Source organism: Homo sapiens, chromosome 8 (genome assembly GCF_000001405.40).
Source record: "Homo sapiens chromosome 8, GRCh38.p14 Primary Assembly".
Classification (NCBI taxonomy): Eukaryota; Metazoa; Chordata; class Mammalia; order Primates; family Hominidae; genus Homo; species Homo sapiens.
Window position 1 is genome coordinate 111350415 of NC_000008.11, and position 144179 is coordinate 111494593.

Genomic DNA, 144179 nt, shown 5'->3' on the forward strand with positions numbered 1-144179 from the left:
GGTTTTACCATTTTAAATAAGTGTATCAATATTTCACTCTCAGGTGGGTTAGAGTAGCCAGCTTTAGACCAGTGCTCTAGCACAGTAGATTTGATCAGCAGGTACAATGAGGTTTCCTTTTAGAATAGATATTTAGGAATAGAAAGGAAAAAAGTAAAAATCACCTTTATTTCTTTCAGTCAATACGGCTTGAAAAGCAACCATGAACTGCTATTTTTTTCTAAAATGCACATGTGTGCATCTTTAATCCTTTGCAACAATCCACAAAATTTAAGAATATACCTGAAAATTTTCATGACTACAATGTTTTGTTATGATGTATCCCTAGGCAAATGTGCAAAAATTGATAACTGATTCTAGAATATCTTACTTTAAAACTATAATAGCATGTAAATATTGTTTTAAACAAGATCATTGAATAACTTCTAAATATTGCATCTTAAAAATTATTACATTTTATTGAATGGTTACACACATGTAAAATATCAACCACTAGATATATATTGGGTCAAATGTGTATACTTACTGATATAGTTTGGCTCTGTGTCCCCATCCAAATCTCATCTTGAATTGTAATCCCCATGTGTCGAGGGAGGGTCCTGGTGGAAGGTGATTGGATCATGGAGGTAGTTTCCCCCATGCTGTACTCATGATAATGAGTGAGTACTCAACAGGTCTGACGGCTTAAAAGTAGCACATCCCCCTTTGCTCACACTGTCTCATGACACCATGAAAGACATGTCTTACTTCTCGTTCGCATTCCACCATGATTGTAAGTTTCCTGAGGCTTCTCAGCTATGTGGAACTGTGAATCAATTAAACCTTATTTTTCTTTATATATTACCCAGTCTCAGGAAGTTCTTTATAGCAGTGTGAAAATGAACTAATACACATACAAAATCTATTATGATCTCACAAATATATTTACTAAACAGTCAGAAGCAGAAGATTTTTCTGAATATAATATATATTAAACAATATGTTAATTAATATATTATATGGTTAATATCTTATTAATAAAATATTAAATGTATTTAATTAATTAATTAATTAAATATTAAATGTATACAGTATTTCAAAATGTCTGTTATACAGTTGATGTTTGAATAATAAAACACTAAAGTATTTTATTTAATAATAAATACACACTGATAAGAATTTAAATGCCTTTAGATAGGCATGAAAATAACTTACTCAATAGACAATATTAAATTGACAAATTATAATTAAACTTAATGAAGTGCTTGGTGTGGGAGTAAGTTAATTTCTGCAGACCATGTGAATGACCTTTCAAACAGCCACTGGCTATTTATTCAGTAGTATTGTCCTGTCTCAACTGAAGATAAAATTATACTTTCTCATTTTTTTAATATAGTAAAGAAAAAATTCTAAAAAATGTAAAATTAAGTTATCATATACTTTTAAATTTATCACATTGAAGTATATAGAACTAAAATTATTTAAAAGAATTACTACTGTGATAGAAATAAAGATAGTATTTGAAGTTTAAACAGAGGAAGTAATTCATTGAAAGGTTTGTTAAACATTGAAAACTATATTTACCAGCATCATGTTCAACCTGCATTCATTCTCTAGGGTACCTGCAGCTGCAAAATTTGTTTGCATTTGGCACACACAGAGAGAAAGCATTCACAGTTAATTTCCATAGAAATGTCCAGTCAAAATTGTGCTGCATAGAATGAAAGGCAAAGAAAATAGCACATTTTAAGAACATTTAATATCATACACACATTTTGTTATGTTTTGCTTTCTGTGTGTTTAATGGCAAATAGGGGAAATATTATTTTTTTAAAAGAATGGTGATAAATGGCTAAAAACACATGCTGAAATTCTGTGTGAGTGAGAAATAGGGCAAAAAAGGAGTTAAAGCTTCCTAATCTCTTTGCAGACATGTTTATGACAGACCTAGTGAAAACCGTAAATGTTTTTTGTTTAGAGAATAGTGCCAGTGTGTAAAATGCTTTACACAAAATAGGCCTGGTTATCTAAAATACTTAAAAAAAAACAGAAGTCTAATCACATATAAATATCTGAGTTTAAAACGGTGGCGTTTCATAATCTACATAGCTCTATTTATGTGAAGTGACCACATATCTCATTTAGAAAGCCCATCTATAACCTAGGTCAAAGCATGTTCAATGGGAGAAGAAGGAAACTGAGGAGCTGTGCTGGGGGGTCCAAGACTTGCCTCTTTCATTTGTGCAATGCAATTTTTATATCCTTAAACATGTTTAGTTAAGCTTGATACTGGTTAATATCTCTGATGTATGGGAAGACTCTGGTCCACAAATCTGATATTATGTGTAATCTCAGATTGGTACTGTTGGCATGATTGTCTTTTAAACCCATGAGTCATAATTGCTAATACACTTTATGGCAAGAAATAAAGAGATAATGATAAAACACTATAAAGGCTTAATGTCAGAATGGCTGTTTCTCTAGCCTCTTAGTATGAAGAAGTGAGAGCTTTTAAAGAAATTATAACAGTGTGAGAATGAAGAGTAATGGTATTTGAAAGAAATTGGTTTAATTCAGGTAAACTGGCTGAGTGGATAGATAAGAAGTACAAAACTGAAAGGGATGTTAGTCATTTTTTTTTCTATTTCTTCACTCTTGCTAGAAACTCTAGCAAAATCCAGACACACAAAGATCAGAACGAAAGTCCATGTAAAATTCATTTCTGTATTCTCTGGCAAGCCTCATCATTGCCTTTCATATAGAAGTAATTTATAAAATATTTGTTGACTGAATTAATGTGCAAATCTGTAAATATAGCATTCCAGACACTGACACTCAAAAATTACTTGCTCCTGCTCTATGAAACCTGTAAGCAGGAATGTAAAGAGTAGGCCTACCACAAGTTGATCTTTAACCCAGCTCTGCTAAGTTAAAGCTGTCACAGTTCCAAAAAATATTATTTTACTCATATGTATGATTTGAGAAAAGGACAAGCCCATAGTTCCAGACAGATTAATAGACTGTATTAAGTCACTGAGACAATAATTCCATTCATTGACATAGATGCTGAAAATTAACATTGGTGTTCTCTCTTTGAGGTTTAATATTAAATAATTTGATCAAAATCAACTTTTCTTGAGGTTACAATAGAAAATTCAAAAGGTTTAACTGATATTTCTAAAATTCATTTTTCTTCCATTTTCAGAGCTTCCTTTCTGTATTGGAGTTAATGGAGCAAATCTGACTTCCTGAGACAGTACCTCCAGAACTCAAGAAGGTATTACTGCTGAACCATGCTTAATCAGGGCACAGATGAAAAACCAAGTACACTTTCTCATCACAATAGAAAGAACATAAAGTCCTAATTAAATTTTTTAAAACACATTTTATAATTTTTCACAATATATGACACTCAAAAATATGTTTAAAGATGGCTAATTAAATGTTTGGAAACAGATGTAAGATGACAACTCTTCTTATTAAATATTTTAAATTTTGAAAAGTAAAATAAGCATTTAATATGAATGATTGCAAATAATCTCATAATTATATTAGAAAGTGCTTAATACTTAAATAAACACTATAATCTAGTTTTTCTATTTGTTTTTGGCTTGGGAATTTTTTCTCTTGAGTTTTTCATTAAGAAAAATTCTGCAGAAGAATAATGCCCAATTTTTATCAGAATCATAACATCAAAGCACTAAAAACACAATGTTTTAAATTGAATATAATTTGGTGTAATTTTTAAGCAATATATTCAGAAAATGCTGATGTTTAAAAAAAGAAGTAATTCAACTTTCTGTAGTCATTTCACAAAACTTTTTTTGCATAAATTATAATGTTTAAATAGTTTAGAGGCCATTCATTAAAGTTTTCCTACTGATTATCTAAACTTGGTAAAGAACATGAAAATAGTAAACCATATGTTTTCCTGGTTTTGCTTGCTAAATTTTATTCACAATAAAGGATTTACTTGCTAAACATCATGGAGTTTGATTCTAGTAGTAGGCAGAATGTACCTGCCTCAACTGCCAAATTGCCAAGATGTTTATACCCAAATCCCTGAAATGTGTGAATATATTTCCTTACCAGCCAAAAGAGTCTTTCAGACATTAAAATGTAGAGATCATCCTGAATTATCTAGGTGAGTCTAATCAAATCTGTTCTGATAAACTTCAGGGTTCCCATCTCAAGATCAAACATTGAGAATTGTAACCACAGAATAAATTCCATAAAATTTGTGCGATGTCTGAGTTGGAATATTTGGGAATAATCAGGAGAATGACACTTTATTGCATATTTACTTAAATATATCATATAATAACATATCAATATTAGATTTTTTATAAGCTCACTGATTCTTCTGTCCAGTAACTAATATTCTAGAGTTTAGCTAGCATTTGAAAGAAGGGAGAGCAACACATTTTATCACAACTGAAAAGGACAAATAAATAGGTGCTGAAGAGAAAAGCTAGAATTGGAAGCAGAAATAGGACAAACAATAAAGAGTAGGTTTAAATGACCATTGAGGGAATGTGGGGGCTGGAAAGAAAGATATTTGGGATAGTTCTGGCATTGGAGCGTGTGTGATATTTAGTGATAGAAAGCTCAACTGAATTAAGAAGTTTTGCTATGGCTTACAAAGTTAATTTGGCATTGTTTAATGAAACCACTCAAGTTAATTTTCAATTATATTTGGACATAGAGATACATATTCTAAATTTGACCAGTGCTAAGCTAGATCATGAAACAAGTACAAGTTAGTCTTATCCTAGGTTCATATCAATACAGAGTAGAATATATGGCCCTTATTTACCCAGGGTTCAGATTTTAAAATACAAAAAAAAATGCTTATATGGATCCCGTGAGGTTGACTTCTACATAACATGTACATGTAGCAAATTAAACATTGCTCACATTTTTCAATTTAATTTGAAAAACATTAATCAAGAAAAAGACAAATAAAAGGTAAAAGGCAGTCAATAAATGGCATAGTTCTAAATAAAGCTAGTTTTAAATTTATCAAAAATTATTAACATTTATCATAAAAGTAATAGAATATTATCTGCCTAGGGATTTTCAAGGTTATCATGTCTACAACAGACTGAGTCTTAGGCAAAATGCTTACAAATATGTCTAATTTCTGTTTCTACATCATCAACCGAACACTTGTATTACCCGCAAATGTCTTTCATATAATTACTAAAAAAAAATTCTATTGAATTTAACTGAATTGATCTGATGTCTTTGCCTTGACATAATTCTGTAAGAAAATGGATGATTGCTTTATCTGAAATATTTGGTTTATTATTTAAAATGCTTCACCGGCTTCTCAGCCCTTAAACAAGAACTATGAACAGGCAAGGGAAAAGACACATTGCTTGGTAAATCACAATCTGTCTTGCATAATAAAATGTCATGATCATGCAATTTTGGAAAAAAACAGAGTAGATGTTTTAAAAAAAACTTGCTTGTTTGTCACAACTATTTGGAATTACAACATAATGATTGTAAAAACAGATAAAGAGTCATTACATTGTACCTAGGCATATAGTTAGCAGAGTTGTCATTGTTACCACTGTTGATATAATTAACTGTTACAGGAACTTCATTTCTGCCTATTTTGGCAAAATACCCCATGTGGAATACTCGAATAACAAAGCAAAGATCTCTTCAGGAAGATACAATAATAATCACATGATTCAATAAAAACTGAGAAGATTCCTGGTTGTGAGCATGAAAAAAGACTCAGTGTGACACAACATTGCTGTTTTCAATGAAGGCCAAAAGCCAAACAAAATGGGCAGCCTCTGAAACTGGAAAAGACAAGAAAACTAATTCTCCTCTAGAGACTCCAGAAAGATTTGCACCTTGATTTTAACCCCGTGAGACCCGTGTTGGACTTATGACCTATAAAACTTTAAGATAATAAATATGTGTTGCATTAAAACACTAAGTGTAGAGTAATATGTTACAGTAACAATAGAAAATTAATACATAATTTATGAGGTTATAACATAAATATGTCTGCCAACTTTGTAATATATTAAATGAGAATTCCTTTAATTCCATAAGGTACTAAGTTGATTAAATGAGCATTAGAACTTAGCACATGATTCATTATTAGTGCTTAGGACTTGATATATTCTTAAAAAATTAGTAACAGCATTATTAATGTAGTGAAAATACAGTTAAATGCTGAGAAAAGGAATAGATATTTCATTTTCTGTGAAGTCTCTATTCAAGACAAAAATAAAAACTCATATACAGACAATATCTCTGTATCAGCTACTAGCTACTGAAAGTTAAATTAATTTATTAAAAATGAATACTCCAATATGTTTTGTTTGGATAGCATTTATACTTTTAAAAGAAAAAGAATATTGAATCAAAACTTATTGAACAACTATATGAGTATGACAAAATATAAAAAGATACCTTTGAATAAACAGATTATGTTTGTAAAAAAAATTTTTGCTTATTCATATTGAAATTAATACAAACATCTAGAATGCAAAATACTAATGCTGAAAAATAATAAGGATTTAGTACATTTTAGTTCACTATTATTTAGTTCATATTAAAGCCAGAAAAATTAATTTTTCATATATATGTATGTGTACATTTCTGTGTGTATATATCTATATACATACATATACATTTATTATTACTAAGTCAACACCACACTGTTTGTTCTAAAATATACTCTGTGTTTATTTTAATGTCCTTATATTACATATATTTCCTATTTGATTCTCATGATATTTTCAATAAAATTGTATGGGTTTATTTTATGCTGTTTTATCTATGTCATTTCAATAAAAATACTTAGTCAAATAAAAATTATAAATAGTATAAATATGGAAATTGTTGACAGGTGACATTTTTATGTAAAACAGCAAATCGAATTATCCAGAAGCATGGATGAATAGAAAATTTTCATTTGTCTTTAAGAAGGAAAAATCTGAATACTGAGCATGCTTAATTGCTTAGAACTTTAAGCAATATTTTGAAATAGACCATAATTATAGCAAATGCAAATTTTAGTTACATATCATTTGCATTAATTGAATTATCTGCATTTTAATTTATATAATGTTAATTAAATATGTCTTACTTCTTTGCCAATGTATTGTTCTTATATAGGGTTTGTCTCCAAATAAGCCCTCTGAGATATTAATTCACATATAATTTGCAGTGGGAAGTATTCAAATGCATACAGGCATTATGAATACATACTTTTTTAATTTGGATGTTTTATTCCATTAACTGTTCTTAAAATATATTTTAAAATGTAAATCTCACAGAAGGTAGAAAATGTGCAAATGGTCTCTCAATATGGCTGAAAAAAATGCAAAATACAAATAAGCAACTCACAGGTAAATAATAAACATGTAACTCTATATGTTAAAATTTCCAGGCTGTGCCAATGTGCTAATTATCCAAAATCAGTTATATATATATATATATATATAGAGAGAGAGAGAGAGAGTTAATATTTCATACTTATAATGCATAAAAACCCTATATATTTATTTAATCACTATGGAAAGAATGTATGTATCTAAATATTTAATGTATATTTTATAATAACTTATTTGTCTGAGCAATTATAGTTTTTGATATTTTGTAGGAAGAACAAAAAGACACAAAAGAATGATGTCAGTAAGATGGCTGACTAGTCTTTCCCAGAAGATAGATGAATGTTCATTTTTCCCACAAAAAGCCATCAAAATATGAGTAAAACAACTAAAATTTGACTGCAGTATCTTAAAAGACAGCACTGGAATGCAGCAAGAAGGTGGCAAGATTCCTTGGCACACAGAAGCCCAGGATGGCAGTATGGAGAAGGGACTGAGGCATTCTGCCTCTGCCACACTATCTACCCTACCAGGATTGGCATGGAGCCAGAAAGAACTCCCTCTTGAGGGCAAAAGGTAAGCAGAAGTCCCCAGCAGCCCTCATTGCCACCGTAGACACCTGCAATTCTTACAATAGGAGGATCCCACAGTCTTCACAAACCATTAGCCCAGTTTGGGGAGCTGCCTGAAATTCAGACAGCTGCATTACTCCAAAGTAGGAGCACATGTTATGCACTCCATAACCACGACTCAAGCTGCTGCAGCACAATGCCATCTTGAAACTGGAACCATTACTGGAGTGTGCCCTGCTCTTGGGGGGCAGGAGCCACTACATCTTTTCAAACTTGAGGTTCCACCATCATTCCAGCAAGTCCACACAAGTGAACACAATGCCAAGCCCCTATTGCTCAGAGGCAGGGCCCAGGAACAGCCATGACTCTGGCCCAGCACAGCTGGGAAGACAACCCCAGGCGAGCTGAACTGCCAGACACCCACACCCTTAGCCAGATAAATGTGTCAGTCCCTAAGCTGACCAACCCATCACATGAATGCATGCATCCACAGCTTGAGAATCAGCCTGGAAAGCCCAACACCAGCAAATCCACGCCACCACTGCCAAAGCAGTCTAGGCCACCGAGGCACTCACAAACATCACTAACATGAATTACACCTGAAGAACTCCACAGACACTACACTGCTGTGTCCAAATAGTATCAAAGCCAACATATCCTACCCAACTAAAACCCTAGAATTCATCGCCATTGAAAAAAAATAAGTCTTTTCCTACAAAAGCTACTCCGTAAAATTAGAAGAGATAATTGTTCCACCAAATGTGCAGGTATCAATGTAGAGACACAAGCATTATAAAAAGCTAGAAAACATGAACCTACAAATGAACACAATAATTTTCTAGTAACAGACTCCTCCCAAAAATTTACAAAAAAAAAAACAGGAAATGAATCAAAATAATTATCTTAGGAAATTTCAGTGAGATACAAAAGAATACAGAGAAACAATTGAACAAAATGAGAAAAACAATATCGTTTATTATTTAAATATTATTCTGCACTAGAGAGTAGCTTTCTACAATAGAGATTAAATCTTTTTCCATATATCTGACTAAACCCCTATAAAAAATGAAACAAGAATGGAAAAAAAAAGGTAAATATATCGAAATCACATACTAATCAGTAAATGACAACTTTAAAGGCATTGCAAATTCAATAATATGGAAATAACACATTGATAATCAGATAATAGAAAACTTAAAAATACCTGGAAACTAATGAAAATACATTCAGTCTTACTCATAATTAAGGAGACTAAAATTAATAATTTTCTATACTAAAATCATTTATCAGTTTGGAGACGCTCTCAGATTTGATGATAGACATACAGGTGATGGTTTAGGGAAATACAGCACTCACATATATTGCTGAGGACTGTATAGTCTGATAACACAGAATATGAAAATATATTTTCATGTATGTGCATTTTAAATGCACATATATTTGTGACCCACTGATTCTACTTCCAGGAAATTACATGTATAATGGAACTTTGATATTTTAAATAGAAACTTTTAAAATCAGTTTTTGTGTGTGGTTTTTTTATGTGTAAAACTAAAATTTAAGAAAGATAAATTATCAGAAGAAAGAAAGCAAAATTGAATATATATATCTATCTATATATAGATATATATAGATATATATAGATACATATAGATATATAGATATATATAGATAGATATATATAGATATATAGATAGATATAGATAGATATATATAGATATATAGATAGATATAGATAGATATAGAGAGAGAGAGAGAGCCAGGAATAAGATAAATACTTCATAATTTCAAAAAAGTCAATTTCCCAGGAAAATGTAAAATTAAAAATTTTATCAAATAAACAATTTAGCTTCAAAATGCATATAAACTTACAGGAGAATAGAAAAACCCAAAATTATAGCTGGAGACCTCCAAACTTATCTCCCAGGAATAGCAAGAACAAAGAGATAGACAATATTTATGGAAAAAAGAAGACCTCTACAACCACCATCAAAACATTTAGCTAATTAAAAATTACAGAATATTTTACCCAACATCATCATCAGAATACACTTTCTTTTCAATCACTTCCCTAATTCCCCTTTGGGAATTAGGATTTCAACATATTAGTTATGAGGGCACACAAACATTCAAACCATATCAAGCATGGTTGAATAAAATGAAAAAATATCAAAAGTTTCAATAAAAATAGAAGATATAAGGAAAATGCAAATTTCACAACTACAAATTATAATAAAATGAAAAACTCAGTAGGTGAGTTCAACAAGAGAATGGAGAGGATGGAGAAAATATGGATGGCAAATAAGCACACCAAAAGATGTAAAATATAACTGGCTGGTAGGGAAATACAAAGAAAAGCCACAATACAATGTTGCTTCACACTTATTAAATTGTTTAATTTTTTTTTAATGTGATAATGCAAATGCTAGAGAGGATGAGAAGGAATTCTTTTTCATACATTGCTGGTAGGAATATTAAAATGGTGCAACCACTATGAAAAACAGTTTAGCAGTTTTTGCCTGCAATCCTAGCACTTTGGGAGGCCGAGGTGGGTGGATCACAAGGTCAGGAGTTTGAGACCAGCCTGGCCAAAATGGTAAAACTCCGTCTCCACTACAAATACAAGAATTACCTGGGTGTGGTGTCACGCACCTGTAGTCCTAGCTGCTTGGGAGGCTGAGGCAGGAGAATTGCTTGAACCCAGGAGGTGGAGGTTGCAGTGAGTTGAGATTGTGCCACTACACTCCAGCCTGGGTAGTGGAGCAAGACTCCATCTCAAAAAAAAAAAAAGAAAAAAAACTAAATATAAACTTACCACACAGCTGAGCAATTGCATTCTTTGGTATTTACTCTAGAGAAATAAAAACTTATGTTCATATAAAAACCTGTATAGGATTGATGACAGCAGCTTTATTTGTAATTGCCAACAATATAAAACAATGTTCCTAATAGTTGAATAAAGAAAATGTGGTATATTCATGCCAGGGACTACTACTCAGCAATAACAAGAACTACTGATACACAGAGAATTTCAAGTGGGTCTACAGGGCATTGTGCTAAGTGAAGAAGCCAGTTTCAAAGAGGCACATACTTTATGATTTTGTCTATAAAAAATTCTCAAAATGACAAAAACCATAAACGTAGAAATCATTCATGGCTGGGTGCAGTGGCTCACGCCTATTATCCCACCACTTTGGAAGGCTGAGGTGTGCTGATCACTTGAGGTCAGGGTTTTGAGATCAGCCGGCCTAACATGGTGAAACCCCATCTCAACTAAATATAGAGAAATGTAGTTGGGCATGGTGGGGTGTGCCTGTAATCCTAGCTACTCAGGAGGCTGAGGCAGGAGAATCACTTGAACCCGGGAGGTGGAGGTTGCAGTGAGCTGAAATCACAGCACTGAACTCCAGCCTGGGCAATCGAGTGAGACCCAGTCTCAAAAAAAAAAAAAAAAAAAAAAAAGCAAAGGAAAGAAAAAAAGAAAACATTCATTTAGGGATTAGAGATGTTGGTGTGGGGCAGGTGGGGAAGTATAAATATAAATAGGTAAGACTACAACAATCTTGGTGACATGGTACAGTTTTTTTGTGGTGGTTGTTTTTTGGTTTTTTTGTTTTTTCTTTTTTTAGATGGAGTCTTGCTGTGTTGCCCAGGCTGGAGTGCTGCAGTAGCACAATCTCGGCTCACTGCAACCTCCGCCTCCTGGGTTCAAGCAATTCTCCTGCCTCAGTCTCCTGAGTGGCTGGATTACAGGCACATGCTACAATGACCAGCTAATTTTTTTGCATTTTTAGTAGAGACAGGGTTTCACCATGTTGGTCAGGCTGGTCTTGAACTCCTGACCTCAAGTGATCCGCCTGCCTCAGCCTCTCAAAGTGATGGGATTAAAGGCGTGAGCCACTGCTCCTGGCCATGGTACAGTTTTATAAGCTGATTGCAGTGTTGGCTACACTAATCTACACATATGATAAAATGCAGTAGGATTATACACAAACAGCAATGTCAACTTTCTGGTTTCGATATTATACCACAATTTTATAAGACATAACCATATGAAAACTGCTTGTGAGTGAAAAGATATTATATGTTTATTGATGAACTATAGCACTCAAGTCATTATTTGAGCCAGGATTGGAGTATTTTCTGCCAAACTGCTAATACACACACACACACACACACACACACACACACACACACAGAGACACACACACACACATATTCTGAAAAAGATTGTAAAGGAAAAAGAAAATAAAAATCTTTGAGCTTGACACCTCAGTGTTGAATTCTGGGGTAACCCTTTTAACGTATGAGTTTTCCTGTATCTCAAGATACTCTGGCTTTGATTATACATTTTGAATTTTAAAGTTTTACTTCCTTTTCTTACCATTATTCTAGCAGATGAATTTCAAAATAATACAGATATTATAAATCAAATGGTAAAATATCAAGGCAAGTAACTGAAAACTTAAGGAACTTCCATAATGTTTAATCCTTAAACATAATGAAGAAGGCTTTATTACAGTAGCTTTGATTCTAGCCTCCTACAAATTAGGTAGATTTACCAAAAAAGCAAACTCATTCTTTATTGAGATTGAATCTATACCCAAATGTTCTTTTAACATAATGTTAAAATAATAATGTCATAAAATGAAAACTTTCTATTTGACATAAAAAATGAGCTGCTGTGTTAATCACACACAGGTTTTATAAAAACTATTTTTCTTTTGTGCTTTTTTGATACTATCAATAAAAAATCTTATCATGATGGAACAGTAGATATAAATTATTTTATAGTAATGATTTCAATAATTATAACACCAATTCCTAATATTGACTGTAATGCTATTTACAATTGTTTTTGTTGCATATGATACTAGACACTTAGAATAATGAACTTCTCTCAATTGGATAATTATTGCATCAAAACTTATAAGGTTTTACAAATATTTCAGTTTGTCAGTTAATATACATTAATTTTCCAATTTGGATTTTTAAAGAGGAAAATTTTATATGCTAATTTATGTAATTTATATGTAATATTATCTTCTATTTTGGAGAAAGTTCTGTATTCCAACTATAGTAGTAATTTTCTTCAGAACTGAATTGAATTTATAACAGTAAAAAGACATTCATTCCTCATTGATTAAAGGACTTCTGCTATTTTTTTATGGTGTAGGCTACCAGATGATATTCCACACCCTCTATTATTCTAGCTTTGTTTTAGCTACTTGCATTCACCTAAAGGTGAAAGTCAGATTAGTTGGCTTTTTAAAGTGGGAATATGAACAAAACACATATTGAGATGTAGCGAATACTTCATTTCTTTTGTATGTTTGTTTCTTATGTTTGCTTCCTGTATTAGTCCGTTTTCATGCTGCTGATAAAGACATACCTGAAACTGGGAAGAAAAAGAGGTTTAATTGGACAACACATGGGAATTATGGGAGTACAATTCAAGATGAGATTTGGGTGGGAACACAGGGCCAAACTATACAATTCCAGCCTTGGCCCCTCCAAATTCCATGTCCTCACATTTTAAAACCAATCATGCCTTCCCAACAGTCCCCCAAAGTCTTAACTCATTTCAGCATTAGCCCAAAAGTCCACAATTCCAAGTCACATCTGAGATAAGATAAGTCCCTTCTGCCAATGACCCTGTAAAATCAAAAGCAAGCTAATTACTTCCTAGATACAATGATGGTACAGGTATTGGATAAATATATCCGTTCCAACTGGGAGAAATTGGCCAAAACAAAGGGGTTACAGGGCTCATCCAAGTCTGAAATCCAGTGGGGGAGTCAAATTCTAAAGCTCCAAAATGATCTCCTTTGACTCCATGTCTCACATCCAGGTCATACTGATGCAAGAGGTAGGTTCCCATAGTCTTGGGCAGCTCCACCCCTGTGGCTTTCCAAGGTATAGTTCTCCTCCTGGCTGCTTTCACAGGCTGGCGTGGTCTGCGGCTTTTCCAGGTGCACAGTGTAAGTTGTCGATGGATCTACCATTCTGGGATCTGGAGGACAGTGCTCCTCTTTTCACAGCTCCACTAGGTGGTGCCCCAGTAGGGACTCTGTGTGGGAGCTCCAATCTCACATTTTCCTTCTGCGCTGACCTAGCAGAGGTTCTCCATGAGGGCTCCCTTCAGCAAACTTTTGACTGGGCATCCGGGCTTTTCCATACATCTTCTGAAATCTAGGTGGGGGTTCCTGAACCTCAATACTTGACTTCTGTGAACCCACAGGCTCAACACTATGTGGAAGCTGTCAAGGGTTAGGGCTTGCATCCTTTGAAACAATGGGCTGGACTGTACCTTGGCCCTTTTTAGTGATGACTGGAGCGGCTGGGACGCAGAGCACCAATTCCCTAGGCTGCACACAGCATGGGGATCCTGGGCCTAGCCCACAAAGCCATTTTTTCCTCCTACACTTCCAGGTCTGTGGTGGGAAGGGCTGCCTTGAAGACCTATGACATGCCCTGGAGACATGTTCCCCATTGTCTTGGGGATTAACATTTGGCTCATTGCTACTTATGCAAATTTCTGCAGCCAGGTTGAATTTCTCCTCAAAAAATGTTTTTTGTTTGTTTTTGTTTTTGTTTTTTTTTCTGCATTGTCAGGCTGCAAATACTTTCAACTTTTATGCTTTGTTTCCCTTTTAAAATGGAATGCTTTTAACCCAAGTCACCTCTGGAATGTTTGCTGCTTAGAAATTTATTCTACCAGATACTCTAGATCATCTCTCTTAAGTTCAAAATTCCACAAATCTCTAGGGCAGTAGCAAAATGCCACCAGTCTCTTTGCTAAAACATAACAAGAGTCACCTTTGCTCCAGTTCCCAAGAAGTTTCTCATCTCCATCTGAGACCCTCAGCCTGGACTTTATTGTTCATATCACTATCAGCATTTTTGTCAAAGCCATTCAACAAGTCTCTAGGAGGTTCCAATCTTTTCCACATTTTCTGGTCTTCTTCTGATCCCTCCAAACTGTTCCAACCTCCACCTGATACCCAGCTCCAAAGTCACTTCCACGTTTTCGGGTATCTTTTTAGCAACGCCTAACTTTACTGGAACCAATTTACTGTATTAGTACGCTTTCATGCTGCTGATAAAGACATACCTGAGACTGGGAAGAATAAGAGGTTTAATTGGACTTATAGTTCCACATGGCTGGGGAGGCCTCAGAATCATGGCAGGAGGTGAAAAGCACTACTTACATGGCAGTGGCAAGAGAAAATGAGGAAGATTCAAAAGCAGAAATCCCTGATAAAACCATCAGATCTCCTGAGGCTTATTTCACTACCATGAAAACAGTATGGGGGAAACCGCACCCATGATTCAAATTATCTCCCACCGGGTCCCTCCCACAACATTTGAGAATTATGGGAGTACAATTCAAGATGCGATTTGGATAGGGACACAGAGCCAAACCATATCACTTTCCTATTTTTGCCTTTCTAATCTAGACCAAAAATTTGTCCTTCAAATTTCTTAATTAGTGCCCTCATTAAGATTAACCATTTTGTTACCATGCGTTACTAAATGAGCAAAGTAATTGTGCACAAGTATTGGTGCTAGGAACAAAGAGATTTGCCTGGATTTGGCTGTTACTGCTTTTCTGGTAAATGAATAAAAATGAATTCAACTTTGATGTATGGCATAGGTCCATATATTTAACACTTCATAATTATCATACTGAGTAGTTTTGCAACTCAAGCTATTTATTTTTTTCCCAATCGGATTGACAAAGCAGTCTCTCCAGGCTCTTCTGTTATCTATTATACACAATACATACTTCACTTTACTTACTGAGGACATAAAATGCTCCCTTGGGTTCTTATTCTTTTGAAAAAGAGTTCAGTATCTACTATTACTATGAGACTACACAAAATATTAGCTTATTAAAATATGTAAAAGAATGCAGGATTTCTGTTTGAGTCTATAGGGGAAAACAATTTCTATTCTGCAAGCTATCAAGATAATGTAAGTTTTACTTATCCAGAGAGCACCTTTAATGATAATATATTTTTGCCTTCTTGTTTTATCATTGTTTTATTATTTCATTTTTGTATGTGTATGGCAAATTAAGATTTATAATAATATGAAAATTATGAAAATATACTTACGTTTAATTTTTTAACAACAATTTCATATCTTTAAGTTACAATTAGATTAACTGTATCATTATTGAAAAAGCAAGATATCAAAATAATGTGTTTTACCTATCCAGACAGCATCTTTAATGATACTCTATTTTTGCCTTTTATTATTTCGTTTTTTGCAGATCCTCTCAATATTAAAGCAAATATCATATGTGTGTGGCAAATTAAAGTTTATACTAATATGAAAAGTATAAAAATATACTTAGGTTTAATTTTTTAACAACTAGTTCATATCGTCGAGTTACAACTGGATTAACTATCATTATTGGAAAAGCATACAATATTCTGGTTTTATGTATTAAATAGAATCCAGATACCAGCAGATAACATTTAAGACACTTTTCTTCAAAATGAATATTTATTATTAGTTCAGCATATAACCCAGCACTGTTGAATAAATGATAAGGTAGAAAAGTAAAGACATGGACGACCTTTTGCCTTGCGTCTGTGGGGGATCTTGGGTAGGGAAGAGTTTCCTGTTTATCCTTCAAAATAGCAGACCTCTGCTTTGCATCAGTGCAGGATTGCGAGAGTGAGTGGATTCCAGACACTCTCTCTGAGTTTGTGCTGTTATCACAAAATACCACAGATTGAATAATTTATAAACAATAGGAATGTATTTCTCATAATTTTGGAGGCCGAGAAGTTCAAGATCAAGGTGCCAGGAGGTTTGCTTTCTGCTGGTGTCTTGTTGCTTCTTCCTCTGGAGCGAACACTGTGGAGTCACACGACACAAATGACTAAAAGGCAAGAGAGTGCTACCTTTAAGCAGAGCCCTTTAGTAAGGGTGCTAATCCCATTCATCAGGGAAAAGCCTTCAGGACTTATTTACCTCCCAAAGCCACACTTCTTAATGCTGTTGCATTAAGGATTAAGTTTCAGCATGAATTTTGGAAGGGACACCGTAATTAAAACCATAGTTCACTCCCTCAGTGTCAGAAAGCTTTTGTTTGTTTTCTTCTTTTTTCATTTTTTTTTTTTTTTTTTTTTTTTTTGAGAGGGAGTCTTGATCTGTCTCCCAGGCCAGGCTGGAGTGCAGTGGCGCAATCTCGGCTCACTGCAAGCTCCGCCTCGTGGGTTCACGCCATTCTCCTGCCTCAGCCTCCCTTGTAGCTGGGACTACAGGCGCCCGCCACCATGCCCGGCTAACTTTTCTGGTATTTTTAGCAGAGACGAGGTTTCACCGTGTTAGCCAGATGGTCTCGATCTCCTGACCTCATGATCCGCCTGCCTCGGCCTCCCAAAGTGCTGGGATTACAGGCGTGAGCCACTGCGCCCGGACCTGGTTTGCTTTTTGTATAAATCTTACAACTGATATGATTTTATATAAATCATAACAACTCCCTCAGTATAATATTTGCTTTACCAAATAATATATGTTTTAATAAATTAAAAAAAGGAAAAACCAAAATATTAATCTCATAATTTACTCATACGTTTACCCTGAATATCTTCCAGGTGATTTCAATTAGTAGTGTCATTTTCCTATAAACTGGCTAACTTCGTTTATCATTTCCTGTAGTAAAACTTTGTTGATGACAACTTTTCTGTTTTGGTTTTATCTCAGTATGTCTTTATCTTGCCTTGTCTCGTCATCACTCTTGTGAGATAGCTTTACTGGACATTGAATTCTTACTTCATAATTTGTTTAAACTTTACTGCATGAAATATTTTGTACCAATGTGTTCCCCCTTCCATAATATTTGATTATTTTCCCCCTAAGGCAATGTATTGGTTTTCTATTGTTGCTTCCAAGACTTTCTTCTTAGCATCCACATCTTGCACTTTACCCTGATGTTTCCATCTATAAGCAGATAATTTTGTGTTTATCTTGTTTGTAGTTTGTCAAGTTATTGGATTTGTAAATTAATACTTTAATGAGTTAGAAATTACCAGCCATTATTTCTTCACATACTTTTTTATGCACCTCTCTCTCTCTCTCCTTTCCTTCTGGGATTGCAATTTTGCAATTTTGTATCACATTCTATGGCTCCACTAAACTCTAATGTTCTTTCTATTTTTCTTTATTTTTTTTCTTTCTGCTCTTTAGATTGAGTAATTTGTATTATTTATTTCTTTTTAGTCACTAATTCTTTCTCCTTGTATTTTCAATCTTCTGCTCATACCACCAAAATGTTTATTTCAGCAATCATAATATGCAACTTCAGATATTGTTTTTTAGAATTGTTATTTCTCTATGGAGATTATCAGTCTCATTCTTCAGAAATGCAACATTATTCTTCAATATTTTGAACAAACTATTATTGCGGCAGAAAATAGGTCCTTTCTTACTTCCCCATCATAGAAATCTTGGCCAACACCCCTATACCAAGAAAGGTTAACTGAGAAAAATATAGCAGATGTATTTGATCACAGTTTTATGTGACACAGGAGCCATCAGAATGAGGACCAAAGAAAAAGGAAAAATTACACATTTTTATGCTCATGTTCAATGAAGTATAGACAGCCAATTAAAAATAGGATTGGACAAAAAGTATATGATCTAATACTAACAGACTGAGTGGGGAAACTCAACAAGGGCTCTCTGTTAAGATTTTTATTGGCCTGCCTGTGTTCCTTTTTTTTTCTCCTGGTTACAGGGTAGGGGCCTACTGAAATGAGAGTCTTAATTTCTTTAAGGCCAGCTATTACAGAAAAATCTGGTGGTAGTAAGTGTTTAGAGTAATAATTTTTAGGCATTATGGCTATTATTTTTGAGTAAAATGATTCTGATTTCTCTGACCTGCTTTGGGGAAGAAGGATGCTAGTTTCTATGACTTGCCTGAGTGAGAGACAGGAGGACAGGAGAAGGTCAGACAGAGACTTTGTTCTCAGGCTGCTTCTTAAGCCTCCAGTTTAGGGCATTGATTTCGAGTCTTTACATTACATTTGATGACTTTTAACTGATTTATATTAGCTGCTGTGAAATCTTTGTCTTCCAAATACAACAGGTGATTCCACTTGTAGTCAGTTTCTGCCTTTTTTCCTGATTATGGGTTAGTCACACTTTTCTTTTTCTTTGTTTATCTAGTAGTACGGTTGGTTGAAAACTAGACAATGTAGATGATATGTTGTGGAGATAAGATTCTGTCATGCTTTTCTGAGAATTATGAAATTTTTATGTAATAGGAAGTAATCTAGCTTCAAACTATAGCTAAAGTATGCAGCTTCTTGTAATCTCCTATTCTTTTTTACTTTCCACTGTCTTCTTAGGCTGGTATCCTCTCAGTTACTCCTCTCCTGAAAAAAGTATTTACCAAACAAATCTTATAGCAGATGATAGAGCTCACTCTCGCTGTAGTTTCCTTATCTTTCAGAACTCTCTGGTCTTCAGCTATTTTGTTAGCTATGGACTCTATACTCAACTCTCTGAGTCTTCTTACACAATTGAAGCATGCACCATGTAAAAAAAAAATCATACTCATAGCTGCTTGTTCTTTTTTTTTTTTTTTCCCAGGCTGGAGTGCAGTGGCACAATCTCGGTTCACTGCAACCTCCACCTCCCAGGTTTTCTCCTGTCTCAGCCTCCTGAGTAGCTGGGATTACAGGCACCTGTCCGGCTAATTTTTTGTATTTTTAAGTAGAGATGGCCAGGCTGGTCTCAGACTCCTGATCTCAGGTGATTCACCTGTCTCGGCCTCCCAAAGTGCTAGGATTACAGGTGTGAGCCACCATGCCCGACTGTTCTATCTTTTAAAAGTGGATTTCTTTCTGGCCTCTGCCTCCATTTTTAGCATCATGCCTCACCCCAGCTCCTAAGTCAGACAGTATTTTAGTGGCTCAACATGTGATTTTTGGCAGTCTATTCTTTGAATATGTTTCATTTCTCCTGTTTTATCTCGCTTCCAAAGTTTACCATTTAATTCCAGATGATTTCTCAGATAAGAACTCTGATTTCTGGACACTTTTGATAATAAACAATGAGATTATCACACTGCTGTTTTCCATGGCCATACCTATGGAATTTGATAAGCATCCTTTTACTAGAAACCCATAAATTTTTAATTCCTCCAATTTATTTCTGTTGCAATTTTTGGAATTAACTGTCTGGCTTCTATCTGTATTTGAATACTAACTGTCTTTAAATATTTTTAAATGTTTTCCAGTTTTTTTTATTATATGTATTTATTTGTTTTTGAAACAGTCTCTGTTACCCAGGCTGGAATGCAGTGGTGTGATCTCAGATCACTGCAACCTCTGCCTCCCAGGCTCAAGTGATTCTTCCACTTCAGCCTCCCAAGTAGCTGTAACTACAGGTTCATGTCACCATGCCCAGCTAATTTTTATATTTTTTGTAGAGATGGGGTTCATCGTCTTGCCAGGCTGATCCCCAGCTCTTGGGCTCAAAGAATCCACCTGCCTTGGTTTCCCAAAGTTCTGGGTTTACAGCTGTGAGCCGCTGCTCCCAGCCTGTAATATTTTATTTATAGTCTAAGTTCTTTAGGTATTTATACTGCTCTTGGAGAGATGAGAAATGGCAGATGAATGTATTTATTATGTTGCATATAATCTCTCAAGTGACTTTGTCAGCCATTTTCCATGTAGAAGGCTTTGATATTCTACCTATTTAAAAGTCAACTTAAGTGTTTCTGCTCAAGACATCCAAGAATACGGTTTGGAAAACAAACTCTGTTCTGTGGCCATGGTCACACTCAGCAGTCACAGCAATATTCTTAATGTATAAAGTGGGGTTTTGGACACTAGGTCAAGACAGAGCATTGACATGTAAAGCAGGACACAAAGCATTGCAATTTTCATCCTGGAACTCAAGAGATTCTTATATCTGACAGGACTCTTAATTTGACTAGGGAATAGACATCATCTCTCTAAGAAAGACGTAATATGTAAAAAGATGTAATACGTTCCTAGACAATGACAAAAAAAAAAACAACAGGCAACCTCCTTAGGGACATAAGCATGACTTAAGTTAGCTTATACTCACTGTGTATTAGCAAGGCTGTCACTATTACTCTAATTTACTATCACATAAGGCAACACTGCCATTCGCTTAATTTTTAAGTTATGCCTCCATGAATACATATCCTCTTAAAGTTTTCTGTGACCCAATGCTGTGCTACCGTACTTGGGATAAAACAACTCCATATAATTCCAATCTACTTTTTAAATTTAGGACAAACAACTTTAGTAACAAATAATTTCTCAAGCCATTTTATAGGAATATATATCCCCTCTTAGCCCTCATAGAATTTATAAGTTATAATACTTAGTTGATGTATTTAATATGTAAACTTTCTTTGCTGGTTATTAAAAAAATGTTACTTATATAAAATATTTTACACTAAAATAGATTTAATACCTTTCAGAGGAGAGATTATGTATTAGATATCTTTGATCATCTTCAAGTTATCTTACAAAATATTTCCAAAATAGAAACATTCAGTAATTCTTTTATATTTATTCTGTTTGGAGAGCAAGAGATATGGAAGTCCTATTTATCAGACAACCACTCAAGTACCACTTAAAATCCTTTCAGAATCACTACTTAATCCAGCCAAAGCTATGGCAACCATTGCTTTGCAATTTTAGACCAGCCATTTGGTGATGTTAACTCTCCTGCTGTCAGTCTTAAGTAGTCACCGGGGAGAGCTTTAGTTGTCTGGATGTCACACAAAACTTAATGCTGATCCACTATATTTGTGACATCATGCTAATTAGATTTAGTGAGAAAGAGATGGCAAGATTTCTAAATGCTTTAGTAAAATACATACATGTCAGATGATACTAGATAAACACCACAAAGATTCTGAGACCAACTGTGCAGAGGAGGTCTGATGGAATTTTGTCATTTGAGGCATTCTGAGATAAGGTAAGTGAAGAGATAAGTTGTTGCACTTTGAATTTTCTGCCACTAATAAAAAACAAGAGTACTTAATTTTGGGGAAATTCTGTGAATTCAGTGAATTTTTAACACACTTACATATATATACTACTTCTACCCATTTATTGGTTATTCAGGATACTGATAAAATTTGATTGCAAGTAGGAGTAAAATTTACTCTGCAGTTCAGGCCATTGTTTAAAAGACTTGCCATTTAGGGCATTAATATGGCTTAGAATTGTGTCCCCACCCAAATCTCAACTAGAATTGTAATAATCCCCACTTGTCTTGAGAGGGACCTGGTGGAGGTAACTGTGTCATGGAGGTGGGTATTTCCCATGCTGCTCTAGTGATTGGGAATAAGTCTCATGAGATCTGATGGTTTTATAAATGGGAGTTACTCTGAACAAGTTCTTTTGCCTGCTGCCACGTAAGATGTGACTTTCTCCTCATTTGCCTTCCACCATGATTGTGGGGCCTCCCCAGCCATGTGGAACTGTAAGTCAACTCAACCTCTTTCCTTTATAAATTACCCAGTCTTAGGTATGCGTGTATTAGCAGTGTGAGAACAGAGTAATACAGTAAATTGTTACAGGTGGAGTGAGGTGCCATTGTAAAGACACCTGAAAATGTGGAAGCGACTTTGGAACTGGGTAACAGGCAGAGGTTGGAACAGTTTGGAGGGCTCAGAAGAAGACAGGAAAATGTGGGAAAGTCTGGAACTTCCTAGAGACTTGTTGAATGGCTTTGAACAAAATGCTGATAGTGATATGGACAATGAAATCCAAGCTGAGGTGGTCTCAGATGGAGATGAGAAACTTATTGGGAACTAGAATAAAGGTGACTCTTGCTATATTTTAGCAAAGAGATTGGCAGCATTTTGCCCCTACTCTAGAGATCTGTGGAACTTTGAACTTGAGAGAGATGATTTGGGGTATCTGGTGGAAGAAATTTCTAAGTGGCAAAGCATTCAAGAGGTGACAGAGCATAAAAGTTTGGAAAACTTACAGCCTGATGATTCAGTAGCAAAGAAATACCCATTTTCTAGGGAGAAATTCAAGCTGGCTGCATAAATTTGCATAAGTAGCACGAAGCCAAATGTCAATTGCCAGGACAATAGTGAAAATGTCTCCAGGGCACGTCAGAGGTCTTCACAGAAGCCCCTCCCATCACAGGGGTGGGGCGTCTAGGAGGGAAAACTGGAGTGGTTTCCCAGGGCCTTGCTGCTTTGTGCGTCTCCAGACTTGGTGCCGTGAGTCCCAGAGTGTCTAAAAGGGGCCAATGTGCAGCTCAGGTTGATACTTCAGAGGGTGCAAGCTCCAAGCCTTGGTGGCTTACATTTGCTGATCCTGATGGTGCACACAAGTCAAGAATTGAGGTTTGGGAACCTCTGCCTAGATTTCAGAGGTTATATGGAAATGCCTGGATTTACAGGCAGAAGTCTGCTGCAGGGGCCGAGCCCTCATGGAGAACCTCTGCTAGGGCAGTGTGGAAGGGAACTCTGGGGTCAAAGCCCCCACACAGAGTCCCCACTGGGTCACTTACTACTGGAGCCATGAGAAGAGAGCCACTGTCCTCCAGACCCCAGAATGGTAGATTCACTGACAACTTGTACTGTGTGCCTGGAAAAGCCGCAGACACTCAACTCCATCCTGTGAAAGCAGCTGTGAGGGTGGCTGTATGCTGCAAAGCCACAGAGACAGAGCTGCACGAGGCCGTGAGAGCCCACCTCTTGCATCAGCATGACCTGGATGTGAGACATGGAGTCAAAGGAGATCATTTTGGAGCTTTAAGATTTGACTCCCCTATTGGGCTTCAGACTTGCATAAGGCCTGTAGTCCCTTTGTTTTGGCCAATTTCTCTCATTTGGAATGGGTGTATTTACCCAATGCCCGTACTCTCATTGTATCTGGGAAGTAACTAACTTGCTTTCGGTTTTACAGGCTCATAAGTGGAAGGGATTTGCCTTGTCTCAGATGAGACTTTGGACTTGGACTTGTGGATTAATGCTGGATTATGTTAAGACTTTGGGGGACTGTTGGAGGGCATGATTGTGTCCTGAAACGTGAGGACATGAAATTTGGGAGGGGTCAGGGACAGAATGGTATGGTTTGCCTCTGTGTCCCCACCCAATTTTCACCTTAAATTGTAATCATCTCCACATGTCTCCACACAGGCCAGGTGGAAATAATTAAATAATGGTGGCAGCTTCCCCCATACTGTTCTCGTGATAGTAAGTAAGTCTCATGAGATCTGATGGTTTTATAAATGGGAGTTCCCCTGAACAAGCTGTCTTTCCTGCTGCCATGTAAGATGTGACTTTGCTCCTCATTCACCTTCTGCCATGACTGTGAGGCCTCCCCAGCCATGTGGACCTGTGAGTCAATTAAACCTCTTTTCTTTATAAATTACCCAGCCTCGGGTATGCCTTTATTAGCAGTGTGAGAACAGACTTGTTTAGCAAGAAAATTTAGGTTACTATGTGATAAAGGCTGTCCAATAAAAGATGGGTATTTCACCTATTTACTGAATTATTGATTTGATAACCATGCAGCTTACCATTGAATGATAGATTTGATTCATCTAGGACCAGTTCCAAGCAAATTCAGAAGACACAAATGAATCGGTTGCATTGATGCCTCTCCTCAGCTCACTTTTATTTTTTCTTTCTGAAATGTTCTCCCTAATGAATTGTTGAAAGCTTCAAGTACTGTTATTACATAGTTCAACATAATCTGTTTATGCTAATTGTATATTGACCAAAACCTTCTTAAAATTACCCTCAGTTTGAGGCAGTTTTAGATAGGCTTCATCTGGACTCTAGTCCCTTAGCATCCTTTTTCTTAGAGCATTTACTTTAACATCAACGACAACAAAAACCTTGTAATTGCAAATGATTTATCACTTTATTTACAATGTACATCCTTTCCCAGTCTCTTGCCAGAGTTACAATTCAGGAATGTCTTTGTCAAGGCCCTAGAAGTCATCCCTATGAAACATAGTCATCTTAAAAGGCAGTACCTATTTTCTACAGGAAGGTTAAGAGCCTCATTTCAATAAGTATCAAAAAGCAAATATATACGGCCTAATCACATTGATCAACATCCCCTAACACCTTCTAGTACTTCTTTTCATTAGCTCACTCCAGCATTTGAAAACACTACTATCTTTTGTTCCAGTAAAGTTGAGTTGAATTTCTCTCCCCTGCTGTTAAGTCATAAAGTCTTTCTTGCTGGTTTAACTCTTCTCTTACACATTTTTTCTTTAGTGAGAATGGCTATAGCAGTAAAATGTGACAAAAAGGTGGCAGAAGATAACTCTGGTGACAGGGAAGAGACACAATGTTGTTCATTTTAAATGAAAGAAAAAGTGATCTAAGCGAGTAGTTACACACTGACACCTGTGACAGATAGGGCAATGGAAAATGTCTTGTCTGTTTGATCAAGATCCTGGGGGAAATTAATATTGTAATACTGAGACAAAGAGATATGAAAAAGAAGAATGTAGATGAATGGATTAGAGTAAGCACAATATATACAGTTTAGGTGAATTACATTAATACCCACTAAGAAACCATTCATCACAGAGATGACACTCAAAAACCAAATAGGGTCAATTTGGCCTCTGTGCACCAGTTTGCCTTTTTCCTTGTTCATTCCCATATCAGTAAAATAGGCCCAGGAAGGGAATATCTATTTTGACAGGGACGGAGGCTGTGTACGAGTCCAAGAACTATGGACTTTCTCTCACCAGTGCCAATCTGGCTATTATCCCTGATGAATGCCAAAATTGCCAGCAACAAAATCAGACACTGAGCCCTTTGGGCAAATTCTCCTGGGTCACTGAAAAAGCCAGACTGAACATTTAGTGACATGAGGCCTGAAAAAAACTGAGGCTGAACCAGTAAAATGAGGGATGCAGGCTCTCTAACAGCCTGAACACAGGATGGTTTCTTGCCCAACCTTGAGAGGTAGGAGATTTTGTCTTTCCTTCTCCCAGCTGTTGTGAGTCTTCACGTGTGCACCGAGGGTAGCAGAATTTGTTGCCCTTCCTGAAGAAGCTTAACTTTTTTTTTTGTTATTCAGAGTAGAAAGAACCAGGCAAGATACTGTGCCTTTCCTACAGCAATATCACTCTCCTTCCCACTCCTGCACCAGCAAGAGAAGCTTTTTCTGGACTCTCCCAGCCCTTGACCTTTCTCATGAGAACTCAGTGAGATCTTTGGAGAATAGCCTTCAACTTTGTACAAATTCCTCTGGGCTTCTATACTCACATACTAGATCACATTTGGCCTTTGGCAATTCAGTAAACATTTTAGCAATTTCTTCTTTCCTGCCTGCTGAAGACTGACTTCCTCCTGCTGCCAAAGGTTTGCAGTGCTTATTTAAGGTGCTGACTTCTTTAGCTTTCAGGCTGGTTGATTGTCATATGAACTCAGGTCTCTGCTAGGTTTAGAAAAAGTTATTATTTTATAGATTACCCAGCTGTGTCTAGTTGTCAGGGTGGGAATGATGTACTTTCTGGTTTTCTACATGCTATGCAGGAGATGGAAGTGTTTGCCTTCAGCATTTCCTGCAGTGCAGTTGTCCAGGCATCATAATCTCTCTGCTTTTGTCCATCTGTTAATGTCTTTATTTCACATTTCCTTTTAAAGCATACATTAACTATATATTTAAAGAGTTGGTTGACAGTTCTTTCTTTTCTTTTGGCGCATTAAAGATGTTTCTTTACTGTTACTTGAATTGCTTATTTTCTGATGAGAAGTCTCAGGTCAGACTTTAAGATTGTTCCTTCGTATGCCTTGTATTTTCATATCAATGTTCTAACATTTTTTTCTGTATATCTTTCTTTTATGAATTTGATTATGATGTGATTTTGTGTTACATTCTTTGGATTTATTTTACTTAGTGTTTGTTGAGCTCCTTGCTTCGGTACATTTTCCTTCAAACCAAGAAACTTTTAGGGTATTATTTATTCATCTATATTCTTATGTGCCCCTCCCTTAGGGAACTGTGGTAACATTTATATTAGGTGGCTTGATAAGGTACCACAGATTAGTGACAATCTGTTTATATATACATATTTTTTCCTGTCTCTCTTTGTGATTCAGTTTAGGTAGGTGCTATTGTTGTCACATAGCTTAGCGATTTTTGCCTTCTGCCACCTCTCATGTGATCTAATCTAATTAAGAAAAATTTCACTTAAGACATTTCATTTTTCATTTCTACCTTTTCCATCTGTTTCTTATTCTATTCTTGTTATATTCATGCATTGTTAAAAGTATCGGGCACATTTATATTAGCTATAGCTCCTTAAAGTCATTGCTTGTCAGTCCCATCTTCTGTTATTTGTTAAGTCCTTCTGTCAGTTGTTTTCATTAATTCATATTTTTCTCCTGATTATGAGTAAATTTTTTTCTGTTTCTTTAATTTATAATAATATATGATTAGATGCCAGGCGTTCTTGTTAGATTGTTGCAGTTTAGGTTTGTTTTTCTTCCTTTAATGTAACTATCAAGTTACTAGCAAATCAGATCGACAGTTAAGGAGCTTGTTTATAAATTTTGTTAGGGAAGTCTGCAGTGGCCTTTACTTGGCTTAATTTACCCTTACTGCTAAAGCATGTTTATTCCTAGTTCTCTACTGATTGCTGCAACTGCTCAACAAGCTCTCTTGATTCTGGCTATATGAACTTAATCTTCTTACACTCTATGTGAACTCTGGGAATCAGTCATTATTGGCAGCTGTTTGTTTGCTTGTTTGGGGGGAATGGTGGCATTTATGCATGATCAGAATATTTTACATCAAAGAATCTAGAAGATTTATTGTGGTTTAGCTCTTACTCTATATGTCTCCCTCATGTCAGATATTATGCCTACAATTTCCAGGGACTATTTTACATTTCAAACTCCAGTCTCTATCTCCAAAGCTCTGAGATGGCCATTGTCTACTTAGGCTTCTCCTTTCTGATGCGTGGATTGAAAAATATCCCCAGGCAAAAAACCAGGGCAATGTTAATATGCACCTCCTGTTTTGGGGGGCTTTTTTCACTTTCAGGGATCACAGTCATGTCTGCTTGCTGTGTAATAACTGTTTGGTTTTCTAATTTTTTAATGCATATAGTAACTCTAGTTTCAGTTACTCTGCTACTTTTGTAGTTCAGGTAACTGAGAAAAAGAATGTGTAAGTATTTCCCCAAGGTCAATTTGTCAGAAGGTTTTACAAAGGCAGAAGTGTTTTCTGGTGTGTTCAGGATCTGGCTCTCAGGAAAAGAGGAGCTGAAAATCTAGGGGAGAAATTTTCTTTAAATTGAGTCAGGTGAAATGGCACACAATACTTCTATTTAGTTTTCAGTTGTATGAACTTAGACGTATGATCAAAAGTAACAATTTGTTTAAAGAGATGAAAAATATATTTTACATCTAGATAGCCATAGGTCTAGGTTATTCTCTGTTACTGTGCAAGAAAGAAGGAAACAAATTTAATCAATAATTCCACAATTAATTATGGCATATTCTAAAATTTATTCTATGCATATTAAATTTTACACTAAATAGATGGTATAAATTACTCTTTAATACAAAATATATTGTATATGATTAATTTCAATTAATTTATTGATGGAAATTTCATTTTGAAAAGACATTGGACAGTACATTTTTAAAAATTTTCTAACCCTAAAGAGATTTTATACATTATTATATTTTATCTGTATATTTATGGGCTTGGAATTTATAAAGTTGAAAGTCAGGTCAAGAAACTTGCTTAGATAAATTAAAAAATCATATGGCACCCATTAGTTTATGTAATCACCCATTATCAGTTTAAATTCTATAGTATCTCTAGTGCTGTCTGATGTTTATTTTTTATGCTGGTAATTTTTGCCTCTCTCTTTTTTTTCCTTAATAAGTGAAATTAGAATTTTATCAATTTTGTTAGTCTTTCCAAAGAACTAGCTTTTCATTTTATAGGTTTTCTCTATTATTCATTTTTCCCATTAATTTATTTCCACTCTTTTTTTTCAATATATTTTTGTTTTTCCTTTATCCACTTTGGATTTATTTTGGCTTTTTTTTTTTTCAGGCTTTCTAAGATGTATGCCTATTTCATTGATGTTTATATGTTTCTTCTTTTCCACCAGAAAGATTTAAAGCTATACCTATTCTTCTAATGGCTGGTTAATTTCACAGCATAAAAGTTTGAGTTTTGTTTTCATTTACACTGTTAGACTATTTCCTAATTTCCTCTGTGATTTTTTTCTTTGGTCCATAGTTGACAGCACTGTTCATATCTTCTTTATATTATTTTTCCTCTCTATTTATTTTATAAATTACTGAGTTGGGGTGAAAAATTCTGTGGACTTTTAACTTTGTACTCTAGGTGCATTAAATTTTGTTTTGTGTATTTTGAAATTCTCTTTTTAAGTACACTCTTATTTAAGATTATTGTATCTCCTTGATTAATCAATTATTTTGTTACACATGTCCTCTTAATCTGTGGTAATACTCATAGTTTTGTAGTCTATTTTTCTGACTTTGGCATAGCCACACCAATTTTCATAGTGTTTGCATTTTTTTCTGTTTTTACTTTCCAAGTGTACTTAATAAAAAAAAAAATACATGTATAGTTGGGTGTTGCTTTTATCTGAAAGTCTCTGATTTTTCATAAAAATGCTTATATTTATTTTTATTCTTACAAAGTATTAATTAAATATTTATAAATCATAGTCTTAAGGCTTTTTAATTGAAAACTTTACTTCCATCTTATTTAATGTAACTATATGGATGGATTGAATTAACTGCTTTGCTGTTTATTCTTTCTTCTTTTTTCATCTGGCTCATTTTTTAATTCTTCTTCAATTCCTTTTGAACAGTAAGGCTTAAAATTCATACTGGCTGGCTGCTCATCTCCAGGCTTCCCACAGGGCTGCTTTGGCTCAGTGAAGAGAGGGTCTCATGCATTCCTTTCTACCTGCTGAACAGTCTGTTTCCTTTCACAGCTCCTCTTCAATTTCAGAGTTTCAGACATCTTCTCTCCCTTTACGGTACAAATAAAATAAAATAAAAGCCTTAATATCCTAAAAAGTATAGATGCTTACCCTCGTCCTGTATTTCTTCTCTACCTTCAAGCATAATTCCAATTACCTTTCTAGAAATTATACCTGCTTTGTCTACTAGAGGCAGTCAGCTGAATCATCGAGTTCTTGCAGAAGCCTTGAGCTTTAGCACCTAAGGGCCCTGAGACAGTTGTATTCAACAACCTTGTTGCATGAAAGAAGGGGAGTTCTGAGGGACATGGACATTGCAGACTTTTTCACCAACCAGGAAAACTTTTCAGGCATCACCCAAGAGGTCCAGCTGAAGATGTAACAGGTGGTTCATAAGTCCATGCTGCAACTTGATGAGAAGAGTGTGAGGCAGCTGCCACCACTGGGGATGTCCTAAAGTTGATGTTCAAGCCTCTTATTATCATTTTCAGCTGGCCCTTCATTGTGATGACCTTTGACCATTTCAGATACAGCAGCCTTTTCCTGGGCAAGGTCATTAATCTAACCTAAGGGTATGCCCACCCAGGAGCCAAGGCACCATGTGACTTTGGGCATCAGAAACAACACAAAAATGTCTTGGGGAATGGGAGATTTCTCCAATGTTTTACAGTTTTTCCTGAAATCCAATGAGAAGTGTCTCTAGCTTTAAGCATCTTGTAATAAATAAATGCTATTAGTGGGGGGAAAATAATACAAGGTGAAGTTTTTATTCTTTATCTTGTTATTGTGGAAGACATGAAGGACTTCCTCCTTCCTCTACATTCTAACTAGAAATGGGAACACATTTTATGTTCAAGTCTGCAAAATCTATTTGGCTTAGATTTTATTCCTTCTCTATGGATCTGATAACATCCTTTTTACATTAAAAAATAGTCTCATCTTCCTGTGTGTGTGTGTGTGTGTGTGTGTGTGCGTGTGTGTGTGAGAGAGAGAGGGAGAGAGAGTTTCTTTTTATTTATTTTTTAAATAGCTTTGGAGTACCAATGGGGTTTTTGGTTACATGGATGAATTGTACACTGGTGAGGTCTAGGATTTTAGTGCGCCTGTCACCTGAGTAGTACACATTGCATCCAATAGGCAGTTATTTGTCCCTCATCCCCCTCCTACCCTGCCCCCTTCTGAGTCTCCAAACTCTGTTATACCACTCTGTATTCCTTTATGTACCTGTAGCTTAGCTCCTACTTGTAAATAAGAAAATAGAGTATTTGGTTTTCAATTGCTGAGTTGCTTCTCTTACAATAATGGCCTCTAGTTCCATCTAAGCTGCTGCAAAAGACATTATTTTGTTCTTTTTATGGCTGAGTAGTATTTCAAGGCATATATACATATATATATATATATATATATATATATATATATATATATATCTCCTAAGGATTATTATCTCAAGAGCCTACAACCTTAGGGGAGTTCTGGGGGACATGGACATATACAAAAATATATATGTAAATATATATTTTATATATTTATAGATTTATATTATAAATAAATATATATAATGTGTTTTTATATGTAAAAAATTTTCTTTATACACTTATTGGATGATGGACACTTAGATTAATTCCATATCTTTCCAATTTTGAATTGTGCTGTGATAAACATGTGTACAGATGCATTTTTGATATAGTGACTTTTCCTTTGGGTAGATACTCAGTAGTGGTATTACTGAATTGAATGGTAGATCTAATTTCAGTTCTTTGAGAAATCTACATACTGTTTTCAATAGAGGTTTTACTAATTTACATCCCTACCTGCAGTGTACAGGCATTCCTGTTTTATCACATACACACCAATATCTACTGTTTTCTAAATTTTTAAGAATAGCCATTCTGGGTAGGGTAAGGTGGTATTTCATTGTAGCTTTAGTTTGCATTTCTATGATGATTAGTGATGTTGGACATTTTTTCACATATTTGTTGGACATTCATACATATTATTTTGAGAAATATCTATTCATGTACTTTGCCCACTCTTCGATGGGATTATTTTTTTTCCTGATGATTTATTTGAATTCCTTGTAGATTCTGAATATTAGTTCTTTGTCAGATGCGTAGCTTGTGAATATTCCTATTCTGAGGGTTTTCTGTTTATTCTGACGATTATTCCTTTGGCTGTGCAGAAGCTTTTTAGTTTAATTAATTCCGATTTAATTACTATTGTTTTTATTGCACTTGCTGTTGGGGTCTTAAACATAAATTATTTGCCCAAGCCATTATCCAGAAGAGATTTTCCCAGGTTATCTTCTAGAATTTTTATGGCTTCAGGCCTTAGATTTAAGTCCTTGATTTATCTTGAGTTCATTTTTGCATAAGGTGGAAGAGAGGGATCCAGTTCCATTCTTCTATATGTGGCTATCCAATTTTCCCAACATTATTTATTAAATATGATGTCTTTTCCCCAATTTGTTTTTGGATGCTTTGTCAAAGATCAGTTGGTTGTAAATATTTGGTTTTATTTCTGGGTTCTCCATTCTGTTCCATTGGTCTATGTATTTACTTTGATACCAGTATCATGCTGTTTTGGTTACTATAGGCTTGTAGTATAATTTGAAGTCAGGTAATGTGATGTCTCCAGATTTGTTCTTTGTTCTTAGGATCATTTTGAGTATTTGGGCTCTTCTTTGGTTCCATATTAATTTTAGGATTGTTTTTTCTAATTCTGTGAAAAATGATGTTGGTATTTTGATAGGAATTGCATTGAATCTATAGATTGCTTTGGGCAGTATAGGCATTTTTACAATACTGATTCTTCCAATCTTTGAGCATGAAATATATTTCTATTTGTTTATGTCATCTATTATTTCTTTCAGTAGTGCTCTGTAGTTCTCCTTGTAGAGATCTTTCACCTCTTTGGTTAAGTATATTTCAATTGTTTTTGTAGCGATTTTAAAGGGACTGAGTTCTGGATTTGATTCTCAGTTTGGTCAATGCTGCTGTATAGCAGTGCTACTGATTTTTGTACATTGATTTTTTAGCTTTACTTAATTCATTTATCAGATACAAGAGTGCTTTGGATGAATCTTTAGAGTTTTCTAGGTATAAGATCATATCATTGGCAAACAGAGATAGTTTGATTTCCTCTTTTCCAATTGGGATGCACTTTATTTCTTTCTCTTGCCTGATTGTTCTAGCCAGGACTTCCAGTACTACTTTGAATAGAAATGGTTAAAATGGGCATCCCTAATTCTTAGAAAAAATGTTTCAACTTTTCCCCATCCAGGATGATGTTGGCTGTAGATCTGTCATATATGGCTTTTATTACTTTCATATATGTTCCTTCTATGGCCAGTTTGTTGAGATTTTATATCTTAAAGTATGCTGGATTTTTATCCCATGCTTTTTCTGGATCTACTGAGATGACAATACGGTTTTTGCTTTTAATTCTGTTTTTGTGATGAATAACATTATTGACTTGTATATGCATATGTTGAACCATTCCTATATCACTGGAATGAAAACAATTCCATATTGATGTACTGTTGAATTCAGTTTGCTATTACTTTGTTGAGAATTTTTGCATTTATATTCATCAGATATATTGGTCTGTAGTTTTTTGTTGTTATGTCCTTTGTTGGCTTTGGTATCAGGGTGATACTGGCATCATAGAATGAGTTAAGAAGGATTTTTGAAATCTTCTCAATCTTTTGGAATAGTTTTAGTGGAATTTATACCAATTCTTCTTTGAATGTCTGGAAGAAATCAACTGAATTTATCTGTTCCTGGGATTTTTGGTGTTGTTGGATTTCTTTATTATTACTGACTCAATCTCACTGCTTGTTATTGGTCTGTTTGGAATTTCTATTTCTTTCTGATTTAAGCGGATGGTTGGGGGAAATGTATGTTTTCAGAAATTTATGAATTTCTTCCAGTCTTTGTAGTTTGTGTGCATAGAGGTGTTCATAGCAATCTGGAATGATATTTTTTATTTCTGTGATGTCATCTGTAATCTTCCTTTCTAACTGAGCTTATTTTAATTTTCTCTCTTTTTTTTTTAAATCTAGCTAGTGGTCTATCAATATTGTTTATCTTTTCAAATAATCAGTGGTATATTCATTGATCTTTTTTACTTTTTTGTTTCAATTTCATTTAGTTTTGCAATGATTTTTGTATTTCTTCTCTTCTGATAGTTGGCGGTTTGGTTTGTCCTTGTTTCTCTAGTTCCTTGTGGTGTGATATAATGTTAGGATGTGAATTTCTGATCATTCAGATTTTTCTGATGTAGACATTTAGCACTATAAACTTTCCTCTTAGCATTGTGCTGTATTCCACAGATTTTGATAAATTGCATCACTGTTGTCATTCATTTCAAAATTTTCAATTTTCATCTTGATTTCATTGTTAATCCTGAAATCATTCAGGAGCAGATTAGCAGATTGTTCAATTTCCATGTATTTGAATAGTTTTGAGAGTAATTTTTATTTATTTCTAGTTTTGTTTTGCTGTGGCCTGAGAAGATATTTAATATGATTCTATTTTCTTAAATTTGTTGATACTTTATTTTGTGGCTTCTCATATGGTGTATCTTAGAGAATGTTCCATGTGCTAATGCAGTTTTTGGGTACAGTGCTCTGCAAATATCTGTTCGGTCCATTTGTTCTAGAGTACAGGTTAAATTCAGTATTTCTTTCTTTCTTTCTTTCTTTCTTTCTTTCTTTCTTTCTTTCTTTCTTTCTTTCTTTCTTTCTTTCTTTCTTTTTTTTTTTGGAGACAGAGTTTCGCTCTTGTTGCCCAGGCTGGAGCGCAATAGTGCAATCTCGGCTCACCACAACCTCTGCCTCGCGGGTTCAAGCAGTTCTCCTGCCTCAGCCTCCTAAGTAGCTGGGATTTCAGACGTGTGAGGAGTGTGCCACCATGCCTGGCTAATTTTGTATTTTTAGTACAGACAGGGTTTCTCCATGTTGGTCAGGCTTGTCTTGAACTTCTGACCTCGGGTGACCCGCCCGCCTCAGCCTCCCAAAGTGTTTCGATTACAGGCATGAGCCACCATGCCCGGCAGTATTTCTTCATTGACTTTCTGCCTCTATAATCATTCTAGTGCTGTCAGTGGAGTGCTGAAATCCCCCACTCTTAACTGTGTTGCTATCTCTTTTCCTAGGCATAGTAGTAATTACTTTATGAATCTGGAACTTCAGAGTTAAGTGCATATATATTTATAATTATTACATCCTTTTGTTGAATTGATCCTTTTATCATTATGTAATGGCCTTCTTTGTCTTTTCTTTTTTTTTTTTAAAGTCTGTTTTATCCAATATAAGACCAGCTACTCCTGCTCACTTTCAGTTTCCATTTGTGTGAAATATCTTTTTTCACCCCTTTACCTTGAGTCTATAGGAATCCTTACATATTAGGTTTGTCTTATGAAGACAGCAGCTATTTATTTTGAGAATTTTTAAATTCATTCTGCCAATCTGTATATTTAAGGTGGATAATTTAGACCATTTACATTCAATGTTAATATTGAGATGTGAGATACTGTTCCAGTCATCATGTCTATTGTGACCTAGTGACTTTGTTTTCTTCATTGTGTTGTTGTTTTATAAGTGTTGTGATTTTATGCTTTCAGGAGTTTCTATTCTGGTGTGTATTAACCTTATGTTTCAAGATTTAGAACACCTTTTATTATTTCTTGTAGGATTGCTCTAGTATTAACAATTTTACTCCACATTTGCTTGTCTGACACTTTATTTCTCCTTCATTTATGAAACTTAGTTTTGCTGGATACAGACTTCTTGGAGGATAGTTACTCCATTTAAGGAGACAAAAGATAAGGCCTCAAGCCCTTCTGGATTGTAAAGTTTCTACTGAGAGGTCTCCTGTTAGTCTGATAGTTTTTCCTTTATAGGTTATCTGATTTTTTTTTTCTCACTGTTTCTAGAATTCTTTTCTTACCATTGACTTTAGATAGCCTTATGACTATAAGCCTTGGTGATATTCCTTTTGCAATGAGTCCCCCGGGAGTTCTTTGAGCTTCCTGTATTTGGATATCTAAATCTGTAGCAAGGCAAGGTACGTTTTCCTTAATTAGTCTCTCAAATAGATTTTCCAACTTCTTACTTTTTCTTCTTCTCAGGAACACCTATATTTCATAGGTTTGGCTATTTTATTTAACCCCATGTTTCTTGGAGACGGTTCATTTATTTAAATCCATTTTTGTTTATTTTGTCTGATTGGCTTAATTCAAAAGAGACAACAAGGAAAGTCTTTCTTCTACTTGGTCTAGTCCATTGTTTGAACTTTCCACTGCATTTTATATTTCCCTAAATGTGTCTTTCATTTTCAGAAATTCTGGTGGGTTTTTCTTTAAAATACCTGTCTGTTTAGAAATGTTTTTACTCATATCCTTATTTTTTTTAAATTTGTTTATGGTGGCTTTCATCTTTATCTTGTTTCTATTTGAGTAACTTAATTATCAACCCTTTGAATTATTTATCTGATGTTTCTACAGTTTCGTTTGGATACACTAATAGATAGTTTGATATTTTAGGGATGTTTTAGACCCTGTTTTTCATATTGTCAGAATTATTTTTCTGGCTCCTTCTCACTTGGACAGACTATTCTTCTAATGACTTTTGAATTCATTTTTGATTGAACTAGTTTGTCTTTTTAATTTTTTTTCCCTTAAGGATGTGACTTTAATGTTTATAGTTTATTGTCACCTAGCTGCAGCTCCATGTGCTTTCAGTGGTGCAGACTTGGTATGAGTCCCTTGGTTATAGAGAATCTTTGTGCAATGGCTTTCTCAGATGGTGGTTGTGGTGATGCTGTGCTGGATGTGTGAGCAGGTTCACTGTCTCCTGTAGGGAGTTTTTAGTCTGGTTCACAATTTAGGCTGCAGCCTGCTGCTTCTTTCAAAAGATCTGTGGTTTCTTTCAGTTTTTCTGTTAAGTTACTATGTTGCTTCTGAAAAGAAACTGCTTTTCTTGTGACTACTGAAAATGAATTCCTCCTCTTTCCCTGAAAGCAAAGTAGTTCTATGGCCAGCAGCTCTCACTTGGAGAAGACCACACAGCTCCAGCAGGGCAGCATTTTGTCTCTTGATTTCTCCTCAAATCTGATGACACACACTAACCCCAGCCATCTCTTGAAACATGTCCTCAAGCATTCAGCACAGTGGTGCGTCAAGACAGGCTGCCCAATCCAATTGCTGGGGCTGGATGTCTCTTAGGGATTGAAGGCTGAAGGGAGGATTGAAACTGGAGCTCTGGGAACTCCCAGTCAAGTAACCTGAGCAACAGTTTCATCTTCTGAAAAAGTTCTTTTTCTTGATTTCACATTTTATATGTTTATCTCAAACATTTATATTCCTCAAAGATCCTCTAAACTAACTACAAGCTCCTCCACATTATCAGGACAAACACAATTCTAACTCTCAAAAGGTAAGCATAGTAAGTATCATGGTAGTGGAATTAAAATATATGATTGCTACATTTTAAGTTATTAAGTTATGAGGTCAAATTTCAGAAAGAGAAAGAGTAAGTAGAAATGGAATTTCTTGGGAATGTTTAATTAGTTATATTACATCTTTACCAACAATAAATAAAACAAAATACTTTATTTAACCATTCCTAATTGCTTTCACTTTTTAAATGGTTTTAATCTATCATCATCTACTTTTTAATATCTATAACCATTAATACAATAATTTTCAGATTTTCAAAATGACAAATGCTTGTATTTTTATCAGAAAGTTTTAGGATGTTTCAGATTGACCAAATATGTTGTTTTTTCCCTTCCTAATGGAGAAAGCTAAGTCTTTAAGTTGCCTTAAGTCACATGTGACACCTCCATATTATAATATGCATGTTGTCAATGTCCTGGGGACAGAAATGATATGTCTCGTTCTGAATTTCAGCAATTTTTGTATTCCAGCATTATAAAAATTGTTCAAACCATTGTATAGATTATATGTTTCATAACAAAATGAAATATGCATTTAAAATTTAAAAAATCAAAGTCTTGTGGCACTAAATATACTTTTCCTAAATCTTTTAACTTTACAGGGAAATTTATTTCATTAATCCTTTTTTATGTTCTTCTAGCAGTTGTTTCTAAAACACTAAGTTAGAAGTTCATATAACTATTTTAACTTACTATAAGTTATTGAAAATGCCTCTATACATTTATATAATAAATGTATGCAAATGTATGCAGATTATACATAATATTATCTCAATTTTATAAGGCAAAAACATCATAAGTGTTGTGTAAAAGATTTAAACAGACACTTCACAAGAGAAATTATAGAAAAGTCCAATAAACCAAATGACAAATTCTCAAAATAATTGATCATCAGGCAATGCAAATATAAACTACAATGAGATATCAGTACACAACTTTCAGATAAGAAAAATTTTCAATATGTGATAATTCCAAGTGTTAGCAAAGATGAGGAACAACTAGAATTCTCATAGTTGGTAGAAAAAAAATAACTATTTGAGAAACTATTATTTTATAATATTAACATAGACTTTTCATACAATTCAACAATTCCACATCTAGGCATTTACAAGTAAGAAATAAAAGCCAATGTCCACACAATGTCTTGCACACAGATATGTAGTATTTATATTCATAAAGCAGAAACTGAAAAAAGACTGTTTATCAGCATATGAATGGATAACCAAATGATGGTGTATTCATACACTGAAATACTACACAACAGTAAAAAAAGTTCTGAAACAAAATAATATAGAGGATTCTTTAAACACTATTGAGTAAAGAAATCAGATATGAAAATGCATTCCACTTGGATCCCTTTTATGTGAAAATCTGGAAAGACAAATCTATTACTGAGAGAATGAATATTAGTGGTTGCCTGGGGACAAGGAAGTAGAGGATCTATTGGTATATGGCATAAAGGCAGTTTGAGGGTAATTATAATTTTTTATGTCTTATTGTGATGGTTGTATAGATGTATGCCTTTTTCAGAACACATTATATGTTGACAAATCTAAATTGCATTCATTGACCCACATGTAACAGGATTTTATAAAAATTATTTTATTCTATTAACAAATATTTAAAAATTATTCAAATGAGGCTTTATTTATTTGTATTTTTAATGTAGTAGCAGAGCAATTGTTGGGAGGAAAAAGGTTCCAGTTAACTAGCATCATTTTTCAAGAGATAAGGACTTTTTTCTCTAAATGTAAGTCTATCTACATTATAATTTATTATAAATACATTTATCACTTTTATACAAAACGTAGGCATTCAAACAGAAACAAATTATCCAACCTCAAGAAATAAAACAACTAATATGTGCTTTTGTTGGTTAAGTTAAATGTTTATACAGAAAAATCGCTCCTCCAAAATATGAATATCATTTATATTACCAACAATTGAATGTGCTTTTTGTAAAAATTTTAGTAATCTAAATAAGGAATATTTTTCTGTCATATTAAATTAATAATATTTAAGTTAACATATTATATTAAATAAACAATTATTCATTAAAAAGGAAATACGGTATTTCCTGGCTGGTCACCAAGATTAAAATTTGTAGTCACATCATTGAATTCAAATTACAGATTTAGATGTTTGACTCTGAACACAGACCTGAGATTAAATAACACTGGAGACCCAATAACCTCTTCATATGAGAATAACAACTAATCTTAAATAATAAGCACCTACACAATATTCACAATTAATTTAGAAGTTATGGGGGCATGTTCTGCTGGTTGTGCCTACCACTTGGGTTTAATATCCATCCTGTACTAAATGAGTTAGTTGGGCAACAGGCTAAACCAATCTAAGCCTTGAGAGATATAATAATAGTACTGGTCATGCAGGATGATTGTTAAAATGAATGACATAATTCATACAAAGTACTTGGGTCACAATTAAGCATCAAAAGTACTATACAAATATTAAATATTAGTATAGGCTTCATTTCTAAAATAACTTCTCCAAAGTAATGCTAAATATTGTTAAAATTAAACAAATGGCAAACCTCTTCTTTACAGCTATATTTCATATTTTTAAAAAGCTAAATTATCTTTTATTACAAAACAGATAAATTAATATTTGTATAGATAGTTGTAAATATAAAATTTCAAAATATTTCATGAAATTTTTATTATTCGTGAAGGAATTAACCAATGGTCTACATATAATTAAGAATATAAGTATAAATATATCTAAAATGTCTTCTTGGGTGACCAAAGAGTAAAAATTTAAACCAAATTCTCTCGAAACACATTTTATAGACAATCAAATATGCTGTGAATAATATAGTCACCCAATATATTTTCTTAGATTTGAATTCATTCATAATAACTCTGATGTAAATAATTAAAATATTTGCTTTTGCTTCAAAATCTATTTTATATTGCACCTTATTTCGTATATAGTGTTAGTGTACAAGAAATCATAAATGAAAGTTTACTTTATTAAATGCCATTTTAGGATCCATTGCTATCTTAATCCATGTTCACTATAAAACAGAGCCTCGGCCAGGCATGGTGGCTCACACCTGTATTTCAAACACTTTGGGAGGCCAAGGTGGGCAGATCACGAGGTCAGGAGATCGAGACCATCCTGGCTAACACGGTGAAACCCCATCTCTACTAAAAATACAAAAAGTTAGTCGAGCGTGGTGGCAGGTGCCTGTAGTCCCAGCTACTTGGGAGGCTGAGGCAGGAGAATGGTGTGAACCCAGGAGGTGGGCTTACAGTGAGCTGAGATCGTGCCACAGCACTCCAGCCTGGGCAACAGATTGAGACTCCATCAACAAACAAACAAACAAACAAACAAAAACAGAGCCTGAGACTAAGTAATAAGTAATAATCCTCATTAACTTTGGGAGGTCATGTTCCAAGGCAGGTAAAATGATGCAAAGGAAAGTGAAGCAAAGAGGAATGTGAGTAAAGGCAAAAAGGATGCCAAAGGTTGCCCTCTTTCATCACTCCTATTCAACATAGTATTGGAAGTTCTGGCCAGGGCCATCAGGTAAGAGAAAGATATAAAGGGTATTCAGATCGGAAGAGAGGAAGTCAAATTGTCTCTGTTTGCAGATGACATGATTATATATTTAGAAAGCCCCATCATCTCAGCCCAACCCAAAATCTCCTTAAGCTGATAAGGAACTTCAGCAAAGTCTCAGGATACAAAATCAACGTGCAAAAATCACAAGCATTCCTATACACCATTAATAGAGATCCAAATCATGAGTGAAATCCCATTCACAATTGCTACAAAGAGAATAAAATACCTAGGAATACAACTTACAAGGGATGTGAAAAACCTCCTCAAGGGGAACTACAAACCACTGCTCAAGGAAATAAGAGGGGAAACAAATGGAAAACATTCCATGCTCATAGATAGGAAGAATCAATATCTTGAAAATGAAAATGGCCATACTGCCCAAAGTAATTTATAGATTTAATGTTACCCCATCAAGCTACCACTGACTTTCTTCACAGAATTAGAAAAGAAAAACTACTTTAAATTTCATACAGAACCAAAAAAGAGCCCATATAGCCAAGACAATCCTAAACAAAAAGAACAAAGCTGGAGGCATCATGCTACCTGACTTCAAACTATACTACAAGGCTACAGTAACCAAAATGGCATGGTACTGATACCAAAACAGATACAAAAACAAATGTAACAGAACAGAGGCCTCAGAAATAACACCATACATCTACAACCATTTGATCTTGGACAAACCTGACAAAAACAAGCAATGGGGAAAGGATGCTCTACTTAATAAGTGATGTTGGGAAAACTGGCTAGCCATATGCAGAAAACTGAAACTGGACCCCTTCTTTACATCTTATACAAAAATTACATCATATTCTTAAAATCCTTTCACACACAAAATGCCCAGATTTTTCTGTCAAAATAGTTTGACAAAAATCATGCAATTATTGTGCAACTATGGGTCTTACTTTGTACCTCACTCTTTGGTGTCCCTGAGGAATTAAAACTTGTTATATGTCTCAAAGCAATGATTCATGCTTTGGATTTTAAGCATGATGGATTTTAAGGCAGGTCATCAGTCCCTCCTGAGACAACTAAGCTAAATATTAACAATTGTTTCCACAATCCTTAGCGCAGGGGAACTTTGCAGGCGAAATTAAATTCTTCTGCACAGAAGGGACAAACATCACCTACTCTTCCATTTCTTTGGACAAAGGTTGTCAAAATGGCTTCAATTCTGGAAGCAGATGCAACTTTCCACTGTGCTGAAAATAGAGAAAAAAACATTTTGTTGTGTAGTACTAATATCTACTGTTCTAGAAAGAGCAAATTTGTTTTGCTGTAAAATTAAGGTGCTAATGATGGTAAGAAAAACTTGAGTTAAAACCGTGACATGTCTAGATGATTTGTGTGTTATAAAAACAGGAAAGTATGATATTTTTTAAAGTAATGTAGCTCAAATTATCTTTTTTGTATAATACACTTCCATTGTTTAAACAAGGATCCTATAATTCTTTTTGCCTAGACAGCTGTTCAAAGGCTATTAATTTATATCACAAAATGAAATATAACAGTGTGATTGGGTTGGTGGTACTACAGAGGCATTTTTAGAATTCTTAGTATAATGCACAGTAAATTTCACAAGTTATATTTCCAGTATGATTCTATCAAGTTAAATGACCTTGGAGTAGACTATTAAGGGCAAAGACACTTCTCTTATAATCAACTTCAGCTATTAAAGCCATCCAGAATTTTTTCTCATATTGAAAAAAATTTATCCTCTACCCCCTGATGGCTACAAGAAAGGGTTTGGGCCATTTGTTCCAAATCTCATATATAACTCTATTATAGAGCTATTATGCATGTTAAGAACATCTAAATCCAGTCTAGTCTGATGTACCTATTATCAGAATTTGTGAAAATGCCACTTATTTAAAAATTATTTCTTAAGACTGCTCATGTATAGAAAGTTTCTGAATATAGTCAGACTTCCTTTGCAGTAAGAAAAAGGATGATAAAAGGGTATGAAACACTTTGAATAAAAATTAAATATTACAAATGTATTACAATACTGATTATAATAACTCTAAGTAATTTTTTGTTTGTTTAAAAAAATAATGTATCCCTATTGATTGGCAAGTATGCTACCAAATCCTGAGGATTCATTCCTGATATTCCATGCAATGAATGGACACAATATCTTAAGTGTTTACCAGGACATGTTCTTGCAATTTAAATATATAATAATGGATTAATAATATAGTTTTTACCATTCTATAAGTGTCAGTTAAAGTTATATAATAGCCAAAAATCTAACCGCAGTCACACACACACTGCCTAACATTTCAGTCAATGGTGGACCACATATATAATGGTAGTCTCATAAGGTTATAATGGAGCTGAAAAATTTCTATTGCTTAGTAATGTCATAGCCATCATAATATCACAGTGCAACACATTATTTATATGTTTGTGGTGATGCTGGTGTAAACAAACTAACTGTGCTGCCAGTCATACAAAAGTACAGGACACTGGGAGGCTGAGGCAGCGGATTACGAGGTCAGGAGTTTGAGAGCAGCCTGTGCAATATGGTGAAACCACGTCTCTACTAAAAAATACAAAAAAAATGGCCGGGCGCGGTGGCTCACGCTTGTAATCCCAGCACTTTGGGAGGCCGAGGCGGGTGGATCACGAGGTCAGGAGATCGAGACCACGGTGAAACCCCGTCTCTACTAAAAATAAAAAAAAAATTAGCCGGGTGTGGTGGCGGGCGCCTGTAGTCCCAGCTACTCGGAGAGGCTGAGGCAGGAGAATGGCGTGAACCCGGGAGGCGGAGCTTGCAGTGAGCCGAGACTGCGCCGCTGTACTCCAGCCTGGGTGACAGAGCGAGACTCCGTCTCAAAAAAAAAAAAAAAAAAAATTAGCCAGGTGTGGTGGCATGCGCCTGTAGTACCAGCTATTTGGGAGGCTGAGACAGGAGAATCGCTTGAACCGGGGAGGCAGAGGTTGCAGTGAGCTGAGATCGCCCCACTGCACTCCAGCCAGGGTGACAGAGAGAGACTCCATCTCAAATTAAATAAATAATAAATAAATAAAAATATATAAAAAATAGGACATACAATTTTGCACAGTATGTAATATTTAGTAAGTATAGTAAATGATTATGTTACTTGTTTATGTATTTACCAGACTATACTTTTTATCATTATTTTAGTGTGTACTACTTTTACTTATGAAAAATGTTAACTGTTAAACAGCCTCAGTCAGTCCTTAAGGAGGTATTCCAGAAGAAGGCATTATCATCATAGGCAATGACAGCTCCATGCGTGTTATTGCCCCTGAAGTTCTTCCAGTGAGACAAGATGTGGAAGTGGAGGACAGTGATGTTGATGATCGTGACCCTTGTTTGTCCTGGACTAATAATGTGTGTGTTTGTGTTTTAGATTTTAACAGAAAAGTTTAAGAAGTAAAATAAATAAATAAATTGTTAAAATAAGAATATAAAGTAAAAAAATATATTTTACAGCTGTTCAGCATGTTTGTGTTTTAAGCTAAGTGTTATAAAAAAGAATCAAAAAGTTAATTTAAAAAAGATTTTTAAGCATAGCATTTCAATATCCTTTGACCATTGTGGTATGAATAAAAGTTGCTTGAATCAAGAAAGCAACACAAATTATAGCATCAATACTATCTATGTATCTAGAAATACATAAAATGAAATGAAAATGATTAGTGAAGGAATTCATCTTAAAAGTCAATTAACTTACTGAAATTTAAGGATAAATGTTATGAACCAATTGTAAATAGGGGTGTTTTCCTAATTGTGATAAAAAGAGGGGTTGCCATATCTGTCAGTCAATATGTTGTCTTTCTTCGGTGTCAAGATGTATGTGTCCTATGAAACATTTTCATATTTTTTATTTTGAATGCTCAAACTGATCATTTTTACATCCATGCTTTCTCATTAAATTGATTTTCTTCACCAGATACTGCTTCAAGCTGTCTACCTCTAATACCACTCTTAAATTCTGTATATTTTTGGAGATATTTCTCAAGGTCTGTTCCCATCAGAAGATGAAGTTGATAAGTAATATGGAATTTGAATTACATATGTCCCACTTTAGGTAAAGAAGTTAAGCTCTCCATCTTACAAGGCTGTGGATAAGAAAGGCTTTTAACTTTTTTTTTTTTTTTTGTCAACACCTAAGAAAAAATGTAATATTTATTCTTCTGGATAGAGAAGGAAAAAATATATATATATTTCTAGAGTTTTCCTCAGGCACATATCTACTACCACGCTACATCACATCTTTCAGAATTTGAATTGGATAAGCTTTCTTGCCACTGTTTTTAAAATAAAAAGCTCTAGACCCTCTTCATTCCATATAAAATTATTGCACAAAATACTTTCAGTGTTCTCTTTCAAATTGTACCTGTTGTGCTTATTAGTTTTATATAAAAGCAAATAGTGACAAAGTAGATGCAAAAGAAAAGTTACTAACACATTATTAGAAGTTCAGAATTTTAAGGGTAGCCAGAGGAGCTAATTTAGAAACAACAGAAACTAAAGAAATTCTTAAAATTAAAAACAGAAACAATAACTGTATTATTATGATTACAGAGTTCATACCCTCGCTCTGTTCTTCATTCTCTCAGATACGAAGTCCATTTTTTTAAAATAAATAAATGGTGATCACTAAGTCAGTATCATGGGTGGTACATGATTTATACGTCACAATATCATTAAGTGTATTCTTTAAGAGAGATAACGTGATAAGGACATTTTAGATTGAAGAATAAGCATGCACAAAGCATTAAAAGTTCTGAAAATGTGTGTAATATTCAGTAAACTAAGTAATTTCTCATTCTAGAAATATAGGGTGCGCTAGGTTGAGGAGAGACAACAATGATTTCTAGGGAGATGATCAGGCAGATGTTTGTCTGTCAAGCTTAACTGTGAATTTATTACGCAATAGTGATCTATTTTAATGTTTCAAATAGGTAAATATATGTTATATTTATTCTTTAGAATGATTCCTTTGGCATGGTTTAAAGGAAGAATGAAAACATTGTGAATTTAGAGGCAGAATGTTAGCAAGGCTACACTCCCAACAGACCCAATAGAGGTGATGATAACTTGAACTAAGGCAATTATCAGTGTGGATATGAAGGAGAAAATTATCCCAGAAGTTGTTAAGGAGATAGAATTCTGAGTACTACAACAGCGGTTAAATGCCTGGGGTGAGATAAAGGAAAAAGTCAGAAATAATACTCACAGTTCTAGTTTTAGTGATTGCATAGATACATCAAGAATCCAAATATTCCTGTGTCTTCTCTCTCTCTCTAAGTTACCTGAGAGAGATTTGCTACCAATTTTAATTCTAAAGTTTCCTCTCTTATGGATATGGATATCTTAAAATTCAAAATACCTTTACCAATCTTCTAAACTAAACAGTAAAGAATCTCATATTTTTACATAATGGTTTCATCAGTGAAGAGTTGATACATAGAATTTATTCTTCATTTACAATTTCATCAGTGAAGAGCTTAGAGATAGAATTTATTCTTCTGGCAAATGCTTTTTATGCCTTATCTCAAACATATATGCTATAAAATTAAGTGCTATGGGACTGTAACTATGTATGCAATAGTGAGGTATCAGCACAGATGTTGCTCATCAGAAAAGGAAAAATGCAAAGAGAGAGGTTAGGGTCAAAAGTCTGGTATGGAAAAGCATTCTAAGGATATTGCTGAAACAAATGAGCTATTTTCATAATGGCATATACTCTATTAAATCTATGTAGCTACAATAAAATATTTCAGAATAATACAAGAGAAAAAATGCACTGTTTAGGATGTTTCAAATTCTGTAGAGTTGACTATAAATTATTGAAAGATCTGAAGTAATGATCACAATCTTGATGGAAATAATGAGACATGATCCACAAGAAAAGTCAGTGGTAAAGTCAGTAGGGAACCACCAATTCAAAGTTGAGTTTCACTTTCTCTAGTATGTATGAGATGCTCTAGGTCTTATTTTTGCGGTTACTATGATATTTCTTAATTCTCTGAGGCTATAATCAACACCATAGGCAGAAAATTACAAATATTGTGATTGGGTAAATCAAACATTTTGCCTATTACTCTTTTTCAGTGTCTTACATATTGCTTATGAGACTTTTGAGACCAAGTCCTAATATATATAATTTCTAGAAATATTTAAGCTAATCTACATAAATTCCCACTGGCCTGCTAATCAGAAAGTTCTGATCTAGAACACTAAAAACTTCCAGATCTAATATCCAAAGGATATGAGATAAATAACAAACACTTAAATTCACCCCACATATTCTGTTCCCTGGTATTTACTGGGGAAGAATTTACAGTTTATGAAATAGAAATACTTAGGTATCTTGGACACTTTTGAAGTATGGATTTATTAGGTGGACTCTCTTCCTTAAAATAATAACAGACACTTTCTTTGCAAATATTACATACAAGTTTACCAAGTAACAATTCCTGTGCTAAGTAGTTGATTCACTCACAACCTCCCTTTTCAAGTGACCTATGTGTAAGAGTTAAAGAAAGAGGAAAGAAACAAGAAAAGCAGCTCAACAGTCAAAGACAGGTTTAGTTTGGAGAATAAACGTGAGAGGGGCTTCAGGCCGAGTTAGGTCAGGAGCACTCTATCTTACAGACAAGAGTATTTAAGGGTTCAGGGCAGGAGAGCTTATCACAGGCTCAGAATGTTTCTGTGTCTTTTTGTCTTGCTTATCTGGGAGGGAGAGTTTGGGGTCTGTTCCCATACGTCTTCCTGCAGCTGTAGGTATTACCCCCAAGTCTGCTTTTAGCTTCCTTATCTTAGTGCACCTAAAGGGAAAGGAATGTGCTTATTAGGGCCCACCGTTTTACTGGGGCCCATTGTGTGTGTGAAGTTTGGTGGTTACCCAAGAGACTTTCCCCTCTCTCCCTGTGTCCAAGCTGTCTTATCTGTGTTTTACTGTCTGCTCTTTTTGGCTGCTTGTTGTTAGAAGAGAAGTGATTTCCTTGAAATGCATGAGGTTAGAAAGGGAGCTGGAACTTAAAGTGGCAGTGTTTGTCCAAGATGACGGTGCTCCTGCTCTATCACTATACAGATAAGCAAATGATAGCTTTGACATGTTTAAACTTGTCCAAAGTCACATGTATTGTTAAGTAACAGAGATTTGAGGTCACTAGTGTATCTTGAAAGGTCACCTATTTTGTCAAAATTTATGCTGCTTTTAGTCCAACTATATAAGCACCTCTGCAAGGCAGCAGACCTCAATTCCTATTTTGTGGCAAGAAGTCCTTTCTGACCACTGAAGAACACTCCTTTGTTTAGAGGCTTAGTTGTCTTGTTCAGGGTCTGCAGAATGCTAAAGAGTACTCATTGGAAAACAGGTTTGAAGTATCCTAAGTAAGAAAGTCTGTTTTTAGTGTTGTAAATCCATACTAAAGATCAAAATAACAACTTTACAATCATTATGACAACAGAAATAATACATAAGATTAACTGTTCCACAGATAATTTTGCATTACACACCTTGCTCAAACCATGCAATTATTCCATGAAGTAAATGTTATTTTTCCTCTATTATACATAAAGATATTTTTATAAAGTTGCCATTATAATTATGGAAGTTTGATGGCTCAAAGACGTCATAGTACTTTTAGGCAAGGTAGAGAAAACTTTCCTTTTCTACAAGTTACTGAGTTGAGATTTGCTTAAGATTCTTCATTTCATAATCTGAATATATTTAAATTGTCCGTTGAAATAATGCTAAAATTGCATAATCTCTGAAAAAACATCTTTTAATTTCTTTATTTAAAGAATAAATATCTTTATTCTTTATAAATTGGGTTTTTAAAATTTTGTTAACATTGTGTTATATGAACCATTCATTATTTGGCCAGGAGACTTTTTTTTTTTGTCTGCTCTGCTTAGTCAGGAGTTTGGGTACCTCTTTCTATTCAGTGAATCAGTGACTTAAGTCATTTGGGCTTGTGCATATGTGTTTGCGTTTGTGCTTTATAATAAATATTAAGGGTTATAAGCACTGGTGCATAAAACAATATCATGCTTTATATTTTAAATGATTTTTCTACCAAAAATAATCAATCATAATACATAAACCAAGGATAATACATAAAATTCAATTCTTGAAGCTGTATGAGAAACTTGAATTTGAATGAATTTATTAAAAAAGTCAATTTCTTCTCAATTCATTTTGAAGAATCTTGAAATACATCAGCTTTAGAGAGTTTTGTCATATAGAAAAAAATATTTGAATGAATATTCTCCTAATATTTGGAAAAATATATCTTTATTAAAAGCTGTGTTCCGTATCCCTGAAAAAAATCATGACAAAAATATTTCAAGTGAATGAGGATATTAATATGTGTGTTTCATAAAATCATGTCAACTCAATTTTATGGGCCCTTTATAAAAATATTTAAAAAGTTCAATAAAATCAATGGTTTTTCAATTGTCTGTTTCAACTGTAATCAAATTTCTACCTATTATAAGGCAATTTGAAAATACTTATGCACAGATTATTATAACTTAATAATTAAAATATAATATAGCACTTTATTGGTAATATGAAATCTAGAAAATAATTATTTTATTGTAAATTGGCTCTGTAAGGAATAAGAAAAGTGAAAATTCTCACATAATTTGATAATTAATGACAGTATGGTGAATTGTCAAGGAAATCCAATTGAATATAATAGGATGTTAAGTGACAGGCTCACTATACCTAAAAATTTAGTTTTCATAAGGACATTTTCTAAGAAATAAAATTAAGTCATTGTTGATGACAAAATATCACTGATCTTTGTTGTTTGTCACTTAGGAAAGAGCTATTTAATTTGATAAATGAATTCTTAATACGAATGCTTATGCAGACTCTTGCAAAATTATGTCTTACTAGAAGTAACAGAATTCCATAAAAAGTAATAGTTCCTTCATTCAAGTATGAAAAAAATTACAATTATCTAAATGAGTTTCATTTGTTGGAGAATGAGGATAGTATTTCCCAATTACTTTTCTTTTACCACACAAAATATTTATATTACTCCTCAAATATTTTTTATTTTGTTTTCTAAATGATCTTGCAATTTAACTATATATAACTATATATAACAATTGAATTAGTAAAATTTTATTTTTATTTAAAAATATATAAATATGGATTTATATAAGATAGAATTATGTAGAAAGATAATACTATAATACAGTATAATTACATAGTATATCGTATATAAATATACTATAGCTTAATTACTTGCCACTGAAGTTAAAAAGGGTTAGAGAAAAGTCTACCAGAAAAATTATCAGCTTCTATTGTGCAGATGGTAGGAATGTGGACAGGTTTTGAGGCATAGTGGTTGGTGCCAAATTTATCAATTCCTGGCACAAATATTCTTTATTATCATTTAAGATCAATACACTGAATATCATCTATTTTATTAATGATATAGAGAAGTGCTGTCAAATTAACTTTTTGTGATAATAGATATTGTCTATATCTGTACAGCTCAATACAGTAATCACTTGAAACCTTGAAATGTGGCTAGAGAGGTAAAGTGGTCTTTTGGCCATATGATACACCTTAACTTACGGGGTTTCTTTCTACATTCTTTTTAGTTCTATCCACTGAGGAATAAGTCTTGAAAATGAAGTCCATTAGGAAATTCAGTCCTATGCCTCATATAATGCCTTGCTGGAAGCATATGTACAGATTTGGCTTGCAGAATTAGCCTTGATCTGTAACATTGATGATTTCTTTTTGATGCATTGTGTTTTTCACCTTTCAGACTGGGATTCTCTTTATTTTTGCCTAGGACTCTATTTTCTTTTAGAGCTGTAAGATAGCCTTAAACCCCATTTGACTATATGCTGACCTTCTGGTGGCAAGATTCTTCCTGTGTTATGCAGGAACTTACTGAAGCACTATATTGAATCAAAGCATTTCCAAACAACACAATGTTACATGTAAGAAATGCCTCCAGGAATCCACTGCCTGGAAATTCTTCTTACTCTTCTTGCTAGATTATATTCTTCATTTCTATTGGAATTGCTACTATGTTAGACAATTTACATCATAATCTTTAAACTCTCTCAGAAAAGCCCACTTTTAATATATTTTTCAATCAATCTTATGTCTTATGGCTTCTTTCTTTTCCCTGCTTCAGGAGCTGAAATTTTAATATGCTGAAAAGACAGCCGTTGCTTCACACCAATTTCTCTAGTTTTGAGTAGCATAAGGTTTAGATGGAATAAGGTGGATGTATTCATGTTTGCATAAGAAAAAGATCAAATGTATGGGTCATAGATAATTTAGTTCAATACATATATTTATTGTAATGGATATATAATCATTGTGACTATTCTACATGTACACTAAATGAGCCTTCTATCAAAATACTCTCAGGTGAAAGATGAAATAAAAATTCAAGTAAAAGTTACTTTAAAAGCAATGAAAACAATATTACATACTGAAATTTGTGGGATACTTTTAAAGCAATGAACAGAAGAAAACAGATTAATTAAATCTCTAGATTCCAGCAAAGTAAACAAAAAATGTATAGGAAGAAATAAAGATAAAAGCAGAAATTAATGAGGTAGAGATACAATAGAAGTAGTCATAATTAATGTGTCAAAGTTTTGTTTTTTAAGTAATTGATTTAGAGAAATATAGATAAAGCACAGATTTACATAAATAAGCATTGTCTATTGGAAAACAACCAGTAAAGGAGCAATTAAGTAACTGAACAAATAAACAAATGATTCATTTACAAACCTCTGATATAAATAAACATGAAAACCTCAATGAAATAGATAATTCAGTATCAAACATACAAAAAAAAGACATCATTCACAATAGATAGTATAGTGGCAAAAGAATAAAAAAGAGGAGACTTAAAATAGAAAGTTTAAATAGCCCAGTTTCCACAGATTAAATAATGAACTCACCCACAAAAATCACCAGGCTCCCTGCACTTTGAGAGCCTCCAATGGGAGGATCGCTTGATCCCAGGAGTTCAAGACCAGCATTGGAAAAATCGTGAGACCTTGTCTCTAGAGAAAAAAGAAATCATCAGGCTTAGATAATTCCCAGAAGAATTCTACCAATTCTTCAAACAGCAGATTTTTCCAATGCTCCACAAATGTTTTCAAAATTGAAAACGAAGGAAAAGGCAAGAGTTTTCTGGTTTCTCGTGCAGCATGTTAAAAGCTGGAAGCCACCACTTTGTCCTGACAAGTAAAAAGCTGAACAAACTGAAATATCAACACTCTTTTTAGATCTGTCAGAGAAGTGAGATCACAGGGCAAGCCAGGGGTCCTCAAATTGGAGAGAATAACTGTCAAATGCAGAGAATAGTGGCTTGTCTGAGCAATAACCCATGAGCATAAACCACCTTGAGAACCAGTGCTGAGGTAGGGAAACGTGAACTGTGAGAAATTACTAGAGGCTCAGCATGGACAGGTTTGAGACATAAAAACCTCCAGGGGGACCCAATCACTGAGTACCCCCATACGTTTGTAAGTTTTATCTCCAAAAGTTCTACCAGGTTCACGGGCCGGGCGCGTTGGCTCAAGCCTGTAATCCCAGCACTTTGGGAGGCCAAGGCAGGTGGATCATCTGAGGTCAGGAGTTCGAGATCAGCCTGGCCAACATGGTGAAACCCCATCTCTACTAAAAATACAAAAATTAGCCAGGCACGTTGGCATGCACCTGTAATACCAGCTACTAGGGAGGCTGTGACAGGAGAATCACTTGAACACAGGAGGCGGAGGTTGCAGTGAGCCGAGATTGTGCCACTACACTCCAGCCTGGGCAACAGAGCAAGACTCTGTCTCAAAAAAAAAAAAAAAAAAAAAAAAAAAAAAGAGTTCTACAAGGTTCTCACTACGAATATTAAAGAAAAACCCCTGCTTCTGTCAGGAGAAGTGAAAGGAACCATTTTGACATAAGCCAGAGCACTTTTCTTAAAAAGATTTGCCCTCAGGAGAAATAATTTAAACAGAACCTAATCTGCTTGGGTTTAATCAGAACCTAACGAACCTGGAGGAAAGAAAACACCAACTACAGCCCACTCTTGCCATCCCATCTGACTGAGAAGGGAGCAGGACAGGATTTGCAAAGCTCACAGTCCAGAGGCATAGGGTCACTCACTGAAAGACTGAAACCTAATCAAAGGAGCATAAAATGCTTCCCCTGTCATGTCATTATTAAAGGTCTATTCATAAAACTCTTTTTCCCAAGTACTTCATGTCCAAGTATTAAGACAAAATTGACAGTCCATACTAAAAAGCAAAAAACACAACTTAAAGAGAAAGAGCAAGCATTAGAACCAGATCCAGACATGGCAGTGAGGTTTGAATTGTTAGATAGAAAATTTAAAACTACGATAATTAAGATGTTAAGGGCTCTAATAGATAGAGTAGAGAGCATGCAAGAAAAGATGGACAAAAAAAAAAAGAGAAATAACAGATGGACAGTGTAAGCAGAGAGAGAGAAATTCTGAGAAAGAACCCCCCCAAAAATGCTAGAGATAAACCCACTGTAAGAGAAATTAAGAATGCCTTTTACGGGCTTACTGGTAGACTGGACATGGCTGAGAAAAAGAAAAAACAACAACAACAAAAAACTCCAATCTTGAAGATATCCCATCAGAAACTGCCAAAACTGAAAAGCTAAAAGATAAAAGGCGAAGAAAAACATAATAGAATATCTAAGAACTGTGGGACAGCTACAAAGTTTGTAACATACATGTTATGGGAATTCCAGAAGCAGAAGAGAGGAAGAAAGATAAAGAAAACTAAATTCTTTTTTTTTTTTTTTAAGGCGGAGTTTTGCTTTTGCCTAGGCTAGAGTAAAGTGGCGCGATCTTGGCTCACTGCAACCTCTGCCTCCTGGGTTCAAGCGATTCTCCTGCCTCAGCCTCCTGAGTAGCTGGGATTACAGGTGCCCACCACCATGGCTGGCTAATTTTTGTATTTTCAGTAGAGACAGGGTTTTGCCATGTTGGCCAGGATGGTCTTGAACTCTGACCTCAGGTGATCCACCTACCTCTGCCTCCCAAACTGTTGGGATGACAGGCATGGGCCACTGCGCCTGGCCTACTAATTCTTTTTATAAAGCCTGTATAACATTGATTTCTAAAAATGACAAAGATAGCACAAAAATGAAAATTGCTAGCCAGTATTTTGTATAAAGGTCAGTGCAAAACATTAAATAAAATGGTGATCAGAAGTCAATATCCCATTAAGACAATAAAACTTTATGGTCAGCTTGAATTTATTTTAGAAACAAGGTTGCATCAACATTACAAAATCTCTTTATATCATATATCAAATATTAGATCTAAGAAATTTTAAATATATAGAAATAAAGACTTTTAAAAGCATGAATAAATATACCTTAATTATAAGTCCAATCTTAAGTATTTCATTTATTTGTTGCTATCGTAAAGGGATTTTCTCCATCTTTTAACAGGTAATTGTTTCTTTGTGCAAAGGCCATTGATATATGTGGTAAATTTATTTCATAATACCTTAATGAAGACTTTTAGAATTCAAGTTAGCTTTATCAACAATTCTCTGTGTTTTACAGATATTCTATCATGGCATCTACAAATCAAGAAAGTACAAAGATGAGCCTGGAATATATCCGGGTTTATAAGAAAGTGCTCAAAAATTGGCTTCACATAGAAATGACAAAGGAGTCAACTTTAATTCCTATTGACTAAAACTGTGACAAGTTTAGCAACAAAATAAATACACGTTAACAGGTTATAACCTATAGAATATCATTTTATTTCTCAACTATTTTTGGTCAAAAATTATTCCAAAACTCAAAGTTAAAACAATCAAGAATAAATGTATTTAGGAGCCTTACAATTTTTTCTCCCCTTTTAGAACTCATCCCCCTTTTATAATTTAAACATATTTTTTATAAAAGTTAAATTAGGTACCCTAACTCAGTTGAAGCAAAAATCTGTAAATTAGATTTGTTTTTGGTACATGAGAAAGTTGTTTGAATGTATGACTTTAAGTTTATTTTAAATGTCAGGTACTCTAAATGGGCACAGTCAAATAATCCATTAATAAAGAGCCAGTCTTCATGAAAATAACTCGTTCTAAACTGAGAGAATATCAAATGTATGATTTCCACTTTTACATGCTCATTTTGTAATCAAATGCGTTGGAGTAAGAAAGCTGCCAGTTCACCATCCATTCTGTTCTCTGGCTCATTTTCTTTCTAGGTAAAAGCTCAGAAGTATTGATTTCTCATAATGCTCCTTAATTTTCACCTATAAATTTATATAATTTGGAAGAATAGACAAGTCTACAATTAGTTCAAAATCCCTGCAATATTGTTCTGTATCTTTAATTTCATGTGAGCTGTGTGTCCCAGTTCTATCATTTCTGTTAGAACTATTACCATTATTCTCATAACACAGCACAGAAAACTTGCAATATTTGCTCACTTTTCCACAGTATGGTAGTGACATTCAGAGTCTGTGTTCACTTGCAATACTTGCAAATATAACTAAAAAATAATTACTTACTGATGGATTACACTTTGCCAAGCTGTGTGATGAGTGCATTACATATAGTATCTCCCTAGTCCTTAATGTAGCCCTATAAATAATTATTGCATAATTTATTTTCCAAATTAGGCTTATAAAACATAGATAGAATACACTTTTTTAAAAAAACTTCAAAAATTGGATAGCAGGAAAACAAATAACCCAATAAAAATAGACAAGGTATTTTAACAGATGCTTAACTCTGGAAATATTTGGGTGACAAATAAGCAAGTGAAAGCAGTTCAGCATCATTAGTTATGAAGAAAATGCAAATTAAAATCCCAAGAAAATACCACTACACATCTATTACAATGACTAAAATTAAAAAAAAATAACCTCTAATGAGGATGTAGAAAAATCAGAACTCTCATACATTGTTGGTGGGAATTTAAAATGATACAACTACCTTGGAAAACTATATGTCAGTTTCTTAGAAATTCACGATACACCTACTGTACGATCAAGCCATTCCTCTCCTAAGTATCCAACACATGCTTTCCCCAAGACTTGATTATGAGTGTGTGTAGCAGCTTTGTTTATAATAGCCCCAAACTGGAAGCAGCCAAAAAGATCTAAAAACAGATGAGTAGACAAACTATGACCTAAACATATAATGGAATACTATTCATCAGTAAAAATGAATAAATATGGATACAAGCAGTGACAGAGATGAATCACAAGATAACTATGCTGAGTTTTAGAAGTCAGAATATATGTTCCATACTGTATGATTCCACTTGTACAAAATACAAACTTACCTATGGTAGTTGTTAGTAAAGTAGACCATGGTGAGAGAAGGACTCCAAGAAGCACAAGGAAAATTTTGGGAGAGATGTATCTGTTGGTGATCTTAATTGGGTGATAATTTCACAGTGTGATATGTTAAAAATCTATCAAATTATGCACTTCAAAATTTCAGTTTACTGTATGACATTTGTACCTTAACACAACTCTTTTTAGGCCAGGAGTGGTGGCTCATGCCTGTAATCCCAGCATTTTGGGAGGCCGAGGTGGGAAGATCACTTGAGGTTAGGAGTTCGAGACCAGCCTGGCCAAGATGGCAAAACCCCGTCTCTACTAAAAATACAAAAATTAGCCAGGTGTGGGGAGTGGTGGCATGTGACTGTAATCACACCTACTCAGGAGGCAGAGGTGGGAAAATTGCTCAAACCTAGGAGGTGGAGGTTGCAGTGGGCTGAGATTGTGCTACCGCACTCCAGCTTGGATGACAGGGCAAGACTCTGTCACAATAAAAAAATAAAAAATTTAAAAAATACTCTTTTTAAATTGAAGAAACTTTAAAAATCTACCATCACACAAATATTCTCTGCATAAAATTTTTATTCTATGATGTGTAGAAGCAAAAATCATATTAGTAAAAGAGGAGGTGTAGTAGAATTAATGACTTAAATGTACAAATTATCTTCTATTTTTATGGTAGAAGTGGAGTTTATTTATTTGGCTTGGTTTTTTTAATTACTTTAAAAAGAAAAAATGGAATACATGTACAGAACATGCAGGTTTGTTGCATATGTATATATGTGCCATGGTTGTTTGCTGCACCTATTGACCTGTCCTCTAAGTTCCCTCCCCTCGCCCCCAACCCTTTAACAGGCCCTGGTGAGTGTTGTTCCACTCTCTGTGTCCATCTGTTCTCATTGTTCAACTTCCACTTATGAATGAGAACATACAGTGTTTGGTTTTCTATTCCTGTGTTAGTTTGCTGAGGATGATGGCTTCCAGCTTCATCCATCCCTGCAAAGGACATGATCTCATTCCTTTTTATGGCTGCACAGTATTCCATGGTGTATATGTACCACATTTTCTTTATCTAGTATATCATTGATGGGCATTTGGGCTGGTTCAATGTCTTTGGCATTGTAAATAGTGCTGCAATAAACACATGTGTGAATGTGTGTCTATAGTAGAATGATTTATATTCCTTTGGGCATATACCCAGTAGTGGGATTGCTGAGTCAAATGGTATTTCTGGTTCTAGATTATTTGACTTGTTTTACTTTCTTATTTACATGACTTGAGATAACTGTATTTTTTTGTATTTTTTGTGTTTTTTTAATCTAATAATGATTTGAAGTAATATATTAATTCTTTCTACTTATCCCCTCCAGAAACATATGTTTTCATGTTAGATATTGTTTATGTTTACACTCAGGAGTCAATGATAATTTCATATTCTTTTTTGATATTGTATTAAATTACTTGAGTTATTTCATCCACCCCTGAGTTTTTATTTTTACCTTCATACATAACAGATCTACATATTTTGGAGTTATGTAATAATTTAATACATTCATATAACTTGTAAAGATCAAATCAGTGTAATTGGGATAACCATCATCTTAAATATTTGTCTTTTATTTATGCTAAAATCATTCAAATTATTCTCTTCTAGGTATTTTGAAATACATAATATTGTAAACTAAAGTCAGCCTACTGCTCTCTTAAACACTAAGTCAAATTTCATGTATCAAATTGAATATTTGTACCCATTAATCAAACACACTTCATCTTCCTTCCTTTATTCATTTCCCAACCATTGGCAATCTCCCATCACTCTCTATCTTGAAAAATTCCACCTTTTTAGCCCTCACAAATGAGTGATAACATTTTTTTTTAATTTTTAAAAATAAATTTTATTGTGTATATTTAAGGTATACAACATGATATGAGGTACATATACCTATAAATATATATGGTAAAATGGTTACTATAGTGGAACAAATTAACATATCAGTCACCTCACATAGTTACCCATTTCCTCTCCCCAACCCCCCATCATGAGAAGAGCAGCTATAATCTCATTTAGCAAAAATCCTGAATGTAATACACTATTATCAATTATAGTCCTTGAGTTGTACCTTAGATCTTTAGACTTGTTAGTCCTACATATCTGCTACTTTTTTTTTTATTATACTTTAAGTTTTAGGGTACATGTGCACAATGTGCAGGTTAGTTACATATGTATACATGTGCCATGCTGGTGCGCTGCACCCACTAACTCGTCAGCTAGCATTAGGTATATCTCCCAATGCTATCCCTCCCCCCTCCCCCCACCCCACAACAGGACCCAGAGTGTGATATTCCCCTTCCTCTTTCCATGTGTTCTCATTGTTCAATTCCCACCTGTGAGTGAGAATATGCGGTGTTTGGTTTTCTGTTCTTGCGATAGTTTACTGAGAATGATGATTTCCAATTTCATCCATGTCCCTCCAAAGACATGAACTCATCATTTTTTATGGCTGTATAGTATTTTATGGTGTATATGTGCCACATTTTCTTTATCCAGTCTATCACTGATGGACATTTGGGTTGGTTCCAAGTCTTTGCTATTGTGAATAGTGCCACAATAAACATATGTGTGTATGTATCTTTATAGCAACATGATTTATAATCCTTTGGGTATATACCCAGTAATGGGATGGCTGGTACAAATGGTATTTCTAGTTCTAGAACCTTGAGGAATTGCCACACTGACTTCCACAATGGTTGAACTAGTTTACAGTCCCACCAATAGTGGACTTCTGCCAGAAGACATTTGCTTGAAGGGGAGGTTGAACAATCTATGCTGGTTTGGCAAGAACAAAGCAGTGAGCCATGATAGGGATATGACAAGTGGATTAGGTTTGGTTTTGTGTCAGTCCATGAAGTTTTATCAAGAACTGAGCTTTTTTCTGGCAGGTGACTGATATCAAGAGTCTTTTATACCCTGTGTTAAGGGCACAATTTTAAATATCTGGCAAATCAATTCAATGGGAAAAAGAAAACTCTTTCCAACAAGTTTTACTGATTTAACTGGATATCGAGATCTCTTTTTTAAAAAGGAACTTGGACTCTCTCCTCACACCATAAACAAAATTAATTCAAGATTGATTTAACATAAACATAAACATAACATAAACATAAACATAGGCATAAACATAAAAGCTAAAATCATAAAAGAAATATAAGAAAATAATTTCATGACTTTCAGGAAAGCAAGCATTCTTAGAAGGACACAGAAAGCAAAATAAATAAATAAAATACAATGTTGATAAATTAGGTTTGTTCAAATTAAAAACTTCTGTTCATTAAAATTTGTTAAGAAAGAATAAAACAGCCACAGATTGAGATACTATTTATAGAACAGAATAAATAAACATCTCAGAAATAATACAGAAGGAACATGTATAACTCTGTAAGAGAATGCTAAGTAATTTAAATAGACATAAGGTTGTCAAAATGATAATTATTGAAGTTAAAAAATGGTCATATCAATATTTTCATATTGTCCTTTCTACTTTTCAGTGTTAAATTTTTTTGCATTTTTAAATACAAATGAATTGAAGGTTTTAGCATTTGAAATTAAACCATGAAGCAATTTTGAGTTTAAACCAATGCAAAACAAAACAGAAAAGTGTATCTTTACAATAGTCGGTATTCCTGCCAAACCTGATCAGTGGCTACTTGGTGATGAAATGTCTTTTAGCAATTGGAAAAAGAAATTGAGATGATCAGCAAATTATCTAAGGAAAATAATTGGAGATGATTTCTTTAAATATTTAAGAAAACATTTTTTATCCCTGCATTGTGAACTAATTGTGCTGTAGATTACTCTCATTAACTGTAAATATCTAATTTCTATTAAATTAATAGAATAATAATGATATTTAACTTCCATTATTTTTATACCACATTTATAGTAACAAAGAGTAACTCATGATGTTATGTGTATGTGTATGTATTTGTGTTTATAGGTAACTGTTTATTATTTTACATCCAGTTTTTAAAGGGAAAAAACAAAGTGAAAAGAAAATATGTAGATTTTATTGCTTTAAACATTGTAAACACTTGGAATATTAAAATTAACCTTTAATATCCTGGGAAGAAAATAGGTTCATCTTAAAGATCACAGATGTAGAGATACAATACTGAAATTTTCAGTGTGTGGATAGAAGTAAAGGGAATAGTATCTAATTTATATTAAAATATCCAGTAGATATAAAAAAGAAAATCTCAAATATCACCAAATACAGAGTTGTATAACTTTTATATTTAAATATTGCAAATAAAACAACAGGAGACATCTAAATATAAATCTGCATGTAGAGAACTACTGATGAGTTCATTTACACAAAACATGGGTAACTGCTCTACAATTTTTATACAGCAACTGTAAGAATTAAATGTTTACAAGATATTTTAATATAAATAGATCTTGCCAATAAGATATTTTAAAACAGTTTTCTGGAATATGTTTTGTGAACAGAGTTGAATTTTTTTGACTTTTATTTTAGATTCTGGTGGTACATGTGCAGGTTTGTTACAAAGGTGTGTTGCCTTTATGCTGAAGTTGGAGTCCAGTTGAGCCCATCACCTAGGACACCAGCAGAGTAAACAATAGGTAGTTTTTCAGCCGTTATTCTCTCCTTACCTTCCCCATTGTATTTTCCAGTGGCTATTGTTCACAGTTTTATGTCCGCGTGTACCTAAAGTTTAGCTCCCACTTACAAGTGAGAGCATGTGGTATTTAATTTTCTGCTGCTGTGTTAGTTTGCTTAGGATAATGATTTCTAACTGCATCTATATTGCTGTCTTTTGCAGCAATATAGATGCAGTTTACACCTGTAAATTCAACTCTTAATTCTTTGAGAAATCTCTAAACTGCTCTCCACAGTGGTTGAACTAATTTACATTCTCACCAACAGTGCACAGCCCCACCAACATCTGTTACTGACTTTTTAACAAAAGCCATTCTGACTGGTGTAAGATGGTACCTCATTTTGGTTTTGATTTGCATTTGTCTAATGATTAGAGATGATGGGTGTTTTTTCATATGTTTGTTGACTACTTATATGTGTTCTTTTAAAAAGAATCTGGTCATGTCCTTTGCCCACATTTTAATGCAGTTATTTATTTTTCACTTGGTAATTTAAGGTCCTTATAGGTTCTGGATATTAGACCTTTGTTACACGTATAGTTTGCAAATATTTTATTTCATTCTGTAGCTTGTCCATTTACTCTGTTGATAGTTTTTCTTGCTGTGCAGAGCCTCTTTAGTTTAATTTGGTCCCACTTGCTTATTTTTGTTTTTGTTGCAATTGCTTTTGAGGATTTAGTCATAAATTCTTTCCCTAGGCTGATGTCGCAGAGAGTATTTCCTAGTGTTTCTTCTAGCATTTTTACAGTTTGAGGTCTTACAATAAGGTCTTTAAACCATCTAAGGTTAATTTTTGTATATGGTTAAAGGTAGGTATCTAGTTTTATTTTTCTGCCTATGACTATTCAATTATCTCAACACCAATTATTGAATAGGAAGTCCTTTCCTCATTGCTTATTTTTGTTGAAGATCAGATCAAATTAATATGAAATGGCTGTAGATCAGATGGTTGTAGGATTGTGGCTTTATTTCTGGGTTCTCATTATTTTCCATTGGTCTGTGTGTTTGTTTTTGTACCAGTACCATGCTGTTTTGATCACTGTTTTGTTGCATTTTGGTATAGTTTGAATTTGGTAATGTGGTATCTCTGGCTTTGTTCTCCTTGCTTAGGATTGCCTTGGCTATTTGTGTTCTTTTTTGGTTGCTTACGAATTTTAGAAAAGTTTCATTATTTTTATTATTAGTCTATTAAAAATAACTTTGGTAGTCAAATCTGTAAAAATATGTAAATTCCTTTAGGCATTATGAAAATTTTAACAATATTGATTCTTCCAGTCCATGAGCATATTTGTGTTACCTATGATTTTTTTCAGCAAAGTTTTGTAGTTCTCTTTGTAGAGATCTTTCACTGTCTTGTCCTAGGCATTTATTCCTTTTATGGTTATTGTAAATGGTTTGAATTCTTGATTTGCCTCTCTGCTTGACTATTAGTGGTATATAGGAATGCTATTTATTTTTGTACATTAATTTTGTATTCTGAAACTTTATTGGCATTACTTATCCTTTCTAGCAGCATTCTGGTAGAGTCTCAGGTTTTCTGCAAATGAAATTACTTCATCAGCAAAGAGAGATAGTTTGACTTCTTTTACTATATGGGTGCCTTTCATTTCTTTCTCTTGCAGGATTGCTTTGACTAGGACTTCAAGTACTATGGTAAATAGGCGTGGTGAGAGTAAGCATCTTTGTTATGTTCCAATTCTCAAAAGGGATGCTTCCAGCTTTTGCCCTTCAGCATGGTGTTGCCTGTGGGTTTTTCATATATGGCTTTTATTATTTTGAGGTATTTTCCTTTGATGCCTACTTTGTTGAGGATTTTTAATTTTATAAAAGATTTTTCTGCTTCTATTGAAATGATCATGTTTTTCAAATTCAACTTATATGATGAATCACATTTATTCATTTGCATATGTTGAACCAACCTTGTATCCCAGAAATAAAGCCTGCCCTATCATGCTGTATTAACTTTTTAATGTGTTGCTGAATTCCATTTGCTAGTATTCTTTGAGGATTTTTATGTCCATGTTCATCAGGGATATTGGCCTGTAGTTTTCTTTTTCTGCTGTGTCTCTGCCATACTTTGGTATCACAATGATGCTGGCTTCATAGAATGAGTTAGAGAGGAGTCACTTCAGGTTTTTTTGAAATAGTTTCAGTAGATTTGGTATCATGTCTTTGAAGATCTAGTAGGATTTGGCTGGGCATCTATCTGGTCTAGGAATATTTTTGGCAGGGGTGGGTGTTGGTTGGGTTTTTCTTATTGATACAATTTAGGAATTAATTATAGGTCTCTTCAGGGTTTTTTTTCTTCCTGCTTCAATTATGAGAGGTTGTGTATTTCCAGGAATTTATCCATTTCCTCGATATTTTTTAGTTTGTGTGCACAGAGTTGTTCATAATAGTCTCTGAGGATCTTTAGTATTTCTGTGGAATTTGGTATAATGTCATCTCTGTTATTTCTGATTGTGCTTATTTGGATCCTCTCTCTTTTTTCTTTGTTAATCTAGCTAGGGGTCTGACAATGTTATATAATCCTACCAAAGAATCAACCTTTGGTTTTGTTGATGTTTTACATGGATTTTTGCATCTCTGTTTGTTCAGTTCTGCTCTGATTTTAGTTATTTATTCTGCTAGCTTTGGGGTTACTTTGTTCTTGATTTTCTAATTATTCTAGGTTAGATTATTAATTTGAGATTTTTCTAACTTCCTGATGTACTATTTAGCGCTACAACCTTTTTTTAACACCACTTTTGCTGCACCCCAGAGATTTCAGTATGTTTTCTCTAATTTCAAAAAATTATTTGATTTCTGCCTTAATTTTAGTATTTACCCAACAGCTATTCTGGAGTAGGTCGTTTAATTTCCACGTAATTGTGAAGTTTTTTGAGAAGTCTTCTGGGTATTGATTTCTATTTTTATTGCTCTGTGGTTTATAAGTATGGTTGATATAGTTTCAATTTTTTAATGTATTTAATACTTATTTATGGCTGAACAGGTGGTCAATTTTAGATTATGACGTGTGTACAAATAAGAATAATGTATATTCTGTGGTTGTTCAATTGAGTATACTGTAGATGTCTATTAGGTCCAATCATTCAAGTGTCTAGTTTAAGTACAGAATTTCTTTATTAGTTTTCTGCCTCAATAATCTAATGCTGTGAGTAGGTTGTCAAAGTCCCCTACTATTATTGTGTCACTGTGTAACTCATTTTGTACCTCTAGAAGTACATTTTTATAAATCTGTATGTTCCAATATTGGGTTCGTATATATTTAGAATAATTAGATCTTCTTGTTGAATTTTACCCTATATCATTATGTAATGCCCTGTATGGTGTTTTTGACAGTCGTTGGTTTAAATCTGTTTTATCTGATATAATAATGACTCCCTATTCTTTTTTGTTTTTTGTTTGAGTGATAGATCTTTCCTTTCCTTTCCTTTGAGGCCATAGGTGTCATTACATCTGAGATGTGTCCCTTGAAGACAACAGAAGGATTAGTCTTGTTTTGTTGTTTAACTTGCCACTCTGTGCCTTTTAAGTAGGGACATGTGGACCATTTACTTTCAAGGTTAATATTGGTATGTGAGGCTTTGATCTATTGTATTGTTAGTTGGTTGTTTTATAGATTTGACTGTGTAGTTGCTTTATAAGTTCTGTGGGCTATGTACTTAATTTTGTGATTTTGTGTGATAACAGGTATCTTTTTTTCATTTCTAAATTTAGAATTTCCTTAAAGACTTCTTGTAAGGCTGGTCTAGTGGTAACAAATTCCCTTGGCATTTGTTTCTCTGGAAATTATTATATTTATTTTTTCCTTATTAAGCTTAATTTGGCAGGGTAAAAAATTCTTGGTTGAAATTTATTTTCTTTAAGGATATTGAAAATAGAACTCAATTCTCTTCTGGCTTGTAAGGTTTCTGCTGAGACACCCAATGTTATCCTGATGGACTTCCCTTTGTAAGGCACTTGAACATTTTTTCTGGGTAACTTTAAGATTTTTCCTTTCTCATTGACCTTAGAGACTCTGATGACTATTTGTCTTGGTGATGGTCATCTTATATGGTACCTTGCAGGGTTTCTCTAAAATTTTTAAACTTGCATGTCATTCTGTCTAGGAAGATTGGAGAAATTTCCGTAAACTGTATCTTCAAATATGCTGTCCAATTTGCCTACTCTTTCTCCTTCTCTATCAGAAATGTCAATGAGTCATAGATTTGGCATCTTTATACAATCCCATATTTCTCAGATACTTTGTTTATTTTTAAATTCTTTTGTTTTAATTTTTTTTCTGACTGGTTTAATTCAAAGGACCAGGCTTCAACCCCTGAGATTCTTTCCTCAGCTTGTTTGGTTCTGCTGTTAATGCTTCCAACTGTATATGAAGACCCTGTAGGGAGTTTTTCAATTCCAGAAGTTCAATTTGGCTCTCTCGTAAAATGACAATGTTATTTTTCAACTCTTGGATAATTTTATTGTTTTCTTTATACTGGTATTTACTTTTCTTCTGAATCTAGTTCAGTTACCTTGTCAGCCAGATTCTGATTTCCGATTCTGTCATTTTAAACTGGTTAAAAATCTTTCCCGGAGAGCTAGCACAGTCATTTAGAGGTAAAAAGACACTGTCGTTTTGAATTGCTGCAGTATTGTGCTGATTCTTTCTCATCTGTGAGGGCTTGGTGTTCCCTTATCTATTTGTAGTTGCTTTCATATGAATGGGGCTTTTTTATTTCATGTGTGTTTTTTTTTTAATTTCCATTAAGGTTTGGCTGGGGTTTATGTTGAGTATAGCGAATTGGCTTCGTTTCTGGGTGATTTCAGAGGTATAAGGCTCTATGCAGAATGTATATTCGTCATTATGTTCATTATGTTCCTGATTGGGTTTCATTGGCGATGTGTGCTAATTTTTGTTTGTTTGTTTTTTGCGGTGTAATTCAGGCTATGACCCTGTAGGTGGCACTTAAGACTGAGGGCCCGCAGATACGCTGTCACTCATCTGCATAATTCTTTCATTTCAGCACATTCACAGCATTGCCCTGGGATGGTGGAAAGAGGGCAATAAGTAACCCCCTTGCCATGTCTGTTCCTGGGCCTTAGGGGAACTGTCTCCAATCACTGGAAACTTCATTTACTTAGCCTCAAGGAAGGCCCTGGTAGGCTGTACTCCTCTCTCTCTTAGGGAAAACCAGCACCAAAGGTAAGGTAAGCAGGAGACCTGCAACTCCCGGAGACCTGCTGGCTCGCTGCTTGTCAGAGTCAGAGCATGCCTGTAGGATATGTCTGTTAGGTATGTCTGCGGGTGGTCTGTTGATGCTTCTCAAAGCAGTTTAAATCTTAAATAGACCAACAGTCCTATACAAAATAGTGAGTTAAATAATTAAACAGGTCACAGAGTAAAACAACAAACTTTATTAATAAATTTTCTTCTTGTCCTCTCTTTTATCATTCTTTTTACCTTAAAATTTTGATGAATTTCATCAGAGAAAGCATCTGGTTTTTTTTCTTTTTCTTTTTCTTTTTTTTTTTCTTTGTTGTTGTTGTTGATGAAGGGCAGGAAGCAAAAAAGTTTATTACCAATTCAATTTGTTTAGTAGATATAGGACTACCTTGATTGGCTATTGTTCATTGTTTTTTTTTCTCTTTCAAAGAATTAGTTTAATTTATCTGGGTTATCAAACTTACAGTACAACATGATTCAAAATACATATTTTTAAATCATTAAATTGCCTAAGGAGCTGTAGAAGTGTTAGGGTTCTCCAGAGAAACACAACCAATAGGGGATTGTATATCCTTTATATAATGACATTTATTGTGGGAATTGTCTCACACAATATGGAGACTAAGAAGTCCTATGTTCCGCCATCTGCAATTTGAAAAACCAGGAAAGCTGGTGATGTGTTAATAATTCAGATTCCGAAGCCCCAGGAACCAAAAACAATGAGCATAGGAGGAGATTGATGTTCAAGCTCAGAAAAAGAGACTACATTTATACTTTTTCCACCTTTTTCTTCCATGCAAGACCTCTACAGATTGAATAATGCCCACTCACATTGGAGAGGGTCATCTACTTTACTCAGTTAACCAATTCACATGCTAATCTTCTCCAGATGCCCTCCCAGACACACCTAAAAATAATATTTTATCAGCTGTATAAGCATCCCTTAGTCAAGCAAGTATACACATTAAAAGTAACCATCACAGCTGCATACCTGTCTCTCTTGCTATTGGAAGTGTGTGTTTTATCTCATTTTTACATGGTCAATATAGACAGATGTTTGTCAATTTTATTGTTTTTTTCAAAAAACATTTTTTGGTTTTCCAATGAAACCATTGTGTATTGTCCTTTTGTTTTTCATTTATTTATGCTCTCGTTATTATTTTCTTTGCTCATTTTTTTTGTGTAATTTACTCTTCTTTTTCTAGCCTCTTAAGGTATAAACTTAGCTTATAGAACTTAAACCTTTTTTTCATTATCTAATATTGTTATAAAACCAACAGTTTTGTATGCCTGCTGCACAGTAATAAACCAATTACACTAAGACAGCAGAATTTGCAGCAAAAAAAAGAGTTTAATGATCTCAGTGTCAAGAGATGGAAGGAGACCCACAAATCTATATCCCCAAAGAATTCTGGGCTAGAGTTTATAGACTTTGTGGACTTGGGTGGAAGGGGGTGAGGGCAGTGAGGGGAAAAGACTATACATTGGGTACAGTGTATACTGCTTGGGTGATGGGTGCACCAAAATCTCAGAAAGTACTACTAAAGAACTTATTCATGTATCAAAACACCACTTGTTCCCCCAAAAAACTATTGAAATAACTTTTTTAAAAGTTTTGTAAATGTCTAAAGTGCAGTTTAAATTCAAGGTTTCTTTATTTTCTGTCTAGATGATCTATCCAGTGCTGAAAGTGAGGTGTTAATGTTTCCAACTATTATTGCATCAAGGTCTATCTCTCCCCTTAGCTCCAATAATATTTGATGAATATATCTGGATATTCTAGTGTTTGGTGTATATATATATTTATAATTGTTCTATTTTCTTGCAGAATTTATTTATTATTATATAATGACTTTCTTTGTATCTTTTTTATTCTGAGTCTATTTTGTCTTATATGGAAATAACTACTTCTGCATGATTTTTGTTTTCATTTGCACAAAGTATCTTTTTCCAGTTCTTCACTTACATTCTTTGTGTCTTTACCAGTGAAGTGAGTTTCTGATAAATAGCATATATTTGAGTCTTGTTTATTTATACAATCAGACTTTCTATATCTTTTAATTGTGGAATTTAAACCATTTACACACAGGTTATTATTGATAGGTAAGGACTTACTCCTGTGATTTTGTTATTGGTATGTTTGATTATTTTATATATATTTTCTGTTCTTTTCTTCTTCCCCCTTTGTTTGTCCCTGGGATTTGTTGATTTCTATAGTGATAATTTTTAATTTCATTTTCTTTCTTAATTGTGTATCTGGTATGTCAGCACATTTTATAATTTCGTGTGTTTTCATAATAGTGATATTGCCCTTTAACTTCCAGATTTTTGACTCCCTTAACCATTTCTTATAAGGCTGGTGTAGTGGTGATTAACCCTCTCAGTTTGTGCTTTCTGGGAATAATTATTTCCCCTTCATTTTTGAAAGTTAGATTTGCTGGCTATAATATTCTTGAATGTCAAGTTTTTTTTCTTTGAGCATTTTGAATATATCATTCCATTTTTTTCTAGCCTGTAACATTTCCACAGATAAACATTTTGTTAGCCTTATGGGGATTCCCTTATGTGTGACATCATGATTTTCTCTTGCTCCTTTTAGAACTTTTTGTTGTTGTTGACTTTTGACTATTTGACATTTATGTACTTCAGAAAGGGTCTTTTTGGGGTAAAGCTATTTAGGTATATTTGAACTTCCTCTGCCTGAAGGTCTATTTCTCTCCAAAAACTTGAGAAGTTTTCAGCTATGATTTTGTTATTCTATGCTTCTTCCCATCCATTTGCCTTCTGCAATTCCCAGAATGCAAACATTTGTTCAGTTAATAGCATCTCATTTATCATGTAGGCTTTCTCCATCTCCTTTTTGCTTTTTTGTCTGACTGGGATATAACAAAAAGCTGTGTTCAAAGTCAGAAATTCTTTCTTCTCCATGATTTAGTCTATTGTTGAAGCTATTGATTATATTTATTTCATTCATTAAAAGGATTTTTTTAAATGATATCTGTTTATTTTCTTATTCAGATCTCTGATTGCTTTTCTGATTTCTTTGTATTGCCTATTTGTACTCTAATATATCTTGCTGAGTTTCCTTAAGATTATTATTTTGAAACACTCTTTAGTCCTTTCATAGATTTTCTCTTAGTGGGTTCTGTTATGGGATAATTATCATATTCCTCTGAAGGTGTCATGTTTCCTAACGTATTCATGTTTCTTTTTGTCTTTGCTTTGATATCAGCCCATTTGGTGTAATAGTCACTTCTTCCAATTTTATGGAATAGTTTTCATAGTACAAGACTTTTTCCTGTGAATATATCTATAGTGTCAGTTGGGTAGTGTTTGTTAGCTTTGGTTTCGGGTGGGTAAAATAGTGTAGTCTTTGTGCGATTTGACTTTGGCTGTAATCAATGTCAGTGGTACCTGTGAGTTCCTCAGCAGCTTAGGCTGAGATTGTTTGTGAAGTCTGTGGCATGACTTTTCTGGGAATGAAGACACAGGGCAGGCCCTTGGGAAGTATATTTCGGCACCAACAATGGTGACCAGTGGCCACAGGTGAGCAGGTCCTCAAGCTCCTGGGTATGCTTCAAAGGTGTGCTATAGTCCCACTGCTACAGCAGCTTGGGTTCCATGATGTGGAGGGTACCCAGTATGAATGTCCTCTCTGAAAAAATGGAATCATGTGGACTTTAGTCTGATCCCTATACTAATGATATGGTTTGGCTGTGTCCCCACCCAAATGTCATCTTGAATTCCCATGTGTTGTGGGAGGGACTCTGTAGGAGGTAACCAAAACATGCGGGCAGGTCTTTCCCATGCTTTCTCATGATACTGCATAAGTCTCATGAGATCTGATGGTTGTAAATAGGGGAGTTTCCCTGCACAAGGTCTCTTATCTTGTCTGCTGCCATGTGAGACATGCCTTTCACCTTCTGCCATGATTGTGAGGCCTCCCCAGCCACGTGGTACTGTTAAGTCCAATAAACCTGTTTCTTTTTTTAAAAATTGCTTAGTCTCAGGTATGTCTTTATCAGCAGTGTGAAAACAAACTAATACAGTAAACTGGTGCCAGTAGAGTGGGGTGCTGCTAAAAAGATACCCAAAAATGTAGAAGAAACTTTGGAACTGGGTAACAGGCAGGAGTTGGAACAGTTTGGAGGACTCAAAAGAAGACAGAAAATGTGAGAAAATTTGGAATCTCCTAGAGACTTGTTAAATGGCTTTTCCCAAAATGCTGATAGCGATTTGCATGATAAAGTGCAGGCTGAGGTAGTCTCAGGTGGAAATGAGGAACTTGTTGGGAACTCGAGCAAAAGTGGCTCTTGTTATGTTTGAGCAAAGTGACTGGTAGCATTTCACCCCTGCCCTAGAGATTCATGGAACTTTGAACTTGAGAGAGAATTTTTAAAAATTTTTTCATAAGTTATTGGGGTACATGTGGTATTTGGTTATGTGAGTAAGTTCTTTAGTGGTGATTTGTGAGATTTTGATGCACCCATCACTTGAACAGTATACACTGCACCCTATTTGTAGTATTTTTTCTCTCGTTCTCTCCCACTCTTTCCCCCAAGTCTCCAACGTCCATTGTATCATTCTTATGCCTTAGCACCCTCATAGCTTAGCTCCCAGATATCAATGAGAACATAACGATGTTTGGTTTTCCATTCCTGAGTTACTTCACTTAGAATAATATTCTCTAGTCTCATTCGGGTCACTGAAAATGCCGTTAATTTATTCCTTTTTATGGCTGAGTAGTATTCCATTGTATAAATGTATCACAGTTTCTTTATCCACTCATTGATTGATGGGCATTTAGGTTGGTTCCACGATTTTGCAATTGCAAATTGTGTTGCTATAAACATGTGTGTGTAACTGTCTTTTTCATATAATGACTTCTTTTCCTCTGGGCAGATATCCAGTAATGGGATTGATGGATCAATTGGTAGCTCTACTTTTTGTTCTCTGAGGTATCTCCACACCATTTTCATAGTGGGTTGCACTAGTTTACATTCCCACCAGGAGTGTAGAAGTGTTCCCTGTTCACCACATCCGTGCCAACATTGACTGTTTTTTGATTTTTTTTATTATGGCCATTTTTGCAGGAGCAAGATGGTATCGCATTGTGGTTCAGATTTGTATTTTCCTGATCATTAGTGATGTTGAGCATTTTTTCATATGCTTTGTTGGCCATTTGTATATCTTCTTTTGAGAATTATCTATTCATGTCCTTAGCCCACTTTTTGATGGGATTGTTTGATTTTCTCTTGCTGATTTGTTTGAGTTTGTTGTAGATTCTGGATATTAGTCTGTTGTCAGATGTATAGATTGTGAAGATTTTCTTCTACTCTGTGGGTTGTCTGTTTACTCTGCTGATTGTTACTTTTGACATGCAAAAGCTCTTTAGTTTAATTAAGTCCCAACTATTTATCTTTTTTTTATTGCATTAGCTTTTGGGTTCTTGGTCATGAAATCCTTGCCTAAGTCAACATCTAGAAAGATTTTTTCAATGTTATCTTCTAGAATTTTTATTGTTTCAGGTCTTAGATTTAAGTCCTTAATCCATCTTGAGTTAATTTTTGTATAAGGTGAGAGATGAGGATCCAGTTTCATTCTCCTACATGTGGCTTGCCAATTATCCCAGCACCATTTGTTGAAAACGGTGTTCTTTCCCCACTTTATGTTTTTGTTTCCTTTGTTAAAGATCAGTTGGCTCTAAGTATTTGGGTTTATTTCTGGGTTCAATATTCTGTTCCATTGGTCTGCTTGCCTATTGTTATACCAATACCATGCTGTTATGGTGACTATGGCTTTAAAGTATAGTTTAAATTCAGGTAGTGTGATTATGTCTCCAGATTTGTTCTTTCTGCTTAGTCTTGCTTTGGCTATGCAGGCTCTTTTTTTTTTTTTTTTTTTTTTTTGGTTCCACAGGAATTTTATTTTATTTTTTCTAATTCTGGTGTTTTGGCAGGGATTGCATTGAATTTGGAGATTGCTTTTGGCAATATTCAACACTAAAATAGTAGGACACTTCAATACTCCACTGACAGCATTAGACAGGTCATCAAGACAGAAAGTCAACAAAGAAACAATGGATTTAAATTATACATTGGAAAAATGGACTTAACATATATGTATATATACAGAATATTCCATCCAACAACCACAGAATATACATTCCATTTAACAGCACATGAAACTTTCTCCAAGATAGACCATATGATAGGCATAAAACAAGCCTCAATAAATTTAAGAAAATTGAAATATATCAAGCACTCTCTCAGACTGCAGTAGAATAAAACTGGAAATCAACTCCAAAAGGAATCTTCAAAACCATGCAAATACATGGAAATTAAATAACCTGCTCTTGAATGAACATTGCATCAAAAACTAAATCAAGATGCAAATTAAAAAATTCTTCAAACTGAATGACAATGAATGACACAACCTATCAAACCTCTGGGATACAGTAAAGGTGGTGCTAAGAGTAAAGTTCATAACTGTAAATGCCTACATCAAAAAGACTGAAAGAGCACAAACTGACATTCTAAGGTCACACCTTAAGGAACCAGGGAAACAAGAACAAACCAAACCTGAACCCAGCAGAAGAAAGGAAATAATCAAGATCAGAGGAGAACTAAATGAAATTAAAACAACAACAACAAAAATACAAAACATAAATGAAACAAAAAACTGGTACTTTGAAAAGCTAAATAAAATTGACAGTCCATTAACAAGATTAACCAAGAAAAGAAGAGAGAAAATCCAAATAACCTCATTGGTAGAGATGATTTAGGGAATCTGGTAGAAGAAATTCCTAACCAGCAAAGCATTCAAGAGGTGACTTAAGTGCTGTTAAAGGCATTCAGTTTTATATGGGAAGCAGAGCATAAAAGTTTAGAAAATTTGCATCCTGATAATGTGATAGAAAAGAAAATCCCATTTTCTGAGGAAAAATTCAAGCCTGCTGCAGAAATTTGCATAAGTAACAAGGATCCAAATGTCAGTCCCCAAGACAATGGGGAAAATGTCTTCAGGGCATGTCAGATGTCTTCACTGCAGCCTCTCCCATCACAGGCCAGTAGATTTAGGAGGAAAAAAGTGGTTTCATGGGCCAGGCCCAGGGTCCTCATATTGTGTGCAGCCTAGGGACTTGGTGCCCTGCGTCTCAGCTGCTCCAGCCATGGCTGAAAAGAGGCAATGCAGAGCTCGGGCCATGGCTTCAGAAGTTGCAAGCCCCAAACCTTGGCAGTTTCCATGTGGTGTTGAGTCTACGAGTGAACAGAATTCAAGAATTGAGGTTTGGGAACATCTGCCTAGATTTCAGAAGATGTATGGAAATGCCTGGATGCCCAGGCAGAAGTTTGCTGCAAGGGTGAGGCCCTCATCGATAACCTCTGCTAGGGCAGTGGAGAAGGGAAATGTGGGGTCAGAGCCCCCACACAGGGTTCTGGGGCACTGCCTCGTGGAGCTATGGGAAGAAGGCTGTCATCCTCATGACACCAGAATGGTAGATCCACTGACAGCTTGCACCATGCACCTGGAAAAGCCACATGCACTCAATTCCAGCCTGTAAAGGTAGCCGAGAGGGAGGCTGTATCCTGCAAAGCCACAGGGGCGGACCTGACCAAGACCATGGGAACCAACCTCTTGCATCAGCATGACCTGGATATGAGACATGGAGTCAAAGAAGATCATTTTGGAGCTTTTAGATTTGACTGCCCTCCTGGATTTTGGACTTGCATGCCACCTGTAGCTCCTTTGTTTTGGCCAGTTTCTCCCACTTAGAATGGCTGTATTTATCCAATGCCTGTACCCCTGTTGTATCTAGGAAGTAACTAACTTGCTTTTGATTTTACAGGCTCAGAGGCAGAAGGGACTTGCCTTGTCTCAGATGACATTTTGATTGTGGACTTTTGAGTTAATGCTGAAATGAGTTAAGACTTTGGGGAACTGTTGGGAAGGGATGATTGGTTTTGAAATGTGAGGATATGAGATTTGGGAGGGGCCAGGGGCATAATGATATGGTTTGGCTGTGTCCTCACCCAAATCTCATCTGGAATTCCTACTTGTTGTGGGAGGGTCTTAGTGGGAGGTAACTGAATCATGGGGTTAGGTCTTTCCTGTGCTGTTCTCCTGGCAGTGAATAAGTCTCATGAGCTCTGATGGCTTTAAAAAGGGGAGGTTCGGCCGGGCGCGGTGGCTCACGCCTGTAATCCCAGCACTTTGGGAGGCCGAGGCGGGTGGATCATGAGGTCAGGAGATCGAGACCATCCTGGCTAACAAGGTGAAACCCCGTCTCTACTAAAAATACAAAAAATTAGCCGGGTGCGGTGGCGGGCGCCTGTAGTCCCAGCTACTCGGGAGGCTGAGGCAGGAGAATGGCGTGAACCCGGGAAGCGGAGCTTGCAGTGAGCCGAGATTGCGCCACTGCAGTCCGCAGTCCGGCCTGGGCGACAGAGCGAGACTCTGTCTCAAAAAAAAAAAAAAAAAAAAAAAAAAAAAGGGAGGTTCCCTGCACAAGCTCTCTTCTATTGCCTGCTGCCAAGTGGGATGTGCCTTTCACCTTCCACCATGATCGTGAAGCCTCCCCAGACACGTGATACTGTAAATCCAATAAACCTCTTTCTTTTTTTTTTTAATTGGCTAGTCTTGATTATGTCTTTATCAGCAGTGTGAAAATGAACTAATACACTAAGCTCAGGGCCTGTTAACACTGAGAGGCTCCCTGATAACTAGGATTCTTGGCATCTGTGATGAAAATGTGGACTGCTGGGGATCTTCTGATTATCTTTTCCCTGAAACGGAGAACTCCTTTTGGTTTATAACTGGTGTCTGGCTGGCTGCTTTGCTCCCCACACTATTCTGCTATCCTGAGTCTCCATGTCTCAGAGGGTCTTTGTCATTGCCATGCTGAATTCCAGTGGTCTCCCTTAGAAGCTCTGCTCAATGTGTGGTTATCTGATCACTGTCTTCATCTCTCTTTTTGGAGGAGGTGAGTGTTGTGTGCATTGAGTCAGCTATCTTGATGACATCTTTCTCATTTATTTTTAGCTGTAGTGTTTTTCTCTGCCAGGTGAGGGCGATATTATTTTGAAGTAAATCATTTACTTGCAAGACCACTTCAAATACTGTCTTTTATTGAATGATAGTGTTCAGAGACAGTCACAATTCTAAGTTTATGAGCTGTTAAACAATCCCTTATATCTGTTACATAAAATGTAGTCCAGAAGAAATTGAAGTCAGTACTCATATTTTTGGTAAAATATTGATTAAAATCCTTTCTTAATTATACTGTATAAATAGAGAAAGACCCATTCATTTCTGTTTTTTGATACATTTGAATAAAAAGAAAGTTGTTATGAATTTATTATATTACTTCAGAATTAATTAAATATAATTGTAAGATATTGCAGTTCTTATGGGGAAAGCAATGTGGATATAAGAAAATCTCATTATCAAAAAATTTTGTATGCAAATTAAAATTTACTTATGTGAATTAGATGAGATAAATAAAAAACTTACATATACATTTTCAGAGCTATTAAAGCATAATATACAAAATAGAAAACAAGAAACATTTAATTAAAAAATTAATAAGTGGTAGATGAGGAGCTCAAAATTATAAGTAACTGATATTTATTTGACCTCTGTATTCTCTGTAAGTAGTAGAAAGAAAGATATAGCAAGTGAATTGATGGGAAGAAAAAGGCAATTAGATAAGAACATAGAGGGAAAAGAGAAAATTTTCAAAAATAGTTTTGCTTGTTTAATCTTATGGCCAATAAATGTGAGTATGATAATATGAAAAACTCACACAAAAAGATAAGAAATGTATAATAAAATATTTTTAATTTTATACTATCATAAAATTAAGAAGAAAAAAGGAAGAGAAGAATAAGTTGTTTTAAAAAATGTAAGAACACTTTATCCCCTAGCATAGTAAACAAATTGAGACATTGCTTGTTATCTAGGGAAGAATATGTTTATAAACAATTTAAAATTGCTTGTGCAGGTTGGTATAACCAAGAAGCATGAAGAGTACAAATAAGTAAATATGGAAAGAATTATCTTATTTTAATAGAAACCAATATCTAATTTATAATAAATGTAGGGTGGTCATGCATGGTTTAGGACAGGCCTAGGGCATCTGTTTTTATAATGCTTACAAAGCATTATTGTCTACAAGAGTGGGAACAGATCAGGAGCCAATGGCTTACTCAGCTTGCATAGTCTCTTTCATATACATGGACAGTGTACTACAGCTCACTGTGCTCAGTTGCAACCTCTCATCAAGAATTTCTAGAAGATACTTTGCAAGCTCATGCAAGTAACAGTTGGGCTCCCTGATTTAGAAACATTGCTGACAGACTTTTTTTTCCCTTCTTTGGTCTCTCTATGAAAGGAGGGAAAGAATATTTTCACATTAAGACATAAAAGAAAGAAATAACTTACCCTTAAGCTTTAGTAGAAGTAGACTTACAAATTAGAGTAGGTATAATTATGAGGGTCGTGTTAAGAAATAATGTTATAATAAGGAGTGATTTCAGTGTTTAAAGGAGGGAGGATTACAAATGTGGATAGAATGAAGGTAAAACTATGAAACTATGATAAAGAAATCTGGGTCTAGCAGCAATGGGAAACTACTATCACCCTTGGAATTAAAAGGACATGCAGAATGAGCTGTTAGAATTAAGCAGAAACTATACCTGCAGAACATGACCACTAGGTGGTATTTATAAACTTGGTTAAAAAAAATTGAGGCTGTTTTTTGAACCAAGCATAGGAAAGATGTCATGAAATTCCCAGGTAATGCAGTACATAGTAATCAAATGTCAAGTACAGAGAGCTGGGCAGAAAATGGATCTGGAAAAACTAAAAGGATACCCAACATAGTCTACTCATTTCTCTCATAGCATTCACTCTTGTTTTTACTTCCAGAAAAAGGAACTTTTTCTCCAAATCCTGGAGACAAAGTCCTATCATCTACCTTATAGTTCAGTGATATGAATCCAGGAACACTTCTCTGATGAGCTGAATTGTGACCCTACACCCAAAATTATGTTGAATTTCTAATCCATGTTACCTGTGAATGCGACTTTATTTGAAAATAGGGTTATGATGGATATGATAAAGTTAAAATTAGGTCATTAGATCCCTAATCCAATATGACTCACATCCTTTTAAGAAGAAAAGAATTTGGACACAGACAGACAAACACACAGATAATTCCAGGTGATGACACACAGGGAAAGAGGATTAAAAATAAAATCTTCTAACATCTTAGAAATCCTCCTCACAGAGGTAGTAGGGGAAAAATATATTTTTCCTTCTTTCCCTTTCTTTCTTTCTTTCTTTCTTTCTTTCTTTCTTTCTTTCTTTCTTTCTTTCTTTCCTTCCTTCCTTCCTTCCTTCCTTCTCTCCTTCTTTCTTTCTCTTTCCCCTCCCTCCCTTCCTTCCTTCTTTTATTTTCTTTCTTTCTTCCTTTCTTTCTTTTCTCTCTCCTTCCTTCCTTCTTTCCTTCCTTCCTTCCTTCCCTCCCTTCCTTCCTTGCTCCTTCTTTCCTTCCTTCCTTTCTTTCTTTCCTTCTTTCTTTCCTTCTTTCCTTCCTTCCTTCCTTCCCTCCCACCCTTCCTCCCTTCTTTCTTTGTTTCTTTGTTTCTTTCTGTGTTTCTTTCTTTCTTTGTTTCTTTCTTTCTTTCTCTCTTTTTCTCAGTCTGTCACTCAGGCTAGGGTGCAATGGCCTGATCATGGCTCATTGCAGCCTCAGCCTCTCTGGGCTCAGGTGAACCTCCCATCTTAGCCTCACAAATAACTGGAACTACAGGCTTGTACCACCATGCCTGGCTTTTTTTTTTTTTTTTGTAGAGACAGGGTTTTGCCATGTTGTCCAGGCTGGTCCTGACCTCCTGGGATCAAAAGATTCACCTGTGCTGGCCTCTGAAAGCACCAGAATTACAGTTGGGAGCCACCATGCCCTGCCAAAATATTTTTCTTACCCAATAAACATTAAATCAAAACTTGATATATATCACAGACAATCCACTAAGAGATTCAAGGACAGAAATAAAATTCCAACCTTTTCTGTAGTTAAGCAGAATCCATGTTTCATACATGTTCTGTAGATAAACAATATGTAGTTCTCAGGTAAGAAGTTCCTCTTACACATAATTCATCCTAACTTTACCTGGTTATTAAGGTGGCCTGTTGTTAGCAAACTGGCTATATCCAAAAGAAAAACAAACTTCTTATGTTTTTATGACATGAGCTAGGTTTGCAACTTGAAGAATGGCACCCACTGAAGTTAGGCTCCTAGCCTCCCACACAAACTGGGAGATAGGGCTAGTATCTCCCTTCTTGTTGACATTTCAAAGAGATGACTCCCAAGTTTTTGAGAAAGATGTTCTTGAATCATAAAGATGATAAAAGGTCTATTTAGTTTACAAAAAGATCTCATTACATTTCAAAGAGAGGAGAAAGTACTTGCAATTTTATGTTTTCTAAAGTAGATGCTCTAAGAAAAAGGAGGGAAGAGAATCTCTTTCCTTAATTTTAACAGGGACAATGAAGCCTCTTATTTTTAGTTTGTATTTGTTCTTACAAGACAGAATAAGACATTGGACGTATGACATCACAAGCCAAGGATTATTCCGAGCTACCAGAAACTGGAGGAGGCAAAGAAATATCCTCCCCTAAGGTTTTAAAGGACACATGGCCCTAATCAACATCTTGATTTCAGGCTTCTAGCTTCCCAAACTATGAGAGAACAAATATATGTTGTAAGCCACCCAGTGTATAGTACTTTGTTTTGGGAACCTTCGGAAACTAAACTCTCATCTAGAACTTTAAATGTTAGCATACAACATTGCCTTCATTTCAGGTAGGAGAAAACATTGTGCAAATTTAGGAAAAGACAAAATGAATTAACCCAAATCATAGTTACTTTAGTCTTCCGTTGACCAGTCACAAAGCCTATGTTGATAATGAAAGCTTCCTACTTGGGCTGCCCATTTCTCTTTCTCATACTCTCCACCAGGAACATGGTGGATTAGAGAAGCTTACCAAGTGCTGGCATCCTAAATTTAATTCCCTCAAAATCCGACTCCTTAGCAGTCCTGAGAATTTTCCCATTAACCAGTAATATTAGCAATACTAACAATATCCCCTGATTTCCAAACATGGGCAAGTGGTATTCTCAAATTTCATTTCAGATGACGTATTACCTGACAGAATTATTAGTTACTGGGACCTCAAAAGCCACTGAGCCCAGTGCCATGGAGGTGCAAGAAAAAATTCCCTAAGTGAATGACAAAGTATAAGGAGAAAGATTACTGGCTGTCCATCTGCTTCCACTTCTTCAGGCTGCTTCCTCTCCTGGAGGAAGATAGAGGCAAGCCAGTATGTGTAGATATGACATGGCAAGAGAGGAAGGCAGACAGCATAAGGGGAGGTGCCAGCCTCTTTTAAACAACCAGCTGTCACAGTAACTAACAGAGCAAGAATTCACTGTCTACCCTAAGGACAACACCAAGACATTCAAGAGAGATCTACCCTTATGACCCAAACACCTAATATTTTGCCCCATCTCCAAAATTGAGGGACAAATTTTAACATGAACTTTAGAGGGATCAAATATCCAAACCATAGCAGATGCCACAATGATGAATCAAGTATGTTTAAGTCCATACATTATACTATTACCTGTTTTAGGACAAATGAAATAACAGCAACGAAGGATAGAACAGAATTACAGACACTTAAAATAAAAGATGAAATAGTGTATTTTGAACACATTTTGTCAATAAATTTGGCATTTTAATAAACAAGTACATACTGCTTAAAAGGCACAACTTATCAAAACTGACAGAATAATAAAATAGAAATCAGGAAATGTCTATACCTAGTACAATAATTGATGACAAAACAGAAAATAAATATGTAGACACAAATGATTGCAACAATAAAATTTTATTGAATAATGAAAACAAATACTACACAAACTCATTCAGAAAAGACAATATATGAGAAAACTTCCCAACTCTTCTAAGTTAGTGACATCACCTTAAGTTTAAAACCTCAATTAAGATATTACAGGACAAGAAAATAAGAAGCCAATCACTCTTATCATCATAAATGCAAAATATTAGCAAATTTAAGTCAGATCTATATTTAAAAATATGTTATGACAAATTTTAACATATTTACTTCAGTGTTTATTATTTTAAATTGAATCATTATAACTTTTTGAGTTAGAGTAAATGAGGAAATAAATTTCACTTTCTGTAACACCAAAACTGCACAGAAAACAAAATCTCAGAAACATTTATGTGACAAATACTATAAAAACTGTAAAAACTATAAAACAAATCTGTATAGATTCTAGGGAAAATATTTTATTCAATGATAAAATATTACAATTTCCTTTAACTCAGGGAGAAGATAAAAATATCCCCTATCTCCACATCTACCTAAGGTATTACTACAAGTTTCAGCTACTCTAATAAGGAAAAAGACAAAGGATGCAAACTGGAAAGGAAGAAATAGAATGCTATTATGTATAAGTGACATTATGTTCAGGTGACATTACATATACTATTACTAAGTGAAATTATAAAAGTTACTATAATAAGTAAATGTGTAAAAATAAATTTTATTTCAATAAACCAAAAGCCAACAATTATAAAGTTTTTCTGTTAAATTTGACACTTTGGTTCTAAAGTATTTGTGGAGAAAGTTGATGATAGCAAAGATAATCATAAAAAATAGTTAACACAAATCTTACAAAAAAGTAAGAAAAGTGTTTTTTTTACAAAACCAGATGAAAAATTATTACAAAGCAAAAAACAAAATAAAATATTTGCATAAAGATAGAAAACTATAATGATGAAAAAGAATTTAGTGGTCAGTACTGACCCAACCATGCTAGTAAAATAGTTTATAGTAACTTTGTTCCTACAAAGCTGTGTAGAAAGATAGTGCTTCGAAGGAACAGTGTTATGGTAAATGAAAATTGATACATAAAAATAAACAAGCCTTGTTATCTAAGTCATATAATAATAATAAATATTACATGCAAAAGCATCTTAGAGAAAGATGTGAAAGACAAACCAATAAAGCATCTAGCTAGGGAAAAATGTAAAGAGAATGTTTTATGACCATGGGATAGTAATAATAATCAGAATAAAAGACAGAAGTGGCTATAAAAATATTTGGTAAAATGTAGATGATGGGTTGATGGGTACAGCAAACCACCATGGTACATGTATACCTATGTAACAAACCTGCACGTTCTGCACATGTATCCCAGAACTTAAAGTATAATAAAAATAAACATTTGGTAAAATGGTCTTTATTAAAATTAAGAGCTCTTGTTATCAAAAGCAACCATGAATAGCGTTAAAAATTAAAATCATAGTGTAAGAGATAAACTTGCATTACTTATTTTAAAAAAGGTTAAATGAAGAGATATTTTAAAGTACAAATAAATGCCGCTTGAAATAATTAGAAAAAAATGATCTGAATATGTACTTTATAATAGAGAATATTCAAATTATCATTAATCATAAGATAAGAATTTCACCTCATGAACAAAGAAATGCAAATTTAAATTACAACATTTTTAAGTTAGTAACTGTGAAGTGTTATTTTACCCAATTTGCAAGCTAATGGGGAAGTCTGACACACAGAAAAATAAACATACAAACACACACACGTAGAAGAGAGAGAACGACAGAGAGAGAAAGAGAGATTGATATCTGGGTTAAAAACAAAGACAGTTTATCACTCACAGCAAAAGCAGAAACCAAGTTAAAATTACACTGTTTCCTACAGCCCCAATTCCCATAGGGAAAAGTGGTGAGTTCTAGCTGATAACTTTACATGTAGTGACAAGACGTTACAGGATGAAAAATACAAATTTGGGACACTCTGATCTTATGTAGTAGCTGCTAGTAAACTTGCTCATTCACCCTCTATTCCAGAGACAAATGTCAATTTCTTTACCCTGGAATATAAGCAAATATTTCTAGGGAGTGGGGGAAGGCACCCCTAACTTGATTACCCAAAAAAGTAAGCAAGAGTTTTTTCTGGGAGAAATATCTCTCAATATTTTAGAGAGAATTACTGTCTTTATCTTTACTGTCCAAAAAATAAAACAAATTGGCCTCAGAGAGATTTTCTGTCTCTGTTTCCAGGGCTGCATACAGATTCCAGAAAAGACAGTCTCAAAGCATGAAGGCTGTTTAATACCTGGATGTGTAGTACCTCCACAAATCTATGAAAAAATTGTCTTCCAACAAATATAATACCAATCAAATAGAATAGTTAAATTTGCAGAAAATGTCAAATCAAGTTTAGCTATAATATCAAAAAACTGGAAATTTCATGTACTGCTGATCCACCAAAACTGATTGACTACCTAAACTGATTATAAGCATACTCTATTTTACAACAAAGCAATTCCATTCTTAGTAATATAACTTATAGAAATGAGCAAGATTATTCCAAAAGGTATGCAAAAGAAAGTTCAGAGCAACATTATGTGCAATAACTCTAAACTAGGAAAAAAAATACCTATCAATCAAAAGTAGATTTATTTATTTTATTTTTTCAAGTAAAGCGTGTTTAATATGGAGCAGTAGAACATGGTTATATTACACCATTTAAAATGTTCTGTCATATGACTCTCCTGTAGTATATCTAATCATATATTTAATTTTCTTATTCAACCTGTAGGTTCAGGCGGTACATGTGCAGGTTTGTTACTTGGGTAAACTACATGTAACTGGGGTTTGGTGTTCAAATAATTTCATCACCCAGGTAACGAGCATAGTGCCCAATTGGTAGTTTTTGACTCTCACCCTACTCCTACCCACCACCTTCAAGCACACCCCTGCACCTATTGTTCCATTCTTTGTGTCCATGTGTATTCAATGTTTAGTTACCACTTTTAAGTGAGAACATGCAGTATTTGGTTCGCTGTTCCTGCATTTATTTGCTTAGGATAATGGTCTACAGGTGCATCCATATTGCTGCAAAGGATGTAATTCCATTCCTTTTTATACCTGTGTAGTATTCCGTCATATATGTGTACCACATTTTCTTTATTCAGTCCACTGTTGATGAGCATGTAGTTGCTACTGTGAATATTGCAGCAGTGAATATACGAGTGCTTGTGTCCTTTTGGTAGGGCAACTTATTAATATTTTCCTTTTGGTTTATATCACTAATGAGATTCCTGGTTCGAATGGTAGTTCTAGTTTAAGTTACTTGGGAAATCTCCAAACTGCTTTCCACTGTGCCTGAACTAACTTACATCCCACCAGCAGTGTATAAGTGTTCCTTTTTCTCTGCAATCTCACTAGCATCTGATTTTTTTGACGTTTTAATGATAGTCATTCTGAACTGGTGTGAGATGGTATCTCATTGTAGTTTCAATTTGCATTTGTTTAATAATTAGTGATATTGACCATTTTTTCATATTCTTGTTGGCCCCATGAGTGTTTTCTTGAGGAGTGTTTATTCATATCCTTTGCCCATCTTTAATGGAGTTACTGGTTTTTGCTTACTGATTTGTTTAAATCGCTTAAAAATTCCAGACATTACACCTTTGTCAGATACATAGCTTGCAAATATTTTCTCCCATTCTCTAGGTTGTCTGGTACTCTGTTAACAGTTTCTTTTGCTGTAGAGAAGCCCTTTAGTTTAATTAGGTCCCACTGGTCAATTTTTGTTTTTGTTGCAATTGCTTTTGGGGACTTAGCCAAGAATTCTTTGCCAGGGCCAATGTTGAGAAGGGTATTTCCTAGGTTTTCTTCTAGATGTTTTATACTTTTAGGACTTACATTTAGGTCTTTAATCCATCTTGAGTTGACTTTTGTATATGGTGAAAGGAAAGGGTCAAGTTTCAATCTTCTGCATATGGCTAGCCAGCTATTCCAGCACCATTTATTGAATAGGGGGTGCTTTCTTCAGTGCTTATTATTGTCGGCTTTGTCAACAATCAGATAGTTGTGGGTGTGTGGTGTGGCTTTATTTCTGGGTTCTCTAACTGGTTCCATTGGTCTATTTCTTTTTCCAGTACCAGGCTATTTGGGTTACCGTAGCCTTGTAGTATAGTTTGAATTAGGTAATGTGGTGCCTACAGCTTTGTTATTTTTGCTTTGCATTTCTTTTGCTATTCAGTCTTCTTTTTTGTTTCCATATAAATTTTAGGATAGTTTTATCTAATTCTGTAAAAAAAAAAATGATGTTGGTAGGTTGATAGAAACAACATTGCACCTGTAAATTACTTTGGGCGGTATGACCATTTTAACAATATTGATTCTTCCTATGCATGAGCATGAAATGCTTTTTCCTTTTGTTTGTGTAATCTCTGATTTCTTTTCAAAGGGTTTTGTAATTCTCATTGTAGATTTCTTTTACCTGCTTGGTTACTTGTATTTCTAGGTATTTTATTCTTTTTGTGGCTATTAAGAATGGGATTTCATTCTTGATTTTGCTGTCAGCCTGAATGATACTGTTGAATAGAAAAGCTACTGAATTAGTCTGGGCACGGTGGCTCACGCCTGTAATCCCAAGTAGAGGTTGCAGTGTGCTGAGATTGTGCCATTGCACTCTAGCTGGGGCAATAAGAGCGAAACTCCGATGAAAGAAAGGAAAAGAAAAGGAAGGAAGGAAGGAAGGAAGGAAGGAAGGAAGGAAGGAAGGAAAGAAAGAATTCTGCTGAATTGTGCCCATTGATTTTGATCCCAAAACTTTACTGAAGTTGCTTATCTGTTCTATAAGCCTTTTTGGGAGAAACTATGGTGTTTTCTAGGTATAGAATGATATCATCTGCGAAGTGAGATAGTCTGACTCCCTCCCTTTCTATTTGCATGTCTTTTACTTTTGTTTCTTTCTCTTGCTTGATTTCTCTGGCTAGGACTTCCAGTGCTATGTTGAACAGGAGTGATGAGGATAGGCATATTTGACTTGTTCTGTTTCTCAAGGGGAATGCTTCCAGCTTTTGTCTATTCAGTATGGTGTTAGCTGTGAGTTTGTCATAGAGGCTCATTATTTCGAAGTATGATCATTCAATGCCTAGCTTGTTGAGGGTTTTTAAGATGAAGCAATGTTGAATTTTATTGAAAACATTTTCTGCATCTATTGAGATGATCATGTGGTTTTCTTTTTAGTTCTATGTATGTGATTAATCATATTTATTGATTTGTGTATGTTGAGCCAAACTTGCATTTTCAGAGTAAAGCCTACTTGGTCATTGTGAATTAGCTTTTGAATGCACTTGCTGGTTTCAATTTGCTAGTATTTAGTTGAGCATTTCTGTGTCTACGTTCATCAGGGATATTGGCCTGAAACTTTCTTTTTTCATTATGTATCTGCCATGTTTTGGTATCAGAATGATTCTGGCCTTATAGAATGAATTAGAGAGGAGTCCCAGTTCCTCAATTTTTTGGAATAATTTCTGTAGGATTAATACCTTTGGGTATATACTCTGTAATGGGATTGCTGGGTGGACTGGTAGTTTTATTTTAAGTTCTTAGAGAAATCTCCAAATTGCTTCCCACTGTGGCTGAACTAATTTACATTACCACCAAAAGTATGTAAATGTCCCCTGTTCTCCACAGCCCCACCAACTCTGGTAATTTCTCAACATTCTAACTGGCGTGAGATGGTATCTCATTGTAGTTTTGATTTGCATTTCTCTGATGTATAGTGATGGTGAGCATTTTTTCATATGGTTGTTGGCTGCTTAGATGTCTTCTTTTGAGAATTGTTTGTTCATGTACTTTGCCCTCTTTTTAAGGGGGTTGTTTGTTTTTTTGCTTGTTGAATTGATTAAGTTCCTTATAGATCTGGTTAGAATAGACTTTTGTCTGATGCATAGCTTGCAAATATTTTTAAACTTCCAGAGTTCACCTGGATTACTTGGCCCCTGGCCACTTAGTTTATCTTCCAAGTTACAATCACTGGTTGAGTTTTATTGTCATATTACATTATACTGACGCTCTTCTTCTATAATTAAATCTCCTTCTTTTCCTCTTATAAGGACCCTTGTGATTACATTGGGCCCATGTGGATAATTCAGGATAACTTCTTTAACTTAATATCCTTAATTTTAATCCCATCTGCAAAGTCCTTTTTACTAGACACAGTAACATATTCACAGGTTCCGGGGATTAGGACATGAGTAGCTTGGGTCAGCACAGGGAGGCATTTGTTAGCTTTTTGTACTTTCTTTTCCTTTTACTTAGCTCATTTAAATCAGAAGCTCATTTTTAATACAATTTTTGAACAGAAATTTTCACAGAGGAGTGGAAATCTGAAAGAATGTTGGAACTAAAGGGAAACTAAACTGTGATTGTTACTGTCTTGGAGAGGAGAAAGATTGAAAGGTGAAAGGAACCTGGTTACTTCTAGGAGAAGAGAAAGTATATACTACTTCACCTGTCTAGGAACACATAAGGATGTCTTTGATATGAAGCCAGTTTAAAAGAAACCTTGTTTAGCATTCCATTTTGTGAGCAGTTGAGGCCCACAAAATCTTCAAATTTTAGCAACTATTACAGATTTGTCCAAAATAATAAAAGTGTTTTTCTACAAAGAATACAGATGTAGTAGTTTTATTTTAGGTTTTTGAAAGTAAAAATATGGTAAACCAAGAATCATGGATCAATACATAGCCCCAGCTTTCAAATGTGATAAAATAGTAATTTTAAATTTCATTATGCTCATATACTGGGATGAATTGTTTAACAATAGCATATGTTCATTTTCTGTTTGGATTGTTTTCTATCCAGCTGTGAGAGTTCTCTTTATATTCTAAATACTAGTCCTTTGTTGGATATGTGATTTGCAAATATTTTCTCCTATTCTATAGCTTGTCTTTTTATCCATTTAGTAAGTATTTCAAAAAAGGAATTTAAAAAAATTTTGATGAGGTTCAATTTCTCATATTTCTTTCATGGATAATGCTTTTGGTGTCAACTCTAGAAACTTTTCACCTAGCCTTAGATTCCGGGATTTTTTTTGCAATTTTTTGAAATTTGTTTACATAGTCTTATTTGCAGAAACATTAACTGTTACCTCAGAGTCATTACAGCTCCATGTTTTTGACTGCTGTTTACTTTGGCACAGGAAAATCTGCTAATTCAATCAAGTATCTCTGTGAGTTTCCTATTGCTATACTGTGTTGTAACATCCCTATTATGGTACAAATTACCATAAATTTAGTTACTTAGAAAGACACATATTTATCACCATACACTTTTAAAGACCAAAAGGCCAAAAGTTGGTAGGGATGCGTCCTTTTCTGTAGTCTCTAAAGAATTTTTGTTTTTCTTGCCAATTTTGGCTTCTATAGATTGCTCACATTCTTTGGATCATATCCGTCTTCCATCTTTAAAGCAAAGAATGGGGCCGAGCGCGGTGGCTCATACCTGTAATCCCAATACTTTGGGAGGCCTAGGCAGGTAGATCACCTGAGGTCAGGAGTTTGAGACCAGCCTGGCCAACATGTTGAAACCCTCTGTGTATTAAAAATACAAAAAAATTAGCCGGGCGTGGTGGTAGGCACCTGTAATCCCAGCAAACTCAGGAGGCTGAGGCAGTAAATCGCTTGAACCCGGGAGGCAGAGGTTGCAGTGAGCCGTGATCACCTCATTGCACTCCAGCCTGGGCAACAAGAGCAAAATTCCGTCTTAAGAAGAAGAAAAAAAAAAAAGCAAAGAATAGTTATTTCTCAATTTACATACTGTAACTGACTCTCCTGCGACCTTCTCCCATTTATTATTACTCCAGTGATTACATTAAATCCCAGATAACTCAGAATACTCTTCTGATCTCAAGGTCAGCTGATTACTAACTTTAATTATATTTGCAACCTTAATTCCCTCCTACAGCATAACATAACATATTCACAGTTTCCAGGAATTAGACCATGGGCATCTCTTGTGGGCTATTTTTCTTCCTACCACAGTATCTGTAAATGTCAACAAAACTGTTGAGCAGAATTCAGTTATTTCAACTAATCTCTTGGCATTTTGTAGGAATAGACACAACAAAGAAAGATCATAATATTTTAATTTTGAAAACTTCATATGACTTTCCTTCCCACTTGAAATAAGCTTCGTCACTTGATAGCCTTAGTTTTGGTTGCTACAGAAAGATGCACTCAGAAATTTGCTAGTGTTACTCGCTTCAGCTGGGATTAATAAATAGAAAGCCTCAGCTATTATTTGTTTTTCTTCCTTTTCCTGTCCCATAATACACAGCAATTTCTAAGCAAGCAGTGGCAGAGCAACCTAGGGGAAAATGTACCTTTCTAGTGTTAAAGCTTTTCTCCCGGGAGGTTTTAACCAGAGATATGAAAACCGTACTGAGAAAGAAACACAAGGTGATAACAAAACAAGAAAAGGGCATGTTAACACTACTCCGTAAAAACAATCCTATTAACCTGAGGTGAAAATAAACCTTGGACCATGTTGCTGAATATCCAAACTCTTCTGCTTAAATGGAGTTGTCAACTATAAAACAACCTTCTAGTAATGTTAGCTACATCAAATACTACCTACTAAGATAATACATTTTAAAGAAATTCTTTTAGCATGTTGGACTGGGTTTGTCTCATTACATGCCAAGTATAATATCTACTTTATTTTACATATATTTTGAGTGTAGGAAAATGGAAAATAAAAATGATTGTCCATATATTTTTCAAAACATTTAAGGAGAAAATAAGCTTGGCCTCCATTGGTATTTAAATTTGACATCAATATTGTAATCTTAAAATTGAATTTTTTCTCGTTTTATACAAGAAACTAGGTAATTTTACTTAATAAATACCGCTATCTAATTGAACTTAGTCTATCTAATTGAACTTAGTCTATCTAATTGAACTTAGTCTACAAAAGTAGACATTTTGTAGAATCTTATCATATTGATTTCTTACATATCACCAAAAAACTGCAATACAATTAAGTTAGTTTTAAATTAAAACTGTATTTTGCAGATTTAAGTACATATTTATTAAATAAATATTTATGGAGCATTTATTATATTTCCCATTGTGGATACAGCAGAGAAAATAGCCTCTTTCTTAAAACTTATATTCTAATGAGGGAAAAACACAAATAAACCCATAATACTATACAATATTATGTGAGATTATAAAATGAAGAAATTTAAAGCATAGTAAAAAAATAGACAAGGAAGGGACATCTGTTTTCATAGTCAGCAAAGTTATCTCAGTTATAACCTTTTTATTACCTTGTTGGCATACAGCAGTCACAGACAATATGCAATTAAAATTTTTTATAAATAAGTAATATTCATTTACAAGACTCAGGCAACAGAGACACAGATAATGAACCAAAGCCTATTTTTATTCTAAAATAGTTTGTTTTATATATTAGTAAGAAGATGTTATAAAATTATACTGTAACTAGTGCACTTCAAAATATATTCTACTAAATACACAATAAAACTTCAAAATTGAAGTAATCTTAACTAGTCACAAAATTAAAACTGTCACCTATCACATTTAATTTTTGTTTTTATCTTAAAGCAGTTTTAAATATGAAAAATATTAATTTCTATGTATAATGAATCCACGACTGAGGTGTTCAGCTATTTTATTATTTTGAAAAAAAAACACAAATGCCTCAAGCTAGAATAAAAATTCAGATAGCCACCATTATTTCAAATCAACTGTGTTTTTACCCAAAGATCTAGCACTTTTAAATGGGAAAGTGAAGGATATAAATGAAAAGGAACAGTTGCAGAAGTTCAATGAAAATTGGGCAAAAGTTATGTGTTAAATCTGTATTTGAAGCTGTTGTGTTCATGCAAAGGTTTTATCCTTTCCGTGATTATCAGTTCTGTTATGAGTACACAGAAGACATATGATACAGAAATGGGTCCCCAGCTCTCATCATATCTTCCTGGAAAATTAATATAGGGTCCAATGTACTGGGCATTGAGAATACAAAAATTAATGGAAAATTCTTTTATATCAATAGCTAATAAGCTACTGATGAATTGGCAGATAGTTTTCATCTTATTTGCTTAGTTCAATCTATTTTCAATAAACACTTGGAGCTCATCATGAAAAAATTATTTCAATTCCACCCATAGTGGGGTTTCCTTTTTAAAATTATAATATCAATTATGGGTAAGGTGTTTTATATCTGTTGTATATTTGGTGAATATATATATATTTGTCTTGTGTCATCTTTACCCAACCTAGTCTATGTAGTATATGCAGTTATTTTTTTAATGTCTATATGAACTAAAATTTAAAAACTTTTTAGAAACTCACTATAGAATGATAGTGAAAGAATTTCATTTTACTGAATCAGACAACTATATTTATGAAGATTTAGGAAACAGAGAGGAGCGTGTGAAATGAGAAGAGAGACACAGATATTATTCATTGTAATTAATAACTGCCTGCAGTCTAACATGTATCCTATAAGGTGAAAATAATTTTATTGTTGTTCTTAATAAAAATGTCCAACAAATCCCTTCAGAGGTTTTATTCATACCTGAGTAAATTCTTCATAATGATTCAGTTTCATCATGTAATTAGAATGGGATTTACCATTAACATCCCAAAATTATATAATTAATTACACTCAGCTTCAATTACAATTACTAATTGATACAAGGCCTCTAGCTTAACTCCTAGAGGTAATCAATTTTACAATAGGCATTTTGAACAAGTGGTTAGATCACATTGGCCTACTAGTTCATATGAACTGGCTAATTGACAAAATTTTGTTTTGCTAAAAATCTCAAGAAAACAATACCAGGAAATTCTGCAGGCAAAATTTCTCCCAAAGTTATTTATTCATGTGATTTTCACCTGGATAAAAAAGGTTCTTTCTTTGGTTGTCAGCACTTCCAATAGTCTTAACTATGTTCTATCCTTTAAGTCCTTCTCTAGTTTTTCTCCTATTCATTTTCCTGTAAATGTAAGGTAGAATATTCTACCCAAGTTGATCTATTTATTTTTCGGGTTCTTTCATGTCATCAGTGCCAGCTGTAGTTTGCTGGAATTTCACTTATGGTATAAATAAATAATAAGAGGCGCAGAAATAAAATTTATTTTTCAGCATCCCCAAATTTCAAGGAATAATATGGTTAACCTTAATTATGGTAAAAAGGTAGATCTTTTTTTTTTCTTTTGCAGTTTTTAAGTTCCTGGGTTGAAGCATTCGATTTTGAATTTGGGGGCACTTATGTATCACTGGATATGTTTCTTACAATACAGATACCTGAACACACAGAGAATCTGATTCAGAGACCCATAGCCTGTGGAGCACAATTTTAGAAATCCTGACCTAAGATAGAAAGATATTGTTACAGGTACCAGGAATTTGAGGCCCTTCGGTAACTTCAAAATTCAAACTGACAAAATTTATCTGACTTGTATGAGCTGTGGGTTTTTATTTTACCTGCGATGCCAAAACATCACATTAGGAGAGGAACACTGTTCCTTAAGCTTGGTTAAATGATGAAAACCTTAACCAATATTTGAATAAATTCTTATTAAACCTTTTCCAGTGTATCATTTTAAAGTGTTCTCCTTAGTTCAATTATTTTTCAGCAACCCATTACCAATATGATATGAATGGGGTTGAGAAAGAAACATTGATAAACAAGAATATATAAGAAAATATTGGCCTTCAGTTCAGAAATTTGAACACGGTTTCCTTGTAGTTTTGGTTTACCCAAGTGATGAAAAAATGGTTGTCTACTAGGCAACTTAAACCTGAGACCTGCCTCAAATCACATGTATAAGAAAATAGTAATAGCATGCACAGTTAAATTAAAATGAGTATATACTTAAAATATATGTAACTTTAAAAACATTCTAAGTGTAAAGAAACATACAGATAAGAGTCACTGTGTACCTAAACCTAATTTGTAACATGTAAGTTAGAGCCACAGACTCAAAATTAAAGCCCTCAATAATATATGTACTCATAATTTGTTTTATGTTACAAATTATGCAGATATTTAATAAATATTCAGGCTTTTTGCATAAAATTGAAAGATCTCAACTATTGTAAAATACACACACACACACACACACACATATATATACACACACACACGTGTTTATATACAGCCTACATATATACTTTATAAAAAGTTTGTAAATATTTCAATATATATGTACTGTTTTTCAATAGCATTAAATTTATGGAGTATATAGAACTACATTATAAAAGTTATTTAAACATTATAATACTACTATTAGTAGATGTGTCTGTGTGTATGTGAGGATAAAATATTTCATTTAGAACTTGTTTGGGTGCGTGTGACAGGAAACCTGAAAAAATTGTCTTAAATAAAATAAAGTTACTGACTCTTATAAATGAAAACCAGGACTACAGTTATATATTCAAGTACAGCCATATTAACTGTTGAAAGAGATACATGATTTGGATTCAATATATCTGTTGACTTGACTTTCTTTACCTCAATGTGTTTACTTATTTTCTTAACCATGTGGAAGTTTGATGGTTGTAAATTCTGTTTTTAGTATCAGAGGTTAAAACCCAACAAGAGTTATTAATGATGGTTATTCTGACATTACATGTGGGATCTGAATTGTTTAATTTAGCTTGTTTTATGAACCTAGCCTTGAACCCCTTACTATGAACAGGGAAATATCATTAGGGTGAAAAAAGCAAGCCTCCTACATCAATGATAGTCTAGGATTTTCAAGGATAATGAGTAGATTTTTAGCAAGTTTAACTAAATGGGCCATTCCTTTTAAAATGTAGGAAACTTCAAAAGAAAAAAATTTTTAGAATGTTACCATATTATCTATTATAACCATTTTGAGTTTTAGAGGTTTGATAGCATCAAGTGCTATATTAAGTACAATGTTAGCTGTATGATCTGGAGTGTTGAAGAAATTATACACTAAAAAATATAAACTTGAAAATCATCAGCATAAATGTAATTTAAAGTTTGGATTAAAACATTAGGCCCTGAAATGTTTATAAGAATGTTGAAGAAGCACTAGTAAAAGAAGGCAAAGAAACAAAAACAGAGGAGTGTTAATTCCATGGATGCTGATATCAACCATTTCCTCCTCTACCGGACACATGGTAGAAATTACTTCCTGGGCCATTCTGTTGGGTGATGCTGGGTGGCTGGTTTTATCAAAGCAGCCTTGTGCCTATTTGTGAACTGTAGCATTTTGTTGGCATATGGTACTCTAAGATTCTCTCTCTCTTTCCTTCTCCCCAAGAAATAGCACCTTAATGATGCCAGTTACTCATTATAACTGCCTGGATCCATGAGTAACTCCAGTGAGCACAATTTCTCTGCTAACCAGCAATGGACAAGTAATTTGAATAAGATATAAATGTGTGTTGATATTTATAACTGTATAACCATGCCTATCCTGGCTGAAACATGCTGTGTTTCAGCTACAAATGGAAATATATTCAAAGGAGCATGTAAAAAACAGTCTATTAAAGCAAATTGAAAATCAAAACCTATCCATCAGATGGCTTATCAAAAGTTAAGTGTCAGCAATTATACAGATATAGATACTGAAGTAAAATATGAAAAGTTTAAATATTTTACATTCTTTGTTGTTTGTTTATTATTCTGGGAGATTGTTAAGAATTCTGGGAGTTATTAAATAAAAATATATTACTAATAGCTTGAAGTTTGTAGCTTTGTATTTGTTACTTATATTGTGATCAATAAGGAAAGTGCTCTTCATATAAATAACATCAAATTAAATAACAATTACAAACATTTTACCAACACTGCTTTGAGTAATCTAAAAAAAAAATCCCTCTGCAATAAGCCGGAATGGCCACTGGAGGTCAGGATTATGTTATGCCTATTGATTATTTACTTTTGGTTAGTAGTTTCCTGTAGATATCTCAAAATTTAGAAACCTATATTTTTAAAGAAAAACTTCGAGCAAAAATAAAACAGCCATATTATCTTAAGATTGTTTATGTTTAGTAAATCCAATATTTAAATTCACTTAAAACCTAACAAGATTTGTTTTATGTCTTTGACACTGAATTTCAAAGTATTCAATGGTATTTTAAAATACCCAGAGCACTTATTTTTCTTTGTTTTAATATGCCTATTTCAGTAATTTGGACATTGCCACTTTAACCAGTAGGAATATTCAAAATTGAAGTTTCTTGTTATCTGTTGAAATTACCAAATTAAGATTATTCTAAAACTGGTCAACTAATTCATAAATATAATTTGACATTTCAAAATTATTTTTAAAAAATTGTATTTGCCTTAATAGATTTATCATATTGTTTCATAGAAACTGTAAATTTTATGAATATTTCAGTATGAGTTTTTAAGAATAGTATGTGATGAATGATAAACTGATTTATCTAAATGATAGAAGTAAAAACAATGAACTTTTTTAACTAGAAAAAAATATTGAGTTAAATATATTACATTGGATTTCTGGATTTGAGACCACAGCTATTTGTAGTGCTTCATGCCATTCTCACTACCAATAAAAATGTACATTCTTTCTGAGTATATCTGCGATTTTGTTCTCTGAGCAATACTGAGTCTAAATTACCATATGATAATAAAATAGGCATTATGTACATTTTTCACCTTTTGGTGACTGGAGCTTGATCGATTCGTTTCTTTTAAAATTTCTTAGAGAAAATTGTGCTTATTAATTTTCTGAGACACTAGTTATTAAAGTATTTTATCCATATATCTTCTTTCCTTAAGTATTCAGAATATTTTATTGACTTTTAATATTTACTTAAAATGAATAAATACGTATATTAGCATAGTATATAAAGATAGCACTAGTTTATTTAAAGTTATTAAAGAAAATCTTATTAAACTTGCAGATTCAATGTAATTTTAGACAAATTTTTAATGTTTTTACTCAACTTTTTACCTTGAATTCCTCAAGTTTTCATTCACAAATTTTACTTTGAATGTATGTTTACTTGGTTAAGTAATCTGAGTAATATCACTTACAGAAATGCTCCACGTTTATACTCTACATTTAGTTTTTTTCATATGATGATGAAAGTTTTACTATAATTTGAGAAATCAACTATATATCACATGAAAGTGTCAAAATTGCCGGAATTTATATTATGTATGGAAAGTCACTTCATGTGGGATCTATATGCAAGAAGTTTGATGTGGATGGGATTCCATAAACCTTGGATATGCAGAACATCAAGGAAGTTTGTCTTGTCAGCCCTGGGTGTCCATGGAGGATGGGTTTTAGGACTGCTCACTAATACTGAAATCCAAGCATGCTCAAATCTCTCATATAAAATGGTGTGCTATTTGCATACAACTTACTCACAGCCTCCCATATACTTTAAATCATCTCTAGATTACTTATAACATCTAATACAATCTAAATGCTATGAAAAGCATTGCTATCCTATATTTTTTAAAATTGTATTTTTGTTGTATTGTTTATTTTTTAAAATATTTTTGATTTGAGGTTGGTTTAAACTTCAGATGTTGAACTCGTCGACATGAGAGACCAACCATATATAGTATCAACTGGAGTGAGGAGAAAATAATGCATTTAGAGTAACACAATTTACTTAAATTGTATTATTTCATATTTATATTACAGTCAATGTTTTTCATTTTCACTTCAGCTACCAGTATAATGGAAATACAAGGAGTATCAAACAAAAGGAATGAAGTAAGAGAAAAGGATAATGTCTTAATTTTGTGCTGCTATAACAGAATATAATAGACTGAGTAACTTACAATAAAAAGTTTTATTGGCTCACAGTTCTGGAGGTTGGGAAGTCCAATATCAAAGTGCTGGCATTTAGCAAGGGCCTTCTTGCTGCATCATAGCATGGTGGAAGGGCAAAAAGTAGTCCAGACAGAGCTAGAAAAAAGGGTGAAACCCACTCTTGGGATAACAAACCCACTATTATAATAAAGGCATTAGTCCATTATGAGGTCTTAGCCTTCATGACTTTAACACCTCTTAAAAGTCCCACCTCCTAATACTGTCATAATGGCAATTAAATTCCAACATGAGTTTTGAAGGAGACAAACATTCAAACCATAGTAGATGACAATACATTTTTAGACTACAAAACAACCAAAACTGCAACATTTCAAAAATCGAGTTAATTGTTTTACCTCTTTTTAAGGCCAAAAGGTGTAATTTTTTCCTCTTTCTTATGAAGGCATTTTATTTTCACATTTTTTTTTTTTGCAATAGACTTCCTGCCTTTAATCATGGCTTCTATGGACAGCTTGGACTTGCAATGTTACTGGTATGGCCTTGAATCAGTAATTTTTATTACAAGTGGCCCTGTTATTTAAGAGGTACCATGTATTGAGTATTAACTCCAAATACCTTAATGAGAGGATCTGATTGATCTAATCTGGAGATTAGAGATGTGGATCAGTTGGCATCTTTCCTAGAGTAATCTATTACCAGTATTTTGTATTTATATAATATAGAGTTTCTTTTTTATCATTTTTAAAGAGTTTAATGGGCTCACAGTTCTGCAGGCTTTACAGGAAATGTGGTGCTGACATGTGCTTCAGGTGAGGCCTCAGGAAACTTACAATCACGGCCAAAGGTGACAGGGATACAGCATGTCACATGTGAGAATAGGAAAAAGAAAGTGAGGTGGAGGAGGTCCCAAGCTTTTAAACAACCAGGCCTTGAATGAACTTACTGAGCAAGAACTCAGTTATCATCACGGGGATGGTGCTAAACCATTCACAAGGGATTTGTCCCCATGATCCAATCACCTCCCACCAGGGCCCACCTCCAACATTGGGAATCATATTTCAACAAGAGTTTGGAGGAGTCAAACATCCAAACTATATCATAGCCTTAATATCCATCAATAGGGGATTAGTTAAACAAATTATGGGACTATGTATTGTGGCTCACCTTATTATCCCAGCACTTTGGGAGGCCAAGGCAGGTGGATCACTGAAACCAGCCTGGGAAACATAGCAAGCCCCTATCTCTACTTAAAAAAAGGGGGTACATCAATAATCTGAGTACTATGCAGCTAAAACAAAACAAAGGAAGCTCTTTATGCACTTGTATGAAAGAATCTTCAAAATCTATTGGTATATGTAAAAAGTCAAGATGCAGAATAGTGTGTAAAGAAAGCTAGAATTTAGCCAGGTCTGGTGGCTCATGCTCATGGACCTAGCACTTTGGGAGACCTAGGCAGGAGGATTGCTTGAGGCCAGGAGTTCAAGACCAACCTAGCCAACATAGCAAAACCCCATCTCTATTAAAAGAAATAATAAAGAAAACTAAAATTTGTGTTAACAAGGGGGATAACATCAGTATGCATGTGTATATTTGATTGTATTTACATAAAACATCTCTGGAAAGATAAAGAAAAAGAACTGAGAGGCTGGGAATAGGGGTGGGAGGGACAATTTTTACAATTTGACCCTTTATACTTTTTTGGACACAGGATGTTGCTGTCGCCCAGATTGGAGTGCAGTGCCACTATCTTGGCTCACTGCAACCTCCACCCCGTGGACTCAGGTGATCCTCCCACCTCAGCCTCCCAAGTAGCTGGGACCACAGGTACATTCACAACACTTGGCTAATTTTTGTATTTTTTGTAGAGATGGGGTTTCGCCATGTTGCCCAGGCTGGTCTCAAACTCCTGAGCTCAAGTGATTTGCCCACCTTGGCCTTCCAAAGTGCATTCACAGATGTGAACCACCACGCCTGGTCCCTTTTATACTTTTTGGATTTTGATTTTTGTTTTGGTTTCTTCTTCCAAGGTTATCATATTATGTATATAGTATTATTGCCCCACTTTTACAAATAATACAACAAATGCTTAGGATGTCCAAGTAATTTTTCCAAGTAGAAGAGAGAACAGAATATATGCACTCTGGTTGTATAAACTGTTTGTTTTTGTTTTTTTCACTTTACGTTTGCTTTGTATTTTTAATTAGGAAATAATATATGTTCATAGTCACTAGGGAAACTATAATGAATAAGAAAAAGATGAAATTCTTTCTATCTTTCTCTTATCATTTTTGTAGGAGATACATACAAATAAATAATGTTGAAAACCACCAAGTATTTTGTCTTCAAATACTTTCTCCATTTTCAAACATAACTAGTGTATTCAGAACCATTAAAACCTATAATCCTTGAGAATGTCAGAAAATAAAAAGTTCATTTTTCTCATGTTAGTAAATTACAAAATAAAAAAAATCAAAATGAGGAAAGACATGCAAAGTCTTTGTAAGGAGATAAAATAGCTTCCAATTTGTCTGACTCAATTTAAATTAGATAGATTGTGTTAACATATTTAAATATTATTCTATTGTCGGGGCAACATTGATGAACAATGAACATGTAAAGTAAGCATGGCAATTTGGAGACTGTTTATTCTTGTACTGTCCAAAAGAGTGGAGCATATTATCATCCACTGACCAAGATCATTTTTGCAAATTAAATGTATTAATCAGACATATCTTCGTATCTTTGAAAATTCATACTATTTAACTTCCTTTATTTTCTTTAACACCAAGTATTGTTTCTTCATTCTTATGTAGATTTTCTTATAAAAAGACTATATTAGTATGACCTTAGTATTTAATTGCATGTTATAACATTATTTATCATTAAACTGATCACATGATGTTCAGAATTTGTAACAGTGCTCAGGAGATTATTATGGGCCAAATAATCCATTAACTTTACATACATCATCTAATTTAATCATAGTAATTAAATGAAGTAAATGTTATGTTTTCATCTTATAGCTAAAAAAATTGATCATTCAATAAGTTAAATGATTTAGGCAAGGTCAGATAGCTAGGATACAGAGAAGGAGACAGGTTTTCAAGTTAAAGTGAAAGCTGAAGAAAAATCATTCTATAGACATGCTACAGTCAGGAGTTTCAGAGATTTTTATTCAACTCATATCCCTGGGCATAAATCCCTGAAGTCTGAAGCATAATGCAATCTTTATAATTCAGAAATTCAAATAGGAACATGCTTTACTTTAAGTGTGGCATATCTCTTCCTGCAATGAGTTTGCCAAAATCAAAGTTAATGGAAGAGTTTCCCGCAAAACTGCCCTCACTTTAGACTTTAGACATCATCCACAAGTTCAGTGGTCCCAAGATAACTCTCACTTCAAACCACTGACTACAAATGTGAGGGTTCCTACAGTCATGGTAAGGTTCTATAATTTGCTAGAAAGTTACACATAAGTCACTTCAAGTACTTTACTCACTACTGCAGTTGTGCTATGGCTAAAAGATAAAAAGGAGAACCAATTAAAAAACAGAGAGAGATGCATAAGGCAAAACATGGAAGGATTCCAGGCATGGAATTTGCAGCAACTTCAGGAAACATTTCTCTCCTGACGCTAATAACCAACTGTGGAACCTCAACTGAGGTCATAGGTGTTCGGAGTTATTATTAGGTTGTATATTATAGGCACCATTGATTGAACCATTGCTCATATGACCCAGTCTTCAGCTAGAGGTCTGGCTAATATCAGGTGGCTCAAAGCCTTAGCTCTCTAATTATGTTATTGGTCTTTGTGGCATGATTGGCACATGTCCTGAGTCATATGATTAGTATAAGCTATCTAGGGTCTCATCATAAACACCTAATTAGCATAATGAGGACTCCATCATCAAAAAAAAAGACACTGTTATTACTTAGGAAATTCTAAAAATGTATATACATCTGAAGTGTATCTACATATACATCAATCTATCTCTCAAAATCAATCAATGTCTCTGTCTCACATACATACACACACAAGAGAAAGAGAGAGAGAGAGAGAGAGAGAGAAAGAGATTGATTTTAAGAAGTTGGCTTATGTGATTGTGGATGCTTGGCAAGTCCAAAATCTGTAGAGTAGGCTAGTAGGATGGAGACCCAGAAAAGACATGCATTTCAAAGGCAATCAGCTGGCAGAAACCCCTTTTCTTTCAGGGAGGTCCATTTTTTTCTAGGCTGTCAACTGATCAGATGAGACTGCTTATGAAAGGTAAACTATTTTATTCGAAGTCTACCCATCCCCATTTCATAAAACATGAAATTATCTAAAATAATGTTTGACCAAATATCTGGAAACTCTGACCCAGTCAAGTTGACAAATAAAATTAACCATAATGAGAGGCAAACTCTCAAGAACCAGAAATGGATGCTTTATTATACACTTCCTAATTTGATTGATATAAATGACATAGTGCGCAATTTTTTTCTCCTGAAATTATGCTTTTTTTCCCTAATTTATTCCCCTCGTGGGGTTCAACACATATCCAAGAAAATAAAGCAGAACAACACCTATTAATGGAATTCAATTCAGAAACACAGGAACAGAGAAACATTTGGCAGCGGCTTTGAGGGCTCCAACAAATAGCTGCTCTTTCTCATCTTAAATTCCTGACCTACAGCTTCAAAGATTGTAATATGTTGGAACAGAATGATTGACAACTTCATGTATAGGCTGAGGAGAAACAGCAGGACCCTGGCGTAGTTATAGAAAAGAGATGGCTTTAGAGGAGAAAACTGAAAAACAGAATTCAGTGTTAGAGTTTCTTTTCTCAAAAAGTAATGGGCTCTAAGAGACGGTACCAGAGTCTATATGAAAGTATCCGTGGCTTCTGACAAGCTATGGAAATGCTGAACATCTAGAGGGATCAGTTCTCTGCAGACTCTGAATGTAATCTACATATTGTTGTTTTGTAATAGATCATGTATCTTTTCTCTTTAATGAAGAATAGCTTAATACTGCATTTGCATTTATTTATGTACTTTGTTATTTAAATTTAGTAAAGACTGGCCTTAGAGTGAATCAAAATTAACCACTAAGTCAAAGTGCTAAATTGTCTGGTCTATGGCCAGATGTTCTTTGTATGTGCAGAGCAAGACATAGATATGTTTCTAAATTTTGTTATCTTTCTATTTTAATGGATTGTCTGTGATGAGAAGTCATTCGAAGAAAAATTAGATTCATGGCATTATCAAAATAGTTGCTATCCTTTGCTTGTCTATTTAAATAATAGGCATTTTCTCACATGCTTTTATACTTGGAAGATATTTATACATTAAACAAGGTAGAAGACTGTTTACTTAAGTCATGTTATTAAGTCAGTAAGTTTGTCAAATACTGTATTTCAGGGGTCCCTAACCCCCGGCCACAGACAAGTACTGGTCCATAGCCTGTTGGGAAACGGGCCTCACAGTAGAAGGCAAGTAGCCAGCATGCGAACAAAGCTTCATCTGTATTTAAAACCACTCCCCATCACAACCATTACCACCTGAGTTCGGCCTCCTATCAGATCAGCTGTGTCATTAGATTCTCATAGGCCTGCAAATCCTATTGTGGACTGCACATGTGAGGGATCTGGGTTGCATGCTCTTTATGAGAATCTAATGCCTGATGATGTGAAGTGGAGCTGAGGACGTAATGCTAGCACTGGGGAGAGACTACAAATACAGATTAACATTAGCAGAGATGTTTGACTGCACAGAGAACATACAAATCAAATGCTTGCAGATTCATATCAAAACCCTATCAGTGAATGGCAAATGACAATTAAGCTGCATCTGGTGGCTGGCTTTATAGTGGCACTTGAGTTGATGTACTTCAATTGTACAGCTGCATCTGGTGGCAGGCTTTAAGTCAGAATCTGACACTTATTCTAGTCCATGCATGGGTTGCCCATTATTTTATTTACCACTTCTGTTCATGCCTCTTTCCTTTACTGTGCACTTGTCTCAGCCACAGTTTGGGTAAGCCCACAAGCTAACCCTAGCCAAAATGAGTAAAAGCAAATGTCACTGGAGAGTTTCTTTGAAAAGAGGAAAAGACACAATGATGAGACAGCAGAAAACTCTACGGCTGACAACAAAAATACAGCTGAATTTAAAAGAAAATACCAAGTGTCCTACTTAAATTGTGGATTCATTGAAAAAGGTGATTCATATTCTGTAAACCTGCTTTGTATAATATGTGATGAGCAGTTATTTAATGAAGCCATTAAACTCTCAAAACTTCTTCACCACATGGAAACCAAGCACCCTCTATTAAAAGACAAGACTTAGGAGTTTTTCAAAAGAAAAAAAAAGTTGTGAACATGAAGAACAGAAGCAATGAAGGCCACCACTTCATCAAATGTGTCTGTACTGAGAGCATCATTCTTAGGGGCTAACTGCATTGCTAAAGCTAAGAAGGTCTTTACTGCTGGCAAAGAGCTAATCCTGCTTGCTGCTAAGGACATTTGTTGTGAAATTTTAGGAGAGGATGCAGTTCAAAAAGTGGCACGTGTTTCTCTTTTGGCTAGCATTATAACTAGACAAACTGATGAAATAGCAGAGGATATATAGGCACAATGGTTATATAGGATTAATGAGTCACTGTGGTGCACTATCCAGGTTGATGAGTCTACCGATGTTGACAAGAAGGCAACAATGCTTGGTTTTGTATGATATATTTTTCAGGAGGATGTTCACAAGGATGCGTTATGTACACTTTTGTTGCCAACCAACAACACAACTGCAGAACTCTTCAAGTTTTAAAATGATTACATATCTGGAAAACCGAATTAGTCATTTTGTGTCAGTATATGCATGGACAGAGTGACTACCATGACTGGATGGCTTTCTGCTTTCACTATTGGAGTCAAAGAGGTCGCTTCTAAATGAGTCTACACCCTGTGTCATCCATAAAGAAATACTAGCTAGCCCAAAAACGTTACCTGAACTTAACAATAGTTTGCAGGATGTGATTAAAATTATCAATCACATGAAAGTACATGCCCTTAATTCATGTCTGTTCGCAGCACAGATCTGTGAGGAGATGGACGCAGGACACACACATCTTCAACATGTAAGTGATATGGCCTTCTAAAGGTAGATCACTGGCAAGAGTTTTTGAGTTGTGAGAGTTGCTCCAAAGATTTCCTTTAGAAGAACAATTACCACTAAGAGCACATTTCAGTGACCCAGAATGGGTTGCAAAACTTGCTTATTTGTGTGACATATTTAACTGGCTCAATGAACTCAATCTGTCACTTCAGAGGAGACTGACAACTGTGTTCAAGTCAGCAGTTAAAATGGCTGCATTCAAAGCCAAACTGGAATTGTGAGGGCAACAAGTGAACATTGGGATTTCTGATGTTTCAAACACTAGCAGAGATTTTGAAAGAGAATGAGCCAGGGCTTTCTTTCTCCTAGCTGGTGCATGATCACCTATCTCAGCTTCCATAAGAGTTTGAGCATTACTTCCCAACTACACTACTTCCCTGAACTGGGAAGGAATGGATCCATGAACCATTTGCGAATAAGTCACATAAGTTGACTCACCCATACTAGAAGAGAATCAACTGCTTGACATCACAAAAGATGGTGCCTTTAAAAGTATGTTTGAGAAGACATCAAATATCCATACATTCTGGATTAAAGGCGAGGCAGAATATCTTGAGATTGCCATAAAAGCACTGAAAAGCATGCTTGCATTTCCAACATCCTATCTTTGTGAAGCAGGCTTCCCTGCAGTGACAGCAACCATAATGAGATTGCAGAGTAAACTGAACACAAGCAACACACTTCAGTGTCACTGTCTCCCATCACCCCTAGATGGGACCAACTAGCTGCCAAAAAAAAAAAAAAAAAAAACCTCAGGGCTCCCACTGATTCAACATTATGTTGAGTTATATAATTATTTCATCATATTTTACAATATAATGATAATATATATAAAGTACACAATAAATGTAATGCACTTGAATCATCCCGAAACCATCCCTCCTTGCCTTCTGTGGAAAAACTGTCTTCCACAAACTGGTCTCTGTTGCCAAAATGTTTAGGGACCACTGCTTTATACAATTTCCAGCATCATTTAAGAGATAAATTAAACCATTTAGCTACCATATTATCAAAGCAGTCAAACAAGACGTGCTCAAGAGGAATGTTTGTGTACAAATTGTGTGGGTTCAGGACAAATATGTTTAAAGTGCTTCAAAAATCTAGATGGTTTCACATTTTACTACCTTTTTTCACTATTTAACCTTTTTTCCCCATTTGTATTTTCTAAGGGTCCAGTCACATGCATAAAAAACAGAATTTAACCTTAATTTGGCCAGCACAGTTGACCAGAATAGTAGGTTAGTTAGAAAAAGTATCTAAGAACAATGTGGGACAGGTCTGATTTCATTTACAGACTTGACTTCAATATCTTTATAAAGTATCTGTTGAAAGATACTGTAGACCCCTTATAGCATACAGAGGTAACTAACTTAAGAACTACATTTCCAAGACTACCTTGCAAGTTTAGGGACATAATTTAGATTCATCCTTTCAAGATTTTGATTCAGAACCAAATTACATTGAGACAGAGAGAGATAGTACAAAACATCCATTTTAGAAAAATTACAAAAATCAATGTGCATGGTTATGAAATGACTATGGTACTTAGTCTCTGCTTCTTGATTCTGAAGCTTGTGTAGCTGGTGACAGTAGAGATTCTGGCAGTTATAGGGGGTTCTGCATTCAGGAGAGGCCCATGTCCTTTCTCATGTTTTTAGCCCCAACCTGAACCCAGATAAAAGGTGGAAAGAGAAGTAATAGGAAAAGGAGAGAATAGATATATTAATAACCTATTAATATCTTTCTTATTAATCATTGATTTAAATTAACTACACGCACACATACACACACATACAATGGAGAAATTTGTATATTGGAAGAAAATAAACATCTCCACAGTTTCCATGGACCAAATCTGTGCACCACAAAAAATAACAAATTATCACATAAGATCGTAATTTTTTCCTTTATTTTTCAGTGTAGTCTACTGTCATGAATAAGTTCATTATTTTCTGCTACGCTAAATAAGCAAACGATTTTGTCTATTTCCTATTTAAATATGAAGATATTATTATGTTAATTTGCATACAAAAAAAACCAACAAACATTTGGAGTTAGTATGACTCTCATAAGCAAATGCTAAATATAATTATTATTTCCAAGACTAAAATTGACTCAGCATGTATCTAGTTAGAGAAAGTACCTTTTTTTCTGTTTTTTTTATTTTACTTTTAAAAACATCTCTACTAAAAGGAATCATAACACTTTCTAAAAATTAGTTCTGTGATAAAATGTTCTCAGTTTTCCAAAGGAAAACTAATATGTATTATGTTTATCTTTAATGCAGTTATTGATTTAATTGTAAACAAAAAAATATAGGTTAAATAGAATGTTGGGAAACAAAATTAAAATTTGACATGATCTCAACAAGTAAAATTTGGCTTATTTATTACTTACTTATTAGTAAAATTGACTCAAAAATGAAAATTAGAGCTTAAGTAAAATAAGCAAATATACTCTTTACAATGACAAAAGGCATGATATAAATAACAAAATTCAAATGTTATCAAACTACTGCAAAATACTATTTAAATGACATTGTATTAATATGCATAGGAAATAGTTATAAGACATGTTCTCTTTACGTAGAGATTTCACAATTTTAGTTTAGGTATATGAGCACTTGAAGGCAAGTGTAATAATTAAAGCAATAAATACAAATAAAGGATCCAGAAAGAAACAGTGCATGAGCAGCTTATTCTCTGTTGTAAAAATAAAATCTCTAGGGTAGACAAGGACATTTATGGTCTGGCTGCTATGTCTTGGACCTTCTCTCTACCACTGTCCACGTACTGTACAATGTGTTCTAATTTGTGTGTGAGTCCTTAAGTAGATCAGAATTTATGCTAGTAGTACCGGTGTTTTCTGCTTAGAGTAAACTCCATCACTTTCAGCCTCCTGATTAACTTAACATTGTCTTTAAGAACTCAGCTGTGTCTAAAATCCATCTGGAGTCCTTCCCTCCAAAAACTTTAGAAAACTTTAGATCTTTAGCGGATTTCTGGCTCCAAGTGAGACACCTGTTTCCTGATTTTTTCATGGTTAGGAGTTACAGGTATCTTCTACTTGCCTGGTAGCTAGTGATTTTTCTATCATAGTATTTTGCATGACATTAAAATCTTTGGCTTACATTTATTAGATGTGTTTAAAAATTTGATACATGAAATAATTTTTTATTTTCAAATTATCTATTTCCCCACTTCCACTTCCATGAAGAGGTGGGCATTCCTGTCCTAAATTGCCCCAGAATGGCTTATGATTCTCCCCTAAAGATAAAGCTGGCTGAATTTACTTTTCTTCTTGGCATTTTATTTTGTTTTTCTAAAACCTATCTTTTTTAAAACTGGATTCTTGTAGACTGAAGGGAGAGAGGTGTGGAGGAGATCCAGGGGGGACAACTATGTGATTAGAAGCAGCAGCACCCTTGGGAAGCAGCAACGCCAATGAGAAAGTGACTGAGGCACACATAGGGAGAATGAATCTCAGGCCTAGCACCTCCTAGGGTGAGTGAATTTCACCCTAGGCCATGGGCCCTTACAAACATGCCCAATTGGCCCTGCTCCTAGCATGGCCTATAGCAGCAGATCCTGTGGACAAGGGAGCACCATGGGAGCTAACATAACGGGTATCTCATCCAAAGCCAAAATATTCCCACAACCAGTGAGACCTCCCCTATCTATCATCTCCTTTGACTAACCTTGTACGTAGAAAGTCATGGAAAAATGTGATTGAGATTGAAACTCTAGTTGCCTCTGTTTGCTAAGATTCTAATTTTAGTTGATTTACATATTTATACAATATTTAAAAACTATATTTATGCCAAATAATTGAATTCATTAATAGTTTACCTTGCTTTAGAAATTATTAAAATTGGCTGGGCACGGTGGCTCAAGCCTGTAATCCCAGCAGTTTGGGAGGATGAGGCAGGCAGATTGCCTGAGCTCAGGAGTTCGCGGCCAGCCTGGGCAACATGGTGAAACCCCGTCTCTACTAAAATACAAAAAACATTAGCCGGGCATGGTGGCATGCACCTGTAGTCCCAGCTACTTGGGAGGCTGCGGCAGGAGAATTGCTTGAACCCGGGAAGCAGAGGTTGCAGTGAGCTGAGATCGTGCCACTGCACTCCAGCCTGGGTGACAGAGCAAGACTCTGTCTCCAAAAAAAAAAAAAAAAAGAAATTATTGAAATTGCATATTAATTTATTTGGCTTTTTTTTGTCATTAAACCTTGGAAGGCAGCCATCCTGTTTTCTTTTTATCTTCTGTAATCATCATAATGCCTGACTCATAGCAGGTACTGCATCAAATGAACAAATGCAAGATAGAATAAGTCTCACGTATGTTATACAATAATTATTTACCCTGGACTTCAAAACCCTTACTGAGAGGCTAAATAACTTGAAATTACTATAAAACTACAAAAGAAGAACATTTCTGGGAGTTCAGAGAATGTCAAAAGCTCATCCATCATTTGACCTACAGCTATGTGGGGAAAGAAAGAAAGCCCACTTCTTGTGCACACACAATCAGGAGCCAAGGTAGCTTTAAGTAGATTGTCCATAAAGTTGCATAAGACAAATATCTATGCCTTAGTACATATATATACACATATGCTGCATTGTATATATTTTCCTGACAGCCATAGGCTGTAAGAAAAATACATATGATTGCTCTTGCAGGTGTTGACTATGACACTAAAATAGAGAAGCCAACTGACCCAGAGAGGAGCTAAGTCAATTGCAGAAAAGAAAACTAATACACAAATAACAATAATACAACAATAAAGCGATGAAAAAAATGTGTGAACTCATTGCAACATCTGGGGGTTATTTTCCTCACCCGAGTTGATCAAATAAAGATCATATTCCATTTGGATAGCATGAGATCTTGCCAGATAACTATTTGAGACAGCCTTTCTCCTGAGATGGTGGACAGGCTTTCGTGGCACTGGATCCAATTTTTATTCTGAGGATTCGGTCAGTCTTAACATTCTAACTAATGCCTCTTTTAATAAATTAATGCTTTTGTAAAAAAATGGTTTGTTTTATATCTTGATCTTTCATTTATCTTCTGAACTGTAACTTTTTAATATATTTAATTCAGGTTCATAAAATGTTTAGATGGTAATATATGCATGTATGTGTCTAAATATTAATAACAGCTACATAGAAATACTTCATAAAGGGAGATTATGATGTTTATTTTAAATGATTCAAGGAATAACTTGTGTATATTTTAAAATATTCTAATTGATAAAAGTTTTGTCTAAAAAATATATATTTTAGAACTAAACACTATTCATAGAATTCATTTCAAGATTTGGAAGTAAATATTTAATTTTTACAACATTTTTGAAATATTTTACAAAATAAAATTACTTTAAATGAAGTTCTTCAATCTATATGAAGATTGTTTGAAATTATTTTAAAGCTAAATCAAATAAACTAAAGATTTTTTACATATTTAGAAAATGTTGGACAAAATAGTGATCTAGAGTACAATAGTAGCCAAGAAGAATACCATGCTTAATGAAAAGAAAGACTTATAGCTCATAGTTATGTATATTTTACCTACTTTAAACTCAAATAACAAATAAAATACAGTTAACTTAATGTTAGGAATAAAATCTTTAGGCTTGCAACTAAACAAATGTGGACTGCTTCACACAGATAAATTGGATGGCTGAAGAAAAACATTATACAAAATTAATGAGCATCAAAAAGCAGAGTCTATTTTTTTAATGAAGTCAGGGGAAACTTTTCTAATCTCAGAAAACAGCAATCTAAGACGCAAAATAAGATAATACCAGCAGAGGGACAGTGTGGGTGTCCAGGCCACAGACTTTCATTTAGATAACAAGGTTTTGGAAAATTAAATTCTCTCTGGGTTATACAGGCTTTAAGTTAAAATAATATTATGCTAAATGTAAAGAAATTTGAGGTCCGAAACCATTCTACCTTTTCTAAATTGTTTATGAAGTTCAAGCATCTATAAGGAATTATTTCCTTACAGAATTTTATTAGAGTAACATCCAATTCTCTTATATTAGAATACAAAAATATACTATAGATAAAGTCCTTCAGCTGAAACCAAAGGATCTAACTCACAGCTTCAAACAGGTATATCACAATCATAATATAGCAAAACACCTTGTCCAAAACTTTGAACATCAGCATGGTGTAACTTTTTTATGAGGACAAGATGGGTTACAAGCCCAGGCTTTTTAATTTTAAAGATGTTTGATGTAGGATAACTGTATTTTCCAATATCTGCTCACCTTCTCTACCCTCAGATATGTCTTGAAGTCTATTTTGAGAAATTTAGTAGCCACAAGCCATCCACTCTTTAATCTTTTGAAAATGAAGATCAATTCCAGACTAAAAAACAGGATTACAATGAAACACTTCATTTTTCTTTCTTGTAGAATTGGAAAAAAAACTTTATATAAACTGAAACATTAGATTGGTTCTAAATATCTAATTTTCATAAATTTTTATTAGATTATTTTGTGAAAATAAGCATAAATTAAAATATCTATTCATTTATAAGTATTCATTAATTCAATCTTCACTTAGCCTTTTTATGTGCCAAATACTCTTAATTAGACATTCATAAGGGAAAACTCCCTTCAAAAAGGAATTGAAGACTGATGGAAAGCACACATACTATAACACAAACACATGTGCTTTGTCTTTTTGTGTGTATCTATTCACCACATATTTTGACACTTTGTAAGAAAAGTATGAGGACAGAAAGAGTAGCAGACTATCTTTAAACTAAGAGAGCCTGGCACTTTCTTCTCACACTTGGCTGTAAATGTTCAAGATTTTTTTTGACTACCTTATTGGGAGAATCATTGACTACAGAGCAGGAATTTACTGTTTCTATAAATTTATTATAGTCATTTTAAGAGTAAACTGAACTTACCAGTCACTCCCATAATTGTTTTCATGGAAGAAAGGTATGATGGTACTATCTACTAGGACCCCACACAAAATGATTTTCAAATCTTCATTTTTCCAAGTCTTTTGAGAACCAGCATCCATGAACTGTTTAACAAATTACAAATTATCTGGACAAGACCATATTTAAAACTACATTACATTTAAGATAATTTACTCAGTTAGGCTGGTCACTGACATGCTTTAACCTTTCAAAAGAAGGTGATTTTTTAGCATATTTTAAAATGTCTGGCATCATTTGGAGATTAAAAACCCTTCAAATAGAAATGTTCACATTTCCTCGAATTAGCAACCTTATCTTAGTATATATTTTAATTTTTATGCAAAGCAATAAATAAAATCCTTCTTTATCAACTGAATTCAGAGCCAATTAAGAGTCAGATTCAGGAGTCATCCTCATGGACATAAAAATGTTAATCTTATTATTGAAATTCACTAAGTAATTTATCAATCAGCTTATGTTAAGTACATTATGCTACAGTAACAAAGGACCTTTAAATTTTAGTAGCTTACAACAAGAAAGGTTTGTTTCTTGATCATATTACATGTCTTTATTTCTCGATTATATTATACGTCTATTGTGGTTTGGCTGGAGCACTGCTCCAATCTTCTTCATTTTTGGGTCTAGGTTACAGAGGCAGTCACATCTGAGCCCCTACACCCATCTCATGGTAGAGAAAAAAAATAATGGCAGAATCATACTATGATTCTTACGATTTCTGCTCAGAAATGGTTCATGTCACATCACACACATTTCATTGTTTAAAGCACTTTCAAACACAATATTACTAAATTTGGAGACCAGATAATTCTTTGTGATGGGGTTGGAAGAGCTATCTTGTGCATTATTATTTAGCAGCATCTTTTTTTTTTTTTTTTTTTTTTTTTTACCCACTAGATGCCAGTAACAGCCCCACAGTTGTAACGAACAAAAATGTCTGCAACATTATCAAATATTCCCTGGGGGACGAAATGTTTTCAGGTTGAGAAGTATATGTCTAAATCTAATCACTTGGCTTAGTCTGGGGAACAGTGGTATAATCTTACATAACGGAGATGTACTGTAGAAAAGAACCTGCTATGGAGTGTTCCAAAAACTAAAAGCCTGATAAGAGAGCAATGCATATTTTTACAATAATACAATCTACAAGTACATAGAGAACACACACACACACACACACACACACACAGAGAATTAGCAAATATTTGAACTTTCTGTGTGCATGATGCCTCAAACGAAAGATTGAAATTAAGTCATTCTGTTTGTGACGTCACGTGCCCCAATCATTTGCTGATGATCTGAAGATCACTGAAGGGAAGGTTATTTTATTTTTTCACAGAATGGTATAGTTTAAAAATAGTCATAAGGTGGTAAAATTGATTCTAATGCTACTCTGAACCTCAAAAAAATCCAAATGTTCATGCCATATACTATACAAGGTTTTACAATGAGACTAAATGATAAAATACAGATGCTACAAAAATAAAATCCCAACCATGAGGAGATGTCCTCTAATTTCAATACCTACCATTAGCACTGGTAAGGAGAAATTGATTATGGATCAAGCATTAAAGTACAAAAGGGACTTTAGATACCTTTATGCCGTTGAGGTAAGTTAAAAATTCTTGATTAAATAAAATCCAAACTTAAATAATATTTTTAACATGAATTAAAAAATAAAACATTTGATTACAAAAGTATTAAAGGACAAAACCATCTCTTTCATTAAAAAACAAAAAAACAAACTGCACTCATTTTAATCCTGAAGCATGCTGAATACCTAGCTCAAGGACTATAGCTTACATAGTATATCTGGAAAGTATTTAAGTCTCTTCAACATCTTTGTGTTATCCATAAGTGTTCACTGTGTCTGTCAAAACACCAAGCAAGCAAATAAGAAAGGATAGGCTTATCCTGATCTAGTATTATTAGTTCTTGTGATAAAACTATTCCTGGACAAACTATATTCGAATAACCCAGGACCTAGCATTGGCAACTACCCTGGCAGTCTTTTGGTTGTTGTTGTTTGTTTGTTTGATTGATTTGTTTGTTTGTTTTTGAGTCAGAATCTTGCTCTGTATTCTAGGCTGGAGTGCAGTGGTGTGATCTCAACTCACTGCAGCCTCCACCTCCTGGGTTCAAGAGATTTTCGTGCCTCAGCTTTCTGCATAGCTGGGACTACAGGCATATGCCACCATGCCCAGCTAATTTTTGTATTTTTAGCAGAGGCAGGGTTTCACCTGTTCATGTTGCCCAAGCTGGTCTCAAACTCCTGGACTCAAACTATCCACCTGCCTCAGCCTCCCAAAATGTTGGGAATACAGGCATTAGCCACCATGCCTGGTCTACCCTGGCTATCTTAATGGTAACTTAGAAACAGAGCCATTGGGAAAAGCCTTTTGGCTTCAGTTTTACCAGGATATCTGTCAATCTGTGTCTTGGGCTTGACCACCAGGGCATTGAAATGTAATTTTAAATATGAGAAAATGCCCATAAATAGTATATTTATGTCATATTGCTTACTAGATACAGATAAAATTTCACCTAGACATACTCTCTATACTGTATTTTTTGGTGGGTGGCATTTATGACCCTTCGAGAAAGTTAGCACTTAGTTGAGATACCTTCTCTTCAAGAATATTCAAAAATTCTTATTTTCCAAGTTCCAAGTTTTGGTTACCCCAGTGCTGAGTTGCAAGAGAGGGAGCACTCTAGTTCACCATCAAGTTGCAATACTTCTTACTATAAAAGCCGCCTGCCAAAGACACAGTGTAAAATTCAACCACACAAATTTATAAAAGTGTCCTCATGGTACAACATAATTCACTATGAATCCTGCATGAATTGAGCCTAACTAAGTCCCACTAAATCTTAAAGTCATGAATTTCCTTATATTGCCTGTGTGTTTCACTTCCTAATACCATTCTACCATTCTGTGTCTGTGCCTGTAAATTCAGAGATAAATGCAACAAAATCTAGGGCTAAAACAGGAATTTTTTTTTCTCCTAATCTGTGTTAAGCCTTGTCTTAGTTCAGGCTGCTATTGCAGAATACCAGACTGGGTGATAGAAACCACAGAAATTTATTTCTCACAGTTTTGGAGGTTGGATCTGAGGTCAGAGTGCCAGCATGGTTGAGTTCTGCTGAGATCCCACTTACTGATTCATAGACAGCTGTCTTCTCACTGTATCCTCACAGGCTAGGGGAAAAAAAAAAGGCAAAAGAGCTCAATGGAGTTTGTTTTTTTTGTTTTGTTTTGTTTTGTTTTCTTGAGACGGAGTTTCACTCTGTTGCCCAGGCTGGAGTCCAGTGGCACGATCTCGGCTCACTGCAACCTCTGCCTCTCAGGTTCAAGTGATTCTCCTGCCTCAGCCTCCCAAGTAGCTGGGGCTACAGGCACGTGTCACCATGTCCGGCTAATTTTTGTATTTTTAGTAGAGATGGTGTTTCACTATGTTAGCCAGGCTGGTCTCGAACTCCCGACTTCATGATCCGCCCGCCTCAGCCTCCCAAAATGCTGGGATTACAGGTGTGAGTCACTGCATCCAGCCTACGAGGTCTCTTTTATAAGGGTCCTAATCCCATTCTTCCATCCTCATGACCTAATTATCTCCCAAAGACTTAGCCTCCTAATACCATCACATTGAGGGTTAAGATTTCAACATATGAATTTTGGTGGAACTCATTGAGTCCATAAGAAGCCTTTATAGAAGGTCACAGAGTTCAAGCAGGTAGAATAAAAATAATTTTTTAATAATTATACACTGACACCCAGGGACTCCCACTCCTAGGGGAAGGAGGAGCACACCACATCAAGGGAACACCCTGTGGAACAAAATAATTTGGATGGCAGGCCTTGAGCTCCAGATCCTTCTGCTGGTGGAAAGCTTCTTTCAGCAGTGGCACAGTTGAAAGTGCTGGGCTCAGCAGAGGAAGCTTTCTGCTCTATCCCAACACTCAGAAACTCCTGGTGTGCATGAAGGGTCTTGGAGAAGAGGACCCTTCCATCCTGTTGTTCGGAGTTTATTGCATTTCACCCCTTTGAGTCCTGTCCTTCATGAAAATTTATCTTGCTTTTTGATCCATCGGTATTCATAGATTTTCATCTGCTTTCTTTTTATCTCTCACCCATATATCAAGAAGATATATGGCCAGGAAACGTGAAAAAATGCTTAACATCACCAATCATCAAGGAAATGCAAATTAAACCACGATGAGATACCACCTTACTTTTGCAAGAATGGCAATTATTTAAAAATCACAAAACAATAGATGTTGGTGTGGATGTGGGGAAAAGGGAACACTTATACACTGCAGAGGGCAATGAAAATTAGTACAACCTGTATGGGAAACAGCATGGAGATTCCTTAAAGTACTAAAAGTAGAACTACCATTTGATCCAGCAATCCCATTACTGGGTATCTACCCCCACAAAAAAAGAAGTAATTATATGAAGGGATACTTGCACACATATGTTTATAGGAGCAAAATTCATAACTGCAAAGACATGAAACTAACCTAAGTGCCTATGAACTAATGAGCAGATAAGGAAAATACGATAAATATACACCATGGAATACTACTCAGCCATTGAAAGGAACAAAATAATGTCAGCAGCAACATGGATGGAGCTGGAGGCCATTATTCTAAGTGAAGTAATACAGGAGTGGAAATGCAAAAACAGTATGTCCTCACTTATAAGTGGAAGCTAAGCTATGACTATGTAAAGGCATAGAGAGTGAATGATATAATAGACTTTAGAGACTCAGAATGTGGAGGGTGGGAGGAGATGAGGAATGAAGAACTATCTATTGGGTGAAATATGTACTACTTGGGTGATGGGTGCACCAAAATCAAAGAATTCACCACTATATAATTCATTTATGTAACAAAAAGCCACTTATACACAAAAAGCTATTTAAATTTGTAAAAATAAATAAATAAAATGCATACTGACAAAATCTAGGTTTGAATACATGGCTAAAGATTTAATAAGATAATTGATTATTTATGTTATACTCCTGAATAATTAGCTCCACCTAGACACAGAAAATACTAGAATGCAAAGGCTCTGTGATGGAAATCCATCCTACTAAATCTAATAAATGACCAAGAAAGAATGAGAATAGATCCTTTGTGCAAGTTGGCAGAAATAAAGGGAATGAAGGAAGGTGGGGCTGAGCTAAGTGTAATCATCTTCTCCTTATAACCACACTCTCAGTTAAGCCAATCCTCCCTTAATAGTGAGAAATAACTGTGGAATGCTGAAGGAGACCAACAGTACCACTCAGAAAAACTCCCCCACATAGAAAAATAGAGCCAGAAAATAAAAGCTCCCCTCACCAATAAGACAAATATTTTATTGAATGTTCTACTGAAATGTTTCAATGATGAGTATTAATATAATAAAAACATATGGCATAGAATAAAATTCAATCTTTAGAGAAGAAGAAAAAAGCTTCTTTTAAAATACACATGATTCTATATTATATATGGAATAAGATTAAATTGTAGTGCTTTCTGAGTGAGTTGTCCTTAGCATAAGAAATGATCAATGTTGATAAAAGTAATTGTGTGATATTTTTTAATTATATATTGCTCTTTAGATACAAATAATTAGTAATTTATATTTAGAAAATAAAACACAAATAAATTTACAATATATCTTAATAACTTCATGTGTTAGTCCCAGCTGCTGTAACAAAGTACCTTAGACTAGGTGGCTTGAACAACATTTATTTCTTACAGTTCTAGAGTCTGGACGTCTGAGATCAGGGTGCCAGCACTGTCGAGGTCACAGACTGCAGACCTCCTTGTATCTTCAAATGGAGGAAAGAGGACAAGAGAGCTCCTGTGGTCCCTTTTATCAAGGTAATAATCCTGTTCATGAGGGCTCTACTCTCATGACCTAATTGTCACCTAAATTCCCCACCTGTTACCATCTTGTTAAGGGGTAGAATTTCAACGTATGAATTTTGGGAGGACACAAACATTCAGTTCATAACATATTACAACTTTTAAATTTTCACATTAGTTTATGCTAAAATACATTATTCATATCTCAAGTAGATAATACATTTCTTTCTTCTTTCTTATAATATTTAGGAATAAAGTTTCCTTAGAAAATACTGCCTTTCACCTTTTTTCAATAGGCAGTGATTTTTATCGGCTACTTACAAAGTGGACAATAATTTTCTCTCTTTGAAGTTACAATGGAGTATCCTGTACATTCAAAGACATCACACTTTCTTATAATGATGATGTTAGAATGTAAGTTGTTATTTTAAATCACCACCAATACTATCATTCAACTAGTATTTATTTGACACAACATATATATGGCATCTTTCTAGGTATGGTAGGTTGTTAGGTTTACTGAAATATATAGCTTATGAAGGGAGAATATAAAGATGATTCAAGAAATGCAACAGAGATTTTACTTGTAGTCACTAAAAATAATAATTATGTTAATAAAAAGAAGTATATTTTATGAGATAAAGAGTAAGTTTAATTTCAACATTGAGATACTGTATTTTTCATTGTTTCCCTAGACAGGTAAGTCAAAATCAGAAATCCGTTGTTTAAAAAATACATTTTTTTCTTAAACAATGCATCTTAAGTTGCTACTCTTATTTCCAAATTATATTTAGGAAGGCTGTGGTTTTACTTATTATATTTTAATATATTTTATTTTATCCTTAAAATCCCAAATTCTAAAAATCATAAACATTCTGTTCTATACTGTAGGTTTTTAAATGCCAAAATGGTATTGGAAATGCTTCAGAATTTTAAACTAAATTAAAATTATTAGTTAACTTTAAAAAATTACCTTGAGGTTCTTATTGTCCTGGAATACATTATACAAAAAAAATCAATTAGAAAGAATGCTGTTCAAAATACATTACATAATTTTAGTGACTTACGTATGCCTTTTTTGTTGGGTATATTTATAAAATAGAAATTGTTGGGTTATAAGGTATGCATATATGGTAGATATGCCAAAGAGTTTTCCAAGCTTTCTTGAATAAATGTAGTCCACTGGCAGTGAATGAATGGTCCACATGTTCCAGAAAACATTATATCATGTCAGTTTATTTAATTTAGTCTAAAGGTTATCTTTTTTGGGTTTATTTTATTTTAATATATAGTAAAATTGACTATGATTTTGGATGTGAATTTCCATAAATTTTAGCACACATATAGCCACATATAACCAACCACACTACATCAACTCTATACCCTGACAATTACTGATCTGTTCTCCATCACTATAATTTTGTCTTTTCAAGAATATCTTGTAAATGGAATTCTTACAAATATAAAGTAAATGTTTATTTTCTGGCTATACAACTAGAATAGAATACATAAAGACAAATATGTTTTATTCCTTATTGGCGTGGTACATGGTAGCTTGCCATGGACATTTGTCATACAACTGAATAAATAAATGATGTTTGTTAGTTTATTTCAATTACGTTTTCAATTGTTTCAGTTTTAATAAAAATGAGCATTTTCACTGCTTTCATTTATTTTTTCTTTCCTCCATTATTCACTCCCTTATTCAGAAACAGTTCATTATGTATCTTACTTTCTCAAAATATTAACCTTACTTTCACTTTAAATAGTATACATGGAAACTAATATTTTGTGTGTGTTAAGTATATTGATTTACTTGAAAAATAAAAGCAATAAAAGCACCTAATATATTCTCAATATACCTACAATGCCATAAAATGTACAAATATCTTGAACTACATGTGTCTATTGAACAGAGTAATGAATTATAGCAACAAAAAAAAAATACAAAATCCAAGTAATTTAGATCCACAGAAGTAAATTATTAGTTATATATAGGTGAAAGTAAACATTTTATTTAAAGAATTAAAGTTTAAAAACAAATCTTGGCCTATTGCCAAATTGTTAGTTGGAAGTATTGTAGTGTTAGAGAATTTGAAAATCTGCTCAAATGTGTAGAAGAGTGCTTCACTTCACTTACTGCAGTCCACAGAAGTTTAAATGTGGTTAAGATACTTAGTTCAAATCAATATTTTGCTGATCCATGTGTGAAAAGGTATATTCAACTGACTCTCCTAGTAATACCAAGTAACTATTAGAATAATTCCATGGGTATGTGTGTTTCTATTTTTATTTTGTGTCTCTGAAAGCCTAGGGCATTGAATCTCTTCATTGCCTTTGTTAAACCTCATATGTAATTGAGCCTTTGTTGGAAACTCAGCCAAGTCTTAAAGATATTTCAAGCTACAACATATATTGTTACATAACTAGAAAGTGCAATAATCTCTCAGGAAACTACAGGAATTTGCATATGGCATGGACCATGACTTAATTTTATGTTAGCTAAATTCCTTATCAAATTATTTTGAGATTTTTCTTTCCAACATAAGAAAAACAATTGAAAAATGGAAAATTAGTGAAACCAGACCTGATGTTGCATTTCAGCAGGGGCCTTTGGGTAGAAAGCATGAGACTGTTTTTTTTGCTTCCTCTGCAGTCAGTGCATGAGGGGATGTTATGCCACAGTGTTTCACAAGTCTGCTGATTCTAGGAAAAAGCAAACAACCAAAAAGAATAACAGCAACAAAAATGAGTTGCTTTCCAGGCTTATACTAAAACAACATGACTTCAGCTATTACAAATACTTGAGTTTGAATTCCAGTGAGTTCACTTAGATCTATGAAGATTTTAATTATGAAAGACTAAGGATTATATTTCCCTCCCTGTTTCCTTTATCATCTAATTGCAGCATTTATTTTTCTCTACTCATCATCTACAGCTTTGTATAACATATCATTTTCTTTGTAAAACATAGTTCTCAATAGGATGCTGGATGATACAGTTTGGGATTAGGGTGGAAGAGAAAAAGGCAGGGAGAGAAAGAAAAAGGAAATGAGAGACAAGAGAAAAAAGAGAAGTGAGAAGAGAACAGGAGGAGGAAATGGCTGAAGCAAAAAACGGATGCAGCAAGAAAGGGAAAGAGAGAGGCATTAAACTTTTAGTTCATCAAACTAGAAGCTACAATAACTCAATTAGTCATGTGCAATTTTATTGAAGGGGATAAGATAAGATAAAGAACAAAGATAGATAGCAACCAATAAGAAATGTGATGTTTAAGAGAAATACGGCTTAAAACAGGACAGGCAGGCGGTATACACAGGCAAGAAAATAAAAAGGTCAAGGAGTATGTTGTAATCAATTGTTAAACACAGGGTAGGAAGAAAATACTCTGTAATACTGGTTCTACCAACAGGGGAATAAAGCCAGTTTGTGGCAAATTGTACAAGATCAATTTTAATATAACATTATATTATCTACATCATGTATTATGAGATAGTGCTTGATGCAAAATGAACTTATGGTCAGTACAGAAACTAAAGGTTCCATAGAAAATATACTTTATTTTTACATTAAATATATGTATTGGTAATAGGTTCCAGTGACATGCATATAGAAATAATATGTATTTATTGAACATGCAAAATATGTTTTATTATTTAGATATTGTATTAAAGTTTCTACAATACAGCCTAAATTAATGATATTTTCCTTAGCAGTTATTATAAAAATAAACAGTAATTGTTATATAAAAATTATTTTTCTTCATATCTCAATTTGCAACGTTCATCTATGTGAGTTTGTTAGTAAACTCTCGCAGCCTCATTTTTTAAAACGTGATAATAAAAAGATACTGCATAGAGTTATTATGAGTATTAAAGAATTTTAAAGCACTTAGGAAAATATCTGACACGTAAGGAATACACAAATATTAGATATAATTGAATATCTGTCTAAGGAGAGATAAAGAAGGGATTCTTGATATGAGATTCTTGATATGAATTCGTGTCTTTTTTTTTTTTTGTAAGTAAGCACTGTCTGTATGTTACTGTGTCTGTAATTATGTTTTTCCATGTGACTGAATGCATTCTTCAAAAGGCATTTGCAGTGATACATCCTAGTGATGGCAGCAACCGCCCGTCTGGAGCCGCGGTTGGGAAGACGTCGTCTGCAGCAAGGGAGGCGTGGTGGGGCTGTGCCTCTGTGGAGCTGGTGAGGCCGGGAACAGGCAGGCCCCCCGCCCCTATCAAGTCGCGGGGCAAGAGCCCCTCCCTCCAGATGCAACTGCAAGGGTGACTCCAGACCTATACGCCCTATGGCACTGTAGGCTCGGAAGGGCCTGCTCCCACTCCCTGGCCTGTTCCGGCTCGGGCACCCACACCACTGTAAAGCAAAGTTGTAGCTGAGCCTGGGCGTTGTGGCAACCCAGCCGAATGTGTGTGCTGGAGGAGACGCTGACATGCCAGCCTCCACTCCCACACCTCAGTCCCCGTGGGACTTTGGGCACAGACGATCAAGGGACAGAGGCTGAGGGGGGGCTGAAGCTGGTGCAGTGTAGGCTTGCAGGCGACCATTGGCATGAATAGCCTTCGTACCACAGATGACATATTGATGGAGGCAGGAGGCAGACACTTTCCTAGGCAGAAAGGGGTGAGTCCTTGGTGAGGCCCCACCTTCAAACCAGGGACAGGGAAGACTGGGGGCCAGGCCGTAGGCCGCCTGTAGTGAGAACTTACAGTGCTTTTTCCAGGCCTGCCCATGGCCACCCATGAACCAATCAGCATGCACTTCCTTCCTTCTGAAGCCATAAAAATCCTGGACTCAGCCAGACTCACACAGATTACCTGCCTGCAGATAGGAGCTACCACTGTGGTGCTTCTCTCCACTGAAGGCTACAGATGTCAGGAAGACCTGCCTGCCTAAAGGAGCTACCTACTCCGGATCTCCAGGATGATGTGCCTGCTTATAGGAGCTACTCACTCCAAATCTCCTCCTTGTTGAGGGCTGCAGACTTGACAGGACGACTGCCTGTGGATAGGAGCTACCCACTTCAGGTCTCCTAGAGTTGTACTGTTGCTCAATAAAGCACTTCTTCACCTTCCTAGCCCTTCAGTTTTCTGCATACCTCATTCTTCCTGGATGTGGGACAAGAATTTTGGTAGTACTGCAGATTCTTTTGGAAAAAAAATTCAGAAAAGTCTCAGTGGTGGTGGCTTTTCTCTGCTCCACAACTTTCAGGATTTGCCCTTGAAGACCTGAATGATTGAAAGTTGAACAATTAGATATGAAAGATTTACTTCCCAGATATCTTCTTCGGTGACATGCTGACCTCTGGATGTGTCGGCTGAGGTTTTGGATTAGTTGGGATTGTCCACAGAGCATCTAGAGGTGACCTCTTCATGTGACTGGGGCTTATCACAATATGACATCAGTATCTGAATGGATATACTATGAGAGGTATTATCCTTAGAGCTAGGTGAAAGCTGGATGCCTTATTCTCACCTAACTTCCAAAATAATGCATTATCATTTGATCATATTCTATTGATTACAAGAAGTTATAAGCCCTGCTCAGATTCAACAAGAAAGGATTTTGATGAAGGGAACAGAGTGGAAGAGTGTATTAGTTGGGAGATACTGTGATGGTGGCTAAATTTTGAAAATATAATCTGTCACACACATGGTATATGCAGAGGAATATAAATCATTCTACTATAAAGATACATGCATGTGAATGTCCACTGCAGCACTATATGACAGTTTGAGTAAGTAAAATGTGGTACATATACACATTGGAACACTATGTCCACCAGTGACAGTTTGAATAAGTAAAATGTGGTACATATACACAATGGAATACTATGCAGCCATAAAAAATGAGGTCATGTCTTGTGTGGGAACATGGCTGGAACTAGAGACTATTATCCTTATCAAATGAATGCAGGAACAGAAAACCAAATACTGCATGTTCTCACTTTTAAGTGAAAGCTGAATGATGAGAACTAATGAACACAAAGAAGGGAGCAACAGATACTGGGGTCTCCTTGAGGGTGGAGAGGGAGAGGAGGGAGAGGAGCAGAAAAGAATAACTATTGGGTTCTAGGCTTAGTACCCGGGTGATGAAGGAATCTGTGTAACAAATCCGCACAATACGAGTTTAGCTATGTAACAAACCATCCTATGTACCCACGAACCTAAAATAAAAGTTAAATAAAAACCCGGAAGATTTGTGCTATAATATGTTTTCTAATACAAACACAGAAAAGTCATTAGCCATTGCAATATTTCGTTTGTTCATATAATGTTTGGAGTGTTTGAATTGCATAATTATATTTGTTTAGGGCTCAAAGAATATATGATCCAGAATGTCGCCTTCAAGTGATCTCTTCATTTGTGGTTCCCTTATGTACTGTCAGATTGCTGGGATAGTTATTAAACCGGTGCGTAAGCACCAGTTTAATTTGATTTCTGCTAGAAAACAGTAAAGCCAGATAAAAAGTAAATGATATGGAATAATATGGCTACTAATAGAATTTTATATCATGTAGGTAAAATATTAGTTTGAGGTATAACATAAAGAAGGTCTTCCTTATTTTGTTCATTCAACAATTGTCAGTTAAGTTTCTTTACTGTCATTACAAGAATATATCAAAATATTAATAGATTTTTATTACAAAAATATATAATCTAATTTGCAACCTTACAAAAATATGTAATCTAATTTGCAACCTGCTACTTCAATAAGACATCATAGTAAAGAGGCTTAATTTTTATTAGTATGTTATGTAACTTTATAGCTTGAAAAATAAAATGAACTTGCAATTACTTAGGAGTTTTAGTGAGATCCATATACTAGTACCCATAAATATTTCTAGTCATAGAGTAATTATTCGAGCAATAAGAATTCAGTGAAGAAGCACGGGTTGAGTGGAAGGCAGAAGATGATTCCGGCTTCTTAAATATTAGATGCAACATGATGTAACTTTTAGAAGTAAGCTAATTATATTTATGATATATTTATTGCATAATAGCAAACACAATACTCAGGATTATAGGAAATTTTAAAACTCTGAAAATTTTAGTGTTTATTTTCATACTTAATAGCTACATATATTTTGATGTTATTCAGACATCAGTTGATTCTGATGCAAAATAAGAGCTAGATTTACAGACTTTCAAGGCTCCTTACATATTAAGTTTCCTTGAAAAATAACATAAAGAGGGTAATGAAAATCTCAGTCAATATAGTAAAATAATTGACATTTTCATAGCATATACTGAACACCTTTAATTGACATTTTAATGACAGATGTTGAACAGTAAACAGTTGCATCTAGACACCTTTCCACATATTTATTTATATACCTTTTTATGCATCATAGAATCACAAATAAAATAGCAGATTTAGCATTAGCCAAACCTTACTCTACGAAATAAATAATACATAGTCACTCAATATATATACATATATTATCTGTTGTCACCAAATATATGAATGTATATATACATATACACAATAGGCAGGATAGGTAGTCAAGCAAGTGACCATGTTCTCAGGATGCAGCAACTGTGTTGACCATCAACACAATCAACACAACAAGCCTCACCATTAGCATTGTAATTGAGCTCATTCAAGCAAAGCTATCTTCAGTAGACTTTCCCTGCTAGACAGCATGAGCACTTTGATTTTACCTGTCCTCAAACTGACCCTTTACTCAATATCATAGTAAAAAACCCACTTCTGGGTGGAGATTTAATATGCTAGCTAGACATGCCATGTATGAACAAGCATGTACAGCTACTGTGCATGTGCACCCATAGGACCACCTAGAACATGTTTATGACCAATGCCACTTTCCACCTCCTTACGAATAATCATGTAAGACTCCCATAAAGAAAGTCTTCCTACTTCCAGTCTTTGCTGTCTTGACCTTATGAGCAGCCTGCCCTGAATTCCCTCTCTCAGATTGTACTGTCTATTTTGCACCTCACTTTCAAAATATTCTCTTTCTTTCACAATAAAATACTCTATGCTGCATCTCCTTTGCCGTGTATCTCTTGTTTAAATTCTTTTAAACTAAGAAAACAAGAACCGAGGTATCACATCAGCATTTCTAGTGCTGCGACCCAGATAGAGGTTCATCTGCTTCATTGATTTCAGTCTCCCTTCACCCGTGATGGGTACTATGGCAGTACCAGGCTACCTGGTTGACTATCACTGCTTTTCCTAGCTTTATTTCATTTAGGTTTCTGAGGAGGACCTTTTAAATAACTCACATTCTCCGTGCAAGTAATTGTGATTGCTTTCCATTTTGCTGCTACTTTGGCAATGTTAATAATTACCTTATTCAGATGAAATGTCCTGATTATTAAGCCTTTGGATTCTTTTGCTGTTTTTATCTCACTGTTTGTTTTGCTGTCCCTCTCAGGACCATGCCTGACCAGTAATAATTGGCCACTGTAACTTGTTTGTTAAACAAGTAATCTCTTCAAAGATTTTTGATCACCTTGACACTTTAAATCTAATTTTGCTAACAGTGCCCTGTGTCCCTCCAGGCTCTATGTGTTCTGAGACTCCTTTGGGAGACTTTGCAAGAGGCCATCCATGTTGAGCATCGGATGCATGTCCACATAGATGCACAGTCATGGTGACTACACCCATGCATTCAAAGCATTATAATTGGGCGTCAAAAATGGCAGATCGGTGAAGTAAGGGAAGGCTTATTGACGAGTCATCAGGGACCCCCAGCCGGGGGCAGAGGCCATCTCAGTTGGGCCTGGAGATGGCCAGCACTGAGAGACCCAGGACGATGCATGGCAAACACCCATGACCCCCTAGGGCCTTGGTTTAATGGAGTTTCAAAGGGACGCCCTGGACCGCTTCGTGGTTCAGCTTGGCTCATGGGTATGCCCATGGTCTGCTGGATTTCAGTATATGTTTCTGACTTTGAAGGATTCTTTAGCATCTAGGAGCCACCTCTCTACTCTCACTGAAACACTTCTAGGGTGTATATCAAAAACTGGAATATTTTTAAGCCATATAAATTAAAAGATAATTAAAATGTGGCCAAAGAATAAAACTCTTGATACCATCCTCACCACTTTAAGGCTTGGGGTTTTATTTTCCATCCCTGAGTCTTTCCCTTTCCTCTCATTCTTTCACTTACTTATAAATCTCCAGAACAATCCCCCTCAACCATCGTGACTTTACTCCCTCCTGCTGATTTCTCAGTTCATCTTGATGGGTGATTAACGGAGGAGGGAGGACTTTGAAGTCCACACAAAGTAGATCTAGGTCACTGTCGCCTTCCCTGAGAGGAGGCATGTGAGGGTGGCAGGGCTTAAGCCCAGGCCATGCAATGTCTAGAGACCTTCATTTTTCCCTAGTAATAACCATCCTGTTGTTCGGAGTTTATTGCATTTCACCCCTTTGAGTCCTGTCCTTCATGAAAATTTATCTTGCTTTTTGATCCATCGGTATTCATAGATTTTCATCTGCTTTCTTTTTATCTCTCACCCATAAGGCTATAAAGAGTTGTCCTAAAGGTTCTTTCTGCTGTGTGTGTCGGGACTCTTCTGCCTTTGACTAGGGCAGAGGGAATTTTGTCTTTACACAGAAGAAAACTGTAATTGCTGGGTAAAACACATTTTCTGCCAAATTCCCTACATGGAATCTAGAAAGCCTAATGGACATAGCTACTTATTCCTCCTAAGCTGTTATTTTAAGACCAAAATTAAAACATGAATGCCACATATGTAAGGTTGGCCATTACTAACCTTAAAAAAAGATAAATAAATGCTCCATAATTAGGCTTATTCAACATAGCAGGGTCCCAAACAATGCTGTTTTTCTATCAGGCCTTTTATAAAAACAAAGAAGGATGATCAGAAGCTCCCCAAGGGCCCAGGGGAACCTGACATTATTCCTTCCTCTAACCAAACATCTCTATACTGACAAGTCTCTTAAAGGCCAATACCAAATATATAATGCCCATGTTATTCAAAAAAGTTCAGGAGAACGTAACATAATCAATCACTCTATATTAAGAAATTTGCCTCCCACCAACAACTTTATTTTATTAAAATCTAGTCCAGGGTTGCTTTTTAAACCTCTCAAGCTTCTACTCTTTCTAGTAGTCCTTTGTCACTTGATGCACAGTCTCCTGTACATCTTCCACATCAGCTTGTTCACCAAACACTCCCTGAAGATCTCAGTCCTGTTGGAACAACTCGTAGCAGAGTATCCTATTATCCGCCAAAACAACAATAGCAACAACAACAACAACAACAACAACACTGCTCTCTTGGGAGGATAAAAATTATAGAGACAGATTCAATCATAGAAACCTACTCATTAGTCAGCCTGCCTCAGGTATTAGAAAAAAAGTCACAAAAACTAGCCAAAGGTGCCAAAACTCCAATAAATGAACTACTAAAAACAGCTTTTGGAGTCTTCATTAACCAAGATAGAATGAAAAAACACACAGATGAAAGAGGAAAAGAGAGGCAAAAGACAGATCCTGTTGTTGGCTCTCATTACGCAAAAACTCCCACTTCCAGGTCATCCTGGGCAGAACCTAAAGAGCTATTGCCACATTTATAAAAAGCTGGGACACTGCCACCAAATAACTCACAAAGGCCTTTAAGCTTGCAAACTTTCTGGAGCCTATCATCGATGAGACAAAGAAGGGCACTGAAAGAAGGACTGTCCTCAGCTCTAAAGAGAGGACGGGACTCCTAATTCCTTATTGTCTCTGGCTAAATCCTAAAGAGGCCCAAGGCAGACAATGACTGCCATGCGGCAATTAGTCCCAGTCACAGCAACAGAGCCTTGGTTGCTCTTGGATATGACAAAAATATTATTTTTCATTTAAACATAGAGGCTGGCCTATCAGCCTTCACTTTCTGCCCTGGACCTCTGCCTGCCAAACACTGCACTGTCATCGGTGTTAATAGCACACCCCAAACTAGGATTTTCACTCTACCCCACAGCTGACCAACTTCAGCTGCAGTAAAACCTAGGGGTGTGGGGTCTTGGGTGCTCTTAACAAAAATACAAAGTTATTCCTTTTTAGTTATCACAGAAACCCACAACACAGACTCCAAGCTATTCCTGTGAAGCTCTGGAGGATCTAGAGCTCCTGTTCAAGAAACAGCCAGCACTCCAAACATCAAACAATTACTATTGCCTAAGCACCAGCTTCTATTCCAGAAAACAACTTGCAGTGAGACCACCTTAAAAGATAAGTAATGTTCTTATTTTTCTCTTATTTACTCACTCATTGCATTTTAGGTATTCTTGGCTAGCTTATTAAAATTAATCCATACTTGCTGGCTTTGCATGACTACTGAAAGTTGAAAATATACCAAATCTGTGCCTCAAGAAAACTGGGCCAAAACTTCTATACACCTCTTGGTACAAACCCATTGGCCCATAATATGGGAATATCTGATTAAACGAGCAATACAAAGAGACTTTCTTGGAACTGGCTATAGCCAGTTCAACTTTCCACTTTTAACTCTTCATAATAGCTCCACTCTGCCAAAGGGAATATTGCTTTCTTACCTTACCTTTTATCTGCAGCAATTCCCCTTCTGTTTTTATAGCAACAATGCCAGTTCCACTACCTTTATAGAAAAACTCCAAGCGACAGTCAGTGTAACCAAATATTTGTCAGTGAGTCATCTATACACCTTATGATGAGACCCTAAAAGGGGGATATTATTGTTAAAAAAATACTTATTAACACCACCACCCAACTCTACTACCCTCTGATAAACCCATGGCCACCAAACTTCTATTACTTTTACTATCTTAATGCGAAATACTTTTGCAGCACAAATTTCAGCATCACATGGAATTTTTGGGGGTTTGTGAGATCTTTGGCATATCTACAACTTCCTCTACCATGCAAGGGGAGATGCTCCATTGCTTACATTTCTCCTTATTTAACTTTCACATGTATTAAAGCATCTCTCCCTTGCCCCATGTACTAATATCACAAGATCCACCTCTGAGCAGGACCATTTGTTCCTTTGGGGTAAGTACTATCTTCTCCTCTGGGACTAACCCAGTCAGCCATGGGAGGCAGAGCATAAGCATCTTGCAGAAATAAAACAGTCTCAGAAGACCACAGTGGCCCTCCAAAAAGTAGCTAAGGATCTCACTGGACTTCAAACAACTGCTAGACTCCCTGGCCACTGCAGTCCTACAGAACCAAAGAGCCTTAGGTCTTCTCAGAGACGGGCAAGGAGTACCATGTTTGTATCTAAAAGAAGAATGCTGTTTTTCTATCAATCAGTCTGGTTTTGTCCAAGAAAATGTGAAAAATGTCATTACCTATGCGGACAAAATTGAGTCTTTAGGAAGGTCTATGGGAACTTGGAAGCAATGGTTATTGCCTGCCTTGCTCCCTTTAGTGGTATTAGTCAATACCATACTTTTAGCTTTAACTTTTGGTCCAACTTTGTTTACAATGTTAACCATTTCTTGCTCTCTCGCTTACAGCAACTCCACTCCTGCATGATGGTTTTGCAAGGGCTTTCAACCTCTGGCTGCCAGTATTTTACCCACTAGTCCCATAGACAACATGGTTTATATTCCATTAGATCAGGCAGGAAGAGACTTTAGGGCCTAGGGTGGGCAGGGTCGGTGCCCCACTCAGGAGGAGGCAGCTTCAGACGACATTACCTAGCCCCTCAACTTCCCGTATAATCATAATCCCTAAGATCTCTTAGGGGGAGACTGGGGCAGGATAGGTAGTCAAAGAAGTGACCATGTTCTCAGGACACAGCTACCGTGGTGACCTTACGATCAACACAATAAGCCTCAACATTCGCATTTTAATTGAGCTTATTCAAGCAAAGCTATCTTCAGTAGGGACTTTCACCTCTACAGGGCAGGAACACTTTGATTTCACCTGTCCTCAAACTGACCCTTTGCTCATCAAATAGTAAAAAACCCACTCCTGGGTGGAGATTTAAGATGCTAATGAAACATGCTATGTATAAACAAGCATGTACAGCTACTGTACAAGTGCACCCAGAGGACCACCTAGAACATGCTTACTAGCAATGCCACTTTCCACCTCCTTATGAACAATTTTGTAAGACTCCCAGAGAGGGAGTCTCCCTAGTGCCGGTCTTTGCTGCCTCACTTTTACAAGCAGCCTGCCCTGGAATCTCTCTCTTGGGGTGTGCTGTCTATTCTGCACCTCACTTTCAAAATATCCTTTTTCTTTTGCAATAAAATACTCTATGCTGCATCTCCTTTGCAGTGTTTCTCTTGTTTAAATTCTTTTCAATTAAGAAGACAAGAACTGAAGTATCACATCAGCCATCAACACACACATACACACACACACACACATATATAGTCACCAAATATATTTGGAGGATGAAATAATCTGTATAACAAACCTTCATGACATGAGTTTGCATATATAGCAAACCTTCACATGTATCCCTGAACTTAAAATAAAAATTAAAAAAAGCCAAAAGATCTGTGCTGTAATATTTGTTGAATATATATTTAAAATGAATATGTATAATTTTAACTTGCAATTTTTCAAATATATATATATATAACATTTGGGAGAGTTTGTGTTGAAAGCGGATAAGTAAAATTAAATTAAACTATTAACCATAACTTTTTTGTTCTTCGTATTTTATGGGTAACGCATTTCTTTGAAACAATTTTCTATTCTTATTCCTTTTCAGGAAGCCCATTTAACATTTATCTAAATAAGACAAATAAGTAGAAACTGCTTAGAATTAACAGATAAAAACCTAGAACCTGGCAAATTCATGCTTTACTTAGAGATCCAAATAACTGGTTTCTGTAAAATCTCTAGAATCTCACTAATATAATCTGAAATTTTAAAGTTAAGCCTTATTTTTATAGCATCATATATTAAGATGAAACTATGTCTTAGATTAAATTAGAGAAGGTCATTAAACTAGAAAAAACACTTAAAAGTGATACAGTGATATACAATGTTAAATGTGGGAAAAAATATCACCTGAGTGCTGAGGCCTAATTCTCTAAAATGTAGAAATACGGTGATTTAGAAGATAGTTTTCTCAAGGTTGTGATTTCAGAAGAATTGATTGCATTTCCTAAAAAGACTGAGTAATATTTTCACAAATTGTAATTTTTGGAAGTTGAGTAAAGGTCTGGATTTGGTGCTTTTTATAATAAAAGTAATTTGCAAAGAATATATACATTTAAATAAAAAATCACCTATAAATAGATTAATTATTAATCACCCATCACCTACAAACATCCACTAGTAGTCACTAAGTGAATGGGACATAGCAGTAAGATGTTTTGATGGAGGCTAAGGAGTTGAATTTGATAGGTATGAAGAGAGGCCCATTTTTAGCTAGGTATGGGTATACCCAGAGTCAAATGGAGAATATCTAAATTGTGGTGCTGAGGATACTGTAATTTAAGTTAAAGTTATTAAAGACAGTTGAAGCCTACTCATAAGATTTTCTCAAATTACCCTTTTGAGATAACATAGTCATTTAAATATTTTTCAAATTTAAAATATGGTATATTTTTGTAGTTTATAATTATGTTTTTCCCATTGTTTGAAAAGTTTATGCACTAGATTTTTATAGTAAAAGGAATTTGCATTGAGTGAAAAAATAAAGCATGTGAATATAGAGATAAAATATTCAAGAATTCTTTCAAATGTTGCTTGGTAAAACTGCATGTTTAATTTTAGCACTACAAATATTAATATGATTACCATCTACTTTTATCTTTTTACGAATTCAATAAATACCAAATACACCCATATTTTCTTAAAAAAAAGCATTCCTTGAGGAAAACCATGCTCTCTCTCTCTCTGCATATATATATTTTTTTAACTTAAAATATTTAACTTTTTAACTTAAAAATATGTATAACTATATATAATATATAGAAGTTAAAAAGCTAAATATATATTTGTTTATTATATATTTATTCATATTTATATTTATTATTTATATTTTAATATATATTTATTTTTATATGTACTATATTATATATATATATGTAAAAAAACTTGTGTACTGCAGAAGAGGATATGTCCTGTGACATGAAATTCTAAAAGATTTTAAAACATTGTCCTTCATATCCTTAGGGTAGAAAATATTTTCCTTATGTAAAATATATGCATTTGTTCAGCCTTGGAAGAAGATTGAAAGGAAAAAAATGCTGTACCACTTTAATTCTCCCATATTTATCTATTTTTGGCTTCTGTCTCAAGAATAAAGCTTAGTACATTTTAGAGAAACTGGTAAGACAGGTGTCTGCAAAATTTTTATCAACTTACTTGGCTTCAATATATAACCTCATAACATGTACATTTATTCACAAATATGTATGACTATTAATATAGTATTTATCTAACTCGTTCAGGAAAATATGAATTATAAAGAAGGAAATAAAATCAATATAAGCAAGTGTTCCAATATACTTTTTACATGCTAATAGATTACTATACACTCTCCAAGGTAGATATCTCCCTTTGGAGACTCTGCACAAGAATATGCTCAGTGAACAAAGTGAATCAAATTGTCTTGTTCACTATCATATACTTAAATATTTATATTCATATAGAGCGCATTTTATGTGACAAGTAGTGCATAGAATAAATGTATTTGAATTTAATTCAATTGGTTAATTAGTACTAAGGAGCAGAACTTTTAAACCTATTGGTAATTCTTTGCAGGATTTATCCCAGGATTCAATCTCAAGTTTCCTCTATCATTGCTCCCATGTATCTGAGCAATAAACAATGTCTTAATTCTGTAAGTTTCTTTAAACACATACACATACAGGCAGTCATGGCTTCAGACATTATATATATCCTGTTATACTTTTCTCTTGTCAGCGGACTCTGCCTTTACTAAGATTTTTGCAGGGATAGTATCTACAAAATTACCACTCACTATTTAGTAGGAAATACCTAATGCCCAAAGCTTTAGATTAACATTTATTATTATCCATTTCTGACCTCCCACATTTCTTCTTGAGTTCAGTCCACATCCATGTATAGATCTGATGCTCTAGCCACAGTGACAATTTTATTGTTGTTCAACTTAATAAATCTGCACTTTTGCTCAGCTCTTTTCTTTCCTCTCATTATTCTTTTTTCCATTCATCTCTTCTTCAGTGCTAGCTCAGATCCCACACTATCAGAAATCAGATATCCTGCATCGATCCTTATTTTCTTTTTGTAAAATTATTTTCATTTTGTTTAAATATACATAACATGGAATTTGCCATTTTAACCTTTTTTTTTTTTCTTTTTGAGATAGAGTCTTTCTCTGTCACCCAGGCTGAAGTGCAGCAGCGTGATCTCTGCCCACTGCAAGCTCCACCTCCTGGGTTCAAGCAATTCTCCTGCCTCAGCCTCCCGAGTAGCTGGGATTATAAGCACACGCCACTACGCCCAGATAATTTTTGTATTTTTAGTAGAGACGGGGTTTCACCATGTTGGTTAGGCCGATCTCGATCTCCTGACCTTGTGATCTGCCGGCCTCAGCCTCCCAAACTGCTGGGATTACAGGCATCAGCCACTGTGCCCAGCCCATTTTGACCATTTTTAAGTGTACAATTCAGTGGCATTAAGTGTACTGACATTCTTGTGCAATCACCATCACCACTATCTTTTTTATTATCCACAACTGAAACTCTGTACCCATTAGACAATCACTCTGTTATCTCTTCTACCATCCCCATGTAGCCACTATTATACTTTCTGTCTCTATGAATGAAATTGTTCTGGGTACCTCATATAAATGAAATCACATGTTATTTATCCTTTTTGCATCTAGCATATCACTTAACATGTTTTCAAGGTTCACATCTGCTGTAGCATATATCAGAATTTGATTCCTTTTTAAGGCTGAGCAATATTCTATTGTGCATATACACCAAATTTTGTTTATCCATTCATCTGTTGATTGACAATTGAGTTATTTCCACATTGCAGCTATTGTGAGTAATGCTGCCATGAAATACTGATGTACAAATCACTGTTCAAGTTTCTATTTTCAATTTTAAGTACTTACCTAAAAGTGGGAATTTTAGATCATAGGGTAACTCTATAATTTTTTGAAAAACCATCATACTGTTTTTCACAGCAGCTGCACATTTTACATCCGTCCCCACCAGCAATACACAAAGATTCCAATTTCTCCACATCCCCATCAGCACTTGCTATTTCTTCTTCTTTTAAAAAATAGACTAGCCGTCTTAATAGGTATAAGTGAGAAACAATGGATACTTCCTTAAAAAAACAACTTAAAATAACACTTCCATCCTCTTATTTCACAATTATCTGTTTATGTTTTTAATGATATATTGTAGTTGGTCTGGAGATAACTTAGCACTTTTCTGCCTGTCTGAATCTATTAAAATATTTGAGAGAGTGAGGATTATGCTTAGACTTACTCTCTCCCTCTGCACACCACATTTTTTATAATAAGCACTTGATATATGTTCATAGGATATTCACTGTATTTCTACATTATCCATTTTAAATTGGGCTTGTTTGACACTTGAAAATATTAGGCAATATATTGTGATACAGTTGACAGAATTTCTTTAAAATCACATTATTTCTGCTTATTATTCTGACTCATAGAAGCACTTTAAATTAACCTATACAATTTTAGATTTCCTTATAAATAGCATGTATCGATTAATTTTATCATTGTTGGGACATTTACAATATTTGTAGGTACATGAGTTTAACTGCTTATTATTTTGTCAGTATTGCTATCTATCTACATTTATATGATGAAGGCACTTTATATGCATTAATTAAAATTTAAAATATCTCTCTAAGTAGGTATATGTTGCTTAACATTTTTAAAATATTGTGTATCTTACTAAATTTAGTAGTTTTCCCTGAGGCTTCTATTCACATTCTCCCTCATATTTAAAATTCTAACAGGGCTCTTTGAAATCTATAAAAAGATAAATTATAAATGGCTCATTAGATCTTCTTTGACAGTAAGAAACCTAATATAGGATTGAAAATGTGGATGAAACAGAGCACTTAGTACCGTGTACTCACTGGCTCTGACAGACATAAGAAAGGTGAAATATAAAGCTTCCTCTAAAGTCAATATGTTGACTGAATGTTATGATGGTGTAGACTAATCTTTAGTTTATGTCAATATATCAAAATCCACTTGGAATGAGATTTACATGATTAAACCATAGCTTACATAAAAGTTACATTTAAAAACAAAAGTTATATTAAATAGTATAAAGCTACTTTTCTTGAAGGTTCTAAATATTCCAGAATGGCATTATTCTAACAGTGTGCTCACTGTAATATATAACAAAGGAGAATGAATTCATTATAGAAGACTATAGAGCCATAATTTCTATGTTAATAAATGGCTGATAGGTCATTACTGTGAGCAAATTAGAGGAAAGCTTAAACAGTCAGTTTGTCCATTTTAAGGATGCCCAAATACAAAATAATAAATAAAAATACAAATTAAAAAAATAACCATTATTGAGATTGGAGTTCACATTTAGAAATCCTGGAGGTTAAACATATGGTTGAGTAAACCACGCTTTAGAAATATAATAAATTGGCCAGGTGTGGTGGCTCACAGCTGTAATCCCAACACTTTGGGAGGCCAAGGTGGGCAGACCACCTGAGATCAGGAGTTGGAGACCAGCCTGGCTAACATGGTGAAACCCTGTCTACTAAAAATACAAAAATTAGCTGGGTGTGGTGGTAGGCGCCTGTAATTCCAGGTACTTGGGAGGCTGAGGCAGGAGAATTGCTTGAGCCTGGGAGGTGGAGGTTGCAGTGAGCAGAGATGGAGCCACTGCACTCCAGCCTGGGAGATAGAGTGAGACTCTGTCTCACTCAATAAAAAAAAAAAAGCAAACTATTGCAAGGACAAAAAACCAAACACCGCATGTTCTCACTCATAGGTGGGAATTGAACAATGAGAACACATGGACACAGGAAGGGGAACATCACACACTGGGGACTGTTGTGGGGTGGGGGGAGTGTGGAGGGATAGCATTAGGAGATATACCTAATGTAAATGATGAATTAATGGGTGCAGCACACCAACATGGCAGATGTGTACATATGTAGCAAACCTGCACGTTGTGCACATGTACCCTAAAACTTAAAGTACAATAATAATTTAAAAAAGGAAAGAGAGAAAGAGAAAAAGAGAGAAAGAGAAAGGAAGAAAAAGAAAGAAAGAAGGAAAGGAAGAGAAAGAAAGAAAGAAGAAAGAAAGAAAGAAAAAGAGAGAGAAAGAAAGAAAGAAAGGAAAAGAAATACAACAAATGTTTCCATCTGACAACATTGTTTAGGTTGAATTGATGTTTTTAGTTAACTCCAAACTGTGACAGAATTATACTCTGCACTTGCAGATTCAAGGAAGTAGGTAATCATTCTCATTCATGGATAGATTAACGAGGAAACATAAACAAATTTTTATTGTACATGATGAAAACTATGACTTGAATGTTTTAAAATAAGTTTAGAAGGTAAAACTAAAACTTTTTGAAGAAAACATAGCAGTACATATCCACGACCTTAGATTAGGCAATGCTTTCTTAGGTACAGGACAGACACATACAAACATACATTTGGTGCTATTAGGTTGGTGCAAGAAAATGATTGTGGTTTTTTGCCATTACCTTGGCAAAAACAGCAATTACTTTTGCACCAATGTAATCCAAACAATACAATTAAGAAAGTGAGCCTGGGTGCAGTGACTCATGCCTGTAGTCACAGCAATTTGGGAGGCTGAGGAGGGAGGATCCCTTGAAACCAGTAATTCAGGACCAGCCAAGGACACAGCAAAATATTGTTGCCACAAACACACAAATACAAATGAAATTAGCTAGACATCATGATACATGCCTGTAGCCCTGGAGACCCAGCTACTCGGGAGGCTAAAGTAGAAGGATTTCATGAGCCCAGGAGGTCGAGGCTGCAGTGAGTTATGATTGTACCGCACCTCTGCACTCCAGCCTTAGCGACAGAAGGAAGACACTGTCTCAAAAAAAAAAAAAAAAAAAAAAAAAGAAAGAGAAAAAAAGTAAAAAGACAACGTGCAGAATGAGAAAATATTTGTGACTCATATGTTTGACACTGAATTGTTTCCCAGAATCAATAAATAATTGTTGCAACTCAATAATAAAAACAAATAACTCATTCATGATTTGGCTCTCTGCTTGTCCATTGTTGGTGTATAGGAATACTTGTGATTTTTGCACATTGATTTTGTATCCTGACATTTTGCTGAAGTAGCTTACCAGCTTAAGGAGTTTTTGGGCTGAGACCACAGGGTTTTGTAAATACACAATCATGTCATCTGCAAACAGAGACAATTTGACATTTTCTCTTCCTATTTGAATATGCTTTATTTCTTTCTCTGGCCTGATTACCCTGGCCAGAACTTCTATGTTGAATAAGAGTGGTAATCAAGGGCATCCTTGTCTTGTGCCAGTTTTCAAAGGGAATGCTTCCAGCTTTTGCCCATTCAGTATGATTGGCTGTGGGTTTGTCATAAATAGCTCTTATTATTTTGAGATATGTTCCATGAATACCTCATTTATTGAGAGTTTTTAACATAAATTTTATCAAAGGCCTTTTCTGCAATTATTGAGATGATCATGTGGTTTTTGTCGTTGGTTCTGCTTATGTGATAGATTATGATTATTGATTTGAATATGTTAAACCAGTCTTCATCTCAGGGATGAAATCGACTTGATCATGGTAGGTAAGCTTTTTGATGTGCTGCTGGATTTGATTTGCCAGTATTTTATTGAGGATTTTCGCATCGATGTTTATTAGGGATATTGGCCTGAAGTTTTCTTTTTTGTTCTGTTTCTCCCAGGTTTGGGCATCAGGATGATACTGGCCACATAAAATAAGTTAGGAAGGAGTCCCTCCTTTTCATTTGTTTGGAATAATTTCAGAAGGAATGGTACCAGTTCCTCCTTGTATCTCTGGTAGAATTTGGCTGTGAATCCGTCTGGTCCTGGGCTCTTTTTGGTTGGTAGGCTGTTAATTACTTCCTCAATTTTAGAACTTGTAATTGATCTATTCAGGGATTCAACTTATTCTTGACTTAGTCTTGGGAATGTGTATGTATCCAGGAATATATCCATTTCTTCTAGATTTGTGTAGCTTATTTGTGTAGACGTGTTTATAATATTCTCTGATGGTAGTCTATATTTGTGCGGGGTCAGTGGTGGCATCTCCTTTATCATTTTTTATTGTGTCTATTTGATTCTTCTCTCTTTTCTTCTTTATTTGTCCAGCTAGTGGTCTATCTATTTTGTTAGATTTAAAAAAAAAAAACAGCTCCGGGATTCACTGAATATTTTTGAAGGGTTTTTGTGTCTCTATCTCCTTCAGTTCTTCTCTGATCTTAGTGATTTCTTGTCTTCTGCTAGCTTTTGGATTTGTTTGCCCTTGCTTCTCTAGCTCTTTTAGTGGTGATGTTAGGCTGTCGACTTGAGATCTTTCCAGCTTTCAGATGTGGGCATTTAGTGCTATACATTTCCCTCTTAACACTGCTTTAGCTGTGGCCCAGAGATTCTGGTACATTGTCTTTTTGTTCTCATTGGTTTCAAAGAACTTCTTGATTTCTGCCTTAATTTTATTGTTTACCCAGTAGTCATTCAGGAGGAGGTTGTTCAATTTCCATGTAGTTGTATGATTTGAGTGAGTTCCTTAATCCTGAGTTCTAATTTGATTGCACTGTGATATGAGAGATTGTTTGGTACGATATCCATTCTTTTGCATTTGCTGAGGAGTATTTTACTTCCAATTATGTGGTTGACTTTAGAATAAGTGCCATGTGTCCCAGAAATTAAAGTAAAATTAAAGAAAAAAAAAGGAAAAGAAAAAATATAACTCAATTAAATTGGGCAATGGATTTAAATATTTATTCCAAAAATGTACAAATATCCAATAAAAATATAGTAAGATTCACCATGTCAATAGTCATTAGGGAAATGCAAATTAAAATCATGAAAAGATACTACTTCATGTCTGCTACATATCTATAACAAAAAAGATAGATAATAACAAGTGTCGGCAAGAATGTGGAGAATTTATATATTTCATTTATCATACCACACTTTGCTGGTGGGAATGTAATACAGCTGCTTTGGAAACAGTTTAATGGTCACTTAAAATATTAAACATATACATAACACAGGACCAAGCCATCCCGCTCCTACTGTATACCTAAGAGAAATAAATATATATGTCTGCGCATACATGTGTGTAAAATCTTGTATATGAATATTCATAAAATATTTATTATTCATAATAGCCCAAACCAGAAACAACCAAAATGTCCATCAACTGAAAAACAATAGCATAAATAAGATGTGTTACATTTATACAATAGAATATATGGCTATAAAAGGAAGTACTGATACATGGCACAACATGGATAATACTTGAAACATTATGGTAAATGAAATAAACCAATTACAAAGTAATCTGTATTGTATTATTCATTTATGTGAAGTGCACAGAATGGATAAATATATGTAGAGACAAAAAGTAATTTCATGGTTTCTGTGGAGCTGACAAAAAGGGGTTTGGGGCAGTGACTATCATGACTAAGAAATGGGTAAAGGGTTTCTTTTTTGGGGTGAATTTACTAACATGAAATTATATTGATGGTTGTAAAACTATATATACACATATATAATATAGATTTATAAATATATACATATATTCATGTATTGTATATTAATTATAAACCAATAATTCTGTTAATAATTTTAAAAGGAAAAAATATTTACAATTTAAAATAGTGAAAGCAGGTATATAATATAGATAACATGAATTGCATCGTTATACAGAATTCAATATACTACTTCTTTTTGGAAATTATAAATTTGCAAATAAATAATATATATTGCAATGTAGCCAAGTTGAAAGCTCTAGGCAGATTTGTAAGACTTGGAAAAAAGCAAAATGATACGTCAATTAACAGAAGATATAATAAAGAGGTTAGGTTAGCACAGAGCTGACCTTGTGGCAGGAACACAGTGTCACTGAATGACACAAATTGGTGTCTATTGTATATCACTCTTGTGATTGAACACTTGCCCCCCAATATAAAAGTTCAGAGAAAACTAAATTTTTCTTATAATTCTGGTTAGAACTTGCAATCAATATACACTAGATCTGAAGTTCCTCTAATAGTAAAAGCTACCTAAAAGTTGTAGTAAAGATTAAGAGGATAAATCCTACGAAGTGCTTAGCACAGTGTTGGGCTTTATACAAGGCAGCTACCTCTAGGTCGCACCGGCTGATAATGCTAAAGCTTGTAATTTTTCAAGATCTTGTTAATTAACTGTCAGATATTTTCTATTAACTGTCAGATACTTTTTGAGGACCTATTGTGTACCACAGACAGTGGTAAGCATAGCTGATAACCTCATGAAATTTAGTCTGGTAAAAGCAGACAGACATTAGTCAAAAAATTCACAAATAATTTGTAATTATAATTGTCATAAGATTTTTAAATGTCAAGCACTGAAGTGATAAGATACAGTAAAATACTTTGGTTTAGGGCCAGTGAGGCTTTCCTTGACATACTGGCATTAAGCTGAAGTTTAGGAAATGAGTAGGAAGTACCAAATGGATATGGAAAAAAGCATTCCAGGTAGAGGAAAGAGCATGTCACCTCTCTGTTGTAGAAACGTAAGGAACACTAAGAAATGAAGTCAGTTCAAGTCTTGATTAATGTGTTCCTCTTGATTAAGTCATCTTTTCCTTCTATGTTAAAAAATCACATAATAAATATTGGTGGAGATCATAATTAAAGGATGGTTTTTTGTAGCTTCTAAAAACATCGTGTTTAATCGCATAACTATGCTATACAAACATTATGAAATACTCTGCAGCTGCTACTAATGTAAGTTGAAAATATATTTACTGTCATAGAACTATATCATTTTGAGAAAAGCAAATTAAAACATAAATATGAATAGTATAAAATGTATTATTATTTTCTCTCACTGTCTCATATATAGATAGGTAGACATAGATGTAGATGAATGATCAAGTAAAAGTATATATATGTATATGCATTTATATGTCAAATATATCTATATATATACCTACGTGTACATGCCAACAGCTATCCATATGCATATGCAAAATATGTTCTTATATCTGTATAGGTTTTTCTAAAAGAAACAGAAACAATGAACCATCATGATCCTTAGGGACAGGTTTGAGGGTGAAACTACAGTGACAATTTTGGTTTTATGCAATCACATTTAAATTTTTACCATGGTCTTCCATTTTATATGTTGTAAATTAGCAATCCTTCTGTCTGTTTCTAAATACATAACCTAGCCCTCTATCATCAATTTCTTAAAATCACAACTTTTAAGCAATAACAAATACACAAATTTCGTTACACAACAAAGAATATCTCTAAAATGGAACACATAACTGAAGAGTTTTTAACCAAAGAAGAAATTCTGTAGTAATATTAATATTTTAAGTAATAGTGCCTGTGAGTTCAAATATATAACACAGCCATTTCTCAATAAAGTAATAAATCATGTGAATTGAGAACCTACTTAAGACTGATTTGGCCTTATAAGAATACTGCACTGTGCTCCTGTTTTTCAAATAGGTTACAGTGTTTTTAAAATGATGTAAAACCATAAACACATAAGACAACCAAAACTTCAAAAATTATTTTTGTGTTAAACAATGTAAATAATCAAAGTTTTTAATTATTTTGGTATTCAAAAAGTCTTAATGAAATCGAAGTTGGACATTGAAGGAAACAAAAATTGGAAATGTAATAAAGAAGAAAACCATTTCTAATGAGGAAAATGGAAGTAGCACACATGCCGAGTTTGAAATTCACATTATCACTAAGGAAACAGAGAACTATCTACTCTCAAGTAATGTGAGTTAAGATGGACTGGTCAAGTTATGGAGGGCCTTGATTGCTCTGGCTGATAAAGCAGATTGCCATCCTTTAAGAAGTGGAAAGGTATAGGTTGATTTTCAGTAAGTTAGCAATATGCTGGAAGTGGTATTTAAAAAATTAATGTGATATCAATTGAATAATTGAATGCTCTTTTTCATTGGCTTCTAAGTTATCATCCATCAAAATGCAGTTTCAGAGGAAAAAAGCTTATGCAGCTAACATAGTTAGTTAAATGTACCAAAACGCCTAATTGGGAAAACGTAACTATCATCAACATGATTGTGGATGGCTGTCAGCAGTGGGTATGATGGAAACTATGGGGCAGAATGAATTATTCTTATCTGACTGAGGGTTGGAAGTTAAGCACAGGAAGATTAGAAAAACTGAAAAGCAGAAAACTAAAAACAGAAAAAGCAGAGCTGCAGACTAAGTCATGCCACGTGAAGTGTATCAGAAGTCAAACAAATAGACAAGTACCAAAAGGACACTCCTACCAAATGGAGTCAACACATAGGGAGGAAAATAAGTAAACAGGCAGGAATTTGATTAATTTTTTAAAATTAGAAGACAAGGAAATTCATTATAGTTACTAGATTGCCTAAGGCTTTGCTGGAGAAGCAACTCTTTATCATATAAGTAAATAATTTTTTAGATTGGATAACCTTAGGTTGCCTGGGAAATAAACAAATGCAGATTTACCTGAAGTGGTGCAAACCCAAGGCAACTTTTGGGACTAGCCATCTTTGTCAAGCATTCTCTGTCCTACAGTGAAATAGAAACTTGTAAAATTACTTAAGTTCAGAAAAACAAAATATTTATATAGAAAATATTGCTTATACTCTTAGACATTTTCATGTCTGGTTAATTTTTATTTGGAATGATTAGAACATCTGTAACTTATAAATGCCTTTTCCACGATCAAATGGTACTTTAAAAGATGGAAAAATAATTTTTACCTTTGAAAATATCAAAGAATATCAAATTAATTACTGCTAAATAGACAAGTATGCGAGGCTTAAAATAAGGAAGCCACATTCACATTGGCTACACTAAGAAATGTCATTTGCAAAGTGAGATTTAATCTATGTTGCTGAATTCTCATTATACGTGATAATAAGTAAGAATGGATTCTGCTATAGCACTTTCCAAATTCAAAGCTCTCTATAAACATTAAGTAGGAGTTGGTAAAGTCATATAGGCAAATTTAGCTAGGAAATAATGCAAAATAGATTAGGTAAAAGAAGCTATCTGTAATGAATATTAACTCTAGGCCAGTGCCTACAATGGACAGGATCATTGGGGCTTCATTAACTCTTTAAGATCATAAGTTTTTTTTGCTTATAATTAAAATATTTCAGTTATATGAATTATTCATTGTATTTCTTTGTAGCTCATTAGTTTAAAAAATACACAGTAAATGTACTTTCCAAACAGCATAATTTAACACCATGGAAATAATGTGACTTTAATTTAGAGTAGCTTCCAAAGAATTCTAAACACATACCTTTCTAAAAATATACCCAGCATGCTAGCTAAAGAAAAACGTTATGAAAGAACAAAAATATTTCAAAAATATGAGATTTTTAAAGTTTACTTTATTTATTTATTTACATATTAGAATACATCATTCAGAATACTGTACAGATACAAAGTGTATTTATAGAATGAATGATTAAATCCCTAAAAGAATAATTCTACCACTAAAAGATAATTTTTTTAATGTTTTGGGGCAAAAATAACCTTAATTACTTAAATAATGTAAAAGAAAACTGCTAGTGCATATCTCTGTAATGAAAGATTTGTAAGTTTCATAATATTCTGAATCTGTTTTGACATTGTAAATTCAGCAATTTGGATATTGGTTTGAAATGTTTTGTTCAATAATCATCCTTATGTAATATCAATTGGTATCTTTTATTTTCTTCTGTGTACATCACATATAATCTCTCCACTGGAAACATAGTGGTTTATATAATTAGTAAATTATGCAATCAATACTTATTAGACATACTCAATAACCATGGTTACATAAATAAGAAAAAATACTGTGAGATTTAATGTCAATTGGCATATATTATAATTCCGTATAAAAGCACATATAATAAAAAATGTAAGAATATAAATTAATTCACTTGATTATGAGTTTAGGTTTCAACAGAGTAGTAAGTCTTCGGCATCTGCAAGAGATATATACTGAGACTTTCTAAAATTCCTATGTTTTCCACTAGTACTAAAACAAATCCTTATGAGTTTTCTTATGTACTTTATGGGGTTTTTAGTAACGTGATTATATGCATTAAATGAAACTAATAAAGCCACATTGTTATTATGATTGATCAGATTTACTTACTTGTCCCATGACACTTGCAAATGCATCAAGCTTTCAGTAAAAACATTTCAAATTCTGGTAATTTGTATTCCCTTTCATTATTAGCATTTTTCCTTATATTTTTAGCAAAGGCAAGTCTTTTATATACTCATCTACCAATGTACATATAAATATAAATTAAAGCTACATATATAATTATTTGGGTGAGGTTGAGTTTTGAATTGAGAGGCATTCAAACTGAGGAGCCATGATTTTTAAAGATCAGGAAAAGTATCTGCCATGTTTCACACACAACAGCAAAAACATAGCCATTGTGACAGCAAAAATACTTTGAAGTACATCTTTATAATTTTTATAGATTTTTCACACACTAACTCAATAAATGATGTGTGGTGGGTGACATAAACATTTAGTTGGCTGGAACACAGAAGATGGTCTGGGATGGAATAAGAAATGAGATTGAAATATTTGTTAGAATTTGCAATATAAAAGCAATGGACTAATGTATATGAAAATGAAAAAATGTGTATACACACATTTTTGATGTTTTAGGCTTGAGATTATCTCAAATTCACAGATAAGAAATTTCCTATGCTCAAGTATGAATCTGGTTGTAAAATAAAGAAAAAGGATGACATAAATATAAGATTTTAAAATCTCCAATTCTGTTGTTTACATTTCATCATACTGCCATTCTGACAAGTTATAGGGACTAATAAAATATTCGTATTTATATGCAAAACACCTTGGATTTTAAGCAGCACATGATATGGTTTCCATACTAGGTCTCAAAGATATTATATGTTATAATATGGTCAAATAACATTGAATGATACTATGACATAAATATGTGGATTTGTTGTAAAAATAATGACAGTAGATCTACCTACAATACTTCAGTTATTGTCGAGAGAATGAAAATCATAAAATATATAAAAGTAATAAAAGAAAGAAAAAGAAAGGGATAGATGCATTAAAAATTAGCCAATGTGGTTATTGAGG

The 144179-nt window shown here is 34.5% G+C and overlaps 1 long non-coding RNA gene and 1 pseudogene across 1 annotated transcript; both read left to right on the plus strand.

Moving 5' to 3' along the window:
- The first annotated feature begins 26224 nt into the window (after positions 1–26224).
- LINC02237 (long intergenic non-protein coding RNA 2237) lies at positions 26225–120203 on the plus strand. Its single transcript, NR_146282.1, has 4 exons — positions 26225–26276; positions 37264–37328; positions 115764–115886; positions 119967–120203. It is a non-coding gene; the product is annotated as a long intergenic non-protein coding RNA 2237 (long non-coding RNA).
- Positions 30189–30381, plus strand: SERPINA15P (serpin family A member 15, pseudogene; annotated as a pseudogene).
- Positions 120204–144179: the final 23976 nt, after the last annotated feature.